Genomic DNA, 144,179 nt, shown 5'->3' on the forward strand with positions numbered 1-144,179 from the left:
TTGACCTTGCAAACGGAATCATCACTGCTGTCCTCTTGCCTGTCTGTTTAAAATTTAATTTCAATCCTGGCTCTTCTAACCATCTCCAGGGGGAATTGTGACATGGGGAGAAAGAGCTATTTAAGCACACAAATAGTTCAGCTTTTAAAATAGGCTAAAGGAATTTATTTACAAACACTAGCATTCCTCCTTCGGAAGACAAGCCGGAACTCTAGGTCCTACCCAATGAATACACCGTGATTCACACCTTGGTCACAGGGTGTTATATCTGAAAGGATTCTCTATACCTGCCTGACTCGGGGGAGAGAGAGTTGAGTGAGCGAGAGCTTCTGGAGCCTGAACAGCGCTTTATGGAGGAGGCTGTGCAGCGTCCGAATCTCCGGTTTGGAGGAACGTGAGTGGGCCGTGACCCAGAAGAGCTTTCCCGGTAGCAGCTCAGTGGTGCTTCTTCGTCTCAGTGTGATGGCCAGATGTGCCACTCGCGTGCAGTGGCTACTTCATAAATGTTTGCTGGAGGAATGACTCCTAATGAGAGGCTGCACTGTGTAGGGGGCTACACTGGCTGGCTCTGCCCCTTACTCGCTGTGTGACTTTGGCAAGTTACTTAGCCTCTCTGTTTCCATTGCCAAATGATGAGTCGTGAGGATTAAACAGTTAGTAGATGTAAAAGAAGTGATTATGATAGTAGTTGGCATTCAATAGGGTTATATAAGTGTTTCTGTTGTTATTACAGTAGAAGAATGAATATTCTCCTTGAATATTGACTTTCAGAATGTTGAAGTGGTTCTCAGCATTTCTCTCTTAATAAGCTCATTAGAAGAGTCTAGAAGCGTTACAGCATATCAAGATGATATTTTCGTGTCCAAATAGCATTTGGTATGTAAATATCTTTGTTTTTTTAAAAAATTAACATATGTAGTCATGTACTTATTCATTCAACTTACTGTTTGCTAATCCCCTGCCAGGTACTAGGGAAGCCAAGCTAGTACGATAAGCCAGATCATTCTTTGTTTTTCTTCCGAGATTTTATAATCTAAATCCTGTTGGTTAAAAACCACGTTTTCCCAGTCTCACAAAATTTCCGAAACTACTTTGACTTTATATCTTAAATATTTACACTTACATAAGCTGGTCCTGTCTTGCAGGACCCTTTTGCAGCATTCTTTGGCTTACTAACAAAGCTTCCATTAATGAAGAAATCAACTGACATTCAGTGTATTTGTATAAAAATAAATAATTCCCCTTTTGAAAAAAGTTCAGATTTAGTTGAAACAGACATTTGAAAAAAGTTCTAAACGTGTTATTTTGTCTTCATTTCCCTTTTTTCCCCCACGAAGTGAAAAACAGATAATGTTTCAACATAGTAGGAGAGTGGGGGATTGTGGGAGCTGATAACTAGAATGTGGGTGCTGAGGCTCTGAGTCCTGGGTGGTGCCTCCAGCAAGGCTGGCAGTAGGCTGACATGAGGTGTCACTCCCTCTTCTGGGTATGGACAACACTAGTGCCTGATGGTGTTCTCCCTTGTAGAGCCTGGACACCGCCTCACAGCCCAAATCCAAGCAGAGCGCTAAGTGGCCCCCCCAGACGCAACATGAACTGCCATTTGAGATGGAACTTATTTTCACCGCGAGTCTGCAGGAGACTGTGGTTAGCAGCCAGGTACACACACTTAAGGCACTGTATTAGTACCTATCATTGGGGTAACACAGTACTACAAACTGGGTGGCGTAAACAACAGAAATGTATCCTCTCTCAGCTCTTGAGGCTCCAAGTCCAACCATCAAGGTGGGGCAGGGCCATGCTCTCTCTGAAGGCTCTGGGTGAGGATGCTTCCTTGCCTCATCTAGCTTCTGGTGGTTCGTGGCGTTCCTTGGTTTTTTTTTTTTTTGCGGTATGCGGGCCTCTCACTGTTGTGGCCTCTCCCGTTGCGGAGCACAGGCTCCGGACGCACAGGCCTAGCGGCCATGGCTCACGGGCTTAGTTGCTCCGCGGCATGTGGGATCTTCCCGGACCGGGGCACGAACCCGTGTCTCCTGCATCGGCAGGCGGATTCTCAACCACTGCGCCACCAGGGAAGCCCCGTTCCTTGGTTTTATAGGTGCAATCCTGAGATCTTTGCCTGAGTCCTCACATGACGTTCTCTGGCTCTTTTCACACTGTTTTCCTCTGTGTATGTCTGTGCCGCTGTGTCTCTTTTCCTCGTAGAAGGACACAAATCATGTCGGACTAGGGGCCCACACTACTTCAGTATGATTTCATCCATCACCTCTGCAATGATCTTATTTCCAAATTAAGTCACATTTGAGGTTTTAAGAAGGATAAGAATTTGGGGGGGGTGGGGACACTATTCAACCTAGTACCGGCTCTTTGCCTTCTGTCATTATCACACAGCCAGTTTATGCCCATCAGTAGTTGCTGCCTCCGTCCTGGAGGATAAGAAAGTGGGCTGGCTGTGGGAGAGAGGAGTGGGACACGTGACAGAAGAAAGGCTGTGAGAGGTTCTGTCCGCCGGCAAAGGGTAGCAATGGCAGACAGGGCACTTGGAATATGCAGCTGGGGAAGGTGGGGACCTGAAAACTAGGAAAAGGGATACATTTCCTCCACTCACAGCTTGCTTCACAGCTGGAACCGACCCACAACAGCATATCCCAGGATCAGCAACTGCAGACAGCCCAGCTAACCCCCCTATGGGTGGGGTCCAGCTTGTTCCTTGCCCAGCCTGACTGATTTTACAGGACAAAATAGGGGATACAGCACAGTGGGTAAGTTAGATTCGACCCTATTTCTCAGAAAGTCTCCACATTTCTTGGTTCACTAGAATCATGAATTTACTAGAAGTTTTATTTTCGAAAGTGATGGCCGCAGTCACAATCGCAGGACTGCAACGTCTACGGTGACAGATTTGGAAGTACCTTGAGGCTTATCTTCATTTATTATGCTCTGCAGCAGTTCTGGGCTTTTCTGTACTGAACCTCTTTCTAAGGGTTCAGATAGCCAAAGGGCATCTGTGGAATTTTTAATAATTTTCTCTTTCTGTGGGTTGGGCAGTGGGGACAGAGGAGGGTAATGCCACTTATTACTTATTCTATAGCTTATTGCCTTGCAGTCTGTACTGAGGACATTATGCACGCTTACTGCTTGCATAGTTTTCTGGGCTGTAACATTTTGCTGTACCATGACATACAATGTTATAATTTGGTCTGCTTTTCAAACATGATATATGCAACATAGTGCAATAGATTTTTCTGTTATCTTAAATGTGAAAGCTGGAAAGAAATACCATTCTCTACTTTTTCAACATATTACGTTTCCTAGGATCAACATAATTCTCTACCTCGGGTTCTGACAGACCATACTCCTTCAGTTTAAAATTTTTTTTCCAGTTAGGTAATTAGATTTCTTGGTGATATGATCAATTTACTTATTGATACAATTATACAGCTATACCTGATCCTTCCATTATTCTATAATTGAGATGTTTTTGTCTGTCCATAAAGATCCACTCTTTTTATATTTCAAAACCGTTGCCAAGCTGCATCACCAGTTTTGAATTGCACAGTGAAATTCACACTGTGACTGGACAGCCATTTCTATAGAAAGTGACATATTTGGTTAAGCACTTATGGAGGATTGGTGATGATGATTCTGAGGTTTTTGTGAAGCAAAGCCAGAGAGAATAGTTAAGAGTGGGAAAGGACAGAAGAAGGCTGGGAACAGAAGGTAGTGTTTGGAGAGTCCCATTGTTATACTTCAGATTGTCCCCAAATGGTCCTGGGTGGTGGCCCTCCTCCCCGGCTGCACAGTGGATTCACCTTGGAACTTTTAGCACAATGTCCAGGGCTGACTCCCAGAGACTTTGACTTAATTGGTGTGGGCCGGACCGGCATCAGATTTGCATCCCATGTGTCAGGGAACAGGGGACTGCACATCTAGCAGACGCCATGGAGAACTGCCAATTGATTTCAGAATATCTCAGTTCTCAGAGTAGAGAAGGGGAAAGGAAAAACTGCCTTCGTCATTTAAAAACAAAACTTGGCTACTCCAGATGTGGAACTGGACTAGAGATCTCTGTGTGGAGTGGGCTTATGGTCCTATGAGGCTTCCTGTCCCCTGAGGCTCTCTCACCATGACGCTGGGCTCCACCAAGCCAAGCTCCAATGGAAGAAAAAGGGATGCTGTGTGTCTAGAACTCCGTGGCTCTGCCCTAAGCTCACAACCCTGCCCTAAAGACCCTGCACAGAATTGAGAGGAGGCTGGAACTTTCAGGTAGGATCTAACTAATGACCAGTGCAGCAGATAAAAAATAAGATCCCAGCTCCACTACCTACAAAACCTCAGGGTGGAGGGAGGGGTCACTTCCACTCTCACAGCTTGGTTTCTGTATCTTTCAAGCGAGTGGAATCATCAGCCTTGAAGGTAGGTTGTCTGCAGGGTTGGGAGCGGGAACTTAATGAGACAGCATTTATAATAAAGTGTCTGACATGTAATAGGTGCCAGTGATGGGGAGCTTTTGGTATTATAAGACCCAAACTATTATAAACCTGGGTCATCTGCTCCAGATAAGACTAGCTCAGGACCCGCCAACCTGGTTGTGGACCCACTTCCCTGTGGAGGACACCTACAGGCATAGTTAGGTTTAGACATCTCCACATGGTCTAATCACACAGGCAGTGAAAAAATCACTTCTCCCACCTTCCTCTGCAGCACCTAAGGAGTTTGCTTTCTTAGAAGGACCTTCTAGCTTTTTCCACTGGAAATTGACACTGGGGATGTCAGGCCCTTCATGGACACCCAGCCCCCTTTTCCCTGGGATGGAGCCCATTGTAACACAACACAACACAACACAACACAATGCAGTGATCCCCAAAGTCCTGAGAGACATATAGGAACAGAGATATGGGTTTCTAAAGGAAGGATTCTCACGCCATCCTCCACAGCACATGACGGGCAGAGTGCGGTGGCCAGGCAGCCTCCTCCGAAGGTGAACATCTTTCTGGGTCACTAGGATCAGCTCTATTTTTAACAAAGATTTGCAGAGGAGGAAATAAAAACCAGCACCTCATTCTCTCAAGCTGGAGGGAGATGCCCCGTTATTATTGCTGTTTTTTTTGGTTTTTTTGTTTTTTTTGCGGTACGCGGGCCTCTCACTGTTGTGGCCTCTCCCGTTGTGGAGCACAGGCTCCGGACGCGCAGGCTCAGCGGCCATGGCTCACGGGCCCAGCCGCTCCGCGGCATGTGGGATCTTCCCGGACCGGGGCACGAACCCGCGTCCCCTGCATCGGCAGGCGGACTCTCAACCACTGCGCCACCAGGGAAGCCCCTGTTATTGCTGTTATGACAGCTATTAGAGTTGATAAGTCATTCATAAGGACAACCCAGGACCTTTAGCACAGAGTTTTTTGGAGGGCAGTCCCTGAGCGGGTGCCTGTGGGTGAACTGTTCTGTTTCTGGGCCGTGGCAAGAAAAGTGCAGAAGGTGAGAGCGGGTGTTTAGAAAGTTTTAGAGACATTTGACATCGTCATGGGACCAGTACAGACTGCTGTCAGAGAGCAGGGTTTGGAGTAGTCTCAGTGCTGTCAGACTTGCTTGGTGAGTCGAAGGTGACACCGCTGCAGATTAGTTGTGTCCTGCAGGACCACGCCTCTGTCCACGATGACCTGGTCCTTCACCACAGATGGCCTGGGGTGGTGGCATTTAGAATCATTCCTAGTTTTGCAGATGGGAAAACAACTGCTCAGCTGGAGACAGAGTCAGGTAAGAGGAGAGTTGGAATCACAATTTGATTTCACACCTGATTCTTTAGCCACTATCTCGGAACAGCCTCAAACCAACAAGGTGTTGAAAACCTGAAACTAAATACTGGCGAAAAAGGTGTGTGGGACCTTGGGAGAAGTAAGAGTGACAGTTATTTCCTTTGCTTACTATGGAAACTAAGTAAAAACCCAGAAGCTTCTCTGTAGAGGGGAGAAGTGTGATTTCCTTTGATTTAAAAGAACAACTACCTCCAGATTGAGCCTATACTGAGGAGAGATGAGAGGGACCTGTATTTCTGTGTATTTATATTGGAGAATCAAGGAAAAAAAAGTGTACAGCCAGAAGTGGAGATTAGTTTTACTCATTCCCTATTTCAGGGCACCTACCATGTCTTAAGCACTGTTCTTGGTGCTGAGAATATAAACTCCAATTAGCCACGCCACGTCCATGTCTTCGGGAGTTTACAATCTAGTGGAAGGGACAGATGACTTAACAGACTCCTTCTGTCGACAACGAGCCGCCTAGTGCTGCGAGGGTTTTAGGAAGTGGAGAAAGTGAACAATGGAGTCCCTGCCCTCGTGAAATTTACATTCCAGCGGGAGAGTGAGCCCGTTAACAAATACATATATGCTCTTCAAGTAGTCTTAAGAATGAGAAGGGGGAAGAAAGAGATCGAGGGGAGAGAGGGTGCAGAGAGAAGGCCTGCTGAGGAGGTGACACTGGAGCAGAGACTTGATCACAAAAAGGCTTGATGGGTGATGTGACAGATGGTGTCCGACGGGCAAACACGAGAGCAACACCTAGCTGAGACCAAGGAGATCTCGCACGCCGAGTTTAGTCCAGGAGATCTCCTGGAGGGGGTGGGGGGGTCAGCCTGGCACCATGGGGAGCTGGGAAGGGGGTGGTAGGCACAGGCAAAAGTAGCGGGAGGGTTCTGTGTCTGGGAACTCCACGTTCAGTGAGGTACTGGGTAGAGTGAGATGTGTGTGGGTGTTCGGGTGGGATGGGGAGTGTCTGAACAGATGCTGGAGCAGAAAGCAAGGGCCAGAGCAAGGAAAGCCTGTGCGCAATGCTAAGTTGTTTGGACTTCAGCCTGAAGGAAATGGAGAATAGGGAGGAGATTTTAAGCATAGTAGGAGAGCATGGGAGAAGTCCACAGGACAGCGTGGGGACCGGAGGAGGAAGCAGGTTTGAGATCCAGACAAACACGGGGCCATTAGGATCTGCTTATTAATTGGACGCGGCGGACAAGAGACTGAGGTAGATGGTTCTCAGGTTTCTAGATTGAGCAGAGAAGAGAGTGAGTGGTTCTCAACAGTCCTGGCAGAGGGAAGCTAGGAAGTGAAGCAGGTCCAGCCTGGGAAGACGGTGATCTCATTTTGAATTGGTTAATTTGAGGTGACTTCAAGGCATCCACGTGGAGGTGCCAACCTCCACGTGGATGCAGTGGGTATAGGTGTTTACCTCCATTTATTGGAACTTGTCAATGGGAACGCTAACTGAATCTTGCCGGGTAATGACTGGAGCAGGTTCCCTACGGAGATATTTTCCCACTGTTCTCTTCACATCCCTGGACATAGGATATGCCTATGGCAATAATTTCTCTGTGACACTGTTGGACCTATAGTGAGTTCTCTCTGCTATGTTTATGATCCCTTCGCACATAACAGCAGGCACTGTTCTAGGTGCTTTTCCCCTAGTAATTCATTTTCCCTCAGAACAACCTGTGAGACAGGTGCTACTGATCATTTTATAGATGGAGAAATGGAGGCACAGAGAGGTTAAGTAACTGGCCAAGGTCACACAGTGCCTAAGTGGCAGAGTCCCGATTCAATCCAGGCACTTGGGATCTGGGGCTTGGGCTGGTAACCATCACCATATACTTGTCTTGAGGCTGGAGGCTCTACCAATCCCTGATGACCTTCGATCTTTACCATCCAGGCCCTCCACCATTTCCTGAGGGAGTGTGGAGGTCCAGCAAAGGCCCATCTTCATGTCCAGAATATTTTCCTTTAGTTCTTTTGTGGCATTGCCAGGAGGATCACACGTATGTTCTGTATCAGCCATTTGGGGTCAAAATTGTTGACCAGAACACTTAACTTAAGAATGACAGAGGGCTTCCCTGGTGGCGCAGTGGTTGAGAATCCGCCTGCCGATGCAGGAGACACGGGTTCGTGCCCTGGTCCGGGAAGATCCCACATGCCGCGGAGCAACTAAGCCCGTGAGCCATGGCCGCTAGGCCTGTGCGTCCGGAGCCTGTGCTCCACAACGGGAGAGGCCACAGCAGTGAGAGGCCCGCATACCAAAAAAAAAAAAAAAAAAAAAAAAAAAAAGACAGAAAAAGAGTGCCAGGGGAATAAATAACCAGCCATGAAGAGTGAGGAGAGACAGGACTGGCACTCGTAGGAGTGGTTCTGGCCAATAGCAGCGCTTTTCCAGTTCTGGGGTGCAACCCTTTAGTGGGTTTAGTAGATTGTGAATAGCATTCTTTAAAAATAATAAAACAGAACAGAATAGAATAGGACATGTCAGAATGTATTACATGTAATACGGGTAAGTTATGTGTGTGGATATCTATTTAGGTCATGCCAGAAATGTATTTCGTATTGTGGTTTGTGGTAAAAAAAATCTTACTGTGCTGACCATCCATGACCAAAACAATATTCACTGTACTGTTTTGCTTTCTAATGAATTGAGATGGGTGTATATTTGTGTACTTTAACTATAAACGTTATTTGCATGCGTGGGCACTAAAGGTGACGTACCTCTAGATCTGAAGCTCGGACCAGGAATCCGCTGGAGGTCATGATTTGGGGAGTCTGTGGCAGGTAGATGGTAGGTTGTCAAACTGGAATCTTCATCAGGAGACAAAAGTCACCTGAAGTGAGCACGTGAATGAACAAAGAGGAGCTGACAGTAGAATCCTGGAGAACTGCTTACCTTTAAGGCAGAGATGTAGGAAAAGGAGTTCGCTGGAATCACTGTGATAGAATAGACAGAGGTGGGAGCAAAGCCAGGAGGGAGTTGGCAAAAAGAAGTTCAAAGATTGTCAGATGTGGCGGGAGGTCAAGGAAGATAAGAGCTAAAAAAGCACAGACTGAATTGAGCAACATGGAGTTTGGGGGAGACGTCGGTGGGCAGTGGTGGCAGCGGCCCTGCAGAGGGCGGAGCGTGAGGGGGGAAGGCAGAGACCTGGGGGAATGGACCACTCTTCCAGAACGCTGGACGGTGAAGGTCGGAGGGCAGGAGGCCTTTGGCTGGACAGGGGATAGCTGGCTCCTCTCGAAACAAATTTGACCTTAGTTTTACAGAAAGAGACAAACTATTCCACAGGCTAGGCTTACAAGAAGGCGCAGGGATGCTTAATCTTTGTTAGAAGGGAAGAGCTGAAGCTATGGATTTCCCCCCCTGCTTTTCATCATCTCTGAACAGTCAGGTAAGAACTTCTGTTAATTGCCGAGACAACATTTTAGAATGGTGACAGTGACTGTTATTGGCTCTGGTTATTTAGGCAAGTAGTGGCTAAGTTTATTTTGGAATGATCATTCCAAATTGTAGTACGTGATACAATCAAAGGCCCAGAATTAGGAAGGAAAAAAAAGGGGGTGGCGGCAGGGTGGGGAGAAGAGACAGTAGCCAGAGGAAAACTACACTGATAGACTGTTAACAACATTGCTGCTCTCACTCCATAAACAATAACGAAATAATGGACTGTATTCTGCAAACTGAAAATACTGTGAGCAACTGATAGAATCCTCAGATGATAGAAGCTCATCTCTTGTGTTCTAGAAAACTCTCAGACCATTTAATTCACTAAAAACTAGTCATTGTTTTTGATTAACTACCATTTTAAAAAACTTGTTTGCAGTAGAAATGAAGGGGTCTGCCCTGGACAGATTTACATTTTAATCCTAGAGATGAAAAATATCTTTGGTTTTGCTGAATTTAAATATTCATCTGTGTAAATGGTTTCTGGCCCGAGAATAATTCCCTTGTTCCCAAATATTTTGTCTTCAGTATTTGAAATCTGCAAAAACGGTAATTCTATTCTCCGTCAAGATTTGAACACTGAGTTTTGATTACTCAAACACTGAGTTTGTGTGTGTGTGTGTGTGTGTGTGTGTGTATTTGTGGCAAGAGTGGTGCTGTGGAGTTCACTTCAAAGGTAAATTATACCCTGGGTGGAGCTATTGGATTTATAGGAAGAGGAACTCTTGTTTACTTCAACTCATAATTCCAAGTCATTTGGGCATCTGAAGGTCAGTGTACCCCTGGAAAGAGCCTGACTCTTCCCTGGCTATTTTTCTACAAGTTAGGATGCCTAAAACTCTAAATTTCTTCTTATATGTACTTGGTACTTGTCATTTTTGAAGTCATATAAGTGAAAGCTGAATTTTAAGCATAAAGGAAGAAATCTTATGCAGTGAGAAAAAAACTGACACAAGAAATTCTCAGAAAGAACTTTGTGAATTTCTATAAATCCTTTGAAGTTATTATTGAATGACTAAATTCATTGTCCAAAGACTCAAAGTAAGGAGTTGGAATTTTCCACTCTTTGCCACACTCCTGGAAACCAGGCACAGTTTTCAAAATAATTGGTATGGTCAGTCCCCAACACCAGAATGAGGCCAAGATTTTATATAGTTTTTCCTTCATTAACTACAATTTTAGCTGTTTTTGGGTTTTGAATGAAATTTTCCTTGTTAGTCCAGCTGGTTAAAGCTGGTGCTAGGTAACTTGGACAAGCGCCGGATGTCTAGAGGGGGTGATGTGGAGAACTGTCATACATCCCTAGGAGTGGGCTTCCCTGGTGGCATAGTGGTTAAGAATCTGCTTGCCAATGCAGGGGACACGGGTTTGAGCCCTGGTCCGGGAAGATCCCACGTGCCACGGAGCAACTAAGCCCGTGTGCCACCACTACTGAGCCCATGCACCACAAGTACTGAAGCCTGCACGCCTAGAGCCCGTGCTCTGCAACGAGAGGCCACCGCAGTGAGAAGCCCGCGTGCCGCAAAGAAGAGTAGTCCCCGCTCACCGCAACTAGAGAAAGTCCGTGCGCAGCAACGAAGACTCAACGCAGCCAAAGATAAGTAAATAAATAAATTTATTACACACACAAAATCTCTAGGAGCCAATCAGGGTAGTTTTGTCTCCCTTCTCCATGAAAGGTTGGGTGGGAAACCTACCACCTTAAGGACAGCTGGCCTCTTCCAGGGGGCAGGGATTTTTAGCCTTGACCCCCTCTAATTACAAGAAGAGTCCAAGACGCACACCAGCCACCTTATTTCACACAATCCCCACTAGATCTTTCCTTTCACTCTTCAAGGCCAGACCTGTCCCGATGATGAACACGGGAAAATCCCTTCGCAGTCATGTTCTGGCTGGAAAACCCCAAGTGAAGGAATAAAGCGGACACAAATCTGGATAGAGCAGACCAGGGCACGAGCCAGAAGAGTCAGGACAAAGCTGCTGGCTACTTTTGTTTTCAGTGTCTTTATAGCTGTGAGTCTAGGAGCCGACCCGGAATCCTCTCCATCATAGAAAGTGTTTAGAGGAAACTGACTTGATCCTTTATCTCTGAGAAGCTTACTTGAGTAGCTGCCAGTAACCTTTACCAGGTTTTTAAAAAGTTCATAAAAGCTACTTACTTGTGTTTGAACATCTTTGCGGTTTCTTTCAGTTGCTTGAACAGAAATGTATTATGTACAACAGAAACATACTAGTGTCTCCCTATAATTTTACACACATACACATGCAGTTTTCTGTTTAGAACTTGCCTCCCCATCTCCTTGCCCTAAACCGCATAATAAGCTCATTCATTTGTAACCCTTCTTGGCTGCCTGATGTTTTAAAAGTAGTCAGTCAGTGCCGTTACTTTGCTAGCTTCAACGACGTTGTTTGGAAATGGTATTAAGAAAGCTGGCTATGCAGGGAATACAATACTAGAAATGTAAGACCAGTAACCAGCACTGACTCTTAGAGAAATATTTGCTGTCGGGATATCCCCAGTCCCTTGCCCAAGAGACATCAAGCCTTCTGCCCTTTAGATACAAAGATCTCTGAATGCACTGTCTTTGAGGTAACAAGACACTGTGTAAGGGGGGAAAAACTGGTCTGAAGAGAATTTCCCAGGCGCGGTGATTGCCCGATTGCACAAACATCGCGTCGTCAGTTTTTCTCACTCTCCGAGAGAGGAGGTGGCACGGATACGAACGGGTGTTTGGAGCGGCGGGATGGGCCCGGGAGGGGTGGAGACACCGCCCCGCCCTCAGAGGAGGCGGCAGCGAGAGGGGAACCTCTGCGAGGAACCTGCGCCTCGGCCCCTTCCCGCGTCCCCTGCCCCAGGCGGTCGCCAGCGCAGTCCCCGGCAGCGCCGGCGGAGGCGGCGGGCGAAGCGCAAGCCCCGTGTCCCGGAGGGCAGCACACGGTCACCCGCGCAGAGCACCATCCCTGGCCCCGGACCCACGCCGGTCGCCCGTGCGTGTCTGCGCGCCCACACTCCCTCCGCAGAGCGCGCCGCCCACGCCCCGGGCCCGCTGCCTGCCGGGCGCCGGATCCGCCTCCGGGGCTGGGCCCGGAGGGTCCTCGGCGGAGTCCCGAAGGCTGCGGCCCCCGCCCCGCCCTCCTCCCCGCCCTCCTCCGCCCGCGCTCCTCCGGGTCGCCGCGGCTCCTCCTCCAGACCTCCCCGCGAGCCGGTGGCGGCGCGGAGCAGGTGCTGACGAAGCCCGCGCATGCCGCTGCCCGGCCCGAGGCGGTAGCGGCGCCGGGCGCTCCGCCCGCCCCTCCTCCGGGCCGCACTCGGTCTCCGGCGCGCGCGGGGACATGTCGGTGGCGACGGGCAGCAGTGAGGCGGCCGGCGGGGCCGCCGGCGGCGGCGGCGCGCGGGTTTTCTTCCAGAGCCCCCGGGGCGGCGCCGGCGGCAGCCCGGGCTCGAGCAGCGGTTCGGGCTCCTCCCGGGAGGACTCGGCGCCCGTGGCCACGGCGTCCGCTGCCGGGCACGTTCAGCAGCAGCAGCGGCGCCACCAGCAGGGAAAAGTGACAGTGAAATACGATCGCAAGGAGCTTCGGAAGCGGCTCGTGCTGGAGGAGTGGATCGTGGAGCAGCTGGGACAGCTTTACGGCTGCGAGGTACCTGGACGCGGGGCCGGGAGGGTCGGGGGCCTCGCCGGCCCCGCTGCTCAAGCACAGGAATTCTCCAGGGCTCTGGCTCCCAGGCGCGCACCGCCCTGGCTCCTGGGGACCCAGGGCTGGGAGCGAGGCGCGGCGTGTTCTCTCTCCAGAGTGCCCTCTGGTGCCGGGGCGCAGCGATGGGGACGCCCTTCCTGGGTTCAGCTGCCGGGTGCCCGGAGAGCTAGGGGCCCCCTTGATGGCCGTGCCGAGGGCTGGGTCTTGCTCGGCGCGCCGCGTTTCTGCCGGCCCCGGGCTCTTCTCGGCTCCAGCTGCAGCTCCCCGAAGTGGGGCTCGGAGGGGATCACCCCGGCTGCGCGCAAACCCACGAGAACAGCGCTCGCTGCTGGGACCCTGGCAGACCCGGTGTTCGTGGAGGGGGAGCAGGGAAAAGACTGAAAGCTGCTTAACGGAGAGGAGAGGTTCTGGGCATCTTAGAGACCACCTCGGTTTCTGAATTATACAACGAAATCATAAGCTGAACGCCTTCCCTTTTCCAGCCAGCCCCGACGCACGTCCCCATAATTCGGCCTTGCATTACCGAAGCTGCACACGTTGGGCTTTGTTGAAGCAGCTTGCTTTCTTCCTGCTCAGTTTCATTTACTCCCGTTGACGGGCGCAGAATGAGAGCCTTGGGCAACCTGGAAGGGTGCCTGGGTGGAAGGAAGGGAGCCTGCGGGGGGTGTGCGGGAAGTCCGGAATCGCCCAGTTCCCCCTCCGCCGCGACATTTACTTCCCACAGTTCAGGGGCTAAGCTTATACGCAAAGCTGACTGCCGCGTCAGGAGAAATAGTTGATGTAAGGAGAAATATTTAGAATAAGCTGTAACAAAAGTATGGCAGGAAAATGACCGAAGCCAAAATGATCGCCCACGAGAGTCTTTAATAACAGTATTTGTAAATGAAGTATTCTACTTCTCTTCAGGGAGTGGAGTTTGGAAAGGGTGGAAGAATCAAGAGGGTTACTAATTAAGGATATGGTTTCTATTAAAGCTAGGTTTGTGTCTATAGGGCTGTTACCCTCTACAGCAAAAATGAAAGCCAGGTGAACCCACTGGCTTTTCCTCTGGTTTAGATTTCACACATTTTATGGCCTATTGTGAATACATATTTTCCTTAACATTCTCATCGCGCAAGGAAACAGCATTCTCATTACGGACTCCTGATGAATGATTCTGATATAATGAAGCTTGACTATATGACTAATGGGCTTGTAAAACTATATTGTTCCTCCAGCCCAGCTCTTATAAAAAGCCATTTTAATTGCATAAATAAAACTGGCCAAAATAGGAAGTGTTTATGGGTTTTTTTTAGAAATAGGAAGTTGGCAGAACTCTTTAAAGAAACAATATATTTGATTTAGATGGGATTACTGTGGGATGGATGGATGTGCTCAGTCATGCCTCTGTAGAATCCAATTACTTTTCACTTATTTCATACTGGTCTTTATACTCCATTTTGGGTTTGGAGAAGATTTGGTTTAATAGAGAAACTATTGTTGAATTTAACAGTGATTTATAAATGTTCTTTTTATGGGAGACTAAATAGATGTAGCTTGGGAAAGAGTTCCAGCCTCTCACCAGGTTGGCAAAGCATATATTTTAAAGGTTCTTCTGAATAATTGGAAAAAAATGAAAGACTGAATACTCACTGTATTAAACATGTAGGTTAGGTACCTATTTTGAAGGGTAAATATGACCTTGAATCTTTTCCTTGTACTTCTCCCATTTCAGACCTCAACGTATAGCAAACAGCTAGAGAGTTGAGAGGTTTTGTGGTGAAATGACACAAGATGCTATAGGCTGCCCGCGTGTCATTAAAATGGGGCAAATATTCCTCTTCAAGTTGTTCTGTCATTTTAGGTTGAAGAAATATAAGTCATTGAAAGGGTTGTTGGCAGTTTGTAAATACTATATTGATGCTACACCTTCGTTGAATAATAAAAAGCCTGTGGACTAATAAGTAGCCACGTAAGGGATTGTCTTCTGCCATCTATTTTTCCACTGGTAGGGCTCTATTTTTAGCTTCATTTCTCCGGTCTGGTAGCCTTTCCTTGCTGATAGCTTCAAGTATTTCAGCCTCTGGTTTGTGAATCGAGAAGGACCTACCTGGCTTGTAGCTCTGAATCTCATGAATATGAAGGTTAGGAAATGTACTTTTTTACACTTAAAATTGGTAATGTCTCCAAATGTGTAGCCCGTGAAATTGACACGGAAAGCCAGCTTGCCAGACTTTGAACCAGCCAGAGGCCTGAGCTATCTGCCAGGTTGGGGCTCTTCCAGATGAACATGTATTTAATTTCAGAAGAACTTGCATCGGGCAGGTCAGCAGTTAGATGACTTGTCCTTTTCAGAATAGAAAATAGTGGTCTTTTAGAGTGGCATAAAGTATGATATTTAAAATTAGAAAGGAGTGGGAGAGAAGAAATACACAGAATAACTGCCTGGCTATGGTTTTATCTAGAAGTTTGCAGTGACCAATCGGTTTTATACAGAGAATAATACCAAGACAGAATTTATGGAGTACTTATATTATGCACTGAGTGTTGTTTCAGGCACTGATTCATTTAGTCCTTACAGCAACCCATATGAAGAGAGTGCTGTCATCATCTCTGTTTTACAGATGAGGAAACTGAGACAAAGAGAGATTAGGAGGCTTTCCCAAGTTCACATAGCTGGTGAATGTCACTGGGTGAGGTGGGGTAAGAACCCAGCAGTGTGGCTCTGGTCCATGTTCTAAGCACCCAGCCTGCTTATAACTCTGCAGGGTCCTGTGCAAGAGAACAGATGGAGGTCCTCATAGCGTGTGTCTAAATGTTTAAAGTTATGAATCAAGCTAATGAGCATTTATATATATTCTATCCTCCTACCTTGGCAAAGATATCTTCATAACGGCCTGGAAAGCTAGGCTTGAACTTTGAATTCTCAGATTTCCCAGAGCTCAGAGCTGGTTGGGAGGATCTTCCCCTGGGCCAGGACCTGCTTCCCTCAGCTCTTCACCTGTGATACCTTCAATGAGGTAAAGGGCATCGTGTCCACTTGCATGTTCAGTCTGTCCACACCCTCTGCCCCCTCCTAACTGTGCCTCTGGCTCCAACCAGTGCAAAGTCCCCCTTTGGGAGGCCAGACCTGGAAGGAGCCTGTTCATGCCCTGGAAGTGTCCTGGTATTTGATCAGGGAATTCTGGGGACTCAGAGTGTAGCCTAAAACCAGATGGAGGGACACCGGCTCTGGATGGGTAAGTCCACCTGGTCCCAGGAACTCTGCAGGAAGATGAGTGGGGCCCAGGGCTGTGGCCCCTCCTACACAGTCTAAGGGTGGTATTGTGAAGCACCACATCGTACATACAGCAGAAACTAACACAACATTGTAAAGCAACTATATGCCAATAAAATTAATAACCCTCCCCACATCATACAGCCTTTTGGATACATAAATAAATGTCTGTATAAGATTCTAAAATGATTATTTACATGTATAATTATTTTCCATTTCATCTTCTTGTACAGGTAATTACATTTTCACCTAGGAATTTGCTTATAACAGAACTGCTAGGTGAAATCTACATCCACATGTAAGAATTTGTTTTAAGACATTTTCATATCTCTCCCAAACCCTGATAGTTTTTAAGAGCATTTGATATCTGGCATAGTGTCTACTCTGACGAGGATTGCAAGAGGACTTAACTGGATAAGTCATGTCAATTTTTCCCATCTTGCCCAGCATCAAGATAACATCTGTACTTCCAGTTTTGCAGTTTGATTTGCTTTGGAAATAAAAGCCTGTTGTTAACCTCGGATTACTGAAACGCCTGCAGCAGCCTAGCCATGAACAGACTTGTACACTGAGGGTATCTCCTGGGTTACCCTGAATGTCCATTTAGAGGGGCTTTGCTTTTGCTGCAGCTATCTGCATTTTAAAAAGTGGTTTCTGGCACATTACACTTTTTCATCTTCCCTTACTCCTTAACCATCCTCATTCTGTAAGTCAGTGGTTCTCAAAGTTTTTTGACTGTGGCCCTTGAAAGAAACACTCTTGCTGCCTGATACCTACACTGACACATGGATGGATGAAAACAGAGATTCACAAAGCGCCACTTAATGTTGCCATGTATGTGAAAGAAAAATTACAAAGTTAATATAAAATAGGACTTCATTAATGTTGAAATACAATATTCTGTTCTATTTAATTTACCACAATTGCTGGTTGTGACCCTCTAAATTGATTTCATAACACATTTTGGGGTTGTAACCTGCCGTTAAAAAAATACTGCTCCTGAAGGGGAAAAGCTTAAACATATATAAGATAATTAGCTAAAATTTATTGAGTGCTTTCTGGGTATCAGGTATGGTTCATGGAATCCTAGTAAGAACCTCTAATATTCCCATCTCATGGATGTGGAAACTGAGGCACAGAGAAGTCAAGAAGTTGCCCCAGGCCCCTCAGCTGGGACACAGCAGAGCAGGGCTGTGTCCAGAAAGTCAGCTGTACCTTAATCACTGCTTCTTGAGGTGGGGCAGTGCCTGGCACCTTCTTGAACTCCTGTAGGTTGCCTACTCCCCTGATGCAGCTGTTGTAACTTCTGAGTTGACTGATGTTGCATGTAGAGGGACACCAGTGTCCGTGGGTTTGTTCTTGGATCAGGCCTCCTGTTTTTAGTTCAGGTCGTCGCTTTGTTCTCGATTCCTACTCTGCAACACCAAATTAGCCTGCTTTGCTGCTTTGTTCGTCCCTCTGCTGGAAGGTAGAAAGTGCTGTCTAGAGGATGGTTTGTGGATTATGTGCTGAATCCCCATTTGTGTAGGCATTTGAGAATGAATAGACTTTTGAACCAACTGCTTAAAAAAAAACAAACTCCATAAACTCAATCTGTAAAATATTAAGGAATAAATTAAGCATGTTAAAAGTCCGTGAATAGGGCTTCCCTGGTGGCGCAGTGGTTGAGAGTCCGCCTGCCGATGCAGGGGACGCGGGTTCGTGCCCCGGTCCGGGAAGATCCCACGTGCCGCGGAGCTGCTGGGCCCGTGAGCCGTGGCTGCTGAGCCTGCGCGTCCGGAGCCTATGCTCAGCAACGGGAGAGGCCCGCGTACCGCAAAAAAAAAAAAAAAAAAAAAAAAAGTCCGTGAATAAAAGAATTCTAAATTGCCAAAGGATGAAATGAAAACTGTATTTAGCAGGTTTCCCTTTGGAACAATGGTTAGGGAAATTTGGTGTGGAGGCAGTGATTAAAGGAGTAAATGCTTCAAAGCGAGGTGAACCAAATACATTGGCCCCAGCATTTAGTAGTGCTTAGAGATTGGGCAATTTCCATAACCTCTCTGAGCCCCACTTTCCCCCTGCGTTTAAGGGGATAGTCCTGGCCCCTTTGTGGTGGTGTTAAGAGGACCGAATGGGTCAGACCGTGGAGCTGGGCCTTAGTCGGTGCTGTAGTTTGAACCCTAACCAGCACTAACCGTTGGTCGTTCTCTGTGATGTGGGAGAGCAGGAGGGGGGAAGAACAAAGAAGTATTCATACCTATTTGGTGGTAGAATTTGGAGACGGATGTGAGGTCAGAGGCGTTGGTGTATTTTTGAACTTGAACATGGGCAAATATTCGCTCTGTCATTCCCTTTTTTCCTAGAGCCCTCCTCATTCTGGAAGTTCCTGTGGATTTTCATATATGTGGAGAGAAGTTAGGCATCAACAATTTGAAGGCAGGATTGGTCTTAATTTTCTTTGTCTGTGTTCCTTGTAGGGCACAGTTCTTCAGCCCTTAAGCATTTATTTGAGTGAATGAAGAAGGGTCAGCCTTCCAAAAACCTTTTAAAAGTCATTGATCTTTTAGTACCGGTTTATTTGGTGGTGCTCCTTTATCATACTCATGGCTATGGAAAAAAACTGATCCAGGGTTTTGTTATAATTATCTATATCAAGCTCTTGCATCATTACTGTTTTATTTCAGCATTTTTGGATACACACCTACCTCCATTGACCTATTTGCTCAAAACAGGAATTTAAAGACAGTAGTCGCAGCTAATTGATTTTTAAGCTTAGACTGAGAGAATTCTTTTGAAAATTGAATCTTCCTCATGTCTCCCCTCCACTCTTTTCCTTTGCTTCTACTGTTCCCCTTGCCACACTAGCCTACCTGCCCTTCTCATCTCTGACACCTGTCTGTTTCCAGTATCTTCCGTTTTTCTCTCACCTTTGAAACAACGTGGCTTCATAGGGTACCCTTGCCCAGCTCATAGTCTCCTCAAAGACATCATCTCTTTCTAGATGAAGGGCACAACTGAGTCTGTTTCATTTTCCATGCGGTGTGTGCACCATGTGCATAATTGCATTTTGTACTTTACTCTCTTGTCTCCCATTTCCTGCACTTGTCTATTTCAAACCTTCACCTGTCTTTTAAAAAATTATTATTATTTTTTATTTTGTTTTTGGCTACGTTGGGTCTTGGTTGCTGTGCACGGGCTTTTCTCTAGTTGCGATGAGCGGGGGCTACTCTTCGTTGCGGCGTGCGGGCTTCTCATTGCGGTGGCTTCTCTTGTTGCAGAGCACGGGCTCTAGGCACGCAGGCTTCAGTAGTTGTGGCACGCGGGCTTCAGTAGTTGTGGCTCGCGGGCTCTAGAGCTCAGGCTCAGTAGTTGTGGTGCACGGGCTTAGTTGCTCCACACCATGTGGGATTTTCCCGGACCAGGGCTTGAACCTGTGTTCCCTGCGTTGGCAGGTGGATTCTTAACCACTGTGCCACCAGAGAAGCCCCCACCTGTCTTTTCAAGGTGTCCTTTCTGTTACCTGCCCTGCCCCTTGCAGCCTCCCACTGTTCTAGCCAATCCATCCACCCTCCCGGGCACTTCTTTCTCTTAATTACCTTCCTACCTGGGCTGCTTTTCAACCTCCTCCTTTCACCCCAGCATATACACAAGTTGCAGTGTTTCTTTCCCTTACCAACAACCTCCTACCACAAAAATGCTTCCCTTTCTCAATCCTGCACTCCCTCTGGTTGCTGCCCTATCTTCTCCTTCCCTTACTATTTTTCCAGATCTTTCTCCCCCCATGACACCCACTGTTTATCCCCTGCAATCTGATGTCGGCTCCTCCCATGGCTTCCCTGAGGATCTTCTTGCTTTTCAGTCCAGTGGTTTGTTTGGGTCTTTATTTTACTTGACCTTCTGAGGCATTAGGTGCCTTTCACCATTTCCTAGGGAAGCCTTTGAGCAGTCCTCTCCTGGCTCTCATCCGAATCTCTAGCTACCCTTCCAGCCTCCTTTCTGGCTTTTCGCCCTCTGCCCGCCTCTTCAGTAATGTCACGCTGGCTCTGTCTTTGGGCCTCTGCTCTATTCTTTCTATTTTTCCCCACTCCTTCATCCTCTTTCTGGTTGATATGAATACTTCTGTGGCTTCAGTTGCTGTCCATATGCTGACGACTCTTCAGTCTGTATATTTAGCCCTGATCTGTTTTCTGAGTACCAGACCTACTCAGATGCCCCGTGGGAACCTCAACTTTAGCTGCTCTGAAACTGAGTTTCTCATTTTCCTCTGCAACCTGCCCCTCTTCCTCAGTTCCCTGGGTGAGTGGTAGGCATGCTGTCTACAGGTGTCCCAGCCAAGAGTATGCTGGCATCCTCCTCTGACCTCTCCCTGCGGGTCACATCCAGCAGTCAGGAAGTCTTGTTGACACCTGCTCCTTAGAGCTCTGGAATCTGATTCTTTGGCTTCTCACTGCCACCGCTTTAGTCCAGCACCATGTAATTTCTCACCTTTATTATAGAAGAGACACTTGGTCTCATGTCGCTCAAATTACTGCTACTACTAGCGCTAGTACTACTACCAGCGCTCTACTGTCGCTGCTGTTATTACTCCCTTCCGCCACTCAAGCAGCTCTCGGTCGAGGGCCAGGTGATTTATACATTTTATCTCCTCCAATCGATCCTGACAGGAACTTTATGAGGTGGGCGGCATTATCGTAATTTCTTCTCCTTATAGTGGAAGAAACTGAGGTCAGAGAAGTTGTCCCTTGTCCTTGTCCAAGGTCACGCTGACTCCCAAAGTCACATAGCCTCGATGCTACCATTGCTCCCAGCAGCTGCATTTATTAAGTTCTTACCGCACAACCCGTCCTTCCTGAGCCCCCGTTCATTCCCTACAGTAACTCTGCAAGGCAGGTAGAGAGACAGGTACAGAGAGCTTGAGCGACAGGTCCCGGTCAGAGGCCACGTCATTCTCAAGTTGCAGAGGCCGGAGCGAAGCCCTGTCTCTGGTTCCTGGGCTGGGTTCTTCTCCTCTGGTCCTTTGTCTCCAGCTCTCCCTCACCACGGGAGCTTCAGAGCCCCCTCCACACGGCCGGCTGGAGTGTTTCTAAAATCCTGATCGGATCTAGTCCCTCCCCACAGCCTTCAGGATACGGCCTGCGACAAGGCTCAGGGCTCTGCTGCTGTCCCCCTCTGGTCTTAGGTCCTTCCCCCACCCCACCCTTGCTTCCTCAGTTATCAAGCGAGATCCTGGTGCAGGTCAGGCAGGAACCCCTTCCCGTTTGTCTCTCTCTGCCAGAATCACCTCTCCCTCCCTACTCCTCCTCCTCACCTGCTGACCTCTTACCTGTTCTCCTCCAGGAAACCTCTGTCACAGGTGTCCTCACTGGCAGGCTGGCTGATAGGCCTTTGCTGGCTTGTTCTCACCCCTGTCTCTGCACCTTTCTGTAATCCTGTCTCCTGCAGCTCCTGAGGGCAAAATCTTGTCCCTGCAGCCCTAGTGGCCTCTTGCCTCCTGGCTCCCCTCAGGGGTCCAGGACCCGGCTGTCAAGTGAGTGACACAGAAACTGGTCCCCTAGACCAGATGGCAGCATCTTCCGGTGCTGTGCATTTCAGAAATACATACCCCAAATTAAGTGCATTAATGTAATTTGGCTCTGCCTGTTTTAAAAATCCGCTCTCCATGGGACTTCCTTGGCAGTCCAGTGGTTAAGACCCCGAGCTTCTACTGCAGGGAGCGTGGGTCTGATCCTTGGTTGGGGAACTAAGATCCCGCAAGCTGCACACAGTGCAGCCAAAAACAAAAAAAATCTGCTCTTCTATCGTTGACCTGATGTTTCAGTTCTTTTTCATGCTTAGGAATTATATACATGTGGTTTTTTGAAACTGTGAGCTAAAAGGACATTATGATGGAATAAGGCACAGATGCCCGGGTGATGAAAGTCTTCAAAGGAAGTAATCACACATTACTGCCATTCTTCTCTGTAATTTTAACTTTTCAGTATGTACAAGAATATTATTTTGTTTGCACAGTAATCGTTCATTTCTTTGGAAGTGGAGATGCTTGCTGTGCTGGGAAGGGGGTGAGGGCTTTTCCATTAGAAGATAAGATTCAGGGGCTTCCCTGGTGGCACAGTGGTTGAGACTCTGCCTGCCAATGCAAGGGACACAGGTTCGAGCCCTGGTCCGGGAACATCCCACATGCTGCGGAGCAACTGGGCCCGTGAGCCACAACTACTGAGCCTGCGCGGCTGGAGCCTGTGCTCCGCAACAAGAGAGGCCGCGACAGTGAGAGGCCCACGCACCGCAATGAAGAGTGGCCCCCGCTCGCCACAACTAGAGAAAGCCCTCGCACAGAAACGAAGACCCAACACGGCAAAAATAAATAAATAAATAAAATTTTAAAAAAGAAGATAAGGTTCGGAGCGACAGGCTCACACGAATCTTTATCGAACAAGGAATGAAAGCCAGGATTCCTGCCTCTGCTTAAAAGATCCGGCCAGTAAATTCTCACCAAGTTTTTCTTAGTCACCACTGGCATTTTGGAAATCTGTTCCACTGTGTAAAAGCTCAGCAAAAAAGAAGAGACCAGAGTGTGAATTAGTCTGTAAAGCATCACTTGATGGTTGAGGAAAAAAATGATCACAGAATGGCTTTTCCTTTTTGAAAGAATCCTTAGGTCAAACTGTGGAAAGACCTGTGGAGGGAAGGAATATTCATTCATTCCAACAGATATTTACATAGATGGGGAAAGAGGAAGAAGATGCCTTCATCCATTTAAACTGTATAAGAGAAAAAGAGAAAGTAAAGGAACCCTTCCTGTTACAGGGGAAGAATGGAGGTGTCCGTATGATTAGAAGCCCTCTGAGGGGGGCAGCTATTTCCTGTTCACTGTTGTATTAGTGTTTTCAATACATTTATTTACCACATAGTGGTTGTGTATTTCTTCCTTTACTCAAAGCCTGTTTTCGGGAAAGTTTATCTTACATTCATTGGCATTGTAATGTAAATGACGAAAAACACTTCTATCGTTCATGTTAAAAGGAAGTAAGGTCTTAAGTAAGAGAAAGTCATCACTTAATAGCTGAACTTCAGGAGTGAATACACAGGGCAGGCTGTATCATTTGTGGGCTGTGGGACCATGTTGGCATCTATGATATCTAGGACTCAAAACGTGTTCCCAGTATGATGTGGTGGGAAGGGTCCTGGCCTCTGTTCTAGCAGGGCTGCCGCTTACCAGCCAGATGATCTTTGGCAAGTCATTTTCACCATAGGCTTTTGTTTTCAGGTTTTCTTTCCTCATCTGAAAAAAAAAAGAGAAAGAGGGAAGTCTAGGGCTTTCAAGCTCTGATCTTTATAGAGATTCTATAATAAAGCTGACCGTGCATTGGAGAAAATGAGATTTATTTAAGAGGGTGATATTTAAAGCAGTAATAGAGGGTTTTTCCTCTCAAGGCAAACCTGAGACAGTTAGACTAGTTCACCAAAGGATCATCGGATTTACATAGTCATTTCAGTAGCTAAAGTGAGTGTCTCCAACCTTCCCTTGCATGATGTCTCTGTGATGCCACTTGGACGGGAAGGATCCAGCTGAGAAGCCTTTTTAAAAAAACCCTCTTTCCCCCTCCAGCACTTCCTCCCCACTGTTGATTTCCAAGTTAAATTTGAAATCTAACAGTGCAGATACTCAGAGCTATGCTATCTGCCTTTTTTTTTTTTTTTTTGCATTTAATTGGGTTAACTTTTAAGAAGAGCTGGCATATTTGACTTAAAGCTTTTGGGCATATAAGTTATAATATTGCCTGTTGGAGGCCTTTCCTGTTATTATTTGTCCATTATCTTGGCAGCTTATAATTAACCAATGGTGGTATTTATTTTAACTTGAGGAAGATTTGTGTTGAGATATAAAACGAGCATCTGAGAGAGAAAAGTGCAGCAGCTTTAGGAAATAAATTTTTTAAAAGGCAAAGAATACAAATTAGCCTAAATAAGAGTCTGAATAAATCTGTACTAAACAAATTAATTTTCACTGGGGAATTTATTCCTGGAATGTCACTTTATAGTTAGTTTTAGAACATGATGAGATAGAAAAAAGAAAGTAAGACTTTTCATAGGCAGTTCCGGTAGAAAGTGAAAAGCAGAACTGACTGATCTTTATAATATTTGTTTATTTTGTTTCATGATAGAATCCATAAAGCACCATCACATAATCCCATTCATCCACACAAAAGCTCTGTGATGTAAATAGTTATCCTATTTATAAAATGTGAAAATTGAGGCTCAGAGGGGCTTAGAAACATGCCTACGGTGAAACTGCCAGTAAGAAGAAAAGAAAGACTCAGTTGGAAACAGCTCTTGGAAACCATGAACATCAGTTTCACCTTCACCCCCTGATCATTTCCATGTATTCTAGCATTTTTGACCGATACACTGGGCAAGCCTTTTCTGCTTAATTTATTTGACATATTTTCAAATATACTGCATCTTAGTTGAACAATTTACAGTGTTCTGTTATTTTTTAGATGAACCATTTACAGGATTCAGCTGTTTCTTTAGAAAAATTCAAATCTATTAGTTCTCAAGTATACATCACAGTTGAGTGTGCTACTTATTTCTGATTGCCGGGTTTGCATGAGCAGTTAGTATTGGAGTCCTTATGTTCTCTGTTTATCCACTTAGATGGTATTTTGAGGTAAAAAGTTGGAAACTCGCTTTAAATAAGCCATTTTATCCTACGTGTTTGAAAGTACCAAGTATTGCCTTTGACACGGTTGAAGTCAAGAAATGATGCTTCTTCTAAATAAAATGTGAAAAACCCTTAACAACATCCTTTGCTTCTGCCTCAGGATGTTTTTGTTCTGAGCTGCTATGGTCAACCATCTATTAAAATCTTTTATGTTTTCTATGTCAGTAGTACAACTGACAGAGCTGCTTCATTCGTTTCTGCAAATGTTAATGGAATCAAATCTGTTTCAAGCCAAGCAGGTGAGATGTTGAGTTTTCGGATTGGCAAAGATAGCTTTTCTGCTTAGTTCTTATGAGCTAACACTCCACTTAACAATTCTAATTAGTCAACTGGTTTTTCTCCTGTTTGTGATGGGGTGTGGAAGCTCTCTAACAAGTCGGAAGAAAGTGAGTCATTGATTTGGTGCTAAAACATGATTATGCTTGCTATAATGAAAACACTCTACAAATTTTACAACTAAAAAAAATAACATGCACTATGTCTGGTAGACAAGGGCCTTTTGTTAAGCTAAAATATTCCATTTCTTCATCAAACCCCAGATGGTTCAGTATTTAGTAAGCTTATGCCAGAAGCAGTTTATATGGATGGATGTTTAGATAGTGAAAGTGTGTGTGTGTGTATCTAGGTAAACGGACAGACCATCACCCAAACTAGCTGAGTCATTTATTTATTTATTTATTTATTTTATTATTATTATTATTTTTTTGCGGTACACGGGCCTCTCACTGTCGCGGCCTCTCCCGTTGCAGAGCACAGGCTCCGGACGCGCAGGCTCAGCGGCCATGGCTCACGGGCCCAGCCGCTCCGCGGCATGTGGGATCTTCCCGGACCGGGGCACGAACCCGTGTCCCCTGCATCGGCAGGTGGACTCTCAACTACTGCGCACCACCAGGGAAGCCCTATGGGTGCTTTTAATTTTATTTATGCTTTGTACAATGAATGTGTATTCCTTTCATAAGAGAAATCTAAGTTATTTAGAAAAAGAGGTGGGGGTGGGTATCCTGCTCTGCTGTCATCGTAAGAAAAGGCTTCCTTTCTCTTCCATGATCAAGCTCTCTCCTGTCACAGGGCTTGATAATGTTCAGAGCAACTTTTGGGGTGTTTTGCCTTCTCTTCTCAGGCAGTTTTTTTTTTCTTCTTTAAATTGCAAACAATTAAGGGGAAAATGAGCCAACAAGTGTGTTTGTAGTAAATTCTTTACATTTTCAGAATAACTAGTGCTACGGCTTTTGGAAAGTAGGGTATCTTTATCTTTTTGGGTGGAAAGACCATCTGTGGAGAGGATGGTGCTCCCAGACACGGGACAGAAGGAAGTTTAGAAGGAAGATGGGATCACCCTTTACCTTCTCTGAGGAGCCCATCCCCACCCTCCTACTCAAAAGGGGCTTTCTTCTTCATCTGCAGCCTTTCCTTCAAGAGTCATAGAGCTGGGGCTTCCCTGGTGGCGCAGTGGTTGAGAGTCCGCCTGCCGATGCAGGGGACACGGGTTCGTGCCCCGGTCCGGGAGGATCCCACGTGCCGCGGAGCGGCTGGGCCCGTGAGCCGTGGCCGCTGAGCCTGCGCGTCCGGAGCCCGTGCTCCGCAACGGGAGAGGCCACAGCAGTGAGAGGTCCGCATATCACAAAAAAAAAAAAAAAAAAAAAAGAAGAGTCATAGAGCTGTACACTTAAGATCTGTGCATTTCATGCTATGTAAATAATGCCGCAATAAAGTGCTATACACACAGACACAAGACTCTCTCCCCGTTTGCTCCTCTCTTTGCCCAGATCCAACAGGGAGCTTGTCTGTCCCTTCTGTCCGCATCTTATCACCTTCTCCTCCCCCTCAGCCCCCTGCTGTGCGGCTGTCTCTGCTCTCCACCTGGAGGACTACGCCCTTCACGTTGCTGAGACCCTCGTGCCCATCTCAGTTCTCGTCTTTTGTGCTCTCAGCAGTGTTCTTTTCTTTCTTTTTAAATAAATTTATTTATCTCAGACCACAGCTGGAATCCTGGGCATTTTCTCTCTTCTTTTTTTTTTTTTGTTTGAATTTTTGAATTATTTTTTTATACACCAGGTTCTTTTTCGTTATCCATTTTATACATATTAGTGTATATATGTCAGTCCCAATCTCCCAGTTCATCCCCCCCGGCCCCCAGCAGTGTTTGCCCTGCTTTCTGAAGCCACCTCTATCCACTATCCATCCATCAGTCCTTGCAACCACTTTCTATTGGGCCCACTTCCTTTTTTTTTTAAACAAAGAAACTTTATTTTTTAATTTTTTTAATAAACTTAATTTTTTTAGATGGCTTTAGATTTACAGAAAAACTGCGAAGACTGTACTCCATGTACTCTGTGACCAGTTTTACCTATTAGCAACACCTTAAATTACTATGGTAAATTTGTTACAATTAATGAACCAATATTGATACATTATTTTAACAAAAATCCACACTTTATTTAGCTTCCTTAGTTTTTATCCAGGGTCTTTTTTCTGTTCCAGGGTTCTGTCCAAGATGCCACATTACATTTAGTCGTCATGTCTCCTTAGACTCCTCTTGGCTATGACAGTTTTTTAGGCTCTCCTTGTTTTTCATAACCTTGACAGTTGTGTGAAGTACTGTTAGGTATTTTGTAGAAATGCCCTGCAAATGGGATTTGTCTGATGTTTTTCTCATAATTAAACTGGGATTATGGGTTTTGGGGAGGAAGGCCACAGAGGGAAAGGGCAGTTCTCATCACATGATGTCAAGGGGCATCCTATCAACAGGACTTATCACTGTTGATGTTGGCCCTGACCACCTGGCTGGCGTGGTGTCTGTCAGGTTTCTTCACAGTAAAGTTACTCTCTCCCCCGCTTTCTACACTGTATTCTTTGGACGGAAATCACTATGTGCAGTCCATACCTAAGGAATGGGGAGATATGCTCCAACTCCTTATATTTCTATATGATTTATATGGAATTCTTCTGCATGGGACATTGTCTCCTCTCCCCTGTTTGTTTATTTAGTCAATAATTTATTTAAATCAATATGGACTTGTGGATATTTATTATGTACTTTGGGTTAAAATTCAGTGCTGCTGTATTTATCTGTTGCTCGAATTGTTTCAACTTTGGGAGCTATTTCAGTTGGCTCCTTTGTATGTCTGACATACTCCCATCATTGTGTGTGTGTGTTTAATACTTCCGTACTTTCTGGCGCTACAAGGTGTTCCAGGTTCATCTTGTATATTTTTTGCCCCGGGAAGAGAATCAGCCATTTCTCCAAGGAGATCTGGTTCCTTTTATTGGAGAATGGTATCAGAAACCAAGACATGGATGATAGGTGTGCGTGTGGCTACTGGGGTGTCATTGTTTCTAGGGTCTGTCAGCTGTCAGAGTAAGGAAATGTATGTGTGTATACTAACCTGTGTATATACCTATATCTGTAAATATTTTTATACATAGCCATCAGTATCTATATTAAGTGAAACATGAGTTCAGGATGATGTCTCCAGCTCTAATCCGTTACCACGTGAATTATTCTAGCCTCTTTCTCTTGCCCATCTGTAAATTCTTACTCCATCAGTAAGAAGCCTGAGGTTCCCACCCCCTGCCATCCATTCACTTTATTGTTCGATTGTGGCGTACAGGTACAGCAGCATCGGAATTAACCCATACCCCTGTGGGAAACAACTTTATCAACTGAGTGCTTACGTGCAATTCACTTGCATTTAGTCTTACAGACTCTATTCATTTCCCGTTACTTAGATCAGCACCTTTTCCCCATACCTCCTTCAGTGGGATTGTTTCATACATTTGTAATATAGTCAGATTGTTTTTATCACATTCTGCATTCCATTTTGGGATCCCCCAATCTCTTAAATGATTTTTTTAAAATTTGCATACCCAAGACGTATTCTTTGTGCTGTAAAGTTCATGTGCCTTGACAAACACATGATGTCACGTATCCACCCTTACAGTATCATATAGAATAGTTTCATCACGCTAAAAAAAAAACCTCCTGTGCTTTACTCATTCAACCTTCCCTACTTCCCCCTGAGCCCCTGACAACCACTGATCTTTTTACCATTGCCATAGTTTTGCCTTTTCTAGAATGTCATACAATTGGAACCATGTCATGTGTAGTCTTTTTAGACTGTCTTCTTTCACTTAGCAACATGCATTTAAGATTCATCTATGTCTTTTCATGACTTGACAGCTCATTTCTTTTTATAGCTGAATAATATTCCATTGTTTATTGGCATGTACCACAATTTGTCCATTCAGCTATTGAAGGACATCTTGGTCGCTTCCAGTTTCAGGGCAGTTATAAATAAACCTGGCATAAACATTTGCACACAGGCTCTTGTGTGGTTATAAATTTCAAATCATTTGGGTAAATATGCCAGGTGTACTTTTAAGTGATAGGGGTATGGTGCTAGGGAAACAGCAGTGAACCAGAGAGGCAGAGTCCCTGTGCTATGAAAGCAAATACACATGAGTAAACCAAAATGGTTTCAGCTTCTGAGAAGTTCTGTGAAAATAAAACAGACTCATGGAATAAAGTATGAATGACTATGCCTAGGTTGCTAGGACCAGGGACGGCCTCTCTGAGGACGTTCGTTCCATTTGAACCAGGACCTACATGGTGAGAAATGACACCAGCTGTGTCAAGATGGGAGAGGATGAGCTTGCTCCCAGTGGGCTCAGTTAATGCGGAGACCCCCAAGGCAGGACGGACCTTGACATGGTCAGGGGACTAGGGACAGAAAAAAATGCGAGCTGATATCATGAGGGAGAGTAGTTTTTTAAAAAAACTTTTTCCTGGGGCTTCCCTGGTGGCGCAGTGGTTGAGAATCCGCCTGCCGATGCAGGGGACGCGGGTTCGTGCCCCGGCCTGGGAGGATCCCACATGCCGCGGAGCGGCTGGGCCCGTGAGCCATGGCCGCTGAGCCTGCGCGTCCGGAGCCTGTGCTCTGCAATGGGAGAGGCCACAACAGTGAGAGGCCCGCGTACCACAAAAAAAAAAAAAAAAAAAAAAAACTTTTTCCTGTAGTATGGCATACAGAGAACACAAATCCTAAGTGTGCGGGTTGATGAATTGTCTCGAATTGAACCCGCCTCGTAACCACCATCCAGATCAAGAAAGGGAACATTGCTAGCACCACAGGAGTCCCTGCTGTGCCCTCTTTCCATCATTAGCATCACCCCACCCCCCACAGCCCTGCCTGCAAGGTGATCTGGTTGCCTTTTAAAATAACTTTTATGTCAGTTTCTTTTGTTCAACCTTGTGTGAGATACACCCAAGTCGTTGCGGGCCGTTGAGGTTTGTGCATTTTAGTTGCCATGAAGTGTTCCATGTATGAATACATCACAATTGTTTTTTAATCTGTTCTGCTTTTGATGGGCATTGGGGAGGTTTCCAGTTTGGGATCATTCTGAAGTGAGGTGCTGTGAACATCATTGCACGTGTCTTTTGGTGAACATATGTCTGCATTTTTGTTGGGTTGTATACATAGTGGAGAAACTGCTGGCTTATAGGGTATATGTATGTTCAGCTTTGCTAGATATTCCCAGGCAATTTTCCAAAGTAACTATAGTGACTTACATTCCCACTACAGTATCTGAAAGTTCCAGTTCTTGCCAACACTTGGTATTTTCTCTTTCATTTTAACCATCTGTTAGGTATATATTGTTGTTGCATTGTGGTTTTAATTTGCATTTATCATGGAGTTCAGTCCTCTTTCATGTTTATTGGCCTGCTGGGTATCCTCTTTGTGAGGTGCCTGTTCAACTTTTTTGCCCATTAAAAAATAAAACTTTAGGTTGGGTTGTCTGTCTTACTGATTTTTGTATACCCTGGATGCCAATCTTTTATACATCCTAGATATCAGCCATTTGTCAGAAATATGTATTGTATGTGTTTTCTCCCACTTTGTGAGTTGCCTTTTTTACTCTTTTAATGTTTAAGTGTTTTTAGATGAACAGAAGTTCTTAATGTTAATATTGTCCAGTTTACCAGTTTTTTTTCTTAATAGTTAGTGCCTTTTGCATCCTGTCTAAAAAATCTTTGTCTGCTCCAAGCTCATGAAGGTGTTCTTCAATGTTATCTTTTGGACCCTTCATTGTTTTACCTTTTATAATTAGTTCTGTAATCTATCTGAAATTGATGTTTGTGTATGGTATCCTGCAGGGATCAAGATTTGGTTTTTTCGGTGGGGACATCCAGTTGACCGAGCACTGTTCATTGAAAAGATCATCCTCTTGCCCACTGCGCTGTAGTCACAAAACAGAGGACCCTGTATGTATGGGTCTATTATAGATTCTGTTGAGTGTGTTTTCATGCTGGATGGGACCTTCCCGTCGTGCTCACTGTACTCCATCTCCAAGTCCTGGCACAATGGCCAATGCATTGTAAATGGTCAGTAGGTATTAGCTAGTGGATGATCAGGTCTGAACTTGCCTTTTTGGCAAGAGTATGTAAAATCCCTAGGTTCAGACTCAAAGAAAAGATACTCAGATTTCATTTTAGAGAAGACTTTGCTGACTACTTAATTATATTTCTTCAACAGGCCCAAATATGGTTCTGGAAAAGTCCTGCTGGCCACAGTCCTAGGGAAAGTCAGTTAACTTCAGACAAGTCGGTAGGGCCGCGTCTATTCAACCATCCAGTCAGCCAACCAATAAATAGCTGTTATGGGCCTACTATGTGCCAGGTGTAAAGTAGAACTATGAAACAATGGGATTCTTTCCAGAGTTTCTATTTTTCTTATTTATTTATTTATTTATTTATTTATTATATCCTTATTGGAGTTTAATTGCTTTACAATGTTGTGTTAGTTTCTGCTGTACAACAAAGGGATCAGCTATATGTATACATATATCCCCATATCCCCTCCCTCTTGCGTCTCCCTCCCACCCTCCCTATCCCACCCCTCTTGGTGGTCACACAGCACCGAGCTGATCTCCCTGTGCCATGCGGCTGCTTCCCACTAGCCATCTATTTTATGTTTGGTAGTGTATATATGTCAATGCCACTCTCTCACTTCGTCCCAGCTTCCCCTTCCCCCTCCCCATATCCTCAAGTCCATCCTCTATGTCTGCATCTTTATTCCTGTCCTGCCAGTAGGTTTATCAGTACGGTTTTTTTTAGATTCCATATATATGCGTTCGCATGCGGTATTTGTTTTTCTCTTTCTGACTTACTTCCAGAGTTTCTATTTTTGATTTTAGAACATTTGTTGTTTCTTTCTTTACAAGTTAAACGTTCAGTGTAAGGAGGGTAATTTCTGGAATTTTCTCCTGTTTCGGGGATAGCTTTGTTGTTCTATTATAGTTATTTAAAAATTTTTTGCGTGACAGTCTGGGTAAACAGGCAACAAGCCTAAGAATTAGAGCTTTTATGTTGCTATCAGAATATTTTAAAGCAAAACCCTACAAAAGAAAAGAGATTAAACATTTTTTTTTTTAAAGCACATTATTTCATCCAGTGAATTTAGTGAGCAGTGAAACACTTTTTTTATTGTCAGAATTTAGTGCCAGCCCAAAGACCACATTCAGAGGGATAGAGACGTGCATTGTCAGGAGGTTGGCACTGTGCCTAGGAGAAGAGTCCGTGTGGTTTCCTCAGATTGCACTGTAAGTGGGTCTAATGCTGGTGCTGCCCCTGGTACCTGTCCGTTGAGGGACCTGTCAGTCGATGGCTTCTCCGTGGCCGCCATCTTGCTCCGTGTTGCTAGGGCTCTGTTCCTGTCCCAGGGCCCCACTCCTTGCTTCTCTCCAGGGATGTGAATGAGGAGGGCTGGGTTGGGCAGATGCCCTAAGCTGGAGCCAGCCCCCAGCATTAGCTGCTGGAAGGTGGGGTTGCCCCCGCCAGCACTTCCTTGCCCACTGTTGCCTCTTTCTGGTGGTTTCCAGCTGCTCAGAGCCCTTTGTTCACACTGGGAGAGGCAGCCCTGGGGCTGGACCATGGCCGGTTCTGCCCGCTGCCTCAGGAAAGGGACAGAGACGCAAGAGAACAGGGTTTCCTTCCTTCAACTATCACTTACGTGCAGGATTTTGATTCACTTTCTTAGTTAGTGAATGGTGGCCCTTTATTTTCTCTCTCTCTCTCTCTCTTTTTTTTTTAGTTTGTCTCAATTGAATGTTTTTATATGCTGAGTTAAACCTCACCTATCCAGAGGTCACTCATTTGGACACAGAGAAGAACCTAAAAGAAAGCAGAATGGGTAACTTTGGGGGCTGAAGGAGCTGTCCTGGAGTGTCTGTTCTTTCTTTCTTGGAGAGGGCCTGAGGCTTTGGGGAGAGCTTGTTTCCTCCTACGTTAGCTATGGTTCTAACAAGCTTGATTTCCTGTCTTCTTAGTTCATTCTTATTTAGAAGCAACAAAGTAGGCTGCTAGATGTAAGTATGGGGAGAACATCTTCAAGACAGGCTGACAGCCTGACAGTAGGGGGTTGACGGGGAATCTATAAAAAGCTCAGGAGATTGGAGCCATCTTCGCAGAAGACAAAGAGCTCTACCCGTGTCAGTGGCCTGGAGGGTTGCAATGCAGCGCAGTGGGACGTCTGACCTGAGTTATTAAGAGAATATTCAATTCTGTTGGTAACCTCTGCTTCAGAAGGCAGGCACATTTAGAGCAAATTTCAGAAAAAAAATTGTAAATATTGGTTATCTGGAATAATTTGCTCACACATATAGAGCCATTATTTTACTCAGAATACTGAATAGATAAAACAATTCTTTCTCTCTCTCTCTGTCTTCCCATCTCTCCTCCTCCTCTCTCCCCTCTTCCTCTGCTCCCCCCTCTTGCTTTCTTCCTGCCCTTTCTCTCCCTTCCCCTCCCCTCCCCCTCCCCATCTCCCCCCTCCCCCTCCCCATCTCCCCCCTCCCCCTCCCCATCTCCCCCCTCCCCCATCTCCCCCTCCCCTCCCCATCTCCCCCCTCCCCCATCTCCCCCTCCCCTCCCCATCTCCCCCCTCCCCCTCCCCCTCCCCATCTCCCTTTACTGCTTTCTCTGCCCTTCCACTTCTCTCCTCTCTCCCCATCACCTTCCCCTCCCCAACACAATACAGTTTCCCATTTGCATTGTCTTTGAAGGACACAGATGTCCAGTGGGTTGATGGTCAATGTATAACAACCAGCTCTCAGAAGAAAACTCCCCTGCTTTATAGCATTTGCCCATGTCCTTGGTGTAAACACTCCCTCCATGGTTGATTTCAGGCTACCATTGTGAAGTCACAAACTCAGAGCAAATAGTGAAATTAATAAAGTCATTAGAAGGTGATGAGTTTTGAACATTTACTAACTTTGTTTTAAATATAATTAATTTACTTGTATGTCTATAAAATTTAGTTTTTAATAATGATTGTTTACTAGCTGTCTTGTAAAATTCTTGAAAAGCTACCAGTTGTCTCCGGTGAGCTGGTATAAGCCGGCTCCAGCACCCCACTGCACACACCTAACTCCTTAGAGCTGAGGGATACCGTGTAACCTTATTTGACCATAACAACAAACTAAACTCTGTGAAAGAATCCCAGAAGCTCAGATCTAAAAGAGACCCTAGAGATCATCTATTCCGCCCTCTCTGCCTGACACATAGTTCCATCCACAGTCGGGTAAAGGGTGCTGCAGGGCTTCCGCTGCTCAGATTTCTCACGTCCCTGTGCAGAAACCATAACTGACGTACACATTTGAAAGTTAAGGGACTTTCTTCAGGCTCCAAACCAGGACAGGAGTTTAATCTCTTTCTCCTGTTGCTCTCTAATTTCACTCTTATGGAAACAGCCCAATTCCTGATTTCATAATTTAGCATAAGATATATTTCACTTGTGAGGATTAATTTAAAGACCACCAAACCATGTCATTAAGTAAAATCAATGAATGTTTATTAGCATTTATTATGTAGTAGGTGGTCAGACTCTCTTGTTTTTTACTGAAGGATTTACTGATTCATCACTCATGTTTTAAAGGATATTCATTATATAGGTTTTATTTAACCTATATATGTTCATTATATGGTATATTCACTCACAGGTATATATATATGATACATATATATATATATTTTATTTATTTTTATTTTTTTTTGCGGTACCCGGGCTTCTCACTGCTGTGGCCTCTCCCGTTGCGGAGCACAGGCCCCGGACGCACAGGCTCAGTGGCCACGGCTCACGGGCCCAGCCGCTCCGCGGCAAGTGGGATCCTCCCGGACCGCGGCACGAACCCATGTCCCCTGCATCGGCAGGCGGACTCTCAACCACTGCGCCACCAGGGAAGCCCATGATACATATATTTTGTATACATATATATTCAGTCTATGCTACTTTCAACATTCAGAACTGATGGTTCAAGTTGTATAGGTAGGAAATATTTGATTCTCTCAGGCCAGTGAGACTAGACAACTTTCTAGAAGATCTCTCTAACCCTGGGGTGTTGGTGCTTTTGTGAGATGGTGAAGCTCTTTTGTGAAAGTGCCTTTCTGTGTGTGTTTGGCAATGCAGCAGACCATACATGGCCTCCTGTACGAGGCCGCATGGAGTGGTGGGAGAACCGTTGCAGAGCAAGGCTTGCTTCAGAGCAAGGCAGACCTGAGTTATTGAGAGCCGCTGCTAGGGATATATTTTCCTTAAGAAGCCTTGGTTTATTATGGGCCTCAAAATAGAAGCTTCTTGGTCTGAAGATAAAGTTCTTTGGAAATGCTATCTGACACGGCTCCTGCTGGGCAAAGTTACTGTAACAGGAAGCAGCGTGCGTGTAGGGGGATGCTCTACGGAACTGGGCTGGGGAGTAGCTTCCTGACCAGGACCGTGAACATGGTGACTGGAGAGGACAGTCAGGCCATGCCACGTCCCTGAGAGGCCAGATTTGTCCGGATCTGACTGAGGACCTTAAGTTCTTAAACACACCAGTCTCTCCTCTCAGATTTAAGACGGCCCAGTATTCCCCTTCCCCAAACCCTCCTTCTTCCTCGTTTAGAATCCTATCCATCCTCCGAAGCCCAGCTCAGATCTCATCTCCATGATGTTCTTCATTTTAGGCAGAAATCAATCAGCTTACCCAGCACTTCTTAGCACATTTATAAGTCAATTAAAAATAAATGTGATAGCATCGCTCAGCTGGCTCTTCCTATATGCTGCCTGTGGTTTCTTATGTGTATGTGTCTTATCTCCCTAATTCTTCTGCAAGCTCCTAGAGGGTAGGAACTTTGGTTTAGAGTATGTTGTGTCCTGTGAAAAGTCCAGCAGATGTTCCCTGTTTAATGGATGTGGGCATGAGGTCACGCTCTCCCATGTCAGGCTTGCGTATCTCCTTGGTCTCTCAGCAACCGTATTGCTGTCTAAGTTGGTCAATCAATTCATTACCTGAACTCCAAACCAGTACTTGCCATGGCTTCCCTCTTTTTATTGATGATGTGATGACTCACCCAAAAAGACCTGGAGGTTTCTTTTTGTTTTTGAAATAATTTTGGATTTACAGAAGAATTGCAAAGATAGTATTCAGTTTTCCCATATCCCCATTCACCCGGCTTCCTCTAATGCCAACATCTTATCATATGGTCCATGTATCAAAACTCAGAAATCAACATCAGTACAATACTGTTAGCTAAACTACAGTCTTTATTCAGATTTCCTTGTTGTTGTTTTTTCCCACTAATGTCCTTTTTCTCTTCCAGGACCTAATCTAGAATATCCCAGTGCATCGAGTGGCGTTTGTTCTTGACCCCTTCTCTCCTAGCCCAGCCATTCTTGGAGCCACCTGATCTGGCCCCTTACCCCTGCTCTTCTTTCCCATTCCTGGGACAGGTGCCTGGATGCAGCTCCAGCCCCTTATCACTCACATGTGGACCCTGGTCCGTTATTATCAGACTCCTGCCCCCAGTTCTCCCACCTTCTTGTGAGATGCCCGGAGATGCCAAGTGAACCGTCATACAGTGACTCTTCCCAGGTGGCTCAGATCTCTCCCTGAGTGAAAGCTGAGCTCTCCACAGCCTTCTTTCTCACCTTCCAGCTTCATCCTGCACCGCATTCCAGCTTTGACTTTGGCCTCTTCTGCAGAGAAGCAGCAGCCTCCCTAACACCACTTAATGTCTCATAATGACTGACCTTGACTCCTACTGTGTGCCAGGAACTGTGCTAAGCTCCTGAGATGCTTTATCTTAGTCTTCAGGACAGTACCGATGAGGGGGACCGATTAGGAAACTGAGGCACAGAGAAGGTTAAGTAACTAACTGCCCACAGTCCCACAGCTAGTATGTGGTTGAGCAGGGGTTTGGACAGGGACCGTCTGACTCAGGACCTTATGTTCTTAAACACACCAGTCTATCGTCTCAAATTTAAGACGGGCCAATATTACCCTTCCTCAAACCCTCCCTCTCTCTCTCAGTTAGGCTCCTATCCATCCTCCAAAGCCCAACTCAGATTCCACCTCCACGATGTTTTTCACTTTAGGCTGAAATCAATCAGCTTACACAGTACTTCTTAGTATTTATAAATCAATTGAAAATAAATGCTAAGGCATCGTTCAGCTGGCACTTCCCATATGCTGCCTGTGGTGTGGTTTCTTATGTGTGTGTGTTTTATTTTCTTAATTCATCTGTAAACTCCTTGAGGGTAGGAACTTTGGTTTATAGTATATTGTGTCCTCCGAAAAGTCCAGTAGATGTTCCCTGTTTGATAAATGTGTTTTAATAAGTAAGTGTGATTTCCTGGGATGTCATGTGATGATAAATAATGAAGAGTGTGTCTTTTTTGGTCTCATTCTACTTGAAGCATACTATGAGTGGCTTGAATGTTGCTAATGGTGCTGTTATGGCTTGTAATACCTGCTGAGCAAGTAATAAAACCCAAACAACAGTTAGCCTTCCCTATATTAACTCTTTATCCTCTTCACAAACCTGTGAGGTGGGTGCTGTCACTGGTCCCATTTTAAAAAGGTAGAAACCAGGCACAGAGAGGTTCAGTAACTCACCGAGGGCTGCAGAGAGGCTGGTGGGGCAGGAAGGATTGTTCCCCATGGATCTCTTGGATCTGATTCAGTGGGGTCCTTGCCTGCAGAGGTCACAGACGGATACGGAACCCACCTTCTCTTTTTGTGAAATCAGAGTGGTCATTTACTAAGGATACAGAACTTTGACACATTGAGTATATTTTGGAGAAAGTGAGTTCGTTAATATTGTGAGTCTTTATAAGTATTTAACTCCTCACCCTTTATGACTGCTCAGTAGTTTCCTTTGTAAAATATTACTTCAACAATAAAAAGCACAGATAAAGGTGAGCTCCCTAGCTTGGCGCTCGTGAGGACATTCCTCACTGCAAGGAAGTTGCTCTGACATTTCCTGGGTGGTGGTTTGGTTTCCCCAGGACAAAGGTAGGTAATTATCAGAACTCTTACTTTGTGTGGTTTGTCTGTTCCAGCGCTTAATTATATTACAACATCCGTGTGTTACTGGATAACCAACACATGGCTTTTGACTCTGCTAGGTTCCAGGCTGGTGTTTATCCAGCAGAATCGGTTAAAGTGGAACTCGGATGTCATACTACAGGCGTGTTTTGGGAAGTGCAGTTTGTACCCCAGGTGCAGAAAATACCTGTGGTATTTTTAACCACCATTTGGTTTGTTGCAGTGGGTCCCGAACTTTCTGAAGTTCTCTGTTTGGTAACAAGATTTCTAAACCAGTCACACCTAAGTCTCAAGTTACTCAAAGAATCCAAAACTCCCCTGGGAGTATTTGGAGCTCTGACCAGACGTGGTCTGTGGGATTTTTTTTCCCCTTTCTTGTGGGTTTATCCTTTGATTGGTTACCTGGTTTGGGGGGGGGGGAGAAGTTCTCATGACTGGGGTGCACAGGAGGGTCCCTGATGTTCCCCTCTAGGTGAGGGGGTGTGGGCTTGGGGGCAGAACCCGTGTGATGCTTGCAGCGGTCCAGCTGGCTAGTCTGGAAAGGCCGCCCTGGAGACCGTCTCCGTCTCGAAGGGACACCCATGGCCTCCTTGAGTTACAAAGCCAGGAATGGCTCCTAAACATCAAGCTTGAAGCAGGACGCTTATGGTACAATTTGTGTCTGATGCCCTCGGGGCAATTACCTCTTGTTTTGTTTCCTGTTTCAACGCAATATCTTTTGGTTTAAACTGAACTTTCTCCTTGATTGCAGGTCTTAATGCCAAAGGGATGACAGAAGAGCAGCATCCTGTTTCTGTCTGTGCTGACATTTAAAGTACCAAATACGTTCAAGTTCAATAAGTGTGAGAACCTCCTTAGTTCATGGGAAGGAATTGTTCTCTAATTCATGCTCTGCTTCTTTATATGGGTATTTCGGTGGATTCCTGGGTTAGTGTGCTGGGAACCAGCAGAGCTTTTACATTATCTTCAACTAGTCCACGTTCAGACAAATCCCTTTCACGTCATAGAAGCTAGAATTTTCTTTTAAGCTGTTCTTGGGGGTGAGGCCCGTGTCAGGCAGGTCCCTGCCATTGCGCAGATGTCTGGGTTCAGCAGAGGACTTGGAGGAGTGACTGACTCAGGAGAATCCTGTTCGCTGTTGGGGGGACCCTGTGGGTGAGGCGGTGGGTTTTATACTGACTGATGAGGCCCCTCAGGGAAATGGGACGAAAGATCTGCAGGCACAGCCAGTTATTTAAGGCAGGTGCCCCCTGGCAGGTGACCTGGCCTTGCCCTGTGTGTCAGCTAGCCTGTCTCTCTACCTTCTGGCTTCCCGAGTTCCTGACTCCATGTCCTGTTTGCTGCCTTCCTTGTACCAGAAATTCTAATATCCACGTTCCCAGCCTGCAAACTGGGCCCTGGTTCCCGACAGGTGACTTGCTGGGTGGTTTTGTTGTAGATGCCCTGGGCCCTATATTGTCCTCTGTACACAGTTAAGCCCAGTCTCAACAGGCAACAGAGAGAATGCAGGTCTTTCCTCTGCACTGTGTGGACTGGCCAAGAGGCAAGGGGCGTCTGCTTCAGGAGAAGCATCCCAACAGTTCCAGAGGAACAAAGACACACCACTCTGTACCTGTCGCTTCTGTGAAGGGATCTAGGGAGAAGAGATGGAAAATGAAGTGACAGTTTGGGCCCAGGTATGGATCTCACTTAATGGGGCTTTCAAGGCAAGTCTATATTGGGAAGGGACTATCTCGGCAGATAAGAAGTGAAAATCCTTGGGCTTCCCTGGTGGCGCAGTGGTTGAGAGTCCGCCTGCCGATGCAGGGGACGTGGGTTCGTGTCCCGGTCCGGGAAGATCCCACGTCCCACGGAGAGGCTGTGCCCGTGAGCCATGGCCGCTGAGCCTGCGCGTCCGGAGCCCGTGCTCCGCAACGGGAGAGGCCACAGCAGTCAGAGGCCCGCGTACCGCAAAAACAACAACAACAAAACAAACAAACAAAAGAAGTGACAATCCTTGCCAGTGTGACAGAGGACTGGACCCTGTCTGTTGACAACAAAGAAGGGAAACAGGGTCATGTGAGGTGTATCCGAGGGGCCGTGGAGATGCAGTGATTCCCTTCTCCTTTCCATTCTGCACGCCTGTCTTCCTCTCCCATGGACGGAGGCAGAGGACCGATGGGGGAGAGTTACTTTAATTGGGCCAGTTGGTCCTGCATCGGAACCCAGCGGCCAGGGCTGCCCAGCGATCCCCCCAGCGAGGAGACGGGACAGACCTCATCGCCAAGGCCCTGTCTCGGGCGAGGAAGATGGGCTCCTTTGCTGTCTGTGTCCTTCTCCTTTGCACTTAGCCCTGGCCGTGGAACGAACATTGTTCAGTTGCTTATTGGTTTAATGTTTTACCTCGATCATGAACATGCTTTCCCCACGTGGCTGTGGGCTGTGACGTCATTTCCCAGCGGGCTTCGTATGTGTGTCCTGGCACCCGGGGCCCCTCACCACCACCCACAGTTTCCCAGAGGAGGCTTCCTAGTCCGTCTGCATCCTGGCATCAGGGGCTGGCACCACACTGGAAAGGCATGTGGTGACCTTTCTCGGGCCCACCTGGGAGCAGTAGTGGGAAGTGTGGCGAAGGCTCTGGTCTGTCTGATAACCCAGCCCATGCGGGAGGCTGGAGGAAACCCCACGTGTGGGCAGAGGAGCATGTTGGGGGCCACGAGGTCGGTGGAAGTCCTCTGGGGGCTGACAGAGAGGGAGAGGCAGGACCAGCTAGAGGGTATCAGGAGACTCCGGGCTCTGATTGGAGGGGAGGGGGATAGTCATGGTGCTACAAACTGCTGTATCAAGAACATTGAAGGGCTTCCCTGGTGGCGCAGTGGTTGAGAATCCGCCTGCCGATGCAGGAGACACGGGTTCGTGCCCCGGTCCGGGAAGATCCCACATGCCGCGGAGCAACTAAGCCCGTGAGCCATGGCCGCTAGGCCTGCGCGTCCGGAGCCTGTGCTCCGCAACGGGAGAGGCCACAACAGTGAGAGGCCCGCATACCGCAAAAAAAAAAAAAAAAAAAAAAAAAAGAACACTGAAGAGGATCTCTGTGCTGTTGGTGGTTGTGTTACTGCATCTAATCTGAGATGAAGAGCCAGCAGACTGGGACCTGGCGTGAGGAGATACGGAGGCATGTAGGCACGCTCCCTGAGACGGGGATTTTCCAAATCTCACAGCTGACTCATTTCTTCATCCACAGAGAAGGAGGGAAGATGAGATCCGTGCTCCTCTTGGATGCCGCAGACACAGCCAGCTCTCCAGGGAAGGCCAGCCAGCTGTGCTTCTTAGCTTTCTAGACTCTCTGTCACTGTGAGTGCAGAAGTCCTTTTCAAAGCTCTGTTCCACGTCCTAAATTATCCTCCCAGCCCACTTCCTCCTGGGAGGAAGGGAGGCTGTGGTGTCAGCTGTCCTGAGAGTGGATCCAGTGTAGGGAAGTCTGGGGAGGAGGCACAGGGAGGGACGAGACTTCCAGACTTCCCCAGAGGCCTGCATCCTCAGTGAAGGGAACGGCCCCCCAGGGCCGAGGGTCCCTGTAAGTGTCCAGACTTGGGGGCCTGTCTTTTAAGGGGAAACTAATCCAGCAGATCTGCCCTTAATTAGAATCTGAATCCCCAAATACGCATCTCATGTTAAAACTCTACTGTTGGTTCGTGAGCTATTAAAATAATGGCCGTTATTCAGGACGATGATGTTATATATGTTCGATGAAACATCCTTCTGATTATTTTTTAATGTGGTTGTGATGAAACTGAAGGATAATAGCATGCAAAGAATGAGTGAGGAAGAGGAAAGTTTGAGTACCAAGTGTGCCACAGAGTGACTGTGTGACCTTGGGGAAATTACTTAGCCTTTCTGTTCCTCGGTTTCCTCATCTGTACAATTGGGGGGTCACGAAAGGGATGTTGTGAGATTGAATTGAGGTGATCCAGGTGATAAAGCGTTTAGCTCGGTGTCTGGTAGATACCAGGCTCTTGGTAAATGTTAGCTGTTATAATGTTTGAGGCAGAATAGTGTAGACTGATACAAGGCTCCGGTTGTGTGACTGTGGGCAAGTAACTGAACCTCTTTCTCTGAGCCTCAGTTTCTTCATTTGTAAATGGGGAGATTAGTCCACCTATATGAAGAGGCTGTCATAAGAGCGACCATGATAGTGTTTGGGAAAGTGCTTTCACAAAATATAAGTACTTTGGACTGTCATACGTGGTAGTTTTTTATTTCTCCAGCATTGCATAAAGAACTCTACACATGTAGATAAATCTCAAGAGCTCCTCAGTTTGCCTTTGCTTGTTTTCTCTGATGTAAATGTTGTCACAGCCCTACAAGTGATGCTTTAAGCGTGTGTCTGTAGGACCTCCCTGGGGTCCCTTCAGTGGGAGTCACAGGAGAAGCCATTTGCGTGAGCTCCTTGAGCACATGTGATGTGGAGATCAGAGTGACAGCAGGGTGATTTTGCACAGATTTAGGACTGTCACCAAACAGTGTGATGGGGGAAGGGGGGGTGGGTGAGTGTGAAAACTGCAGGTTTGAACTTGAAGGAAGCCTGGGTGTGGTTTTTACTGCTGAATGCTAATCCTGAACCATATCATCAGGTTTCAGAGGGGCTCCGCTTGAAACAAGAAATGACTCAGTTGGGACTTCCCTGGTGGCGCAGTGGTTAAGAATCCGCCTGCCAATGCAGGGGACACGGGTTCAAGCCCTGGTCCGGGAAGATCCCACATGCCGTGGAGCAGCTAAGCCTGTGCGCCACAACTACTGAGCCTGCACTCTAGATCCTGCGAGCCACAGCTACTGAGCCCTCGTGCCACAGCTACTGAAGCCCACACACCTAGAGCCCATGCTCCGCAACAAGAGAAGCCACTGCAGTGAGAAGCCCATGCGCCGCAACGAAGAGTAGCCCCCGCTCGCCGCAACTAGAGAAAGCCCGCGCGCGGCAACGAAGACCCAACGCAGGCATAAATAAATAAATAAATAAATAAATTTTAAAAATAAAGAAATGACTTAGTGCCAATATGCATTGTCACTAGAAAAATTAATGTCCATGTTCTTATCGCAGTGCATCTGAAATAAGGACAAAGTTTGTGAGAGCAAGACAGACAAACTATAGATAGCTTCTCCCTTAGGAACTAATGGTCAGATTTAAATTTAGTAGTAAATGATATATATGTTTTTTAAGGTGAAATCAACTAAACCTGTCTTCAGAAGTGCAATTTTTTTTTTTTTTTTTCAGAAGTACAATTTTTCTTCACTCTGCTTCCTTGTCTATTTTTCTGTAAGGGGCCGATTGCTTCCGGTGAGGTGGGCAGTCGAGGAGATGGTCTTGATAAGGACTGCCCAGCCCGGTGGGGAATCACCTCCTCACCTGGAGTTATCATCTGAGGGTACTTTTCAGGGAGGGGAGGCACCGGTGGGCATTTTCCCTTCCTTTCTGCTTTAGGATTCAGATTGTCCTTAGAGGAGAAATGTTAACAGTGTGGTAGAACCTTTTAAAAAATCTTGTCTTGAATATCTAACTGTTAGTTATTCATGTTCTTCTCTGTTATGCCAGCTCTTCACTTTTACTCCTTCCTGTTTCCCCAGGTGTCACACTTCTCAGATTAAAAAAAGGTCTCTACACATAATGGTTTTCTTGCTTATACCTTAATTAGGGAAAGTGTCACAAAGGAGCCTAGACTTCTTGTTTGTAAACATAATAAGATGCTTTGTCCTTTGCCTTCATTGTAGCACACTGGAGAGAGAGGTTGCCCACAGTCTGTGAGAGCCATCTACCTGACAAACATGGCACACTTTGTGGGTATCTTTGTTAAGATTTTTCATTAATGTGATGATTTATTTATTTATTTGTTACAATTTATTTATTTTTGGCTGTGTTGGGTCTTCGTTGCTGCGCGCGGGCTTTCTCTAGTTGTGATGAGCGGGGGCTACTCTTCGTTGCGGTGCACGGGCTTCTCATTGTGGTGGCTTCTCTCGTTGCAGAGCATGGACTCTAGGCACCCAGGCTTCAGGAGTTGTGGCTGGCGGGCTCAGTAGTTGTGGCTCACGGGCTCTAGAGCACAGGCTCAGTAGTTGTGGCGCATGGGCTTAGTTGCTCTGCAGCATGTGGGATCTTCCCGGACCAGGGATCAAACCTGTGTCCCCCATTGGCAGGCGTATTCTTAACCACTGTGCCACCAGGGAAGTCCCGGGTCTCTGACTGGTTTTCTTTTTCATTGCTCCTCTAATTTGAGACTTGAAATAAAATTACCTTGTGTAGTAAATGGTTTGTCTCTTTCTTCCATTTCTTCCATAGCAGCTGCTGGATGAAGTGGGAAATTGAATGCAGGGGTAGAATAAGAATCCGTTTTTTGGAAATGCTGAGCTAGATGTGGACTGTACAGCTAACTGACTTGGGTGTCAACAATATTAAAGAAAAATAGAACTTAATCTTGTCATTGGATTAAATTGAACCATTTTTATCAGACCGGTTAGGGTCAGTAACAGAAGCACTTTTAGTTTAGTATGGCCAAGGGCACATATTCAACATTCAGACCTGCTGGGTTTGAATCTGGCTTGGTCACTTCCAAGCTGTGTGCCTTGGGGCAAGTTACTTAGCCTCTGTTTGCTCAACTGTAAAATGAGGATAATAGAGGTGTATACCTACTTTATAGGATCAGTGTGAAGATTAAATGAAATCATACATGTAAGGTGCACCCTACTGTCACCAAGTAAGCACGCTATAACTCTAGAAATTCATAAATGCCCATTTAAAGTGCAAATATTCTGCTGGCTTCTGGATTGTCTTTTTCATAATTGCCGTGGTAACTTAGACTTTCCACATTTGAAAGGGAGTGATTTTTTAAGATGAATTATCTTGGACTATTAGCAAGCAACTCTAGCTAATGTTAGTCATAAATTTCAATTGAGTTTTCTATAGTACAGTTAGCTATAGTATTATAAAAAGGAAAACAAGTTGGTGCGATGGGTTTATAAATTCAACTCTATCTCCACAGAATGGAAGGAGAATGAAAAATAAAATGTATTTTGTCTTAGGACTTCAGGGAAGTTCAGCGTTCAGAAAAATCCTCCCCAATGCCATAGTGCACGGAGAGTTATTACAAACCTATGGCCTAACATCTGAGTGTTGTTTTCTACCTTTCTAAACTGGAAAGTTTCTTGAGATGAGTGCGTAAAACATAGATAAGTTTCAGTGATTGATGTAAAATGTCACACTGATGCAAACATTCATAAGTCTTTATTTTAAACATCTGAGAAAAGCAGAGGAGACGTGCTATGGTGTAACGCTCTCCTTTTGACCGTTCACGTATTTCTCAAGTTTTGAGTAGTCACTTTGGGTGTCAGGTCAGTGACTCATCTGGCTTTTGAAGAAGGATTGGTTGTCAAAACTTGATGAGCAACTAAATCGGGCAGGTTCAATAGCATTTTGTTCTTTGTCATAGACGGACTCAGAAGTTGATGTCTGGGCTCTGCATTGACTAATCTGCAGGTGTAGTCATGCATCTGAGTACAGTAAATGCTGCACCCGGTGAGCATGTATCCCAGGTGGCATGTGATGCTCTCACAGCAGGGGCTCAGCACTGGGCCTGTCACGTCTTTGAGCTGAGGTGGCACGCGTGTGGAGCACCGAGGGGCTGTCTTACTCACTGACACGTCCTCCTGTTAGCAGGCAAGCTGCCTTCTCTTTGATAAGCACATCCAGCCACCTCCAGGTACATATGGATGCCTGTTTCTTTGTCCCCTTCCCCACTGCTCTCCCTTTATGGCCATGTGCTGTGATTCGCCATTGATTGCAATTTGGGGCATATTGCTTTTTAGGCATGTTTAGAGCTTCTCTTTGCCAAAGATATGGATAAGTGACCCCTGGTTTGCCCAAGGGGTCCACATTCGCAGTTTGTCTGTTTTCTTCACTGGATAAAAGGCTCCTGGAGTTCAGCCACTGCATGGGCTCATTAACGATTGTATCCTTGCATGTACAATAAATAGTACCTGGCACGTGGCAGGCGCCCCACAAGATTTGTGAATGGGTCAGTGCATGAATGAATTTATGTCTTTGAGCAAACCAAAGCTGGCACATGTGGCCTGGCTGAGACATACAATCAAGAGGTGTTGGTCTTGACTCATCCACCAGGGGAGGGAAGGACTGATTCCCCCTTGCCCTTGATTCCTAGCCGGGCAGCCAGGACCTTCTCTCGGCTAACCATACCATGTGTTGTTGGATCTTGGCTATCACGTTCTGTTACAGATCTTTCCCCCTTTTAATTTCCTATTATTATTAAGATACCTAATTTCTAACGTCTGCATTCTCACATCCCTACCTCTCAGCTTAGCTGGGTTGCTTTGGGTGAGTTATTGAACTTCTTTCCTTATCACTTTCCTTATCCATGAAATGACATCCGTGGTTCTACCCATCTGATAGGCTGGCTGTTGAGGATAAGAGGAGTTAATGGTGTGAAGTATCAATACTTGGAAAGTGCCTGGCAGTAGTCAGCTCTGATCACTAACAGTCACTCTCAGTGTCGTGTGCACATGCAGAGCTGTCTCCACGCAGTCCCTGGGCCATCTCTGCTTTACTCTTGCCCCTGCCAACTACCTCACTGGTTTCCGAACTTTGATCAACTTGCCCTGGGGACACTCCTCACAGCCACCAGAAAATTAACTGTAATTTTCCAGTTACAGTCCACTGTATCCCTAGCACATAGCCCAGGGTCTGACAAGTAATGTATATCAATAAGTAACTGTTGGGCTTCCCTGGTGGCGCAGTGGTTGAGAGTCTGCCTGCCGATGCAGGGGACACGGGTCCGTGCCCCGGTCCGGGAAGATCCCACGTGCCGCGGAGCGGCTGGGCCCGTGAGCCATGGCCGCTGAGCCTGCGCGTCCGGAGCCTGTGCTCCGCAGCGGGAGAGGCCACAGCAGCGAGAGGCTCGCGTACCGCAAAAAAAAAAAAAAAACCCACAACGATGGCTTGAGAGAAGAAGCAAAGGGAAGTGTTGGGCTGAAGAATAAGGGGAGGGTCAGGCAGGTTGGGCCTCTCGCAGGTGCTCACCGGAGTTGGAGCAGTCCGCGGTCAGCTGGCCTGCAGTGAAAGGAGGGGGCCCTGCAGGCCATGTTCACAGGCCTGCATGGCTGCCTCGGGCACAAAATGCAGCCGGTAGAGTCAGATCAGGAGAACCTTGTGGGCAAACCGAGGAGTCAGAATTTTGAGTTAGTCCGACACGGTGGAAGCAGGGGAGCAAGGCGTTCAGGCTTGATTTTTTTTTAAGTTATTCTTGATTTAGTCATAATTTTTTGTTTCCCATGCTTTACTTCTTGGTATGATTTATACTTGCACAACTAATGACTCTCCGCAAAATTTCTCTCTTAAACCTAAAGCTATATTTTACACTGAAAAACCACATTTAAACTCATCTTTTCCAGTATTTTTCACTCACACAGAAAATTCAACAACAAAACCGAGGGAGAATATTATTCTCTCGCATAGATTCAGTCACTGTGGAGAGAGATCCGTTTATTATCAGGGTTTATTTCTCTCATTAGGTGATTGCTGCTATTTGCTGTTTTGTCAAAATTTAACATTGTATGTGTGTGCTTAAAACATTAAGTGTTTCTAATTTCAACAGATTAATCTACATACTTCTGGCTTTGCTGGTTTTATGGTGAGCTAATCTACTTACTTGAATCTTTCTTCTTTTGGTAAGAGCTTCATTAGATGGTCAGACAAATGTTTATCCAACACATTCTAAAACTATAAGTTTTGTTTCTCGGTGTTGGAAGGCAGATCAGAATTTGGAGAAAGCCCATGTGGTTGCTGTGTGTAGACAGCGCCAAGGTCGAGAGAGTTAGGAGGCTGGAGGGGGCTTGTAGCCTGGACCAAGGGGGTGGGGCTGGGGGGAGCGGGTGGGTGCAGGCGCTCCTTGGAGGTGAGATTGACAGGACTTGCCAGTGGATGGGTGTCATGTCTAGCAGGAAGGTGACAGTGGTCATTTGCTCAGGGCAGCTGTCCTGCAGGGCAGGGGCACCAGGGTACTGAGAAGGGAGATCAAAAGATTGGTGGTGAACAGAGCAAAGGGAGCTGCCTTTGCAGGAGGTATTTTCATTTCCCTTTGTTCACTCCCTAAACTCCCCCTCCTTTGAGTTATTTTTTTCTGGATCTGACTGAAATCAATCCTTGAGAGGCAGTGTGATCCTTCTCCCCTCAAAGTGCCAGATAAAGAGCGACACATTTAAAATGTTTGCGTCCACGCCTCAGCCCTCACCCTCTGTGCTTCTTAACGTATTTCCTTCTGTTGACGCAGTGCCAGCTCAGACGGAGGTCAGAATGCAATAGAGCAGATTGCAGTGTTCTTTCATGACATAATTGACATCCTCGTCCCATTTTTCATGGTCACTGTTATTGGATTTGAGGGAGACTCTGGACTCTTGATTTGATAAGGAAGACACCTGCGTGTCCCTGATTGAATTTGGCAGATGTTCTGGTCGCCTTGTGGAGGACTGAGGAAATACCCAAGTCTCATCCACAATATGTTATCAAGCCATCTTTTACCTTGGAGGGATTCTGGTGACGGCCAAGCTCATCTTGTGGATATTGATTCTTTTAGCTTTTCTTTCAGTGAGAACATTTGTCTGACCTTACATTCTAGGGCTGCTCCCATTTGGAAGCTTTAAAACCTTTCTTCAGACTGATATGGAATGTTTTATTATAAGCATACCTCTGGGTAGAGTTTGAAAGCCGTAGACATCTTAACACCGACAACTACGGTTTGGAATCTTAATCCTGGCTGGTTCTGTACTGAATCCAACCCCCTTCTTCCTAGTCTTCTGAATCGATGGAGTCACACAGATCTGTTCTGGCTTGTAACCTTCCACTGCCCCCAACACAGACCAACTCCTGGAAGGTGAAGATCAGGTAGGTCACTGCCCATCAAGGCCTTCAGCCGGCTCTTCAACTTGCAGGTTGAAGGAGGGAAAAGATGTTTTTGGTCAGATCACCTTTGGGTCAAGCTGCCTGACGGAGGACAAATCATGGAACCTCTAGAAGTCTTCATTTCCTCACTTGTTATACTAGCACCTACAATTAGGTTGAGATGAGAAGTAATTAAACTCTTGCTTATAAAAGTTAGAGGCACAATGCCTGGCACAGAGGTGTTGATAAATATTAGCTATTATTATTTTGAAAAACAGAGGACTGCCTTATTTAATTTTGCACTATTTGACCAGACCTACGCCTGTGCTTGGTGATGGTTTGTGTTTTACACAGATTTCTTAGAGAAAATAAACACGTAGGCTCTAAGTCACAGATTCATAGCTGATTTATGGTTCAGGACTTTGCCTTTTTATGACTAATCAGTGGATATAATAGTCTCTACTCTGGGGCTTTCCTGATTCTCAGAGGCTGTAGATCTGGTGGTTGTTAAGCAGTCTTCTGGACAGAGGCCAGTCACCCTAAAAAGCTGCGTAATAAAATATTTTGAGCTCAGTAAACAAAGGCATCACTCAGATATGATAAAGAATTTGAATCAAGACTAATCTTTTCTCTGGCCTGGGTCCACCATTGACTTCCTCAGATTTATAGAAGCTCTCATTGGTGAGCACGTACCGTAAGGCCGGCAGAGTGTTAAGCAAAAGACGTGCTATTTAATCCTTGAAACAGCCCAGTGAGGTAGGCTGTCTTATTCTTACTCCCATTTTTATGGACGAGCAAACAGAGCTGCAGAGAGGTTAAGTTGCATAGCCTATAACTGGCAGGGCTGGGACCCAAACCCTGGTCTGCTCGGCTCTAGTGTCTTATGTTCTGAAATACTATTAGGGCTTGAAGGTGCAGGTGATGCTGGGTTTGAGAATATTCCTTCGGGAGCAAATATTGAATGGAGTGTCAGCAGTGTGCAAGGTGATGTGAGAGGTCCACCAAAAAGGAACCTGCTTTACTTGTGTTCAACCCTGGGTTCTGCCCCAGCACTACACCAAGGCCATTCTTGTCAGGGAGCTGTCACGTCCACGGCGCTCAGGCCAGTGGCCCATCTCACTTGCAGGATCTGATGCAGCTGATTGGCCCCTCCTCCTTAAACCCTGTTCTTCTGCATCTGGCTTCCCAGGCACCACACTCTTCCCGTTCCCTTTGCTGGTCCTCCCACATCTTTCTTTTTTTTTTTTTTTTTTCCTTTAAACATCTTTATTGCAGTATCATTGCTTTACAGTGTTGTGTCAGTTTCTGCTGTATAACAGAGTGAATCAGTTATATGCATAATACATCCCCATATCCCCTCCCTCTTGCGTCACCCTCCCCCCCTCCCTATCCCACCCCTCTAGGTGGTCGCAAAGCACCGAGCTGATCTCCCTGTGTCATGAAGCTGCTTCCAACTAGCTCTCTATTTTACAGTTGGTAGTGTCTATATGTCCATGCCACTCTCTCACTTCGTCCCAGCTTACCCTTCCCCCTCCCCATGTCCTCAAGTCCATTCTCTATGTCTGTGTCTTTATTCCTGTCCTGCCCCTAGGTTCATTAGAACCATTTTTTTCTTTAGATTCCATGTATATGTGTTAGCATACAGTATTTGTTTTTCTCTTTCTACCTACTTCACTCTATGAAAAACTCTAGGTCCATTCACCTCACTACAAATAACTCAATTTCGTTTCCTTTTATGGCTGAGTAATATTCCATTGTATATATGTGCCACATCTTCTATATGCATTCATCTGTCGATGGACACTTAGATTGCTTCCATGTCCTGACTAATGTAAATAGTGCTGCAATGAACATTGTGGTACGTGACTCTTTTTGAATTATGGTTTTCTCAGGGTATATGCCCAGTAGTGGGATTGCTGGGTCATATAGTAGTTCTATTATTAAGTTTTTTTAAGGAACCTCCATACTGTTCTCCATACTGGATGTACCAATTTACATTCCCACCAGTAGTGCAAGAGGGTTCCCTTTTCTCCACACCCTCTCCAGCATTTATTGTTTGTAGATTTTTTGATGATGGCCATTCTGACCAGTGTGAGGTGATACCTCATTTAATTTTGACTTGCATTTCTCTAATGATTAGTGATGTTGAGCATCTTTTCATGTGTTTGTTGGAAATCTGTGTATCTTCTTTGGAGAAATATCTATTTAAGTCTTCTGCCCATTTGTGGATTGAGTTGGTTGTTTGTTTGATATTGAGCTGCATGAGCTGCTTGTATATTTTGAAGATTAATGCTTTGTAAGTTGCTTCATTTGCAAATATTTTCTCCCACTCTGAGGGTTGTCTTTTCATCTTTTTTATGGTTTCCTTTGCTGTACAAAAGCTTTTAAGTTTCATTTGGTCCCATTTGTTTATTCTTGCTTTTATTTCCATTTCTATAGGAGGTGGGTCAAAAAGGCTCTTGCTGTGATTTATGTCATAGAGTGTTCTGCCTATGTTTTCCTCTAAGAGTTTTATAGTGTCTGGCTTTACATTTAGGTCTTTAATTCATTTTGAGTTTATTTTTGTGTATGGTGTTAGGAAGCGTTCTAATTTCATTCTTTTACATGTAGCGGTCCAATTTTCCCAGCACCACTTATTGAAGAGGCTGTCTTTTCTTCATTGTATACTCTTGCCTCCTTTATCAAAGATAAGGTGACCATAGGTGCATGGGTTTATCTCTGGGCTTTCTATCCTGTTCCATTGATCTATATTTCTGGTTTTGTGCCAGTACCAGACTGTCTTGATTACTGTAGCTTTGTAGTATAGTCTGAAGTACAGGTGCCTGATTCCTTCAGCTCCGTTTTTCTTTCTCAAGACTGTTTTGGCTATTCAGGGTCTTTTGTGTTTCCATACAAATTGAGAAGTTTTTTGTTCTACCTCTGTGAAAAATGCCATTGAGAGGGATTGCACTGAATCTGTCGATTGCTTTGGGCAGTATAGTCATTTTCACAATGTTGATTCTTCCAATCCAAGAACATGGTATATCTCTCCATCTGTTGGTATCGTCTTTAATTTCTTTCATCAGTGTCTTATAGTTTTCTGCATACAGGTCGTTTGTCTCCTTAGGTAGGTTTATTCCTAGGTATTTTATTCTTTTTGTTGCAGTGGTAAATGGGAGTGTTTTCTTAATTTCTCTTTCAGATTTTTCATCATTAGTGTATAGGAATGCAAGAGGTTTCTGTACATTAATTTTGTATTCTGCTACTTTACCAAATTCATTGATTAGCTCTAGTAGTTTTCTGGTAGCATCTTTAGGATTCTCTATGTATAGTATCATGTCATCTGCAAACAGTGACAGTTTTACTTCTTCTTTTACAATTTGGATTCCTTTTATTTCTTTTTCTTCTCTGACTGCTGTGGCTAAAACTTCCAAAACTATGTTGAATAATAGTGGTGAGAGTGGGTAACCTTGTCTTGTTCCTGATCTTAGAGGAAATGGTTTCAGTTTTTCACCATTGAGAATGATGTTGGCTGTGGGTTTGTCATATATGGCCTTTATTATGTTGAGGTAGGTCCCCTTTATGCCTACTTTCTGGAGAGTTTTTATCATAAATGGGTGTTGAATTCTGTCAAAAGCTTTTTCTGCATCTGTTGAGATTATTGTATGGTTTTTCTCCTTCAATTTGCTAATATGGTGTATCACATTGATTGATTTGCATATATTGAAGAATCCTTGCATTGGGATAAACCCCACTTGATCATGGTGTATGATCCTTTTAATATGCTGCTGTATTCTGTTTGCTAGTATTTTGTTGAGGATTTTTGCATCTATGTTCATCAGAGATATTGGCCTGTAGTTTTTTTTGTGTATGTGACATCTTTGTCTGGTTTTGATATCAGGGTGATGGTGGCCTCGTAGAATGAGTTTGGGAGTGTTCCTCTCTCTGCTATATTTTGGAAGAGTTTGAGAAGGATAGGTGTTAGCTCTTCTCTAAATGTTTGATAAAATTTGTCTGTGAAGCCATCTGATCCTGGGCTTTTGTTTGTTGGAAGATTTTTAATCACAGTTTCAATTTCAGTGCTTGTGATTGGTCCATTTATATTTTCTGTTTCTTCCTGGTTCAGTCTTGGAAGGTTGTGCTTTTCTAAGAATTTGTCCATTTCTTTCAGGTTGTCCATTTTATTGGCATATAGTTGCTTGTAGTAATCTCTCATGATCCTTTGTATTTCTGCAGTGTCAGTTGTTACTTCTCCTTTTTCATTTCTATTTCTGTTGATTTGAGTCTTCGCCCTCTCTTTTATTGATGAGTCTGGCTAATGGTTTATCAGTTTTGTTTATCTTCTCAAAGAACCAGCTTTTCATTTTATACATCTTTGCTATTGTTTCTTTCATTTCTTTTTCATTTATTTCTGATCCGATCTTTTATGATTTCTTTCCTTCTGCTACCTTTGGTTTTTTTCTGTTCTTCTTTCTCTAATTGTTTTAGGTGTAAGGTTAGGTTGTTTGAGATTTTTCTTGTTCCTTGAGGTAGGATTGTATTACTATATACTTCCCTCTTAGAACTGTTTTTGCTGCATCCCATAGGTTTTGGGTCGTCGTGTTTTCCTTGTCATTTATTTCTAGGTATTTTTTGATTTCCTCTTTGATTTCTTCAGTGATCTCTTGGTTATTTAGTAGCATATTGTTTAACCTCCATGTGTTTGTATTTTTTATAGTTTTTTTCCTGTAATTGATATCTAGTCTCATAGCATTGGGGTCAGAAAAGATACTTGATACGATTTCAGTTTTCTTAAGTTTACCAAGGCTTGATTTGTGATCCAAGATTTGGCTTATCCTGGAGAGTGTTCCATGAGAAGAAAGTGTATTCTGTTGTTTTTGGATGGAATGTCCTATAAATATCAATTAAATCCATCTTGCTTAAAGTGTCATTTAAAGCTGTGTTTCCTTATTTATTTTCATGTTGGATGATCTGTCCATTGGTGAAAGTGGGATGTTAAAGTCCCCTACTATTATTGTGTTACTGTCTCTCCATTGGTGAAAGTGGGGTGTTAAAGTCCCCTACTATTATTGTGTTACTATTTCCCTTTTTGTGGCTGTTAGCATTTGCCTTATATATTGAGGTGCTCCTATGTTGGGTGCATTAATATTTACAATTGTTATATCTTCTTGGATTGATCCCTTGATCATTATGTAGTGTCCTTCTTTGTCTCTTGTAATAGTCTTTATTTTTAAGTCTATTTTGTCTGATATGAGAATTGCTACTCCAGCTTTCTTTTGATTTCCATTTGCATGGAATATCTTTTTCCATCCCCTCACTTTCAGTCTGTATGTGTCCCTAGGTCTGAAGTGGGTCTCTTGTAGACAGCATATGTATGGGCCTTGTTTTTGTATCCATTCAGCCAGTCTATGTCTTTTGGTTGGAGCATTTAATCCATTTACATTTAAGGTAATTATCGATATGTATGTTTCTATTACCATTTTCTTAATTGTTTTGGGTTCATTTTTGTAAGTCTTTTCCTTCTCTTGTGTTGCCTGCCTAGAGAAGTTCCTTTAGCGTTTGTTGTAAAGCTGGTTTGGTGGTGCTGAATTCCCTTAACTTTTGCTTATCTGTAAGGCTTTTAATTTCTTCATTGAATCTGAATGAGATCCTTGCTGGGTAGAGTAATCTTGGTTGTAGGTTTTTCCCTTTCATCACTTTAAATATGTCCTGCCACACCCTTCTGGCTTGCAGAGTTTCTGCTGAAACACCAGCTGTTAACCTTATGGGGATTCCCTTATATGTTATTTTGTTGCTTTTCTCTTGCTGCTTTTAATATTTTTTCTTTGTATTTAATTTTTGATAGTTTGATTAATATGTGTCTTGGCATGTTTCTCTTTGGGTTTATCCTGTATCGTACTCTCCGTGCTTCCTGGACTTGATTGACTAATGATTGACTAATTCCCATGTTAGGGAAGTTATCGACTATAATCTCTTCAAATATTTTCTCAGACCCTTTCTTTTTCTCTTCTTCTTCTGGGATCCCTATACTTTGAATGTTGGTGTGTTTAATGTTGTCCCAGAGGTATTCTGCTCCCTGGCAGTTATTTCCACCATTTTATCTTCTAGCTCATTTACCCATTCTTCTGCCTCAGTTATTCTGTTATTGATTCCTTCTAGAGTATTTTTAATTTCAGTAATTGTGTTGTTCACCACTGTTTGTTTGCTCTTTAGTTCTTCTAGATCCTTGTTAAATGTTTCTTGTATTTTCTCCATTTTGTTTCCGAGATTTTTGATCATCTTTACTATCATTACTCTGAATTCTTTTTCAGGTAGGTTGCCTATTTTGTCTTCATTTATTTGGTCCTGTAGGTTTTTCCCTTGCTCCTTTGTCTGTAACAAATTTTTTTGTCGTTTCTTTTTTTTTTTTTTTTTTTTTTGATGGATGGTGCTGTATTCCTGTCTTACTGGTTGTTTGGCCTGAGACGTCCAGCACTGAAGTTTGCAGACAGTTGGATAGAGCTGGGTCTTGGTGCTGAGATGAGGACCTCTGGGAGGCTTCACTCTGATTGATATTCCCTGGGGTCTGAGGTTCTCTTTTAGTCCAGCAGTTTGGACTTAGAAGTTCCCACCATGGGAGCTTGGGCCCGACCTCCAGCCTGGGAACCAAGATCCTGCAAGCTTCATGGTGCAGTAAGAAAAAAAAAAAAAAAAAAGGAAGAAGAAAAGGAGCAGTACAATACCAAAGAATAAAAAACCAAATAAAACTAGACAGATAAAAAATATGTTAGGAAAAATAAAACTATATTTGAAACAACTGCAACAAGGTAAAATAAAACCACAACAGAATAAAGAAAAAAAAGGGGTTGGAGGAGGAAACAAGCCAAAAGGAGAGATCACTAACAAAGTAAAAAGAATAAAACAGGGCTTCCCTGGTGGCACAGTGGTTGAGAGTCTGCCTGCCGATGCAGGGGACACGGGTTCGTGCCCCGGTCTGGGAAGATCCCACATGCCACAGAGCGGCTAGGCCCGTGAGCCATGGCCACTGAGCCTGCGCGTCCGGAGCCTGTGCTCTACAACGGGAGAGGCCACAACTGTGAGAGTCCTGCGTACCTCAAAAAAGAAAAAAAAATTGGAAAAATAAAAGATTTATTAGGAAAAATAAAAATATAAAAGAATCAACAATGAATCAACAAGGTAAAACAGGACCCCAATCCAGAAGAGGAAAAAAGAAAAGAAAAGAAAAAAAAAAAGCCTTGGCCATGGGGGTAGAGTTTAGGCAGGGGCGGGACCTAGGCAGGTGGGGAGGTTACGTTTGAATGTGGGGTGGAGCCTAGATGGGGTGACGTTCAAGCGTGGGGCGGGGCCTCTGCTTAGGACCTGCGTAGAAGGGAAGAGGCCTCACGTGGAAAGTAGGGTCTCCGGAGTGTGGAGTTCTGGAGCTTGGCGGCAGGGCCCTGACGAGGGTGTGTGGATGCAGTTTAGGCCCAGCTTGGGGTCTCTGAGTGTAGAGGTGGTGCCCTCGGTGGAGGGGTGTACAGGCGGGGCTTCGGCTCTGCTCGGCAGGAGGGAGGCTCAGGGGGCAGAGGATTAGGCCTGGGAGCCCAACAGACTCCCTGGTGCCTAAGTGGACAGGGAAAGCATTGGCCGCGTTTCCTTCCGTTCCTCCGTGCCCCCCCCCACGGTCTCCCCCAGGGTCTCCCCCAGCCCCTTTGGACCCCCTAACCGTGGGTGGGTCCCGCTGGGTGTCGGAACTCCTCCCCTCCCCCAGCCACCCCTCAGGGGTGCCGGTCCTGTAGGCCCGCCCTTTGCTTTTGCTCCCCCCTCCCTCCCAGTTCCTCAGGACCCGCATGGCTGGAGGGGGCCTTGGCGGGCAGAGGGTCAGGCCCGGGATCTCAGCAGGTTCCTGGGGGCCCAAGTGGGCGGGGGAAACCGGGCCACGCTCCCTTTTGATCCTCTCCCCTCCCAGTGGTTCCCCAGTTTCCCTCTTCGGGCGTGGGACCCCTTCCCCTCCCCCAGCCGCCCCTCAGAGACGCCAGTCCCGTCCTGCCTCCACTTCTCCTCCCCCTTCACTCCGCACACGCCCCACGTCCTACCCGGTCGCTGGGGGTTCCTCCCGTGTCCTTAGGTGTCCGTGTTCCCCCTCCAGTGCCTGGTAGGTGCCCTAGTTCTGAGGAGACGCGAATCCCACGTCCTCCTAGTTCGCCATCTTGACTCCCTGCCTTGTTGTTTTTGTTGTGAGGGTTTCCACATCTGAAGAATCAGCAAATTCTCGCAGACTTGATGGTCTTGTTTTCTTCAGGGAAGACCTTCCAGACACCCTCCCACATCTTTCTAATTTCTACACAGTAGAGGTCTCAAGGATTAGCCCTCAGACCTTTTCTCTTTTCTTTCTACATTCCATCTCTTGGGGGTTCTTATTTAGTTTCATAGCTTAAATTGTCATCTATACACTTGTGAATCCCAAGTTTATGTCTCTAGCCTGGACCTGTCCATCAGACTTCATCCTTACATATCCAACAGCATCCTCTATGTCTCCTCTTAGATACCTAGAATGCAGCTGAGCCTCAGTACATCCAGAACCAAGCTCTGATCTGTAGCTCCGTCCCTCCCCCAACTGCTCTTCCAGCCCATCTTGCTCATCTCAGAAATGGTAGCCCCATCCTAATGGTTCCTCAAGTCAGAAACCTTGGAGCCGTCCTCTCCTTGCATCCTGTATTCCAGCGGTCAGCAGATCCCATTGGCTCTACCTTCAAAGTATAACCAGAGTCTGACCGCCTCTACCGTGATCTGTATCACCTACTTCTCTAGTCTGGATTATTTTATCTCTACCTGTTCTCCTTGCTTCCTCCTTTGCCTCCTACCCCTTTATTCTCAGCACAGGAGCTAGAGTGATCCTGTTACTGTAAGTCAAATTGTGTGTATGTCTTTCCTTTGATCTACAGGGTCTGCATGATCTGACCCTCACCCCCACCCCGTTACCTCTCTGATCTTCCCCTTTTTTCCCTTTGCTGACTCTGCTCCCCACACTGGCCTGCTCTTTTCCTGAACAAGCCACGTGTGTTTCCTCTCCAGGGCTTTGCAACTTGCTGTTCCTCTGCCTGGGACATTCTTCTCCTGGACACCTGCATGTTTCACTCCCTCACCTCCTTCAGCGCTTTACTCACAGTGAACCTTCCACAGTATTGCAATTGGTATTGCAATACCTCAACCCCTCCTATATCCCTTTCTTGCTCTAATTTTCCGTATAGTACTTATCTCCATTTAACATTATTTTGCATACCTAAATAAGTTCCAGGAGGACAAGGATTTTGTCTATTTTGTTTCCTACTCTATTCCTAGTACTTAGAACAATGCCTTGCATGTAGTAGGCACTCAATAAATATCTGTGGAATGAATTTATCTGCCAAATGTTTACTTATGGTCACTATGCACAAAGAACGGTGCTTAGAATTGGGAGGGACACAAAAATAAATTAGACTGTATAATGCTCTCAGAGTGTTCTCGATAGCATAACAGAAAAGACATGTGCATAACACCTATTTTTAGAATCATTATTTAAGTGCCATTCCAATATGAGGCTTTAAAAGAGAGAGATCTTACCCTGCCATCTGTTCTACAAGGAAGTGGTTTCAGGCACCAGAGTGGTCTTAAGCGGGGAGTGAGGTGTAGATGGGGACGGAAGAGCATTCCAGGTGTGGACGCCCATGTATGTGGAGGCGGGAGCTTTCAGCCTCGACGTGTGGAGTGAGTCACTTGGTCTGCAGTTCCATTTTGTCTGTTTCTAAGCTTCCTGTAGGAGATAGGCCTTGGAATATTCTGAGCGCTCGGTTCCCTTTCTGCACATCTCCTCTCTAAACCTCTTGTTTAACTGCAAAGTAAAAATCATTTGTGTAGGCTACCACTGGACCACAGGTAGGGGCCAGGCCTTGATTCATGGAGGGAAAAGCTTACAGGTTATCCAAGTCCTGTGTTTCTCAAGCTCGCTGCTTCTCAGAGCCATCAGTGGAGTTTTCTAAAGCCACTCCAGGCCTATTTCATCTCCATCTCCGGAGAAAGGGCCCAAGAATCAACATTGAAAAACAAAAGGAGAGACTATATAGTCTGGAGGAGGGATGGCGCCCTCCATCAGCCTCTGCTGGGTCATCCAGGTCTGGAATGGCCTTCCAGTGCAGTTCATTCTGGTTTTGAACAGCTGGGCTTGATAATAGCTCATTCCCCGTTTCCTTCAACTGTCGTTCCTGTGATGTGGCTCCTGACACGGCTGTCCTAAGCCTCCTTACCCTGCCTCTCCAGTTTTCTGGCAGACGTTCATTGAATGCCTGAGGTAGGCATGGTTTTCTTAGCTCTTTCCCCCCAAATCCGTCTTCCATTTTGATTACCCTTCTCTTATCCCAAGAAATGTTTACTCAACTGATCCATAACCCTTCTGAGGATTCGGACACAGCTTGAGCCAAGATTTATCTTTGTATTGCACACCTCTGTTTGTTTTCTTTTTAAAGAATGTGTACAGAAGGGTACAGTCAACAGAACTTTTAAGTGGTGTGTGTAACTTAGTGGGGAGAACCAAATAGTGTCCCACCATAATTTACATGTCAATTACAAATCATTCTTTTTCCTTTAATTAAAGGAAGAACTCTCCAATTATCTACCAAGTAACAGTTTATTATCCTAGGATGGTTTTTTGAAGTGATGAAAAAACTTCTCATTTAAAATATTTTACTTTGTATTGAGTTACATCGGCCTCTCCTCATTCTGACATTACTAACCTTTTACATAGTAAGAGGCTGACTACTCTTGCTTCATTTCACCTTTAGCACCAACAGGTCTGGCATTTATTATCTTGATTAAATGCCTGCCTTGGCCGACTACAAAATGTAAAAGATGCTCTTATAATTTGTTCCGTAATTTAAAACCCTGTATCATTTATTTAAACTCCTTGGCAGTAGATGTTTTCTATTCTGTAACATCTCAATGAGTCAAGGGGAAATCCTCTTGTTTAAGTACTGATGCTTATTGAATTTAATTATTGATATGGAATTTAAAGGTGAGATTGAGCCAGTTCATAAATATAACAGCTGATCCAAGAGGGTCTCAATCAATCAACAAAGGCAAGAATTATACAAAGAATGTATGCCCACTTTCTCTTTGGACTATCTTTACTTACATACCTAGAGCAGTTACTATTTACAGCCTCTCTTATATAACCTGCATCATTATCTTATCTTCAATTCTGGGTCAATTTCAAGAGGAAATTAAGTACCCATGCGATTATATGGCTTCCTCATTCTTAACTTGAATAGTCTAGAAAGTGTGTTTAATGGTAAAGCTTTAGGCCTAAGCATTTTATTGGGGAGAGGGTTTCATTTATTCACTCAATAAAAATTTCACTGTGTGGGTATGTGGGTTGGATACCGTGTTACACATGAGGGTTACTAAAATAAATGAAGCACAGCCCCCGCCCTCCTGGAGCTCTGAGTTTGCTGGCAGAGACAGCAGATATACATCTTGATGAGTTTTAATGTGCTAGTGACCGTGATGAGACTTAATGTGCCAATGACTGCAGAGTGTGGGCGGCTGGAGACTCCACACACTGGTGCTAACACAGTGTCTGCTTGTGGGCACAGGTTGCCCTGAATGGCTTGCACCCCATCGCCTGATGCTCACTGGATACCGAGGGGAGAAGGCCCGAGACCCTTTGGCCTGGTCACTGTCTGGGCAGAAGAGCCTGTCTCAGTGAGGGAGAAACGGGGTTCTCCTGTCCTGTGTCATAGACTCGGAGGACTGTAGTCCTAGTAGACCCTCCCTTTCCAAGTAGGAATAACAACGGGGTTTTCAGAAGGGAATCATCACAATATACTGTCGTTATGCCTGCTGAGTACTAGCTGGGCTGCTTCAGACAGCCTAGAGGCTGGCGAAGATTTATGGTCGTGGGGGCAACTGGGCCATCATAAATCTTCAACCCTGCTTACAGGGAGTTAGCTTGTTGGTGCAAAGGCCCATCGGGACTCAGACTAAATCATTCAGGCAGTCACTCACGGATAATTATGGAGTGCCACTAGGTGTGAGGTCTTCTGCTCCCCCATTTATGTCAATATTTAGCAGAGGGGCTTCCCTGGTGGCGCAGTGGTTGAGAGTCTGCCTGCCGATGCAGGGGACGCGGGTTCGTGCCCCGGTCCGGGAAGATCCCACATGCCGCGGAGCGGCTGGGCCCGTGAGCCATGGCCGCTGAGTCTGCGCGTCCGGAGCCTGTGCTCCGCAACGGAGAGGCCACAGCGGTGAGAGGCCCGCGTACCGCAAAAAAAAAAAAAAAAAAACCGTGTTTGGAGAGTTATGATTCTCTCTCCGGAGACAATCATTTGTTCAAACGAATTGCTAAATGTCTTAGGAAGGGCAGAGATTTGGGGGTGGAGGAGGCCCACCCCGGCTGCCCTGTAGAAGGGGAGCAGCGTGCATGGAGGGCAGGGAAGGAAACCGGGGTGCAGCCTGGGGAGGGCCCCTCAGCTGGCTCCATGCTTTCCCAGGCAGCATCTAGGTCGTCTCCCCTAACATTCGGCCTGGGCACCCTCGCCAGGTGCCCTCCGTCACTGCCAACAGCTCACACCCACCATCGCACCCACCCGAGCTCAAGAGGGAGCCTTGATACATACTCCTCTCGCAAAACGCTCCGGCTCAGCCCGCCTTGTTAACCGGTGCAGCTGCACATAGAGGAGTTTGCCCTTTGAGGTTTGGATTAGCAGTGACCCAAATAAGAACAGAATACATTTTGTGCAGTCACCCAGGTCTAAGCCAGTGTCATCTCTTACCCAGTTATTTCTGCAGCCTTGTCAGTGGTCCTGCCTATGCCCTCAGCCCTTTCTTCACAAAGCAGCCAGGGCAAGCCTTTGTAAAAGGTAAATCAGAGGGGATATGGGGATATATGTATACGTATAGCTGATTCACTTTGTCATACAGCAGAACTAACACACCATTGTAAAGAAATTATACTCCAATAAAAATGTAAAAAAAAAAAAAAAGAAAAGAAAAGAAAATCATATCACACCATGCCCTGCTCAAACGACCCCAGAGGCTTCTGTCTCAGTCGGGGTCCAAGTCAGAGTCTTTACAGGGGCCCTACCCCAAGTCCACTGCAGTGGCCCTGGGAACCTTGCTTCTCAGACTCACCTGGGCACCTGCTCTGTTCCGCTTCGGTGCTCTTCCCTCAGATTTCAGCACGGTCCTTCTTCAGGTCTGTTCCTCAGATATTTCTCTCACTACTCTGACCACCCTATTAAAATTCCAGCCATAGTATTAGACCCTGTCCCTCTGCTCTGCTGATTTTTCTTGAAAATAGTTACCGCCATTTGCTACATCATATATTGTACTTAGGTGTTTATTGTCTGTCTTTCCCATCAGGGTTGTTTTTTTTAAAAATACATTTATTTATTTTATTTAGTTATTTTTGACTGTGTTGGGTCTTCGTTGCCGCGTGCGGGCTTTCTCTAGTTGTGGCGAGCGGGGGCTACTCTTCGCTGTGGCGTGCAGGGCTTCTCATTGCGGTGGCTTCTCTTGTTGCGGAGCACGGGCTCTAGGCATGCGGGCTTCAGTAGTTGTGGCACGTGGGCTTCAGTAGCTGTGGCATGCGGGCTCAATAGTTGTGGCACGTGGGCTCAGTAGTTGTGGCTCGCGGGCTCTAGAGCGCAGGCTCAGTAGTTGTGGCGCACAGGCTTAGTTGCTTCGCGGCATGTGGGATCTTCCCGGACCAGGGTTCGAACCTGTGTCCCCTGCATTGGCAGGCAGATTCTTAACCACTGCATCACCAAGGAAGTCCCCCCCATCAGGGTTTAATCTCCATGAGAGCAAGTATTTTTGTCACTTGTTCATTCTTTATCCCCGGCGTCTAGAAAGTTTCTGGAAGATAGCAGGTCCTCAGTAAATAGATGTCACATGGATTTTCACGTGATCAGTAGTGTGGCTCTTTATATCTCTGAGCTGGCATTTGTTTTATATTGTTGATTGTTAGGGCGACAGTCCTCAACTAGGCTGCTGTGACACGAGGATGTGTCCCGAGTAATTGGTTCAATGGTAATAGTGAAAGTACCAAATAAAGGTAGTGAACTATCAAAAAATTAAAACATATTCTGGGTGTTTGTAAAATAATGTCGGTGTTGCTCACTGGTATCACAGTGTATTTTCTTAAGCAGGAGGAAAGGGGGGCGCTCCGGACAGGGCATGCCCTGTGGCTTTCCTGCTTTCTGCTGTGGCCATCATTTGTATGCGCTGAAGCCCCAGAAATGAACCTGAGCTGTGGGGAGTGTGGAATAAAGGGGCGTCCAGGCTTGCTCTCCGGCGCAGCAAGGACGGCAGCCTCTCTGCATACTCTTTAAACCATCCCTTCACTTCATCATAGGATGACGTTCAGTCAGGATATTTTCATCTTTTTAGAGGAGTTTGGGGGATTTTGCTGTTTGAGCCAGCTTCAGCCTTTGAAGGTTATTTAACTTCTAAAACAAGTGTGTATTAGGGACATGTTAGTAACATGGGATGGATGGTACCATTCGCCAGCGTTGAAGTTGGAATGACCTACAATTGTTTACCCCCCTTTACTTCCATTTAAGGCTCTCCTGCCCCAGCCCCTCCAAGTGGCCCAGCAGACGTATGCCCAAAAGGCACCGGACCCCATGCCCCTATGAAAAATAGGCTCATCTCCCCTCCCTGCACTCAGCCTCCCAGCTCTTTAAGCCTCCCCCCTCAGTCTTGATTTGTTTATGCCCTCTGGCCTTCGTGGTCCACAGCTACAGGTGACTTTCCTAGTTTATTTCTTTGTTTCCCTGGAGCACTTCCTTCTGAAATGGGAGGTAAACATATAAGATATTAGGCCTGATGTGTCATAAAATGTCTATAGTTTTTCTCTAACTCCTAGTCGACAGTCTGGGGGGGACGTAGGCGTCCAGGTTGGAAATCGTTTCTCTTCAGGATTTTGGAATGATGGTTCCCTTGGCTTCCAGCTCACAGCGTTGCTGTTGGGAATCTTGGTGACGTTGATTCTCTGTCCTTCTGTGTGTGACCTGTTTGCCTCCTGAAAGCTTCCCAGATCTCCGCTTCATCCTAAGTGTCCTGATATTCCACCGTGATGGGCACAGGGTAGGCTGGGCTCCTTTTTAAGTAGAAAAACTTTCTTGCAGATTCCAGGGCTGATTTAAAGGTTTAATACAATAATATTTAGCTACGTACCCTTAAAACGAAAACTCCTTATGCTTATGGTTCTTCCGATTACAAAATCAAAATTGCAAATTGAACACAAAGTAACCAACCAACGGAAGTCAAATGTCCAGCGTGAATCACCTGGGGCGGCTGATGTCATTCTTTCTGTGAGAGGAATTAGGTACAGTTGGGGATAGCACAGAGCCCTTTGAGCGGTGGCTTCGGGCTTCCCTTGGTGTGAATGAGTCAGTCAGTTATGCATTAAATCTACTCTTTGGCCTTTTTCTCATTAGGTCATTAACCTAATTCTGCTTGATGATAAACACAGGGCTGATCTGATTATAGAATGGTCATCCAGACGATTCTTAGAATAAACGTGCTTGCTTATAGAAATGTTTTTGAGTTGTCATAAAAATGAAAACATGAAATGTAAATACTTTCACAGAGAAGAGAATAATCCTCACGTAGCCCCTGGGAGCCGGTGTGCCTCTGTTCTTCTTAGGATTTTTCCTACACCAGTTTCCCTGTAGGCCTGTGGAGGGGGGAGCCCTGGGGAGTGTGGGCTGTCAGAATAGTCCAGTGCCCCCCGACCCCGACCCCTGCTGCCCGTGTTTCTCCCTCACTGCCGGGGTGTTCACCGCCCTCTAATCTCACGGTCCTTCACGTCCTTATCTTGGGACAGAGGTGCAGAGAACTGCGAGCCACGGTCACTTTCGGGGAGCCACGGTCACTTTCGGGGAGCCCTTAAGCTGTGTGTTGTGCAGCGTGAAAACCGTCATTCATTTTCAAGCTGTTGTAGCATCAGCATTCCTGCCCCCTTCACTGTTGCGGAGATCAGCGAGCATTTGTATTTTTTTAACAGCCGGCGCTGCACCTGACGGGGTTCGTGGTGTGAATTTCCCCCGGCGAGTTGGAAGCGTGTGTGAGCATGCGTGTGTGTTTTCACGCAGGCGGTCTGTTTCGGGAACACGATACTCGTTGCGTCACTGCATCCTGGTGCCTGAGCCCCGGGTGGTCGCAGGCCCGGCTGAGGTCCTGCCTGCGCGGGGCTGTGCCTCTGGCCCTCGGTGCTACCGCGTGTCCCTTTGCAGTGGCAGTGTGAGGTCCTCCTTCTGCGTGGGGTCGGTGGCTGCTGGAAAGAGGCTTCCCTCTGAACTGCCTGTTGGTTTGTTTGTGTCTTCGAGGTCCCAGGCGTGCTCTCTGTCACTGCATGTTTCTCCAGAACCTCACGGGCTCAAACCTGCACCTTCTTTCTACCTTTCCCTTCTCCCTCCTCCAACATCCAGTTCATCGCCAAGTTCCATCCCTTTTCCCTTCCTGTTTAAAATCTTGCCATTCTTGCCACCGCTGGCATCCAGGCCCTGACACCTCCCACGGGATGACCACCTCTCAGCAGCCTCCCCTGCCCCCTCCTCGTTCCTGGGACCCTGCTGCTGGGCCAGCTCTGCCAGCATTTCCCACCCTTGCTCTGGAGCCCTCATTGGCTACAGTCTCTGCAGGTTGAGGAGAAACTGGCAGCATGAAGGCTGATGGATTTTGTTTGTCTTTCACGATATTTTAAAGAGTTGTAAACCAACTTAAAAAGAAAAAGATATTTTAACATTAAAAATCTGTATTTTCGGCTTTTCTGAAAACTTGGAAAATCTGGCAGCATAGAGCACATGTTCCTAAAAGGTTACAATAGTTGGAAATGGAGGGTTGTTTTGTTTTGTTTTTTGCTGCCTTTCCTTGGGGCATGCTTTCTCTTGTTTGCCGCACTCCTCACTACTCCTTATAGCACCCCACCTGCCTCAGCTCTCATTCTGGCTTTCATAGTCATTAATATTCGTAGCCCAGAGCTGTCTGACCCCCAGGCCAAGGACCTTTCTACACCCTGTACTTAGAACAACCCTTGTATTTTGCCTTCTGTGTATACCATTCTGCCTCTTTTGGGTGCTCTCTCTCCCCCTCTAAACCTATCCAAATCCTGCCGTTCCACAAGGCCAGCTTACATGCTCTCTCCTCTGTGAAACCCTCCCCGCCTGCCCCAGGAGGAAGTTTTCCCCCTCCTTAATCATAAAGCACTTTGGGTTTGTCTCTGTCTTTTGGTGCCCTTGGATATCGTTTGTTTCTACGCTTCGGCTGCCCCTCCAGAGCAGGGCCTCACAGTGTTGATACAGTGCTTGTATGTATGGTGGATGCTCGATGACGTACAACCAGAAAGATGCAGAGCCATGGTCAAGGGCCTCATTCTGTGGGTATCAACAGGAAGGTGAATATAGGTTGCTGTTAGCTGGTGACTTACCCCAGCCACTCCTAAGAGGTTGTTTCCTTTTTGTTACCAGAGCCCCTGTTTGCAGATCTATTGTTGACGTGGGGAAATCCCCCAAACACAGCTAGATTCTGGCAAACCAGAGTAGGCTGTGGGTGTGGTCTCTGCCAGGCAAGTGATTTGATCTATCACCAAGGTTATTCAGTGTTACTGCTTTTTACAGAAGATAGAGCTCAAGAGAACAATTGAATTTGGACTATTGCTACACTCATTAAAAATATTTAATACCCAATATACACAGGAGTCTATGCTTGATACTAGATCAGTCTTTTCTTCCTACGTGTGCCTCCATGGCCCCCATCTCTATGTCCTCAGTGGGGCTTTGGTTTCAGTATCGCCCACCTTCAGAACCCACCCTGCTCCGCGCTCCTGGTACGCGTGCTGAGCCTGACCCCCTCCTGGCCTCGGAGAGAAGTGGGCGGGGGTCATGAGAAGCTCATCGTTTGGGAGAAAATGCCGATGTCCGACCTTCCCACTAGGAAAGCGTAGCCCAGTTTTTCCCAGCCACATGCCCTCGGGGCCTGGTAGTAACCTTGCGGTGCTGGCTGTTTTCTTTATTCCTGTCAAGCTCCTTTGAGAGGGGAGGAGGCTTCGCTTTGTCCAGGCCAGAGGGTGAGTGGACTCAAGGGCCGTCCAGTCCAGCGGTGTGAAAGGCCCCGTGTCTGCACTGTCTGGTGCAGCAGTCACTCGCCATGTGTGGCAACCGAGCCCTGAAATGTGGCTAAGGTGACTGAGGAACTGGATTCTTAACTGTATTTCATCCTAGCGAATTTAAACTGAAATACAGCCCGGACCTCAAGGGTTGGGAAAAATGGGTCAGATGTGGTCAGCGCCTGCGGGAGAGCCCAGCGCAGTCGTGCTGAGAGGACACCTAATTGCAGATGCTGCTGCGTGGGTGCGACTCGACTTTGCTATGCAAGTAAAAGCCTGTTTGACCAAACTTGGCAGAGCTTCAACGCTGAACGATGTTTGCGGGGAAACCCATGGCTGTGCTGTTCTGATGGGGGCATTGTTCGCTTATTCTTTTATTTCCTTTCAGAACAGCAGACACAGAGCTCCCCTTAGCTGTGATTACTTCAACAGTTTATACACCCTGCTTCCTGTTGGATTTCATTAAACAGTGACATAAGTACATACTTGGTGCCCAAACCACATATAAATGCTGAACCCAAATGACGGTTTTGGGGGAGGAGTGGGGGAACTTAGGGGGAGGCTGTATAGACTGTTACACAGAGTGATACTTGTGGGTTTATCGCTTTTGCTTGGCTTTTTTTTTTGCTGTACGCGGGCCTCTCACCGCTGTGGCCTCTCCCGTTGCGGAGCACAGGCTCCGGACGCGCAGGCTCAGCGGCCACGGCTCACGGGCCCAGCTGCTCCGCGGCACGTGGGATCCTCCCGGACCCGGGGCACGAACCCGCATCCCCTGCATCGGCAGGCGGACTCTCAACCACTGCGCCACCAGGGAAGCCCGCTTGGCTTTTCTTGAACAGAGTCAGCTGAAATCGGCTCTGGGTATTTTGACCTCACACAGTGGTTATTAAAGCCACGCCAAGCTGTGGACGTAGGTGAATTAATCTTGAGCCACATTTGCTAGAACACACACACGTGTGCCCAGCGCTGCTCCAGAGGCTGGATTGTCGTGGCTTCGGCATTCTTTGGCCTGGGGAGGGTCCACGTGGTCCATGTGTGATTTATCCACACTGCGGCTTCCCAGCTGCAATCTGTGTTCATGGGCTGCCAGTGGTTCTGTAATCTAGTGAGTTTCTTCGTTGGTGTTTCAGTTCCCACTGGTCCTGTCACTGTGGAAAGTCTGGCAGACCCTTGAGAGCTGTACCACTATTGGCGGCTCCCCAAATGACTTACCTCTCCCCCTGCAGTCTTACTTTCAGCCACAATTTCAAATATACACACAATCAGAAGTCGGGCATAGGCAGCATTGGGGCAAGAGAATGCCAGGGTGGAGGGGACGCAGTCGCCAGGGAAGCTGGTACCCGTACCCATACAGGGAAGCAGTGCACACGTCCAGTGCTGAGCAGTGCTCAGCACCCTGACTGAATGGAGTACAGCCTTGGGATCCTCCAGCATCCTCCCCTTGATGGAGGCCACATCTGTACCCATCTCCCTGCTCTGCCCTGGAGAGGGCTTAAAAATGGCATCTCATTTGAAGCAGCAGCTCTGTGCCAGTCTGAGAGACAGACTGGCTGGATGAAAGTGTGGGCTGGATGGCTTCTAGTGAAAGAGGGGAAAGCCACAGCAGCTCAGCCGGCTCTAAGCAGAGGGCAGTGATGCTGTGTTCATTGCCATATATATGTAGATTGAGTCTCAGGGCCTGGTACGTACTGTCAAATATTCCTGTGGGCAGATACACCTCCAGCCCTGTACCGTTTTCCTGACATCCTCGGAAACCAGGTGGTTATGTTTTAATTTTACTCCTATCCCTACTCTCCAGTGAGAAGCGTTCTTTCCTAGTTCTAAGGTCATTTGAATTTTCTAAGGAGATATGCTCTTTTTTCCCCATTTTTTGTTAGTATTATTATTAAAACTTTTTAAAGAGATGTTAACCTTAGTAAAACTAAGATGTTAGACTTGCCCTTCTGCTTTGGGTTCAGTTTTCCTTCTGCTTTATCTGAGCTTTCCAATATGGATTGCATATCTCACCGTAGTAAAGAAACAAAAGTCAGCACCCCTGTTTACAAGGGTTTTAGGAGCTCTGTGTCAGGAACTGGGGCAGAGACCAATATATATATTTCTTATTATTATTCACAGTGGTGTATAATATTCCTCAGTTTCCTCAAAACACTTGGGTCCTCACTTTTGTGTTGGAGCAGGAAAAAAGAATGGTTGAGCACTATTAGTAAATGCATTTTACTAGAAAGGAAGTTCTCAGAAGGTCAGCCTTGCCCCTGAAGACCAGACAACACAGCTGGCACAGAGCAGCTAAGCCCAGGTGTCTGCACAGGTGTCCCCCCCACAAATTTCTCCATGGCTTCTGCAGACACTCCTCAGCCATCCCTGTGGCTCGGACGAGTTGGCCTGCAGGTGACTCCTCGTGGGAAGGGGAAATGCAAAATTACAGCCCTCTCCTAAATGCGATTTTCTCTCAGCGTTCTCAGAGATGTGGGGCAAGTCAGGTAACAGAGAGAATGAGAGGTAGCCAAGATCTCCTGTGGGTTGGAGCTGCAGATTCCAAATCAGTGAGGTCTGTCACCGCGTTGCAGCTGGACTTTCCTGCCCTCTGTTATGGACTGGATGTCTTTGGCTTGCGCAGGAATATGAAACTTGACTCACAATAATGGGGCTTTACTAGAATGTCGGTGGGCTTCAGGGGTGGTTTGACTCGGTGACGTTATCCAGAACCCTCTTTCCGTATTTCTCCCCACTCTACCCACCGTGACTCAGGCTCTCCCTTCGTGGTTGCACGATTGTTGCCGGCAATTTCTAGGTTACAGGCTTCCTCAGCCGGCTCTCCAGCAGGGACACTTCTATTGAAAGAGCTTCTGTTCCCAGAACCCCCATTAGTCTCGGTTGAGTCTGTAACTGGGGTTGGGGTGATACTGACCCAAGAGCCCTGCCTCAGAAATGCGTGGCACGCTCAGGTTTTCCCAGACCCAGAGCTAGGAAGGGAGATGCGGACCTCCCCCACCCCCCAAAAAAAGATCAGGGAAGGGTAGATGTTGGGTAGGAAACTGCAAGTCTCACTGCTCTAACTGTAATCTGCCAATGCCCCATTACGTACTCAGAAGTGCAGTTTTTTTTGCCAGAAAGTAGAAAACCGTCATTTTTGAAATAGCATTACTTTCTACGCTTTGTGACTCTTAACGTCTCCTTTGCTCCCCACTCCTTCCTCTGTTCCTTTTCTCTCCTTCCCCTTCCCACCTCTTCTTCCTTTTTTCTACTGTTTCCACCTTTCTCTCTATCTCCTACTTCCCATTCCTTCTTCTTTTCCTCCCCTTCCTCCTAGTCTCTTCTTCCCCCCCCCTCCCCGCCTTAATTTTCAACGCATCTATATGACCGAACTAAACTGCTTCGATACAATGCAGCATCTCGCTGAACAGAATGCTTTCACGTTTGCCTCCCAGGAAGAAGAAATGCCAGATGTGGAAATTGACATTGACGACCTTCTCGATGCAGACAGTGAAGAAGAGAGAGCTTTAAAATTACGGGTAAGCAGCATTCAAAACCTAGAACCTTTGAGGGATGCGTGGCTTGCGCTGATCCTGCCCCGGGCCGGCACTCGGGCAATGGCCGTTTGCAGAGAGAAAGCAATGGGATGCTGAGTATTCGGCCTCACAAACTGCATCTCTGCTGATAAGGCAGGTCTTGACTAGAGTCAGTTCTTAAAGCACCTTACAGATATGAGTTTCTCCAGCCTTCACTTCTTGGGAGAAAGATGGTTCTTTCTTCTCTCCGAAGATCCGTTTGCCAGAGAAGGAAGTGACGTCCCATAGTTATATGAGAAGGAGAGGGGCTGAGCTGGAACTGGAGTATCTAAGCTCAGGCGTCTGGTCTTGCAGTTGTGATTATATCATTCATGAAATTAATTTCTAGATAAGATTGTTTACTGTATAATTCTATTTAATAAAATATCCTTTATTGGAGTATGCTCACCTGATACAATAGATGTTGAGAGGCCCCATGTCTCCTTTGTCCAGAGCAATAAAATATTTATTTCCCTTCCTGCAGGAAGTCAAATCTGTCATTTTAAAATCTGCATTTGGGAGTTTCTAAAACCAGTTAACCTTTGACCTGCCATTGTTCTTTTTTTTTTTTTTTTTGGTGGTACGTGGGCCTCTCACTGCTGTGGCCTCTCCCTTTGCGGAGCACAGGCTCCGGACGCACAGGCTCCGGACGCACAGGCTCAGCGGCCATGGCTCACGGGCTCAGCCGCTCCACGGCATGTGGGATCTTCCCGGACCGGGGCACGAACCCGTGTCCTCTGCATCGGCAGGCGGATTCTCAACCACTGTGCCACCTGGGAAGCCCTGCCATTGTTCTTAATGTTCACTGATGATAACTGTTAATGGCTGTTAGTTATCACTGATGGCAAATATCACTAAGGGCAAGTAAAGGGCACATTTGATTGTGTTTGATGTGTTAATAATTGCTAGTGTTTGTTGAGTGGCGGACAGTCTTAATTTAATGTTAATCTCTTGTTGGTATATTTAGCTGGGAGAAGATAGCATCCTAGTTCTGAAAGTTACAATACAAAAAACACAAGAACAAAAAAACCAGGCACCAGTTCTATAAAAAATACAATGACATAAAATTTTTTTCTTAAAAGTAAGAACTTGAAACGGGCTTTGGCTGCCATCAGGTCACCCCCTTTGGTTCCCAGGGGAGGATAACCAAAGCCTGCTGAGGTGTGACAGGCTACCCTGTGGTTAAATCACAGCCAGGCCCTCCCTCACTCTCCACATCCACTGTGATTGTCACCATCTCTCACAGGCTGTCTGTGTATCCAGTTCATTATTAACCACATTGGCAGCCAGAAGGACGGGTGTGTGTGTGTGTGTGTGTGTGTGTGTATTCTGAAGAGTGCAAGGCATTCCTGCAAAGGAAGGGTACAGCTTTTTGTATCTTCAGAGGACCAACAAATGCTGAAATAAAGTGTGGTTCTAGGTAGTCAATATGAAAAATTGATTTACTATGTTAAGAATAATACTATAAAGATGAAATGATTTTTGACTTCACTTTTAAAATGATACTGAATTTTAAAATAAAACTTGTGTGTATTTCATTCTAGGAAGCTCTCGTAGACTGCTACAAACCAACAGAGGTAAACAAATTACTTTTCCTAAATGCCAAGTTTGAATTGGTTTTTATTAAATCAATTTGTCTGTTTTTAAAGCTAAACCATAATAAGCGGGGTGGTTATGTGTATACTAAGTAGCCATTATTATCCATAAGTGAAGGGCATGTGTTTGTTTTAAATTAATTAATTTATCAATTTATTTATTTTTGGCTGCGGTGGGTCTTTGTGGCTGCGTGCTAGTTGCAGTGAGTGGGGGCTACTTTTGGTTGCGGTGCGCGGGCTTCTCATTGTGGTGGCTTCTCGTTGTGGAGCACGGGCTCTAGGCACACGGGCTTCAGTAGTTGTGGCTCGCGGACTCTAGAGCGCAGGCTCAGTAGTTGTGGCGCACAGTCTTAGTTGCTCCGGGGCATGTGGGATCTTCCCAGACCAGGGATTGAACCCGTGTCCCCTGCATTGGCAGGCGGATTCTTAACCACTGCGCCACCAGGGAAGCCCTCATGTGTTTGAATAGTACTAACTTGCTTATTTGTAAACCTCAGCACGTCTAGTTCTGGAAGACTTAAAACTAATGGAATTGGGTGTGTTGCCTGCTTTTATATAAAAGCCAAACTTCAAAGGAAATTGTGAGAGGGTTTGGAATCATTTTAGTAAAAGTTTTAGATTTATAACTGGAGAATACATTCTATTAGGGTATAGGTATGTATTTTTTAAAAGCTTAAAGCTGATTTTGTCATTCATAATTGAGCGATTGCCTTTATTGGAAGGATAAATTTTATGCTTTGTTTTGATATTTGTCAAGCGTATAGTATTAATGTAAATAAACAATAGATGTTAGTTTGATTAGACCAAAGCATTTAATGTATACTCTAATGACCCAAAGCATGAACAGTGTACAAATTAAGAATTTGATCAGTTATGAATATATTGGTAATATATATATGGTAGGACTTCTGGTTTTTTTGAAATGGTATAATTAAAAAGTGAGAGGAAAGCATACTTTTAAGAGTGTGTAAAATTTAAATGAGTATATGGGGTTTTAGGGTAATTTGGTTTGAGGTCAGTTACTTTTTTTTTTTTTTTTTTTTTTTGGTGGTACGCGGGCCTCTCACTGTTGTGGCCTCTCCCGTTGCGGAGCACAGGCTCCGGACGTGCAGGCTCAGCGGCCATGGCTCACGGGCCCAGCCGCTCCGCGGCATGTGGGATCTTCCCAGACCAGGGCACGAACCCGTATCCCCTGCATCGGCAGGCGGATTCTCAACCACTGCGCCACCAGGGAAGCCCCAGTTACTTATTTGAGCTTTATTCTTACAATCTCCAGTTTTCCTTTATATTGATTACATTCTGTATTCATAGAGATTTTAAAATTTTAATTTTAGTTATTAAAATATATATTTTTAAATCAATGTAATACATATTCATAAGTTTGAAAGCCTAAAATACTATTAGACTTATGAAGAAAAAGTAGGAGTGTCTTTCCCACTCCTTAGTCCCCTACCCTAGAGGCGTATATTTTATATTTACATAACTATATATATTTTTATACAACAACAACTTGGGCTGTTTCTCTGGTATTTACTCTTTTATTCCTAAATATACATTTACTACTTTTTTTTTCACTTCTTGACTTAAGAGGAAATATGATAGATCCCTCACTCTCCACACAATTCATTTCCCTCCATCCCCTCAATAAAGTTATATAACAGTATTAGTTTAAATCAGTAGTCAAGGTTCATAATATTATGATTTAAACAAATTTTTTCACTGCTAAGTCAAACAGTGAAATATGACCACTACTCCTTTCATGTATAGTCATTTGTTTATCCTGGAGTTGATAACTAACTTGTCATTTATTTTTGGCTAGTGCCTAATGATATTTTTTGTTAAACTCTCCAGAACCTTTGTCAAACTTGTAATATATTTTTTTCTATGCTCCAACATATAATTACTATTCCTCCATGCCAGGCTTTCTTCCTGGAGCCCCTGTGCAACAATCTGGAGAAGTTATTCTCTGGGTTTACTGAGTAGCTACTGTCCTGAAAGTTCTGTTCAGATGCTTTGTTTCTTAAATCCCAGTCTTCCTCATTTTAGTTGGAGTACATCATCCAGTAGCTTTTTGAGAAAGGATGCTTAAAAGGTAAATTTTTCCATCCTTGCATATATGAAAATGTATCTTGATCAATAGTTTGGATGGTGTAGAATTCTAGAATAAAATTCATTTTTTAAACTCAGTTTTAAAGGCATTATTCTATTGTTGTATTACTTCTGTTGTTAAGAAGTCTGATGCCTTTTCCATTCTCAGACCTTTGTAGGTGACCTATTCTTTTCCCTTCAGTTAACTTTTAGGATTATCTCCATATTTTGAAATTTTACAATGATATGCTCTAGTGTGGTTCCTTTTCTATTCATATGCTGGGTACTTTGTAAGCTCTTTTATTTATTTTTTAAATTAAATTTTATTGGAATATAGTTGCTTTACAATGTCATGTTAATTTCTACTGTACAGCAAAATGCATCAGCTATACATATACATACATCCCCTCTTTTTTGTACTTCCTTCCTATTTAGGTCACCACAGTGCATTAAATAGAGTTCCCTGTGCAATATAGTATGTTCTTATTAGTTATCTATTTTATACATAGTATCAATAGTGTATATGTGTCAATCCCAATTTCCCAATTCCTCCCACCCTTGTAAACTCTTTCAGTCTGAAGATTTATGCCTTTCAGTTCTTCAAAACTTGCCTTTTATTATTTATTACTTTTTCCCTGTATTTTTGGCTCTCCTGTTATTTAGATGTTTTACCTTCTGGATGGGACCTCTAATTTCTTATCTTTTCCCTTCTGTTTTTCATCTCCTTGAGCTTTTGTTCTATGTTCTGAAAAGATTTCCCTGATTTTATCTTCTAGCCTTTTTACTGATATTTTAAAATTTCAGCTATCTTATTTTTAATATCTAATAACCCTTTTTTTAAATCACCGTCTACTATTTCATTTTAGTATTTCTTCTTATATTATGGATGCGCTCATTTCTTTTTTTCTTATCCTTTGAGAATATCAGTCAAATGTTTTATTTTCTTTGTTTTTGTTTTCAAGATTATTCTGCCCTCTGCATCTTCTCAGAATCACCTTTTTTTCTGTCTATTTTTGTCTGTCTTTAGTGATTCTGGGGAGTGTACCCATGTTTGAATGTTAGGATCCAGTACACTGATTGGAGTCTGTGTGAGCACAGCTTGTCCATTGGTGGGTCTCACCACGGAGTGACCGAGTTGCAAATCAGATTTTTTTCAGTGTGTGTGTGTGTGTGTGTGTGTGTGTGTGTGTGTGTGTGTGTGTGTGTGTGGAGCAGGGGGATTCCTCATACTGTCACTATTTGGACATCTTTTTTTTTGGAGTTTGTTGTTGTTTTTTAAGAGTTTGATCCTGTTAACTCCTATCTGAGGGTTGATCATCCGATTTCAGCCTTTTTAGAAGTAGGGATGGGAAGGTGGCAGAAGACCTCACCATTTAATTCTTTGGGGACTAGAGCTCCTTTATTTTTTTTTTTTTTTTGGTATGCGGGCCTCTCACTGCCGTGGCCTCTCCCGTTGCGGAGCACAGGCTCCGGACGCGCAGGCCCAGCGGCCACGGCCCACGGGCCCAGCCGCTCCGCAGCACGTGGGATCCTCCCGGACCAGGGCACGAACCCGTGACCCCCGCACCTGCAGGCGGACTCCCAACCACTGCGCCACCAGGGAAGCCCTAGAGCTCCTTTATTTATAGTTAGTTGGGAAATTAATATGAGTTAAAACAATTAGGTATTTGGAGAGCAGTAGCAAATCGTTGTGAAGGGTTAGACAAGCTTAGTGGGATTGTAGTGAGGAAAAGTGACGGATTATGCTGACGAATTAACACGTGGTGAGGGCGTGGGGGGTGGCAGCTGAGAGTAGATCCGGACTGGTGGGTACAGACGTGCCATTTACTCACTTTATCATTCCCTTTTTCTTCAGTTCTTCTGGGTGGAGAAGTTCATGTGTTGGTGTTTAGGTGAGAAGGGTTAGATATGCATGAGTCCCCCTCTCCCTGGAGGTTTCGCAGTGTCTAGGGAGAAAAATGTTTCCCCTCATTCACAACCGTTAGATGAAATGCAAGGTCTTGTCCTCCTGGAACAAAAGCGCTCCTCGTCCGGTCTCTGTAAGGTGGCTTATGAGATGAAAGGATATGGTATTTGAATGCTCTCAGAGTTCCAAAGGAAGAAAGAAGAAAAAAGCACTGGAATTTACGAGTGAGCCTCTCGTGTTCCTTATTTAGCTCACGGTTTCCAGGAATGGAAATGGTGTCAAATGCTGGGGAATTTCAGTCAAGCTCATCGATCTATTAAAGAATCATTTCAGAAAAGTTTGGGTAGTTTTGCCTTTGAGCTTACGTGCATAAGAAACAGGTTTTACTGGCGCCTGGATTGTGATGATAAACATAATAGCTTGTGTTTCCCCAGAGCTCTAGAGTTCAGATTGCGGGAACAAGCATTACCTTATTTAATCCTCACAACCATCACTTGAAGTAGAGAACTTGCGTGCCTTGTCTAAGACCTCATAGCCGTGAGCAGAGAGGCCAGGACGCATCCCCGAGTTTCTGACACCTGACCTTGTGCTCTTTCTTTCCATCCTGCCTCTCTTCCTAAGCTGCTTGACCCAGCAAGACCTTTAGGACATTAAAGAACTTTGTCTTATCTCAGCTAAATGCCTAACAAATTAATGATGTTCTTCTTCAAGTCGTCTCCTCTGGAGGTGCTCTTTTTTTGATCAAAAGAACTTTACATACAATTATTATGCCACTTTGAAGTTAGAAATGTAAGGAAGCCATCTTTGCTGAATCAGACACGTCTATTTATAGTCGCATTGCAGAGTCTGGGGTGGGGAGTGATGGGTGGAAAAGAAGGCTGGGCTTTGAATCAAGAGTCTTACACCAGCACCAGCACCAAACTTGTGTGACTTTAAACAATTTTCTCAACCTCTCCGAGCCTCCATTTCCTCCTTGATAAAAATGGAGGTAATCTTAACCACCTCCCTGGGTTTTAGTAAAGGCTGTTTGCAATGATAATTCTCTTAGTGATAACAAGAGCAACAATGATAATAACAGATCAGTCATTACTGAGCACATGCCAGGCACTGATCTAATCACATGTGTTAACTCCTTTCACCTTCGCAACGGAGCTGTGAGGTTGGCACTCGGATCATCAGCTAGAGAATGTGAGACACAGAAGGCTGTGTAATTTGCGTCAGTGACATAGTAAATAAGTGGAGAAGCCAGGGTACACAGGAAAGCAAATAACATGGAGCTTGACGCATGCTAGTTGAATCTGGTTCCATATAAGGCAGTGCTACTCCATTACATATTAAATACGCAAAATGCCCAAATTCACTGATAACGATATTCAATTTGAAGAGCAGACTTTAAAGAAGCTGCTGATTTCACAGAAGTGATGTTGTTTTGGCATGTCACTTTCTGTCACAGACTTTGGGGCCATGGTTTCATCCTGTGGGTCCCTGGCTAATAAGAAGTGGACTCATGTGTCCCCATGTTGATTCATACTCCGAACTGTGGACCCTTGACTTAATTGAAATCTTTCCTGACTTAGACCCTTTAGAAAACGCAGCAGTATAATTGTGGTCACCACACTAACAGATTAGTGATTCACTAGTAAGAATGGTGTTTTAATTTTTTCCCCTTGAGCAAATGCCATTTCTGATGTAGTTGATATTAAAATAGAGCTGATTTAAAGGTAGAAGAAGGAGGTTTCTAGATAAAGCATGAAGAAAAGGAGTCATTTTGTTCAGGTTATTACTTGGATTTGAAGGATCCTAGTGGACATTGTAGAAATCAGGGAGAAGGATGTCGAGGCCAGCTAGCCAGGCTAGAGAGGAGCTTCTTTTCTTCTTTCTCACTCTTACTCTGCATGGTTTTCAAATCTCAGGATCACAGAGGAGCGCTTCCATTGTACTGGGATGGTGGACAGAAAAATGCATTTAACATGGGCTTGAGGGCATCTCTCTTACCATCCGTTAAGGGAATTGCCAGTCTTATCTGTGGACTTCTAGAAACCTCTTTTTATAGTTAAAGGTGGCTGTGCCATTGCTCTCTGATAAACATCAGATTTTTCTTTCTGATTTATTTCCTTTCTGTTATATGGAGGTCGAGGTACTACCTATCAGCTTAGCCATCAAAGCCTGTAAATTGATATGCATCAGAGGTCCACTCAGGATGACTCAGTCTGTGAGTAGGTGGTAAAAGGCATCTTTGAATCCCAGTAGTCAGCTGGGTCATGGAAATGTCATGCCATGTGACGGTACAGAAGAAGGACGTCTAATTATTGTTTGCACGTAGGAATCGACTAGAGTTTTCCAAAAGGCTGGCCTGCTCTGTTGTTCACCCTGTGTTGGCAGGGTAGGAAGGCAGATTCTCCTTCTTTGCTTTGGTGTCACAGTGACTGCATCTTCCTTTTCTGACAGTCTTTGGTGATGGCCATTGTCAACTCACCCTACTCACGTCAGCCCTCTATCCATTTCACATCTTAACCTGTCGTTTAAAATACGGTTGCATTTATGTGTACATGGAAGTACTCCCAGCCCCTGATCACTGAGCTGACTGCAGCAGAGAGAAAATATAAACTGGGAGAGGCTGGGTGAGTGACTGGAGGAGGCATGGCTTGGCATTTTGCTATGTGCTCTTTATTCATTTGCTCAACGAATGTTTATTGAAATCTGTGTGCCCGTAACTAATCTAGGGACTTAGCGTAGTGAATATGTGATTGTTAAAAACGATCTCTTAGAAGGACACAGCCAACTATGGTGAGAATTTCAATACTCAAAGAATATTAAAATAGGAATAAAAAGACAGAAATGCCAGGGTGTCAACTTATCCCATGGTTCTCTAAGTTAGGAACCAGTTGCCTAACGGAGAGTGATTTTAGGGGATCTGTACTTTGCTAGAAAAAGCAGAAGAGGCAGGCTACGTGCAGGGAAATCTTTTCATCTGGCCTCTCATGGGGTTTCCTCAAAAACGACAGCAGTTTTGGGCTGGGATGAGGGCCAGAACTTGAATGTGAGATTAATGAGTTGAAATCTACCCTTTGAAAGCTGTAACCTTCAGAATGATGTTTCTGAAAAGTGAGAATTGGGAAATAACAAAGAAAGACCCAAATCAATGAGAATGATATTCTGGTGGTTGGAGCCATTGGCGACGAGAGCCTGATTATGTCTTAGTGTAAGTAGACAGGTAAATAATAAAAGAGTTGGGATTTATTAGCCAGAAACATGGGAAGCTTTACCTGTGGCCCAAATGATTTTAGTCCCACTATGTCAGTTGCTCACACACGTTCATTAGGCCTCCTCTGACCAGGGAAAAACAGCCAGGATATACTGGAGCTGACATTTGGACACATTTTGAGTCGACATCCTGTGCTCTGTCTACTTCTCACTGCCTTTCTCTTAATTCTTACTAGGTGAGCACAAGCTCTACTTTGGAGTATTTATAAATCTGATTATGATTGTCCTTATTGAGGAAAATCAACCCTGAAATATTAGGAAAGCTTGCCAAAGACATGTAGTCATGGAGCAAAACTCTGCATTTATTTCCTGGTCTTGTTCAGCACTCTGCAGTGTTAGGGAATGGTCCACAAGACCATCCTCACTTCTGACACCAGTTGCAAGTTCCAAGGTCCCCAAGACCATACTCCTGTTTGACAATTTGCTAGAAGGACCCACAGAACTCACTTAAAGTTGTCATACTCACAGTTAAGTTTTATTACAGTGAAAGGCTACAGATTAAAATCAGCCAAGGGGAGAGATATGTGGGACAGAATCCAGGAAATTCAAACGCAGAGCCTCAGGCTGTTCTCTCCCAGTGGTGTCATGGACAGTGTTGATTCCCTTAGCCGTGATGTGTGTGTTATGTACAGAGTAGCCAATGAGGGAAGCTCACCTGAGCCTGGGGGTCCAGTGTTTTGATTGGGACCTGGTTACGTAGACGTGGTTGACTGTGCATGTAGCTAACCTCAGTCTCCAGACCCTGGGGATATAGAGCTGATACCACGTGACCTGAAGTCCCCCCCACCCCCCCGAAATCACACCGTTAGACTCTCTTGCATGGCCCACGGTCCCCGGGTAAACAAAGGCACTTTTATCAGGGAGGCATTCCAAGGATTTAGAGCTTGCCACCTGGGATTCTAGGGCAAAAACCAGACCTCCTTTAGGGCAAGGTTAAATTCTTTACTACACTCTTAGAAACAGGATGACCATGAGAATAATGATAATGGTGATGACAACAGTAATTGCAATAAAACATTAGGAAAGAAGAAAGAGATGCCATTATAGGAAGAACCACATGCATCTTGCCTTTTTGGATGCTTCCCCCCTCCGCCCCCCCCCCCCAAGAAATGAATGATTGTTATTTTATAAAAGACTTGGTGGAGGAGGTACAGGCTTTAAAGGGCAGTGGACCTTTAAATGGTTGGCATTTTCCAGTGATTGACTGTGATTTTTATGGCCTTTTCTTTTTCCATTAAATTCAGAATGAAAAGCTGATCAACCCTATATTAAAAACAGCTTTACATTCTTTTGTGTTTAGACTTAAATGGACGGAAGAAAAAATATGAGTTAAAGACAATTCGACACATGACTTTTGGATTTCTATATCTTTAGCAAAGGGAGTCACAATCAAAGAAGCAAATCTCAGAAAGTTTAGAAATGGGTTTCTTTCATTTAGACAAGATTCCTGTATTTGTAGTAAATAATATTGTTCTTCATTGATAATGGGACCCATGATGAAATAGTTTCCTTAGTGATTATAAAGTGGGAGATTATAATTTTGCTGAATTTACTCCATTGATTATTTACTGTGGTTGGATTACTTATGTGGACCTTATGTTGAGGGAAGTGCAAGTGTACGGATTGTGAGAAACCCATGAGTAAGTGAAGGAAGAATTAAATGCCAGTAAGGTTGAATCTGGTGAGGGCAAATGAACTGTTCTGCTGCATATAAACCAAGGTTAGAATTTGGGTACAAAATAACTTAATCTAAGAGCAGTGGTCTGAATCTCTAAAATAGATTAATGGGACTGCTCTCACCAGCAGAACAAATTAATCTTGGATAGTCAAGAAAGTAAATAGACAGAATAGTGTCAGTGGTTTTAAGTTGAAGGTGGGGGAACCAGGATGCAGTTAAGGCCTTCAGGAATTCATGTTGGCAGAAGTCATTATAAGCACAGCAGGCACAAACCCTCACCCAAAGCAGATTCATAAACCTCTTTTCAGATAATGGAAAACAGGATCAGTTCTGCTGTGCCCTGTCAGCAAACGAACCTCTCTAAAGATAAACCCTCTCCCTTCCCCCACAAAAAGCAGGGGAAGTGAAGTATTTCCGTGATGAGTGATGATGGCCCTTGTGGTGGTGAATAATGCCAGTGGCTGCAGGGAGCGAATCCCAGCATCACACAGGGATGGGGTCGCCCCCGAAGCTGTGTTCCTCAGGGCTGATTCACTGCGTGCCCCTTTTCGCCTCCTGTGTGACCCCGATATTCAAGCCAATGAAAGTTGACGGTGTGATTTTTAAATGCTTAGCCAGTTCTTCGGGTGAGGCTATTTTGCCATTTGGAACAGTTTTCAGGTGTTGCCATCACGTTTGAAAAGAGGTACCTACTACCTACCCTTCCATCGTTCTCATGTATCTAATCTTTGTTGGATCTAGAAATTCTTCTCATAGAGCCCGTTAACTCTAGTTCACGATACTGTATTGTATGTTTGAAAGTTGGTAAGAGAGTAGATCTTAAAAGTGTTCATCGTAAGAAAAAAATTGTAACTCTTCGTGGTGATGGATGTTAACTAGACTTACCGTGATGATTATTTTGCAGTATATACATATGTTGAATCATTGCGTCGTACTCCTGAAGCTAGTATAATGCTATATGTCAATTGCATCTCAATATTTTAAAAAAGAAATTCTTCTTTCTCTACCCGATCACTACTTGCCTGATTCCCATGTCATCTGTTGAATGTCAGGCTTTTGGGAAGAAGCATCAGGTAGCCATGTAAAACGTGTGCGAGGTGACTTAATTTGCCATCGTTTGGCGGTGAGCTTCGGGACCAGGAGCAGGTGGGCCCTGTGAATGTGCATTTTTAGGAAGTGACTAGTGCATTGATTGGGGTGACAAAGAAGGAGGCAGCACACGGGGAAGTCGCTGACCGCCATGGATCCCCAGCCTTCAGAACCCTCCCCTGCTGTTTCTCTTCACCCCAGTCGGTACTCCGTGTACGGGGTGGGTGGTACTTTTCTGGCAAGTAGGTAGAGCATCCAGCGTTCTGCTGGGTGCCCTTATTCGGAGCTTACATGATCTACACAATCACTGTGGCTGGTGGCACCATTCACCGAGCTGCAGTTTTAAGCATTTCTTTGGAAAGTCCTTTTGTCAGGAAATACTTCTAATCAAAGGGCTACCACATAATATCCATTTATCTTGTTTATCTTTTCCAGTGACTTGAAATGCTTGCAAGAGCATGAGTGCGGTTTAATCGTGCACAGAGCAGCGACTTGCAGTGATACCCTGGTCTCTCCTTTTCCCCGTTTCCGTTGGACCCGCCTTCCTTAAAGCAGAGCAGTGTCATCACTGAGTGTAAAGGATGAATCGCTTCACTTTGAGCGACTAGGGAAGGGTCCCAGACGCCTGCCTGTGGTGTTAATTACAAATGGCGCATCCATCTGCCGCCTCTGGCGCAGACCCCAGCAGGCAGGAGGGGGTGGCAGCTGAAAGCCACGGGGCCCAGGAGGGATCCGGGACAAGAGCTCGGAGAGAATGTGGCCACTGTGAGGCCATGCCCTGTGCCAGCGCCACACGGCCAAAACTCCAGAGCGAGGAGGGACCTTTTGTTCTCATAATGCTGCCAGGTCCCTTCAGAAGTGTACTTTGGCTTCATTCTCTCTTAGGAGTCTCTCCATAAATCAGGCGGCTGCATGTCATATAAAGTCAGGTCTTCACGGTCACTGGAAATGTTTCTTTTCTTTCAATTGCTTCTTTGATCTCTTCTGTATGTGTGTGCACGCGCACATGCCTCCCTGACCCCTCCACCCCTAGCATCCTAGGCTCCGCTCTTCTCCGGGTGCCTCTCCTTTTCCCTAACTCCCCCAGGTGGCCTAATGTTCCAGTGCTGAAAGTCTCGAACCTTCTAGAACCTTCCTCCATGGTAGCTGGAGCCAGTTGATACTTCGTACAATTCCACCCTCCCCCATTGATATACAAAGATTCTCGTGTTGCCTCTCTCTGCTCCTTCACTTTAATACCTCAGCTGTTTGAATTAATTGCTTCATACACACATTTCTTTACTTTGCAGACCTTTGCTGAGCACCTCCTGTGTATTAAGCGCCACGCTAGGAAAACAAAGAGGAGTTGGATCCTTGCAACCAAGGAGTGACAAGTGTGCACATGGCTTATCTTGCCTGCTTTTTAACTACATAAATGATACTTTGCAAGTTTTCTTCTTTAGCCTGCTTATTGTCCCAACATGGGATTTCTGAGATTTGCCCATGTTGACACAGGAGGCTCTAGTTTATTCATTTTTATTGCATTCCTGTGCAGTAACATTTAAAAAAAATGTGTGTAGTCATCTTTATTGTAATTCATGAATACATTAGAAACCGACATGGATCTCTTTAGTAAGACATCTAGATTCTCACGGGCATCTGCTTTCCACTCGTTAGAAAATCCTCTGTTTATTTGAGAATGGTAAAAAAAAAAAGGCCAATATCTTAGTGTCATTATGACAAGTCTTCACCTCATAGGATGCCTGAAGGGTCGCCAGGCCTCCCAGGTCCTGAGACTATACTGTCTTAGCAGACCTGCCCACACTCAAGTGTCTTCTGGAATTCCTTATAAATTTCAGTGGGCACCTGGGCAACAGAACATGCTATTACTCTGCTGGCTTTTAAGGTGCAGTTCCAGGGTTAAATAATTGTGCCCAAACTTAACATTTTCAAACTCTTCAGGCTTATCTTCCAAAAATAGTGTATTACTCACTTTACCAACTTTCCTTGCCAAGTAAAGGACCCCAAAGCATTAAGTGTTAACTGCAAAGAAGTCAGGCGAGGTTTCTCTTCTCTCCCCAAATCAAGTTTTTTGGAATCCCACGAGAATGCAAGGACTGCAAATGCAGGGCGATAGTCTTTCCCGAAAAAAGCAATAACATTCGTATGTTTGTTTGTTTTTGCGGTACGCGGGCCTCTCACTGTTGTGGCCTCTCCCGTTGCAGAGCACAGGCTCTGGACGCGCAGGCTCAGCGGCCACGGCTCACGGGCCCAGCCGCCACGCGGCATGTGGGATCTTCCTGGATAGGGGCACGAACCCGCGTCCCCTGCATCGGCAGGCGGACTCGCAACCACTGCGCCACCAGGGAAGCCCCCATTCTTATGTATTAATATACTAGAATACACTTATCTTCTCTTCTGCTGACACTCACTTAGGCTGTCTTCATTCACAGACGACATGATTGTCTATGTAGAAAATCCAACAGTGTACAAAAAAGTTACTAGAACTAATAAGTGAGTTCAGCAAGCTTGCAGGATACAAGATAAATATTTTAAAATCTATTGTATTTCTATATACTAGCAGCAAACAATGAAAAATTGAAATAAATGCATACCAGTCACAATAACATAAGTATTAAATATTGAATACTTAGGAATAAATATGACAGGAGATGTGTAATATTTGTAAACTGAAAACCACAAAATGTTGCTTAAAGCAGACTTAGATGGGTGTAGAGATATACCATTTTCATGGGTGAGAAGATTCATTATTGTTAAGATGTCAGTTCTCTCCAAATTGATCTATAGATTTAATGCAGTCTCAGTGAGAACCCAGTAGGTTTTTAATTGGTAGGCATTTACAAGCTAAATAATTCTAAAATTATTAAGGAAATTTAAAGGACCTAGAATAGTTTTGAAAAAGATTAATAAATTTGGCTGATTAACATTACCTGATTTTAGGACTTCTTATAAAAATCTGTCCTTATCAAGACTGTGGTATTGGTTTAAGGACAGACACATAAATAGATCAATGACCCAGCCATTCCACTCCTAGGTATTTACCCAAAATTAATGGAAGCATATTTCATACAAAGACTTGTACGTGATGTTTTAGCAACTTTATCTGTAATAGCCCCAAACTGGGAATAACTCAAATTTCCATCAACAGGTGAAAGGGTAAACAACTTGTGATACTTCTCGAAAGTGGCATGCCACGTGGCAGTAAAAAAGAAATGAACTATTAATACGTGCAACAGTATCGCTGAACCTCAAAATAATTATGCTGAGCTAAAAAAGCCAGACTAAAAAGTATATAGTGTTACAATTCTGTTTATAGAAAACTCAAGAAAAATGCAAACTAATCTATAGTGACAAAAAACAGATCAGTGTTTTCCTGGGGTAGAAGGAATAGGGGGAGATGGGAAGGATTGCCAAGGGAAATAAAGAAACTGCTGGAGGTATTGGATAGGTCCATTATGTTCACTGTACAGATGGTATGCTCATAGTAATTTTATACTTTAAATATGTCTAATTTATGGCATAACAATTATATTTTAATAAAGTTGTTTACAGAAAAGTCCCTGGAATCCTTTTAGTGTTGAGAGCTTCTTTCCCAACCATTCTACTGAAACTTCTCTCCTCCAGGACACAGTGGCCCCTTTCTTGCCTAATCCAATAGCTCTGTCTTTGACTGACTCAACCTCTCATCAGCAATTCCTTCTGTTGGCTTTAACCGCACACTTTCTTCACAATATTGTAAATCAACTATACTTCAATTTTTAAACATTTTTAAACGTTTTAAAAATAAAGTAAAACAGCACACTTTCTTGAGTTCTCTTCTATCTCATTGGTTCTTCTTTTTAAGGTGTCCTTTGCTGGCTCCAACTCTTTTGCCAGATCTCACTTGTTAGAGGGCCTCTGGCCTTGGTTTTGGCCTTTTCTTCCTCTCTATTTACACTTTCCTCCGAAATTTTCTCATCTGGTTTTGTGATTCCAAGTATTGTCATCTTATGCTGTTTGATAGAATTTTCCGAGATGATGGAAAAATCCTATATCTGCATTGTCCAATGTGGTAGCCACTAGATGTATATGGTTATTGAGTATTTGAAATGTGGCTGCTGTGACCAAGGAAGTGAATTTTAATTTTTATTTATTTTAATTAGTTTAAATTGAAATAGCCACATGTGGTTAGGGGCTGCTGTATTGAATAGCCTGCGTCTAGATCATTGTGTTTACGAACTACCGGTGGTAACCATTAAGTGGTCTTGACCTGTATTTTTTTCAAAATATGAAATAGAATAGAAAATATCTTACATGTAGTAAAAGTTATGTTTTTACATAAAACTTTTGTTTCCTTCTTGCATCGCTGTGTACTAGGTTGCTATAACCATGGATAGATCGCATAGAGATTTTTAGGGTTTTCTGTTTGGTTTTGTTTTTAGGTGAAAGCCACTGATCTAGATGCTGGTGATGTCCATATTTATGTCTTCAGCCATGAGCTGAGACCTGAAGTTACATTTACCTGACTTCTTGACATTTACCCTCAGGTACCTACTAGGCAACTCAAGTCTGTAAACTTGTTTTTTTCCTCCCCCATCTCAGTAATCGTCACACTCTTCTGCCAGTGTTCTGCTGAGGATCAGTGACCTTCATCTCCTTTTTTCCTGTTCCTGCTCCCTGCACCTACTCCCACTTTCAGTCCAGCAGCAAGGTCTAGGCTCTGCCTCTGCAATGGATCTCAGATCTACCCATTTGTTTCCATTTTGGCTTCCATGGGCTTACTCTAAGCCACTGGCATCCCTTGCCTGGACCATTGCAACAGCTCCAAACTGATCTCTCTTTCACTCTTGTCTTCATAAAACTCATTCTTCACATAGCAGCCAAAGGGATCTTTTAAAACCCTAAACCAGACGATGTTGCTTCTCTACTTAAAGCCTCCAGTGGTCTTCCATTACACCGAGGATACTCCCTCGTGGCCTTACTGTGGCCTACAAGGCCCTGGTGCGCTAGCCCTCGCACCTCCAGCATGGCGTCCATCGTGTTCACCTTGGCCTTTCTGCACCAGGAACACCCACTTCCTTGCTTGTTTCTCTGCAATGACTCTGCACACGTGCCATGACCCAGACCCCAGATCTTCTTCAGGCTGGCTCTCTTTATTAATTCAAGTTTCAACTCAGAAGTCATTTCTTCAAAGGGGCAGTCCTTCTTTGACTAAATTAGTGTCCCCAACCCAAGTCTGAGTGATCTGTTTTGGAAGTGAATGAGATATGTTGTTCCTTATATAAAGTATTTTTGAGTAATATAAGCCAAGACCCATCAGTCAGTATTTTTGATTAGAGATCCTTGAATCTTCTTTGAGAATCATCTGTGATCAACAGAATCTTTCTGTGCAAGTGGTGTTATCAAGTTTCTCTCTGAAGAATCAATATTGGTCTTGCTGTTTTTTAACTTAGCTGAGCATCTCATTATGCAAATTTATTGAATGGTTTAAAATATGTACAATACAGTTATATTAAGTTATAGACATATAAATTGCTTTAATATAAAACTTAAAATTAGAGGTTTTCATTAATGTCAATATATCATAAATATAAGATGCATTATTTAAACTTTTTAATCACTGAGATTTATGTACAGCATGACCAATTTTTGGAGAAAATTTGAATTTGATTTAAATTACCAAATCGCTTTTCTCTTGAAGAAGAAAGGTCTGTAGTTTAGGGTACATTATTCCTTATGTGATTTTAGCCTTTATTTTTATAATGGTCTTTATGAAAAATATGTTATTAAAATAGTGCAGAAATATGACCAGAGTTAAAATAAATGATAAGGTTTGTGATTTTGACCTCTGCTTCAAAAAAGAAAAAAGAAAGGAAAGGAAAACTACACTCCAGTGCTGAAATTTTCACAGCAGTCATTTGAGTAACAGATTGCAAAAACAATGAAATTAAAACTGTATGCGCAGTATCCTATGTATTGTTTAAACCACATGGTAAAGGGGGCAACAGGAAATGCATTTAACTTTACAAAATGAAAATTGAATATAAGTGGGGAAATTTGACATTATTTCATCCTAGAAAGTTCTTAAATTAGATAAAAGTAGTGTTCAGAAAACTAAAATAGGGTGTCATCTTACCTCCTGTGTATTCCATTGTGTCCAAGTTCAGAAACAGTGGTGATTACTACTGGATAGCTCTCCAAAGGGAATAATTCAAATTGCAGGGAGAGATTTATACACAAAGATGTTAATTGTGGCATTATTTATAATTTTGAAAAGCCAGGAACCAACCAAATATCCAGTGATGGAGGAATTAAGCAGACTGTAGAACATCCATATAATAAAGGACCGTATAACCATTACAATTAATTTTTTAAAAGACTAATGTTGTGGGGAAAAGCCTTGACATAATGCTAAGTGAAAAAAAGATATATTTATATAGTAGGATCTTAATTAGGTAAAAATAATTTCCATAGAAGAAAATATGTTAATAGTGGTTCATTCTGAAGAGTAATTGTTGCTGGTTTGTATTTTCTAGGTTTTCTAGAAAAAGCACATGTTATTTTTATAATAGCAAAAAGATTATTAAGAAAAGAAATCGTGGTGGCCAATAAAATACTAACTATTTAAGCATATTGTGTTTTAGAGCTGGAGAGAAACACAGGGATCATTTAGTCTGGGTGCTATGACTCGGGGTTGTAATTGGTAGGCGAGATTGTCTGGGAGCTGTTTTTCAGAGGCCTTAACGGAGAGGAAGGCTCTTTAGTGCTTTTGCTCTGGGATGCCCCTACTATGCACAGTTCTGTCGTGCACTGGCTGTCCTTTGCTGATCAGAAAGTCTGACTGGCTGTCAGCTTTGCTTCAACAAATACGAAAAAGGAGGACAAAGTAATTGTTATCTAATAAATGTGACATTTGATAGGCAAAAACTTTAATACATGAGGCAACAATGAAAGGTTGCTGAGGGTTTAAAGTGGGAAGCATTCTAGGTTGTCCTCTATTTAATCTTTGGGTTTTCATCCATGAATAGTCACGACATCCTTTTCGTGGGTCTCCCCCAGCATTACCTTGTAAGTGAAATTAGAACAGAATAGGAACGATAGGGTGCATGGCATATAGTAAGTATTCATTCTTTAAATTCTTACTTCAGGTATGTTTTTGTATATACTGGGTTGTAAATGTAAACGTGTCTGTTTTTCTTTTCAAACTGATTTGTAGTCAAATAAAGTCAAGAGACTGTTACTGTGATCTAGACCAGTGGTTCTCAGTAATCTTCTGAGACCAGAAGCATAGGTGTCACCTGGGAGCTAGTTAGAAATGCAAATTCTCAGGCCGCACCCCAGACCTACTGAGTCAGTAACTCTGGGAGTGGGCCCAGCACTCTTTGGTTTCTATAATAAGGTCCCCCCGAACCGGTGATTCTGATGTGCGCTCAAATTTGAAGACCACTGGTCTAGCCTTGCTGTTTCAGGTGTGGTCCAGAGACTAATGCTGGCATCGCTTGGCAACCAGCTGGAAATGCAAAATCTTCAGCAGCAACCAGACCTACTCATTCAGAGTCTACATGCTCCCCAGGATTTGTATGCATGGGTTAAAGATTTAGTAAAGGTTGGGAGGAATTGATCTAAACCACATAGGCCTTCAGGGGCCAAGTGGTTAATGTCAGTGAGTAAAGGCAGCTTGGTTTTCTCTCGAAAGAGTACAACAGTGAGCAGGCAGGGTGGTGTGAAGCTTAAGCATCTTCATTTGTTTAAAAATGTCCTATATTGTACCAGTTAACACACCCAACTAAGCTCATCAACTTAGGTTAACTGCAGTTGACATCAATGACTTCAAGCAGATTTTAAACCCACATTTTAACAGCGTGACCCCCTCATAATAACTTCTTCTGATCTCTTAGGAATTTATCAAGGAGCTGCTCTCCCGGATCAGAGGCATGAGGAAACTAAGCCCCCCGCAGAGGAAGACTGTATAATTCCGGACCAGGTGGAGCTCCCCTGGAGACCCAGGAAGGGATTTCGACTTCACGAAGACTTTTATTAAAGAAGAGTTGTCCTTATGAGCAACTTTTTGGGGGGTAGGGAGGGGTGGTATCTATTAGACATTTATTCAGGAACGTTACTTTTTTGTTGTTGTTCTGAAAGGTTTTGTTGGTGTGTAATATTTTAATAGCAAAGACATCATCACTCTGGTTTCAGCCCAACCAGGGATTAACAAACCAGGCAGACATGCAGGGATGGGCTGGGCCAGGCATCTTCTTGGAGAAACCAGATGTTTAGGACCTAACGATACAGGGCTGATGGTTTTCTTAGACTTTTTTCTTAAGTTGTACATTTGACTCAGAAGTTGAATTTCTCGTGCTTGCATATATCTTCAGGCAACTAAGTTAACATGTTGATGTGAGTTTTATTTCACACTGATGGAATAAACTTGTGGTTGTCCTTTCCTTGGAGGTCACAGCACGTATGTTTTCAAGAGGCCACTAGGTATTCTTCGTGTGAGTGCTGGAGACCTACAACATTCACTTTTATGCACCAAAGTGAAAGAATTCAGTGTATCCGTTATTTTAATGAGCTGCACTACAGCATTGTGGGGTTGGTCAAGGGCTTAATTTATGGACTTCGTATCATTGTTAATCGGATGCTTTGCCAGGTTATGTACTTATTGCCTCATTTGTGGTATTATTCAAGTTTCCTGAACCCTTTCTTTGAATGTTTATTCAGATTTCTAGAGAAATGCCCACGCTGCCTGAGTGGTGTTTTGCAGTGGAACAAGGAAGCGCCGCGTAGCAATTCATTCTCTGCTTTCAACCAAATACTATGTATTATTATTCTCTCTCCATGAAAGCAGGTCATAAGGAAGTGAGCAGATTACGTTTCTTCCTCCTTAGAAGTAGATCTGGTCACTGGTGACCGGGCAGCATCAGAACAAGGGCCGGGTGAGCAGATGTAAAAGGGAGAAAGCCTCACCTCCTCTCAAGAAAGTGGATACAGGAGCATTTGCTGGTTTGGAAGCATAGTGGAGATTTCATTTCTGGCTTCTCTTAGTGGCATGTGGTGAGGACTCTGGCCCTAATTGTGCACCCTGATTCCTTTGCTCGGAGCAGAGCGTGGGATGCCTGCCTTGCCCCTCTCAGTTCTATACCAGCTCCTTGGAGAAGGATCAAAATGCAGATGGATATGGGCGGGGTCAGAGGTCAGAGGAAAAACTCTTGCTTTCCTCCAGGAGGACTGCCTCCCCACAGAAACCCCCCATACTGTAAGGTGTCTCTAGGTGGCCCTGTCAGAGGACAGGGGTCAGGCATTTTATATCAAGGGTGCTCTGAACATATTTTATTTTTTAAAAGAACTATGTTTGTGAATTTTATGTACACTGGCAAGCTTTTGAAAATGTATTTAATTTTGTAATGTTTACCAATGATTTATTTACAAGCTATTTACGCAAATAAATGAAGCTGCTTACAGTTCTGCTTACGTGTTTGCCTTGGAAAAAAAACAACATTGACATGATGATTTCACTTTGTCAGATGCTCTGCAGACAAGGGTGCCAAGCACCTATGTCTAGCTTTTCATTTTCAGGTCTTTTGTCATTTGATCCTAGACCTCACCTGAGGTGTCTCCAGATCAGGCAGTGAAAGCAAAGGGGCCGGGACATATCCCCGGCTTGAGAAGGAAACGGAAAGTGACTCTGTGCCCTTGGCCCTGCCTGCCTTCTAGGCCAACCCTCTCTCAGGCCACGCCCCTTGCATTTCACTAAAACTCCCTTTTGCCCATCTGGTGTAAATCCTCAAGATTTCAGATTACTCAGATATTCCAATTATTGTTAGAAACCCATGCACCCTGTGAGTACAGAAAAAGCAGAATTTGCAGGGCTTCTGTTAGGCTTGACCAGCCCAAGTTACGGTCTTCAGAGGAAATAAGAATGAACTTTTCCTCCAAAGGCCTCTGATCCTACCACATCACACATTGCCTGCCTTTCCTCCCTGCCCTTGCTCAGGGGCTGCCATCCCCTGACCCCCCCTGAGCTCAAGCCACAAGCTTGGACCTCCTCCTCGGCTCTCCGTCCCGGTCCCAACACACCCTTAGTCTCCAAGCTCTTTCCCCACCAGCCACTCAAATCTGCCCCTGGTGGAATCTTGCCTTGATTCCTGCAAACACCTTGGAATTGGCTTTCCCCTGGCCGGTCTTACCTCCCTCTGAGCTGTTCTCCACACAGTAGCCAGAATAATCGTTCTCATCACTCTACCCGCCTACTTAAAACCCAAACCCTTCTGACTTCCCTACAAGGAATCGGTCCCTGCCTCTCCAGCCTTCTCTTTTGGCCTTAGACTAATGTCCAGTCCGATTGAATTCCTTGGGGTGTCTGGAAGGTTCTCTGTATTTTTTTTCCTCCAAAGCTTTGCTAAAACTATTGCCCGGGTCTGGAACACCCTCTCCACCAACAGGCTCTCTCTGGAGAGCTGGATTGGACCCCTCCTAAGTGTGTGCACAGCTTCGTGGCATGTCTCCACGGTATTACTACTGGCTATTCACCTGTTACCTCTTCTGTTCGACTCTAGGATCCTTGAGGTTGGAACTGGGTCTTATAAATCAAGCCCCTGGTGTTTGCCAATTGAATAAATATGATAAAAAATTCTTCAAGAAAACTCAACTGCTTCCTTCCCAGCTGGGAGAGTGATTCTTAGACCTGAGTGTACGTTTGAATCACCTGGGAAGCTTTAAAAACAGCTGATGCCTAGACCCCAGTCCTGACCAACTTAATCAGAATTTGTAGGAGCAGAGCTCAGGCAGTTTTTAAGGTCCCCAGGTTGAGCGGCCCTGGGCCACTGGGTCATTCTTGTGTAGTCTGACGCACACAGCTGATCACATGGCATCCTGCTTGTGCTGTCACGGCAGGTGGCAGCTGTGACATGAGCACATTAACCGTTTCTCCTTGTGTTTTCTACTGGAGGGGAATTAAAGCACAGCCCTAGGGAAATGACTCCAAAGTATCCAACTTCTGTGTCCATTTACAACAGTCATAATAATAGTGCCCATTTCTTGATCATTGTGCTAAATGCTTACCTGCCTTATCTCATTAAATCTTGACATTAATCTCATGAGGTGCGTTGCATTATCCTCACTTTACAGATAAGAAAATCAGCTCAGAAAGGTTAAGCAGCTTACCTGAGGTCACACAGTTACAGAGCTGAGATTCAAACCCTTATCTTCCTCTTACAGGGGTTACTCTCAGTCCCGTGCACAGGAGTGAAAGCTGGGAACTCCATCTACAGTGAGCCGGGCCCCTGAGCTGGCGGGGGCGCGTGGGGAGGCTCTGTGGTCAGAGGAGTCCTCAGCCACCTGCCGGTTCTCTCTCAGTTCTGAGAACGAAGGGCTCCCAAGCTGTAGGCTCTGTACTGCAGCTCCTCTGTTTCCGGGCTCTTATGCCTTCTCTCCTAACAAAAAGCTCCTGGGCTTGGCCTCAGCAGCTTGGCATGGAGCACCCTTTCATCAGTTTCCTGAGAGAACAAAATTAGGAGAAAGAGCAGCCCAGGTAACGTGGTTTCCAATTCTTGTAACACACCGATGTTTGATTTTCATTTACAGCCCGGAGTCCCTGTGAAGGACTTGCTTGCCTGAGGATGAATTGTTTGTGTAAGACTGGATTGTTCTCCACCTGTCTCGGCTGTGCGGATGTTCCCAGCACAGCACACCAGACGGGCACCTCAGTGGAGTACTGATACGAGAACGACTGCAAATTAGGTCCTGGAAATCTGTTTTTCTGGTGCTTTTATTGGCTCCGTTGAATAAATAAGGCCAGATTTATCTCTGATACATATTGCCTTTGGCTTTAGGCTCTTCAAGTAGGGTGTATTAAATGACCTGGCTGGTTGGGGTTCACCTTGTTTTGGTGGATTCTAGAGGTAGGAAGTCCTATCAAACATGGAGATTTTTTAAAAGGGCACTTTTAACGTTAGTGCTGTTGATCACATTTATACACACACACGCACATATATATATATAAATCAGTGTTATCCTTGTAAGCAGACAATTCTACACGGGTCTCTCATGTTTCTGCATGTTTGTGGGCAGACATTGCCTTAGTTATGGACAAATGTTTTCAATATGTTTGTATGTGCAGCAAACAGCCTTGGAGGATAGAGATTAATGTTTCTCCCTCTAAAGCAAAAAGCACATGAGCTTACTGCCCATTCTAAAAGATGCAGGTTCCAGGGACTTCCTTGGTGGCCCAGTGGTTGAGACTCCATGCTTCCTCTGCAGGGGGCACCGGTTCGATCCCTGGTCTGGGAACTAGGGGAAGCCAGTGGGGCTGATCCCGTCTCATTCACACACTAGCTCAATGGGGAGGTGGGTTCCACGTCCCTTTCCTCTTCTGCTTTTTGTGGTGAGTTCCGCCCATAGGTTCTGAGGATCACAAGCCTTTGGTATAGATTTAACTTCAACAGGCTCAGCCTCACAGGTCTGCTTCAATGGCCAAAGCCCTTTGCCTAATCTGTGCACACTCGGGGCTGACAGGACACCTGGAGAAATACCTTCCTCCTCTTTCCTCTCCCATCCCTTCTAGCATCTTGGTTAGGTCATCAAACAAGCAAACACGTGAAAGACAAGCATGTGAACACTGGTGTGCAACGCAGAGCAAGGAGTGGAAGAAAAGCCCACACTTTATCATCCTGTCCCTGGGAAAAAAACCGAGGGAAGAAAGGATACAAATGATGCCCTGGCCCTCAACAAACCACTTTTCTGTACATTCTTCTGTTGTTTCCTAGGTGTGCAAAGAAAGAAAGTTATTCTGTTATATTTGGGCCAGGAATTTAAATTCCGTAAAATATTTTATAACTTCTAGGAGGAAGCTCTAAATTGCTCTTTTTGCCCGTGTTTTATCATGAGTCTCATTTAATCCAAGGTGCTGCTTCGTAATTTATGATCTTTATGTGGAGGAAACGTGAAAGATACTTCATAAAACCACTCTACAAGCAGGCTGCACATTTAATGTTCGGAACAGAAATTGCCCTTTCTTAAGCCGTCTCCCAGCCTTCCACCGCAGTGATATCAAGAGTGACTCATCCATGTATAGGATGAACCAGACAAAGCAATATTTCTAATGAGCTGCAGACCCTGAAGGCAGAAACCCTTTAAGAGTTGAAACTCTCATTTTATTGCCAACAACAAATATCAAACTGAACGTTAATTCAGTGATGATCGTCTGGGGAAAAACGAGCAGAAATGAAGAGGTTTTAAACGGATAACCAATCGTTAATCCAGTCAACTCCCTCAAATACTAACTTCATTACTAAGGGGGTCATTATTTTTATGTTGTCAGAGTTTCAGTGAAAAGTCCTTGGGGGTTACTTATGAGTAATTGGGAAAGTAAATATTGATGTCTGCCATGGATGTTTTATCACTAACTCTTCAGGTCTTTATACGGGATTGGTTGAGTCTGGAAATTGCATTGGTTTTCCACCCAAGGCTTTGTAAGAGCTTTTATTTATTTATTGTTTTTGTTTTATTGGAGTACAGCTGCTTTACACTGCTGTGTCATTTTATGCTGTACAGCAAAGTGAATCAGTTATATGTATACATATATCCCCTGTTTTTTTGGATTTCCTTCCCATTTAGGTCACCACAGAGCACTGAGTAGAGTTCCCTGTGCTCTACAGCAGGTCCTCATGACGCAAGAGCTTTTAAATTACCTGTAGTTGTCAGATGGGATTGTCTCCTCAGGAAAGTGGATGGAGCGCTGGCCCACCTCGCTCTGCATTTCAGGTTTTTAAAATAATGTTGCTGCCTCCTCTGGTCTCCCCCTTTCATTTTAAATGGTGGCCCTGAGGCCAAGTTATAGTGCCGTTAATTTTATTTTGTTTTTTTTAATTGAAGTATAGTTGATTTACGACTGTGTTAATTTCTGCTGTACAGCAAAGTGATTCAGTCATACATAGATATATACACACATTCTTTTTAAAATTCTTTTCCATTATGAGTTATCACATGATATTGAATATAGTTCCCTTAGTGCCACTTATTTTATAAGAACGACTCCTATAGGAAGCAAGCTTAGGTTATTATAAGGGGTAGGGTTAGCAGCGCCTACTAGAAGAGTTTTCAGCAGCTATGGGGCGGCCGCTTGGCCCCCGCCCTCCTCCACATCACAACCCTCCACCACATTCATCAGAGACCCAACAATCAGACATTTGTTCTCCTTCAAGTTAACCAGCACATACTCTTGGTAGGGATCTTGAACTTTATAATCATCTTTGCTTCTGGCAGATTCCTTATTGATGGGGAGGGTCTGGGTGTGTGAGGGCTGTGTATGGGCCATCACGTCTTTTGGCTCCCATCTTGTGACATAAGCCTCCCCAAACAAAGTAAGGGCATCACTCATAATTAAAAAATTTAAAATAGCAAAACTAAATATGCATTGAGGCAGGCCCTCCCTTGGTGCTAGATGAAGCAGTCTGTGATTCTGGTACATCGATCTGCGTATTTACTCCACAGAAAATTTCATGCAATACAAATATCATAGAGAAAGGTCTAGCTCAGAACAATACCCGAGGGGCCATAAGATTGAAGTTTGCAAGGGGGTGGATGGGGCAGGCACCTTCTTCTCTGGGATAAGGTCCACAGTGGGCCTCAAGTGGGCTCTAGGTGGGTTGGCAGAGTAAAAAAAGCACTTGGCTCTGTCACACCCCAGCCTGGGGTCTTTGGGCAACTGATTCTGTCTGGGCTTCTGTTTCCTCCTCTTAAAATTAATATTTGCCTTAACTATCTTGTGGAGTAGAAAGGTGCAAATGAACAATAAATGTAAAAGGTCGGGCACAGCATAAACATCAACCAGAAGCAGGGGACTTCCCTGGTGGTCCAGTGGTTAGAGCTGTGCACTCTCACTGCTAAGGGCCCACGTTTGATCCCTGGTCAGAGAACTAAGATCCCGCAAGCCGTGAGGCACGGCCAAAAAAAAAAAAAAGAAAAGAAAACCATCTACCAGAAGCAAGTAAGTATGGTAAGTATGTTCATCAGATCGGAAGCTTGAGTAGCTGAATCACAGTAGCGTTGGGCTTGGAGCCAGCCCCAGCTCTGCTGCTTACTAGCTCTATGTGATTTCAGGTGCTGCCTTAAGTGTCCGCCCCTTGCTTTCTTTATCTGTAAAGTGGGAAAGCAACCGGATTAGAGTTTGTATGTATATTAGCATATATAAACATACAGCACCCTACTATTATATAATTAGAGAGATACTGCATGTAGTTACTTAGAATACTTTAATTGCTCATTTTCAGTTTTAAAAATGATGATCTCGGGCTTCCCTGGTGGCACAGTGCTTGAGGGTCCGCCTGCCGATGCAGGGGACGCGGGTTCGAGCCCTGGTCTGGGAAGATCCCACGTGCCACGGAGCCGCTGGGCCCGTGAGCCATGGCCGCTGAGCCTGCGCGAAAGGAGCCTGTGCTCCGCAACGGGAGAGGCCGCAGCAGTGAGAAGCCCGCGCACCGCGATGAAGAGTGGCCCCCACTCGCCGAAGCTGGAGAAAGCCCTCGCACAGAAACGAAGACCCAACACAGCCAAAAAAATAAATTTAAAAAAAAATTTTTTTTTTTTTAAATGATGATCTCTACCCCTAAGACCCTTGCTTCTTCTCCTCCCTCTTCCGTCTTGATCTGTTCCCATCGTTGATCTGATTCTGCTCAACCACAGGTGTGAAACCAGGGGCAGTTCAGTGGAATTGACAGAACACCTTAAGTCTGCAAGGCCACCATCAGGAGTCTCTAGAAGCAAGACTGGAGCACCTGTCTGTGAGGGACAAGTGTCTGTACCCCACAGTTCTCAAGCTCTCCAATTCCATAGTTAGAAGCTTGAAGGACCTGAAAGAACTTTTGATTTGATCTTTGTTGTCTGTGTATTACACTTTCTACTCCTTAGTACTGAAATGTGTTTGTATCATTCCTCCCTCTTGGGGGGTCATACTTGGCTGGGGGTGGAGGTGGCCATTGAGTAAGTACCCTAAATCCAGTAGCCATCTCCATGGGGGAAAATTATGGGTAGGACAATGGACATCCATAGCTAAGTTTCAAAGAAGGAGAAATCCCTCTAACAAGGCACACATGTTTTTTTCCAGCATTTCTCAGGGCCGATGTTTTTTTAAATCAAGGACAAGGCTATGGAAAATCGTCTTTAGTTAAACCTGCAGTCAGTCCCTCTAGGGCTTTGTACTGTGTTCACCTCTTAAATTATACACTCCAATTAGCAGAATCCTTTCTCCTAGCCCCGAGGTTTTATTTGCAGGTCTCACCATACTCTGGCAGCTCCAATCTGTTTCATTCTGTCTGGAAGCATCATCTGTATTATTTCTTCCCTGGCTGCCTGAGGCTGCATTCTTCTTCTCTCCCAGTGTGTCTTACTTTTCCTGTAAAGGGCCAGATCATAAAAATTTTCAGCCTTGTGGCCACAATGCTTTTGACAGCCTCTGTCAATTCTCTCCCTACACCCTACCCTCCAACCCAACTTCTTCACAATCCTGTAAAAATATAAAAACCATTCTTCATTTGAGGACTGTACACACAGTACGCTGGCAGATTTGGCCAACTTGCTCGTGCATGGTCCTGCTCTGAGCACCACCAGGATGAGGCTACCTGTGTCTCTAAGCCTGTTAGATACTGTCAAATGCTCCTGAGATGATTCTGGAGAGTCACAAAATCTGTCACCTCCCCTTTCTCCCTGATAGTCCATGACTCCCTCCCTCCCTCCCTTCCATCCAGTATGCTCCTTGCACGTTTCATCATTTTTATGGGAACCTCTTGCATGAACTCAGATTTTTTTAAAAAAATTAATTAATTAATTTTTGGCTGAGTGGGTCTTTGTTGCTGTGCGCAGGCTTCTCATTACGGTGGCTTCTCTTGTTGTGGAGCATGGGCTGTAGGCACGCAGGCTCAGTAGTTGTGGCACACGGGCTTCAGTAGTTGTGGCGCACGGGTGCAGTAGTTGTGGCTCTTGGGCTCTAGAGTGCAGGCTCAGTAGTTGTGGCGCACGGGCTGAGTTGCTCCGCGGCATGTGGGATCTTCCCAGACCAGGGCTCGAACCCGTGTCCCCTGCATTGGCAGGCGGATTCTTAAACACCGCGCCACCAGGGAAGCCCTGAACTCAGATGTTTATCAATTACCTTTGAGGAGCAGAGTGCCAGAGTCACTCTTCTCCATAAAATTCTTACAGAATGAGGTTTATCCCACTTCTGGAAACCGGTGTGTGGCCCGAGCAGGTGGTACAGTGTGGAAAGGCTTCCTGTCTCTCGGAGCTAGAGCCCCAGAACAGATGCTGCTTGGGGACACGGGGCGGGCCAGGCAGTGTTCACTGGATGCAGAGCCATAAATGTGTTTGGATTACTTGGCATCTTAATGATGCATACTAATGAAGGCTTTTAATTTTTATGATTATCTAGGGAAGAAAACATATGGGGAATGGTGGTAATCCTGGAAGACAAAGACATTAACACAGAACAGTCTTGAAAACACAAAAGAAAAATATGACACATCTTGAGGGCTGAGTGTGAAGTCAATATTTGTAATGAAAAGTGTATGGTAAGGAGCTTTGAGAAAATGGAGGAATTCCAGACCACAGGCTGCAAGGCTTCAAACAAGCTCACACCAGTCGCACTCGACACGTTCTAAGTTCGAACTATGATATTAGAGGAATGGGTTGACTCTGTTGGATTTGAGAAGAAAGCATTTTGTTCTCAGAATTCATTGGTTGGCCTGGATAAAACCCGGAAGACCAGGGAAATACTCAGTGGCCCTGTGGCCCTACAGGTGTGATGTCGTTTGGCTTTTGTTGTCATTGGCTTAAAGAGGAGTAAAGAGAAGGGCTTGGATGGAGGCTGCTCCCCAAACACCTGAGACGGTGACTGCCGAGGGCTCCGTAATGCAGGGGCGGAAGCACACGGAGTCACCAGGGGGCTCCTGGAGGAACCCAGCTAAACCGGCGGCTTGGCCTCCGTGTTGTGTAGACCAGGAGGTAACTGCAGGGCGTCCCAGTGACAGGGGTGCTGCTGGGTGGTTTGGTGGCTGACTTGTCCACACCCCTTTGCAGGCGGCACACTCGCTGGGTTCCCCGGCACTCTGTGCCCCGCGTCTCATGCCCTTACCACATGCAACCTACGAGGAGGCGCCCCTCCCGCGGGACACGGCTCCTAACCCAGCCAAAGGCTGTACATCTCCGAAGGCCTATTTCTGGCCCAGTGGTGGGTCGAGGGGTCCCCTCCCCGCCTCTCAAATCACAGGGGGCTGCTCAGCCGGAGCTCAGGGACATCCTGAACCAAGATCCCAAGGCTTCGGCCAGTAGTTTCACTGCACGGCCCGGGAGCAGGCACTCTGCCTGTCGGTTTTCGTGGTCACGCTGTTACCTCTGCTCACCCGCATGACCGGCCAGTAAATCGGGAGACGAGGTGTTGACGCAGGAATATGACTTTATTGGGAAAGCTGGACTGAGAAGATGTCAGACTACTGTCTCCAAAAAAGCATCTCATCGGCGTTTGGATGCCAGTTTCTTTTATAGAACAGAGATGGGGAGGAGGTGGGGAAGTAAAGTAAAAAAGGCCACAAGTCTTGCAAATATCCGCCCGAATGGCCAGCCTCCGGGTGGGGATGTGTTAATTTCTTCTTTCTTGCAGCCATCCACAGGTGGACTGGGTCCGGATACTTCCCTGAACAAAGGCACTTTGGTTTAACATTCAGGCAGAGGGGCGGGGTTCCCCGAGGCAGGCCATTATGTAGAGACAGTATCCATTTAGTGAACAAAAGCAACAGGAAGCAAAGGTTAAAGTAAAAGAAACGGGTCCTACTTGGAGTCAGGATTGGCTCTTCCCTGTTACAATGTGTCTCCTAAGGAGATTGCAGGGTTGACGGAAAATACCTTCTTTCCTCTGTCTCCATGCCAACAGAGCGCACACAGGTGCTGCCTGCCTGCCTCTGTCTTCCCCGATGCCCCGCGACGTGTATTGATCACCTCCTGGCCCTGACTCGCCGTGACCTCCTGCTGGCTCGTCTTCATTCATTCCCTCTGAGGCCGAGCACCGTCTTTTTATTGTCCCACTTTGAGGCCAGCTGTGCAAAGTTGGAAAGGAAAAGAAATAGTCACATATCACCTGTAAGAAATATGCCCTTGGAATTTAATAACTGATACTGGTGTGGCATTGTGTTTAAAAAGTATTTTCATCTGTATTATTTGATGCTTATCACATCAACTCTATGAAATAGGTGAGGCAAATACTATTATTAAAAAAATTTTTATTGTTGCTTTATAAATAAGGAGTTTAAAGCTTGAAGAGAATTTCTGAAGGTAATTTTTATGTCTTCCAGAAATTTCTGAAGTTTCCAGAGCTGGTATGTGATGGATCTGGGACTCATACCCAAATCTTCAACTCTTAATCTTGAGATTTTTGTTGTTGTTCTAATATTTTATTTTATTTTATTTATTTATTTTTTTAACACTTTATTTGAGTATAACTGTTTTACAATAGTGTGTTAGTTTCTCCTTTACAACAAAGTGAATCAGTTATACTAATCTTGAGATTTTTAAACAAAACTATTGTTCCCTCAGCGTTCGCCAGAGAAGCAGAACCAATAGAATACACACATACATATACACATATGCATATATCGATACAAATGTGTATGTGTATATATGTGTATGTATAAAATTTATTTTTTAATTGCAGAATTATGTATTATCAATATAATATTATTATTTATTAATATTATATTATTATCTTAAGGATTATTTTATGTGATTGTAGCAGCTGGCGAGTTTAAAACCTTTTGGGCAGACTGGCAGGCCAGAACTCAGATGAGAATTAATGCTTCAGTTTTGCGGCAGAATGTCTCTTCTCTGGGAAACTTCAGCTTTTGTTCCTAAAGTCTGGAACTGATTGAATGAGGCCCAGCCACACTATGGAGCTTACTCTCCTTATTTACTATCAACGGCTTTTAGAAATTACCCACATCTACAAACTACCTTCTCAGCAACACCTAGATTACTATTTGATGAGATCACTGGGTACCACAGTCTAGCCAAGTTGACACATAAAACTAACCATCACAACGATATCCTAGAAATCCCCCTAGTATAAGTCTCAATTTTGTGGTAAGCAGGAATAAGAGTTAGCACAGAGGGACGAAAATGAGATTGAGGGTTTATGCACCGGCCCATGTTCCATGGACGCTGTGTCCCCTGCAGGCAGGGTCTGCATCAAGTTCAGCTTTGCTTCCCCAGTGCCCAGAAGATGCCTGGTCATGAGAGGCCATCAGTGAATACGGGCTGAAGGGATATATGTGAACCTTCCTTAATATCTCAGAGACGCTGATCATGGAATTAATTTCATCTTATAAAATTGGTGGCTTCCAGGTCTTTCTAGCCGTAAGAGATGCGCTCAGGTGCCCGACTGCCAGGGATCGAATCACGGCATTCCCATTTACTCTCTGTACCACCTTAGGCAAGTAACTGAACCTGTCTGGCTGTCTTCCTCAGTTGAAAAATGGGGGTGACAATTGTATTTACTATGTACGGTTGTTGTGCAAGTTAAATGAGTTAATACATGGGAAGGACTCAACTCAGTGCCTGGCACATAGAAATAACCAATAAATATTAGCTATCATTCCCATTATTATTTACACATCTATCTTCGACTCTTTTGCTTTGAGCCCCACATTCTTCACTTGTAGGAAGGCCAGAGTTCCACAAATGCTTCTTTCTTGAACATTTCGTAGATTCCTAGGTTACCACTGCTAATCGTGCAGACTGGAAGCAGTATGCTATTTAATAATTTAAAAGACATTACCTTATGGGAGAGAGGCCCTCCAAATTAAAATCATCAAGGATAGCTTAGTATATTAGTTTGCTAATATACTAGCAATATACTGCTAAGGCGAAGTGCCACAAACTGGGTGGCTTAAACAGAAATTTATACTCTCATTGTTCATTAGGTCAGAAGTTCAAGATCAAGGTGTTGACAGGGTTGGCTTCTTCTGAGGGCTGCAGGGAGAGTCTGTTCCATGTCTCTTCCCTAGGTTCTTGTAGCTTAGCCTCAGGTGTTCCTTGGCTTGTAGAAGGCTGGCTCCTCCCTGTGTCTTTACATGGTCATTGTCTTCTATGTGTGTCTGTCTCTATGTCCAATTTTCCCCTTCTTGTAAGGACACCAGTTATATTGGGTTAGGGTCTGTCCTAATGACCTCATCTTAACTTGATCATCTGCAAAGACCCTATTTCCAAATAAGATCACATTCACAGGTACTGGGGTTAGGATTTCAATGTCTTTTGGAGGGGACACAAGCCCGTGACACCCAGCTTTCATACTGGACCCAGTGACCTGTAAACAGCTTATGCTCTGGCCTCAGGCAGTGAAATACCCAATTCCAAACAACTCTGTGGCATGTGCTGAGGAACCCCAGCCAGAGTGATGCTGGGGGCCATTGTGCAGTTAACGCTCACTGTTGATATATTTTAACATCTTTTTTTTTTGTATCTCACAATAAACAATCATTTAGTTGGTGGTTGTAGTGCTGAAAGATGGGTTGGAATGATTTAGAAATAAAAAGCTATGGTGGGGGCTTGCTTGGGGGCACAGTGGTAGTGAAGTGAGTCAGAAAGAGAAAGACAAATACCACATGATATGACTTACACGTGGAATCTAAAATATGACACAAATGAACCTATCTGTGAAACAGAAACAGACTCAGGGACATAGAGAACAGACTGGTGGTTGCCGAGGGGGAGGGGGAGGGGGGAGAGGGGCGGAATGGAGTGGGACATTGGGGTTATAGCAGATGTAAGCTCTTATGTATGGAATGGATAAACAACAAGGTCCTACGAATAGCACAGAGGAATATATTCAGTATCCTATGATAAACCATAATGGAAAAGAATATTACAAAAAGAATGTATATATATGTATAATTGAATCACTTTGCTGCAGAGCAAAAATTAACACAACATTGTAAATCAACTATACTTCAATTTTTAAAAAAATACACAAAGAACTTGTTCCAACTCTCCCAGGAAGACAGGAGAACCCTTAATGATGGGAAAAGGTGAAATTGTACAATGTTGATTCATTCCCCTGGGTACTGTTTCTCCTTGAAGTGGAAATCAAATAGGGGATAACCAGTTGTCCTGAGGCCTCCACCTTTTGAAGGTGATTGGCCAAGACTCAATTGTCCAATTGAAGTTGGTCCTGCTGTTAACTGAAGGCCAAGCTTGGTGGCGCTGGTCACTAAAGACAACCGTTCGGGGCTTCCCTGGTGGCGCAGTGGTTGAGAGTCCGCCTGCCGTTGCAGGGGTCACGGGTTCGTGCCCTGGTCCGGGAGGATCCCACATGCCGCGGAGCAACTAAGCCTGTGAGCCATGGCCGCTGGGCCTGCGCGTCCGGAGCCTGTGCTCCGCAACGGGAGAGGCCACAGCAGTGAGAGGCCCGCATACCGCAAAAAAAAAAAAAAAAAAAAAAAAAAAAAAGACAACCGTTCGTCAGCAGTTGGGAATACTTCTCCGTACAGCTGCTCCAGGCACTTACAGCCTTTCACAAATATCCATACTGTCATCACCTTCCTTCCGACAAGACCAGACACTTCCCTTCCTGCTGCGCCTGTCTCGGGGGATGCTAGCAGCCTTCTGTGAGAACAAGGCCCTGAGATGCTCGTAGGCACAGACACAACTGCTGCAGGACAGGAAAGGGAGTCAGGTGGCGCCGTGCAGGCCTAAACAAGAGCCTGTCATGGGCTGGAAGTTCAACAGAGGATGATAGTAAGAGCTGCCGCTTTCTGGGGACCTACCATGTGACAGCAGGCACTCAGCATATTCCATGTATTACTTCATTTAATCCTCTCAACATTCCTGTGAGGCTGGTAACACTATCCTGTTTTACAGATAAGAAAACTGAGGCTTGGGCTTCCCTGGTGGCGCAGTGGGTAAGAATCCGCCTGCCGATGCAGGGGACATGGGATAGAGCCCGGGTCCGGGAAGATCCCACATGCTGTGGAGCAACTAAGCCCGTGCGCCACAACTACTGAGCCCACGTGCCACAACTACTGAGCCTGTGTGCTTAGAGCCTGTGCTCCAAGGCAAGAGAAGCCACCGCAATGAGAAGCCTGTGCACCACAAAGAAGAGTAGCCCCTGCTCGCCACAACTAGAGAAACCCTGCGAGCAGCAACAAAGACCCAGTGCAGCCAAAAAGAAAGGAAGGGAGGGAGTGAGTGAGGAAGGAAGGAAGGAAGGAAGGAAGGAAGAAAACTGAGGCTCAGAGTGGTTAGAAACCTTGCCCAGGTGTACAGCTCAAAGTAAGAGAGCCAGGAAGTTAGCCTAGTTGGTCTGACTTCAGAGCAATGCCTTAACAGCATTTTAAAAACATCAAGGAGTTTACGGTCTAGAGGGAGAGACTGGCCAGTCCACAGGAATTATGATAAGGAGTGTAATGGGGGCTGTGGGAACAGAGAGAAGGGACCCCGAATGGAGTCTTGGGGGGGTGATCATTGAAGCACTTCCAGAGTTGGGGGTCTGGCTATGTGTCCCTATGGCACCCTGTGATGGTTAATTTTATGTGTCAGGTTGGCTGGGCCACAGGAAAATTAGGTCAAACATTATTCTGGGTGTTTCTGTGAAGGTGTTTCTCGGATGAGATTAACATTTAAATGGGTAGACCAACTAAAGCAGATTGCCCTCCCTACTGTGGGTGGAGCCTCATCCAGTCCTCCGAAGGCCTGAATAGAACCAAAAAGCTGTCCCTCCCCCAAATGAGGGCGAATTCCTCCTGCCCTTGGGCTGGGACATCAGATCCTTTCTCTGCTTTTGGACTAGAATTGAAACTTTGTGTTTTCCTGGATCTTCAGCCTGCTGGCCTTTGGACTGGAGCTCCACCACTGGTTGCCCTAGTACTCACGCTGTTGGACATGGACTGAAGCTAAACCGTTGGCTCTCCTGGGTCTCAGCTTGACGGGTCACCCTGCAGGGCTTGAGACGTCCCAACTTTGTGATCACACGAGCCAATTATTTATTATAAATCTCTATATCTCTCTCTACACACACACACACACACACACACACACACACACACACACAGAGTCTCTTGCCTACTGGCTCTGTTTCTCCAGAGAACCCTGAATACACACCCTGTTCTTATCCTGTCACACCATCTCCTCCCTGCATCTTATCACTGCCTGTTTACTTATGTCCCTTCACTGGGCTATGAACTCTGCGTGGCGGGGACCAGGTCTGTTGGTTCCTTGCTGTACCCTCAGTGCCAGGTACCATCACGCAGGGAAAGAACTAGCAGAATGCCTGTGGGTTGACTGACAGACAGGATGAATGAGGTGCCGGGACCCCAAGGAGGAGTGGGAAGGAGCCAGGAGGAGGCGTCCTAGGTGGTGGGCTGGCGGCTGGAGAAGGATGCCCCAGCAGCAGGAATGGCGCGGCTCAAGCATCTGGCTGGGAACAGGCACCAGGAGGCTCGGACGTCAGTGATTTCAGCGGGGCTGGAGGCTGCAGTGCGAGGCCGGGAGGGGTGAAGCCGACAGCCATTCACGAGGGGCTTCGCACGTGTGCTGAGCAGTTCGGACTTTATCGGCACAGGAGCCATTGAAGCGTTTGAGCATTCGGAATCGATCTCGCAGTGTGACCTTGGCCGAGGTATTCACACCGCCAGGGCCTGGGTTTTGCTGTTGTTTGTTTTGTTTGCTCCTTTTCCTCGTTAGACGCACGAGGGAAACGTCTGCCTCGAGAGGCTGTGAGGCTGCCGTGGAAGTGCCGGGGCTGTGCGAGGGGAGGCCTGCCCAGGGGCCGGGGCCCCGCCTGCCTGTGCGGACGGGGTCCCGCCTCACTCTTGGCCCGTGGATGCAACCGCACCACATCCTTCTCCTCTGAGGGGGGACGGTCAGCAGCCCGTGATGAAAGAGTGTCCAGGGGCGTCAGAGAGTTACCGTGCCTGCCCTGAGTGCCCCCACACGAGGGGAGTAATTTCTCTCTTGGGAGCATCTAGATGAATAAATGGTGTCTAGAGAGTCCCCGGGGAAGAATCACAGCAGCACGGCCCGGAGTCTCTGCGTTCAAAGCAAGGGCCGCTGAGTTCCAAGTTCAAAAAAACCTTGGATCCATTTAAGGGCCAAGTACCTCCATGTGATGGTTTTGTATTTATCCGTGCTCGTGGAATATTCAGCGCAGCTGCTGACGAGCCGTTTCATTGGTCAAATGTACGACCCTACATGGGGACATGTGGGAGGTGAGTAGATTAAATAAATACTGCAAAGCCTTCCAAACCCCGTTTGCTCCCAGGTAAAGTCTTGTTATAGCACTGGCTGGTTGTAACTATTGCTTTGTTTAGCCAGATGTAATTATCCATAAGGTCTTGAAGGGAAAGGACAGCAGAGTGATCCGTGGCACGTAAGAGGTGCGCAGTACAGATGAATGAACGCTTACACTCTCATCTGGAGATAAATATGCGGAAATAAATATTACAAAGGCTTCCAAGTCCTAGTTTGCTCCCAGGAGAAGGAGTTTACTTTTCTGAGCTCAGTAGAGGAAGAGAGGCAGATCGGCTTTCCCAGCAGTGTGGTGGACAGGAAAGGACGGATAGGATTTTGTGTTTGGTACCGGGACGATGGAAATGCAGTGAGTACTTGGGAAACGCGAGTGGTTTGCACCGCCTCCGCTGATGGGGATTGTGAATGGCAGGCTGGGGTCATTACTAAGAACTTGGCCTCTATTGTCACACTCACGTGAGCATCAGGAGAATCCAACATGATTCACATCATCTGAACAGGCACTCAGGAAGTCAAACAGGTACCAGCTAGGATGGAGATGCTACCCAAGGAAGACAGAAAAGTATTGTCTAGCCCAAGGGCAAAGTATTTTTTCCCCCCTTCCCTCTTTCATTTGCTTTCTTGTGTAATACCCTCCCCTTTCCCTGTCTTTCTTGTCCTCTGTTCACTCTTTTTTTTTTTTTTTTTTTTTTTTTTTTTTTTTTTTTTTTTTTTTGTGGTACGCGGGCCTCTTACTGTTGTGGCCTCTCCCGTTGCGGAGCACAGGCTCCGGACGCGCAGGCTCAGCGGCCGTGGCTCACGGGCCCAGCCGCTCCGCGGCACGTGGGATCTTCCCGGACCGGGACACGAACCCGTGTCCCCTGCATCGGCAGGCGGATTCTCAACCACTGCGCCACCAGGGAAGGCCCCTCTGTTCACTCTTAAACTGAGTGTACCCCGCCCTCTGCTTCCTTGAATTCCTGTTTGTGCTGATCTCACTTCCGGACAGCAAGGGTGAGGGCCACGTGGATAAACAGGTGAATCGCACAGCAGAGGCTGTTCACAAATCGAATGCATCTGGCGACTGCCACGTGCTTGGTGCCTAGTCCCTTGCATATCCATAGCAGGGTAAGCAGATGGGCGACCGTCACAAACTGTACAGACCCCACACAAGGAAGACTGAGCACAAAGCAGTGAGTGTGGCCCCCAGGTGCCGTAGGAGTTCAGAGAAAGTAGAGATGAGTGAGGAGTCAGTTTCTTTTTTTTTTTTTTTTTTTTTAGCGGTACGCAGGCCTCTCACTGCTATGGCCTCTCCCGTTGCGGAGCACAGGCTCCGGACGCGCAGGCTCAGCGGCCATGGCTCACGGGCCCAGCCGCTCCGCGGCATGTGGGATCTTCCCGGACCGGGGCACGAACCCGTGTCCCCTGCATCGGCAGGTGGATTCTCAACCACTGAGCCACCAGGGAAGCCCAGGAGTCAGGTTCTGATGGGCAAAGAGGAACACTCAAGGTACGGGGGTTAAAAGGAGCAAAGACGGTGAGGTGAGAAATCACGAGAAGCCCATCCAGGCTGGAGTGAAAGTGTTGAGCCTAGCAGGCAGGCAGACAACCAGAAAAGGAAGCAGGCTTTTGGAGAAGCCTAAGAGCAGTCAATAGCAATGTTACATTTCGGGGGCATGGAACCCCATTTTTGAAAGCTTATCTAACTCTTGGTCTCCGTCTTCTCTGCTCCTCCATAACTCTAGATCTCCTGTTATCCACTAACTGGTTGTATCATAACGTACCATTCGTAATTATTTTTGTTTATCCAAATGTAACTTTATCATCAGTAAGGTCTTGAAGGGAAAGGATAGCAGAGTGATCCGTGGCACATAAGAGATGCTCATCCAGGTGACTTAGCGCCTATGCGCTCATCAGGTAGCACAGGGCCTGGCGCATGGGACAGTCAGCACACCTTTGCTGGAAGTCAGGGTTCAGTTGCAGATAACAAAGTCCACTGCAGTTACTTGGCTTAGAAAATTGTTGGAAGAGCTAAAGGCGTGGGATTTTAGGCTGGGTCCCCAGGAATGATTTTCAGGAGAACATGACTGCAGGACAAACTGGCCAAGGGTCTGGGAAATTCCATTTTTAATCCTTCAAAGTGACTGCAGTATATGAAAGCTCTTAGAAGAAGGTTGGAATAGATAAAGGGCTACCAAACTATCATCTCCACAGCACTGAGGAAGTATTTGAATATTCCTTTGTCCAGCGTGTGCCATTAAAAATCAATGCCGGGGGCTTCCCTGGTGGCACAGTGGTTGAGAGTCCGCCTGCCGATGCAGGGGACGCAGGTTCATGCCCCAGTCCGGGAAGATCCCACATGCCATGGAGTGGCTGGGCGTGTGAGCCATGGCTGCTGAGCCTGCCCGTCCAGAGCCTCCCGTGCTCCGCAACGGGAGAGGCCACAACAGTGAGAGGTTCGCGTACCGCAAAAAAACAAAACAAAAAACAAACAAACAAAAAAATCAATGCTGGGAGTTGGCAAGAGGGGAAATTCTCATTGCTTCCTATTTTTAATATACTTACCTAGAAAGGTCTAAACACTTACCCTCTTTCCTGATCCCAGTTTGTGCTTAAGCTCTCCACAGTTTGGAGAAATGATTTGCTAAACCAGGAAGCTCCAAGAGAATTGCTGACAATGGTCACTTTTTTTTTTTTTTTTTTTTTGCAGTACAGGGGCCTCTCACTGTTGTGGCCTCTCCCGTTGCGGAGCACAGGCTCTGGACGCGCAGGCTCAGCGGCCATGGCTCACGGGCCCAGCCGCTCCGCTGCATGTGGGATCTTCCCGGACCGGGGCACGAACCCGCGTCCCCTGCATCGGCAGGCGGACTCTCAACCGCTGCGCCGCCAGGGAAGCCCGACAATGGTCACTTTTATGGGCCAGAGACACAGAATCAGATGCATCCGAGGCAGCCCATTCATCTCCCTTTCTTTCTCTTCTAATTTTGTTCCTGGAACCCTTAGCCAAGACTGGATGGCTAATGGTAGCTCTCATAGTTGAGGTTCTCAAATTCATAAAGAAGTTTCTGGAAGCCTGAATTTAACTGGTTTTATAAATGTGGCTGGGAGATACCTCACCGGTCTCTGCTTGCACATCTAACCCCAGGGCTGGGTGGGTTTGGGCATGTTCCTGAAGAAGGGCAGCTCTGCCCACGTGGAATACTTGACGCTGGATTCCAGCCGCATGATCCATGGAAATGATGCACCGCGTGCCCGCCCCCCCTGCCCCCCCTGCCCCCCCTGCCCCCCGCCCCCATGGAGCATCTGCCACGCAGTGAATTCATTTGCATAGTACAGCCTATAGCTGTCCAAGCGCCAGGGCAGTGTCTCCGCCTTCTTTCTGATTGCAAAGGTAATAAAAGCTTGTGCTGGAACGTTAGAAAATACATCCAATAGGAAGAAAGGGAAACCTAATCTATAATTGTACCACACACTGTCTGCCATACATTTTGGCACTTTTCCCGTCGTTTTTTTTTTTTTTTTTTCCCCGAAGTCACAGGATTTTAAAAGCAATCCAAGAAAACAAGTTAGTCTGTGCATAGCTACCTACGTATAGCTGAGCAAGGTCTTCGTCATGTGGCTGGGGCTCGCTCCTCCTGTAGGGACATAACCGCTTCCCATTGCAATATTCACCACTCCGTCAGAAAAGTCTTTTTTTATAGTTAACTTAAAAAATTGGTGTGCTCATAGCCCATGTTTTCAGGCCCCTGGTGAGAGATGACATTAGGCCTTCACTATCTGGATCAGATAGGAAGAAAGACCCATAACCTTCTTTGGACAACAAAAAAACTGCTCGGTAGAATTGTCAAGGGGCTGACAGATGTCTGGGGAGGGGGGATATGTGAGGGGTGCATTGAATTAATAAGGGCTTTTGTTCTAGAAAGTGTGTGGACAAAGGCTGCACTAAATGGGCAGTATCTCCACAACTCCCTGGACATATGTTCTGACTCTGCTACTTAAGCACGTAGAAAGTTAGCAGATGGCTTTCCTTCTCTGTCGCCTGTGGAACTCAACAGGCCGGGGCGTGTCCATCTAGTCTGCTGCAGCCCTCGCTCTGGAAAAGGAGTGTCTGTAGAGCAGCTGCCAGGGCATGATCCTTCTTAGAGGGCTCCCGGCAGGCCTGGCCCGGTGAGTGAGGGGTGGGTGAGAGCAAAGGACAGTCTGGCCGGTTCCTGGTGGAGCAACCAGCCCTCACAGCAGCAGAAGTTCAGATTTGGGTCTGAAGTTAAATATAGCTTCACACACCTTCTAGAGTTGCACTTGGGTAGATTAAAAGGGCAAATCAGTTGTAAAATGATTCTCTCAGGGGAAATGCCATGTCCATTTGGGTTGCAGGGACGAATGGCCTTCTTGATCTTTCAAGGAGAATGGCCTGGGGTGAAAGGACCCAGCTGTAGTGAAACAGTCACCCCAGCACTTTCCTTCTGTCTCTTCCCTCAACCCGTATTCTGCCCCCAGCTTCTCCTTTTTCATTGCTGACACATCAGAAGCATCCAGAAAACATGGCGAGGGCTGGGAGAAATTAACTGGGAAAGAAAGCAAGCAAGCCAGGGGAGAGGAGAGGGCCTGGATGGGAGGTTTTCAGATCAGATTAGTACTGCGAGCTTCAGCCTTTTCTGAAAGGAAGCATAATCTTCCATCCGTTCCTGGTGATAAGCCAGTCCTGTATTGATTGTTGGACTTTGACAGAAACACGTGGATCTGGCAATGTTGCGTCCTCTTCCCACCGAGTTGCAAGCAAGCTGAAAGCACCCCCCCACACCCCAAATTAACCTGTGAAGACAAGGTGTGATATTGTGATTTATAATTAAAATCAGATGTGTATTTGGTCTTAGTCCCAGTTCCGGGCACAGAGCTGCTAAAACCCTTGGAGTTTTTTCAAAGTGATGAGCAAGATCAAGGTGTCTTTTGTTATGTTAATGAAGTGACTTTTGGAAAGCCCCGAGGTCACCTAAGGAGGGGAGGTGGTTGCCAGGGGAACCAAGGGGGTGATTAGAGGGTTCAACTTTCAGTCCTGCCCCCTGATCTGGGAGGAGAGGAGGAGACTAGAGGTTGAGTCAATCAACAATGGCCAGTGCTTTAATCGATCATGCCTATATAACGAAGCCTCCATAAAAAAATGCAAAAGGACGGGTTCAGAGAGCTTTCAGGTGGGTGAACACGAGGAACTTTGGGGAGAGTGGAGCACCTGGAGAGGGCGTGGAAGCTCTGAGCCCCTTGCCCATGCCTTGCCCGAAGCCTCTCTTCCATCTGGCTGTTCCTGAGTTACATCCTTTTATAATAAACCACTGATCTTGTAAGTAAAGTGTTTCTGTGTTCTATGAGCCACTTTAACAAATGCATCGAAGCCAAGGAGGGGGGGTCCTTGGAACCTCTGGTCTATAGCTGGTCAGTCAGAAGCACAGATGACAACCTGGGCTCGTGATTGGCATCTGAAGCAGGGTGAGGGGGCATTCTTAGAGGACTGAGCTCGTAACCTGTGAGATCTGATGCTGTCTCCTGGTAGGTAGGGTCAGAATTGAGTTGAATTGTGTAACACCCTGTTGGTGTGGGAGAATTTGTTGGTGGGGGGAATCCATACCACACGTACAGCCACGCATATTAGATCTGAGTGCGCGATCATTAGAAGGCTAATAAACCTGTTTGTTGTGCAGTAATTATAGTGCTTCCCAGTCTTTTTCACCTCACAAGATGCATAGAAAGAGATATTGGATGGCATAGTGCAGCCAAGGGACAAGCTGGCCTCTGAGGGATCAGACCTGTAACCCACCCCACAAAACGGGGCATATTCTGAATAAATGAGCCCAGTCACGCTGCATTCTCTGGGGAGGAGAGGGCAGAGGGCCTTCAGCACAGAGCAGCTGGAAACTCTTCTCGAGACGGATGTTCACATGATTGATTTCTCTCCTCTTGCTCTCTTTGATTGATTGACTGGTTCTTTCTCTCATCAGAATCCGTCTTTGGAGATCTCACCTTCAGTTCTAGGAAAAAGGCCTGTGAAGCCACCACAAGGCAGCGTAAAAGGTAGGACGAGAGAAGAATGGTCAGAGTATATTTATTTTATTTTATTTTTTTAACATCTTTAGTACTGGAGTATAATTGCTTTACAATGGTGCGTTAGTTTCTGATTTATAACAAAGTGAATCAGCTATACATATACATATATCGTATCTCCTCCCTCTTGCGTCTCCCTCCCACCCTCCCTATCCCACCCCTCTAGGAGGTCACAAAACACAGAGCTGATCTCCCTGTGCTACGTGGCTGCTTCCCACTAGCTCTCTATTTTACATTTGGTAGTGTATATGTGTCCGTGCCGCTCTCTCACTTCGTCCCAGCTCACCCTTCCCCCTCCCCATATCCTCAAGGCCACGCTCTAGTAGGTCTGTGTTTTATTCCCATCCTACCACGTTTCTAAACCCCAGCATGTGGTGCATATTGCAATCGTCTGGAGTCTTCTTTGTAGATTGCCACCTCCGACCTCACCCTCAGATTCCCTGCGGGAGGTCAGGAATCTTCATTCTACCATGCCCGTCAGGGGGCCCTCAGGTCACATTTTGGGAAACCTGCTCAAAATAGCGCCCCTCCCCCTCCTTCCTTCCTTTATTAACTGCAGGCAGGTCAGGATGGTTACACTCACACTGTGTTTCTTTGGCCCATTTGGTGTTTACCTCCAACTCCCTTCTGTCCAGACTTAGGTACTCGTTTCTCAACACCAAGGGAGCATTTCTAACCTTTCTGTTTCCCAGAGGGCACCCAACTTCAAAGCCACACCTTCCAGGGAGGAAAGGTCTCCTGGAGCTTTGCTGTGGCTGCTCTCCCGGGAGAGGCAGGAGGGGCCGGGGCTGTTCCGAGGGGCGGGGCCAGATGTGCTGCAAGGTGGTGTCTGCCCCGACCTGCTCCTCCTCTTGAACTTGTCGGTTTTGTGTTCATGGGGAAAATGACTACAGAGTGCGCGGGACCAAAGACTCTTTGAGCTTGAAGTGATACCTAGGCTAAGAGCTGGGTGAAAAGCAACAGAACATTATGAACACAGGCTTCAGGCCGTCCCAAGAGAGCCTGCCATCCTAAAGCTGAGTCGGGGAACGCTTCCCCTCTGATTGGTCTCTGAGGCCTGGCAGACACTGGCTATCTGTCCGGCCAAATACTAGGGTGACCATATCATTTACTGTGCAGCCAGACACTGTTGAGCGTGGAAAAGGTACTGTTATTTACAGGACAAAAATATATACAAGACTGTCCGGGGCACCCACCCTAATGCCCACTTCCTTAAGTGGAGGAACGCGAAACGGTCGGTGTAAACTGAGAAAATCCTGTGATTTCAGCCAGTTTGCTAATAGGAGTCTACGTCTGATGTGTGCTTCCCAGCCTGGGGCTCTGAGGTCCAGTCTTCTCTGTACCTCTACCTGGCCAGTGAGCTTGGACGAGCCACTGGCCTTTGCGGCCCCGTCTCCTTCTCTGTAAAAGGAGCTGAAAAATGGGCCCAGTGTGCGGTCTCAGCACCGATTAAGGAGCGTGTGCTCTGGTTCCCTCCTCCTTCTCTTTGTTAACTCCTGTTTCCACATTCTACACCAACCTGTGAATGGCAGCACCTGCGGTTATTGTTACTATTTCAAATCTCCTGTTTCAATATGCAAGCCACTAGGTTACCAAATCAGAGACTATTTAAATTGTGGAGGTGTTGCTGCTAGATTGAACCATAGCCTTGGTGGTTTACATGTCACTTTCCTCAAGCGCATCCTAAGCCCCTTTCCAGGAGGCTGGGAGCTTAGAGCTTCCATCTCGTGTAACACCTTGCGTGGCTACTCCAGAAGTGAATTATAGCTCATTCAGTCCTGGCAACAGTCATGAGGCTAAAAGAAGCTTTTTCTTAATGGTGGTAGGAGCCCAGAATCACCTCAGTTTAGAGTGATAAGGATTTTTCTGAGTTTCATCCTCCTGCCATCTGAGACGGCAACTGCTATGGAAGTGGGGAGGGGTGGGAAGCTGCAAACAAGGAAAATGGAAGAACAGAGTAAATCAAACGGCTTCCCTAAGTCTCTGATGCAGAGAACCCTCCAAGCACAGATCTTGTTACCATCAGCAACCAGGATACGGAGAGAAGACGTTTTAGATCTGTGTAGTTTGCTAATGACTTGATAGGATTAAGTCTTTATTTAGAACCATCTTTTAAACAGGAGTGGCCAAACTATGGCCCGAAAGCTGAATTCATCCAATTTTTGCAGGGTCTTGGAGCTAAGAATAGTTTTTCCACTTTTAAATGGTTGGGAAAAAAATCAAGAGAAGAATGACATTTTGTGGCCTGTAAAAATGATCTGAAATTCAAATTTCAGTCTGTTTATAAAGTTGTATTGGAACACAGCCACGCCCATTGATCTAAAGTTGTCTATGGCTGTCTCCTGCCATAGCTGCAGAGAAGTTGCCAAGAGCCCAAATGATGCCCTCTTCGCCTTGCTTGGCTGCTCTACTCGCTGTAAATCTGCGTTGGTAACTCGACAGCATTTGGGGAGCTGCCCCTACTGCTGTACTAGGGCATTTCCTTTTATTTCCTATTACCAGCTGTTCCAGAGTCTTCAAATGACAGAGGACAAGAGGGTAGAAGTGAGTGACTCTGAAGCTCTGGGTTCTAACACAGTGTGGCTGAGGATGGATTTGCTAACAACTGTAGACCAGAGAATCCCACAATTTACCTCGGTTGTTTTAAATTTTAAACCTATGCTTACACTAAAGTGGCGTGGGGTACATTTGAGAGGGGGTGGAATTAAGCCATCCAACTGCACTAGGCTCACCTAGGAGTTGTTATTTACAGGCAGACCTCAGAGACGTTTCGGATTCAGACAAAGGCAATGAAGCAAGTACTGAACTTGAGTGAGGCACATAAGATTTTGGTTTCCAAGTGCATATAAATGTTTATGTTATACTGTAGTCTATTAAGCATGGAATAGCTTTATGTATAAAAAACTCAATGTACATGCCTCAGTTTAAAAATACCTTAATGCTAAAAAATGCCAAAAGAATTACACTAGTAACATCAAAGATCACTAATGGCAGATCACCATAGCAAATCTAATACTAATGAAAAAGTTTGAAATACCATGAGAATTACGAAAATGTGACAGAGACACAAAGTGAGCAAATGCCATGGGAAAAATGGCGCCGACTTGCTCGGTGGAGGGTTGCCACAAACCTTCGATCTGTAAGAAACGCAGTAAAGCAAAGCACAATAAAACGAGGTAAGCCTGTATTTATAGTTATATAACAGGTGCATAATATCCTTGATTTTGACTCTTGACCCGCAAAGCCTAAAATATTTACTACCTGGCCTTTTACAGAAAGAGTCTGCATACCACAGCTTTAATATTTTCCGTCTCTCCCTAGAGAAGTTCAGAATCCTGGCATTCTTTGGCTTCACAGCTGAGCCAATCTCCACTCCAGTCTGATCTTGCCCGTCTTCCCACATGTACCCTGGGCTGCGGCCACAGCATTGACGTGCCCCCCTCAATTCCGTTTACCTCCCTGCCTGAGCAAGGGCTGCTTCTTGGGCCACAGCATCCTCTCCCACGCTGACTGCTAGGTCAGGGAGGGCACCTCTTTCCCTGGCTTTCTGTTTCTATGAGAGTAATAATGACAGCTTACACTCATGGAGCACTTACTGTGTACCAGGGACTGCTCCACCCACTTTGCTGTAGGATCTAATTTAATCCTCTCCAGCCCACTGAGGGTAGATTCTGTTGCCATCTCCATCTTACAGATCACAAAACTGAGACGCAGAGATGTTAAGCAACCTGCTAAAGTCACACAGGGAGAAAGTGGCAAACCCAGGCTTTGTGTTCAGACAGCCGAGCCCAAGCATCCACGTGCTGAGTGCTTTGCCTTGAGCCTCTCTGGAAACATATCTGGCCTCTTGCAACCTTTTCTTGACCCTCCATGGAGGCCGCCTTAGTGACCAGATTTGGGGTCACAGCCAGTGGCCCATGGTTGGATGGGGCCAATCAAATAAATGCCTTCAGATCTTGGGGATTCAGTTTCCTCTCTTTGCGGTCCTGGGCAGCAATGTTGGGTCAGGGGATCTACTCCGTGGTTCCCAAGTAGCTGACCCACTGTCTCCACTTGGATGAAGGGCTGGGGTATATTGGCATGGCCCACCTGTTTTTCTCTTTGATACTTTGGTTTTTTTGTTTTTTTTTTTTTTTGCTCGGTACGTGGGCCTCTCACTGTTGCGGCCTCTCCCGTTGCGGAGCACAGGCTCCGGACGCACAGGCTCAGTGGCCATGGCTCACGGGCCCAGCTGCTCCGCGGTATGTGGGATCTTCCCGGACCGGGGCACGAACCCGTGTCCCCTGCATCGGCAGGCGGACTCACAACCACTGCGCCACCAGGGAAGCCCTGATACTTTGGTTTTGACGAGTTTTAAATTTACAGAAAATCTAAGAAGTTGGTTTAGAGAGGTCCGTATACTCTGTACTGTTTCCCCTATTATTAACATCTTACATTAGTATGATACATTTGTTACAATTAATGAACCCAGATTGATATATTCTTATTAACTGAAGTCCATCATTTATTTAGATTTCCTTAGCCTTTACCCGATGTCCTTGTTCTGTTCTGATCCCATCCAGGACACCACATTGCATTTTTTGGTCACGTCTCCTTAGGCTCCTCTTGGCTATGGCAGTTTTTCAGAGTTTCCTTATTTTTGATGACCTTGAAAGTTTTGAAGAGTACTCGTCAGGTATTTTGTAGAAAATTCCTCGTTTGGAATTTGTCTGAAGTTTTTCTGAGGATTAGACTGGAGTTACTGGTTTGGGGGAGGAAGACCTCAGAGGTAAAGTGTTATTCTCATCATATCATATCAAGGGCACTTAGTATCAACATGATTTACTACTGTCAATATTGACCTTGATCACCTGGCTGAGATAGCATCTGTCGGGTTTCTCCACTGTAAAGTTACTCTCTTTTGGACATGCTTTTTTTTTTGCGGTACGCGGGCCTCTCACTGTTGTGGCCTCTCCCGTTGCGGAGCACAGGCTCCGGACGCGCAGGCGCAGCGGCCATGGCTCACGGGCCCAGCCGCTGCGCGGCATGTGGGATCCTCCCGGACCGGGGCACGAACCCGTGTCCCCTGCATCGGCAGGCGGACTCTCAACCACTGCGCCACCAGGGAAGCCCTGGACATGCTTTTTTGACCACATGTGTAAAGCCATGTTCTCCAATTGGCTTTCTCAGCAATAAAGCTGACGTTTTGACCTCCATTTGTCTACCTCTTGTATCTTGTTTCTCAACTGAAGAAGGGAAAAGGGAAAAAATAAATGGATATGATATAGTGAACCCCTAAGACCTTAATACGATCAGTCTGGCAAAATACTGCTCATCCTTTACGGCTCATCCAAGCATCACTTCCTCTTTGAAGCCTTCCCTGAGCTCCCCAGGCAGAGTCAATGTGTCCACCTAGGTGCCGCCACCACCTCCACCTACAACTCTTGTGGGACTTTCACTTCGCTGTGATGATTCTTGCACCCTGTAGTTTCTTCCACAGGTCTGTCAGCCGCTCAAGGGCACTGGCCATGTTCTATGAATCTCTACATCCCCGAAACCCGGTTCAGGGTGGAATTTAGAAGACACTTAGTAAATAAATGTTTGCACAATGAAGAACCACTCCCTTCAATTCTCCTATCGGTGAGAGTTGCCCGAGTCCTCCAGGATGGAGACTTAGTGGGACTCCTCTTGATGGTTTGAGGAAGCCATTGCTGAGCATCAGTTCTACTCTCTTTACGGCTCCTTGGTAAGGAAACCGGGCTGCCTAGCTGGTACAGCTAGAATAACACACGGGTCCGGGACCTATGTTCTCTTGTTGACAGTTATGACTGAATGAACAGCGGGAGGGAGGTAATCTTCCCTGGGTATTAGGCTTTCTCTTGGTTGAGGTTTAAAAACAAAAAATCTCCTAAAAGGAGTATAGTCTTAGAAACTGATAAATATATAGTAATCATAATAATAGCTATCATTGTTGAGCAAATATGCTAAGCACCGTGTTTCACACAAGTGAGAGTTAATGTTTACACCTCTGTAAAGTAAATCATTGCCTTTGCCTTATGACTGGAGACTCAGAGAGGGAAAGCAATTTGTTCATGGTCACACAACTATAAAGACCTGCACCTAAGTGGGTCTAATTCAAAGTTCACTCTATTTCTATTGATTCTACATTGATTCCCTTCATGAACTTTCTGCGTCTCTTCATTTTCTGCTTCTGTAATTAGCTGAGTCTAAGAAAATGATATGAGAAAGGACAAAGTATTGGCCAACAGAACACAGCAGATGGACCAAAGTTCTGTTCTTTTTTCAAAAATAAGACTCCATTTATGTAATTTTGCCCTGAAGAATGCTGACTCTAAACCATTTCTGTACATTTTACCCAAATCCTCACTAACTTACTGTGTTTTCTTGATTTTAAGATGCACATTTTCCCATATTTTAACATGCTCTAAAATTTGAATGTCTCTTCAATTGCATTCAACCTGGATTGAAATCAAGTTTCTTAGGAGGGGATCTTAGATTCTATTGATATTTAAAGCTGTCTCAGTCTGGGGGTCCTACCTGCTTGGGTTCAAATTGCCCAGGGAATATTTTTTCCCCACCTTCACTCAGTGCAAGTTGAGACTTGCAAGTCTTCTGCTGTTTCTTTTTATGGGGTGGATTTATTCTCATTTACCCCAAAACAGAAGGTGTAGCTTTGGTGGACTAGCTTTATTTGGAGAGTCTCCCACTATTGGCCATTTTTTCTTTCTTACTGCTACCTAAAATAAAGATGTATCTTACAGCCAATGGTACTTAAGATCCAATTAAATGTGTGTTTACTGAGGTCTGATGTTCATTTCGAGCAGTGTGGAAGCCAGTCTCCACGATGCCCTCCCTGTCCACCACGGTTCTTGCTCTTGATACCTACGCCCTTGTGTGTCCCTTCTCATACTGAATGAGACTGACCTGCACAGCCACCAGGATATTATGGAAATGACTGAGCATGACTTCCAATGCTGGGTCATAAAAGACCTTGCTGCTGCTGTCTTGTTCTCTTTTGGATCACTCATTTTGGAAGAAGCCAGCTGCCATGTTGTAAGGACACTATGCAGTCCCATGGAGAGGTTCGTGCAAGGGGTGAGGAGCTTTGTCAACTCTCAGCACTAACTTGTCAGTCATGTGAGTGAGCCAGCTTGAAAGAGGATCTTTCAGCCCTAGTTGAGCCTTCAGATGACTGCAGCCCTGGACTTGACGGCGACCTCATGAGAGACTCCAAGCGAGAACCACCCAGTTAAGTTACTTCCAGATTTGTGATTCACAGGAACTGTGAGACTGTAAATGTGTATTATTTTAAGTCACCAAATTTGGGTGCAATTTACAACATAGCAATGACGACTAATATAAAAGCTAGAAAAATCTATCTTGAAACAAAAAGTTTTACTTTTCAAAAGCAGTTTTCAATTCTTTGTTTTCTAATGATCCTTTTTCCACGTTAATGAGATCATTTCTAATTATTTTCAGGATAACTGAGATCTAAAGAAACTATGAATATTTGCTGTGTCTAACATAAAGGTAAAGACTTGCAAGTGACTTCTTACTTTATACTGCACACTTTATGCTTCAAATTTCTTAGTTTCATTGAAGAGATTTTTCTTGTAATACTATAAGGAGGGATAAAATATGTATTGCCTCTTTTTTTTTTTTTTTGAATGGGAAAGTATTGGTTGTATTATTTTTAATCCAGAAGGAGTACTTTACTTGCAAAGATGTCCTTAATTACCCTAAAATGGCTTATTTTGAGGCACCAACTCTTATATATTAAAGAGACCTTTCCAGGGCTTCCCTGGTGGCGCAGTGGTTGAGAATCCGCCTGCCGATGCAGGGGACACGGGTTCGTGCCCCGGTCCGGGAAGATCCCACATGCCGCGGAGCGGCTGGGCCCGTGAGCCATGGCCGCTGGGCCCGTGAGCCATGGCCGCTGAGCCTGCGCGTCCGGAGCCTGTGCTCCGCAACAGGAGAGGCCACAACAGTGAGGCCCGCATACCAAAAAAAAAAAAAAAAAAAAAGAGACCTTTCCAACCCCTGGTTGCTAGTCTCAACTATGTATTTGGGGATACTGTGGCTCTGCCCTTTGGCCTTGCTGAACTTCCATTTTAATGAGCATTTATTCAACACATCCTTTGGGGAGCCTCTTGGTTTTTTATATCATCTTTGGAAAAAGTCAGTTTGTGTAGTCTTGTGCCCTAGACATCGACTATAGCTATTGAAATAACTGAATATTACTTTTCCTCTTTGATATCCAGTTGATTGTTTTAACCTGCGTTTTGGTTATTACCATGGATTGTCACAAAAATCCAGTGGTTTCAGGGCTTCCCTGGTGGCGCAGTGGTTGAGAGTCCGCCTGCCGATGCGGGGGACACGGGTTCGTGCCCCGGCTTGGGAGGATCCCACGTGCCGCGGAGCGGCTGGGCCCGTGAGCCATGGCCGCTGGGCCTGCGCGTCCGGAGCCTGCGCTCCGCAACGGGAGAGGCCGCGGCAGTGAGAGGCCCGTGTACCACCAAAACAAAACAAAACAAACAAACAAAAAAATCCAGTGGTTTCTAAACTTTGTTGCTCATCAAAATCACCTTTGGAGGTGTTTGTTTTATTTTTTTTAAATGTAGGTACTGGACCTCAGGCCTGATTTTCTAACTTAGAATCTTCAGGAATGGGCCTTGGGAACTTGTATTTTTTTAGTTAACAAACTCTCCAGTTGATTCTTTTAGAATCATTCCAAAGTACCACTAACAGGTATGTTAGAATCCACTGGGTTTACTCCCTACCCTTCCTCCCCAGACTCTAAGTCTACAGGGAAGAGAAGACACAGCATGGTATTGGCCAGAAGAAATCTTAGGGATCAGCTGCTCTGCAATCCCTCATTTTTCAGATGAGGGAACCCCTACTTCATGAGAGAAGTGAAGTGACTTGCTTTCTTGGGAATTTTGGTTATCCCATTAAGCATTATGACAGTGTCATTGGAAATAAAAAGTTAGTAAAAACAAATACAACAATGATTTCTACAAATCTCTGTTCTAGGGAAGGGTTGTCATTTATCTTTAGGACACCAAAGCTTGCACATGACTTCATGATTATTTTCTTGAGATTTTCTAATAATGAATATCTGGAGGAATAAAAATACATCTCATTTTTAGGTTGGGTAAAGAATTGGTTAGAATATTTTTGATCCAGAAGGAAATACATTACTTACCTGGATGCAAAAATCTTAAAAAAGGAACCAACATTTTCTATGTTACAAGTAGCAGGGTTTCTGGGTTAGGGTCTCATAGCCTGGGAGAGAGGACGTACTTGGTAGGAACATGAAGATAAGTAGAAATGCATAGGATCCCTGTGAACGTAGGCAGGCAGGAGCCCTGAGAGGAAGGAGCGCCTATGAGAAAGTCTCTATGGTGGGGGTGGCTGGGGAGATGAGGACTGTGGTGTCGAAAGCTCAATCTGATGTCATATGATCTGTGCTGTAATTCTCTCTCTATGGTCCCAGCCTTCACTAGACTGTCTTCTTGTATTGGTGGTGCTTTGGGGAATGAAGGAAGAGGGACAGCATAGGGTGGAGTGATGTTGCATGAGAACAGAGCATTCAGTGGAAAAGGAAGAGGAGAGAGAGAGAGAGAGAGAGAGAGAGGGAGAAAGAAAGTGAAGGGGGAAGGGAAGGGAGTGCTGGGAGAGAGAGAAAGAGAAAGAGACAACACTGCAAGCAATGTAATCCCTCTGAGACTTCCAGGAGACATGGGGGTACTGGGCTTCATAAAGAATGTGGCATAGACTCAAGATTTTGGGGGCATCTTTCTTTTTTTCGGATGTTAAAGGAAAGAGTGACCTCTCAGAAGAAAGACTTGGGGACTGACATCCCAAGCAGACGCTTGGATTGCATCGTAAGTTTTCTATGAAATGGAAGCGTTTCTGTCGTGCCCCACACATTCCTGCCACATAGAAACCTGATGGACATTCCCTCCAGAGGCCGAGACTGCCCTCTTTCTCATATATCCAGCTGTTCTTGAGACACTGTCTCAGTGCTCCCCAAAGAATAAAGCCACAAGTACTCCATCATAAGGAAGACAGGTTTACAATAGCTGGGGCAAAAAGCTTAATTTAGTCCCCAAGAAAGAGCCAGAGTTGTCAAGGGAGAACTGAGGGCCACCCCCCAGGTCTTCTCAGTCCTTATATTCTGTGATTCTTAGGAAGAGAGGGGTCAAACCCTGGTTTTGTGCCATAATGAATAAAATGGCCTGGCTGGGTGTCAGCTGGCCTGCCAAATCTGGCAGCTGGCAAGGAAGAAACAGAGAACTTCCAAGGAACTAACTCAATTTGCATGTGTAATGTGTTCATGTATGCTGTCTGCATATAGATTGTATAACATTCATGACATACAGAGGAGGACTTTGGGTTCCTGGGGAAAAAAGTCTCAGAAATAGACATTTCTAGGGTAGCACAAGTCAGGATATAGATTCTGGTCTCACATGTGGGGGGATCTCAGCCACCAGAGGACATTTAAAAGGCAGGAAGGCGCACATGAGGACAAAGGAAGTCATTCCCACAGTCAGGGCCCTGAAGCTTAGGGAGGCAGGGGTGTTGCTTGGCAACAGCAGAGAACTCAGAGGGATGCTGGGGGGATCATTCCTCGTGGGGAAGCTGAGCCCTAAGGAACCAAATCCCATTTCACTGAAGCATTTGGTTGCACATAATGGGTTTGCCAACTCCTACTGTGGGCAAAATGTGATGTCGAAAGCTCACAGCTAGGAGAAGAGAGGTGATGTGGTCCTGAATGCCTGCAGACACAGCAAATAATGGATCCACTACTTTGTATGATTATTCCTACTACAGGCCACCCCAAGAATCAGGCGTTAGCTGCTTGTCTAAGATGCATCCTTGGCAGCTCACGGTCACTTGCCCTCTGGGCCTGGCAGTCTCAGCCTTCACAGGAAAGGGACTGCCGCCTGCCCCTAGTGTGGTGTTGTCTTGAGACCTGGTGTGAGGGCAAAAGAAAACTCACTGGATTATAAAAGATCTTGAGGATGGGACCCACATTTTTAAATGTCTATGTATTTTATAGGCTCCTAGCATTGAGTTTCTAACATAATAGGTCCTCAAAAGAACATTCATTTTGTTGAGTAATCAGAAGCAGCTATATTTCCTTGGGGCTACATGGCATCTGGCCTTTTCATTTACACCGTGCTATTTTGCTTGGGTATTAGAGGCGAGGGTGAGCCCCAGGAGAAAGGTTTGGAATGTAATATCTCAATAGCAAACAGTTGGATTACATTATAAAATATTTTCTGTGGAATGGAAGAGTTGGGAATCATAACACAGGTGCACTTGTGTAGCTGGAGAAATCCAGGTGTGCCCTCACCCAGTGTATTTCTGCTGGTGGAACACTGAAGGGGTTAAATGGGATTCAATACTCCTGGTTGCTTCAAGTTTTATGGAAACGGGAGTTTATTGTACTTTTTGTGTGTCAGGTCAGATCTCCCCGGGATTATTTCATGGGAAAGAGAAGTTCTTCATTTCCTTAAAGCTTTGAGTTTTTGGATTGGGGAGAAGAGTAGAATTTTCCTGGGGAGAGAAGTAATGCAGCTGACTGCTGGGCCTCTCCTGAGAAGAAATAGCAAACAAAGGACAGGAGGCCCTGTGGGAAGCATCCACTTGGAACTGAGTGAGTGAGCCTGTGGGATTGGACGGGGACCCTAAGCTATTGTTGAGGGACTCTTGCATTAAGCCTTCTAGTTTTCATTCCTAGTAGTGTGACCCAGCAACTTTTAAAAATCTCTCTCTCTTTTTTTTTTTCTTGTTTTACATTATAATTTCTTTCTCCTGCTAGATCTGAACCACTGAAAATAAACAGTGAGCATGTATCCTTTACATGCACCTTTGGTTTCGGAGTCTTGTGAAAACTCTTTTTATTTTATTTTTTATTATTATTATTTTTTTGTGATATGCGGGCCTCTCACTGTTGTGGCCTCTCCCGTTGCGGAGCACAGGCTCCAGACGCGCAGGCTCAGCGGCCATGGCTCACGGGCCCAGCCGCTCTGCGGCATGTGGGATCTTCCCGGACCGGGGCTCGAACCCGTGTCCCCTGCATCGGCAGGCGGATTCTCAACCACTGCGCCACCAGGGAAGCCCTGTGAAAACTCTTTTTAAATGAAGCTAGAGTAAAAGCAAAAATGCCACTCACTTCCTCCCCAAAGTGGACCAGCTTCATCCATACATGCCAGGATGCTCAGGCAGAGTCAGAGGTTAGCCTCAGGCAATTGTGCCAAATCCCCATCTTTGTTCATTCTGATGAGAGCAGAGAACTTCTCTAGTTTGTTGCTTTCTTTTGGGGTGATGGTGGTGGTGGTGGCTGTCAATTTTGCGAGTTTGGAAATGGTTTTTCTAAGGTTTTCTCTGATCATTCTAAGTCTTGAGCTTCAAGAAAAGTTCTGTAACGCTGACTTATGTAAAGCACACTTCTCTGTTTTTTTCTCCAAAACGCTGACCGTACCATGTCTAAATTTATGAAAGCTGAACCTTGTAAAGAACTAACTTATCTCTTTATAAAAACTAAATGTTGATTCTTTAAAATTACCTCAGAACATTCAGGTGCTTTTCCAAGGAAAAGAGAAGTAGTAATAACATGGAAGGCCACTGGTCAGCCCTGGTAGTCTACTGGTAAAATGGCGGAATCATTTCTGAATGTGCAGGGAGACGTAGCGGGTGGGTATGTGATCAAGCTGGTGACGGAGCCAAGCACATTCAGAGGTGAGACTACTGAAATTTTGCTGGGTCCCAAATAAATACTTAAATCATGATATTGTTATTTCTATATTTTATCTTATTTTTGCAGGTTCACTGAAGTATAATTGACCAATAAAATTGTAATATGTTTGAAGTGTAAAACATAGTGATTTGATATACATACATATTGTGAAAGGATTCCCACCATCGAGTGAATAAACACACCTATCATCTCACATATTAATCTTTAAAATTTTTTTGGTGAGAATACTTGAGTTCTACTCTCTTAGCAAATTTTAATTATACAATGCAGTGTTATCCACTAGAGTGGCCACGTTATACATTAGATCCTCAGACCTTATTTACCTTATAACTGGAGGTTTGTACTCTTACCAGCCTCAGCTTATTTTCCCCACTTTCAGCCCACAGTGACTACCTTTCCATTCTGTGTTTCTATGAGTTCTACTTATTTAAAACTTATTTATTTTTAGATTTTACATACATGATACCATGCAATATTTGTCTTTCTCTGTCTGCTAATTTCACTTACATTATGTGCTCCAGGTTCTCCCACGTTGTGGCAATTGGCAGGACTTCCTTCTTTTTTATGGCTGAGCAATATCACATTGTACATATGTACCACATTTTCTTTTTTTTCTCACATCTTTAGTGGAGGATAATTGCTTTACAATGGTGTGTTAGTTTCTGCTTCATAACAAAGCGAATCAGCTATATGTATACATATGTCCCCATATCTCCTCCCTCTTGAGCCTCCTTCCCACTCTCCCTATCCCACCCCTCTAGGTGGTCACAAAGCACCGAGCTGGTCTCTCTGTGCTATGTGGCTGCTTCCCACTAGCTATCTATTTTACATTTGGTGGTGTATATATGTCCACGCCACTCTCTCACTTCGTCCCAGCTCACCCTTCCCCCTCCCCGTGCCCTCAAGTCCATTCTCTACGTGTGCATCTTTATTCCTGCCCTGCCACTAGGTTCATCAGTACCGTTTTTAAATTTTTATTTATTTTTAATTAAAAAAATTTTTAAGCATCTTTACTGGAGTATAATTGCTTTACAATGGTGTGTTAGTTTCTGCTGTACAACAAAGTGAATCAGCTATACATATACATCTATCCCCATATCCCCATATCCCCTCCCTCTTGCATCTCCCTCCCACCCCTCTAGGTGGTCACAAAGCACCGAGCTGATCTCCCTGTGCTATGCGGCTGCTTCCCACTAGCTATCTGTTTTACATTTGGTAGTGTGTACGTCTGCGTTTTTATTCCTGTCCTGCCCCTAGGTTCTTCAGAGCCTTTTTTTTTTTTTTTTTTAGATTCCATATATATGTGTTAGCATACGGTATTTGTTTTTCTCTTTCTGACTTACTTCACTCTGTATGACAGACTCTAAGTCCATCCACCTCACTACAAATAACTCAGTTTCATTCCATTTTATGGCCAAGGAATATTCCATTGTATATATGTGCCACATCTTCTTTACCCATTCAACTGTCAATGGGCATTTAGGTTGCTTCCATGTCCTGGCTATTGTAAATAGTGCTGCAATGAACATTGTGGTACCTGACCTCTCTGAATTATGGTTTTCTCAGTATACCACATTTTCTTTTTTCTTTTCTTTTCTTTTCTTCTTTTTTTTTTTTTGCTGTACGCGGGCCTCTCACTGTCGTGGCCTCTCCCGTTGCGGAGCACAGGCTCCAGACGCGCAGGCTCAGCAGCCACAGCTCACGGGCCCAGCCGCTCTGCGGCATGTGGGATCTTCCCAGACCGGGGCACGGACCCATGTCCCCTGTATCAGCAGGCGGACTCTCAACCACTGCACCACCAGGGAAGCCCCATTGTGATTTTGATTGGCATTTTCTTGATGATTAGTGAGTCTGAGCACATTTTCATGTACCTGTTAGCCATTTGTATGTTTTCATTGAAATAATATTTATTAAGATCCTTCCAGGGGAAGCTCTACCAGCTGGCTGCTTTCTGAAATGATTGCTTTTACTTTTCAGGTTTTTATGACTTCACTGTTTCTCACCTTTTTCTTGGGCTCACACCTTGGTGTGAGGGCTGATCTGTTTATAGCTATCACCTTTGGGATCAAGTCTGGGGCTCTATGAAAAAATTTCCTGGGGTCCACAAGGACATGTGTGAATGCTATAGACCATCCCAGGCCCCTCCGGATCCCCCCAGTTAGGTCATTTGTGCTGGCAGCCCTCCACCCTCCTCGGGCCTGCAGGAGATCTAAAGTGACTTGGGATGAGAGCTAACTTGCTGTTGCTGGTTATTAAGCTGTTCTCTTACTCTCCCTCCCCTGCCCCTTTCTCTCTTTGGGTTTTTGCAGTCCCTCAGAAGCATTGCAGGAGAAGGTCTTTCTAGTCTCTCTTGATGCCAATGACAGCAAAGAAGCCACACAGCCTGCTCTGTGTTGCCTTGGAACAGAGCCCTGGGCCCTGTGGCCGACGGGGACAGGATAGCAGTGCTAGCACGGGACCTTCGGCTGTCACATCCAGAACGTCACCCACCACGCTGGGAAAAGAGTCTTCCCTCAGGCTCAGTGTTGCTTTTGCCGTCGTCTTTCTTGAACCCTTCTGTCATCATTCAACACAATTCACACTTTATGGTTGTGGGAGAGAAAAAGAAATTATTTTCTTTTTCTCATGGAGATCCTGAAGAGAGTGATTCTGAGCGTCTGCCCGCTGACATGTTGAGAGGAGGCCGGTTTTGACGTGTCTGTGCTTTTTTTCCTCTCTGCTAAATGCACATTTTGATCTGCTTACTGGACGGCAGACGGGGAGGCCGGGAAGAATTGCTGTGATCCTTGGGGGAAGGAGAAGGACTGGGACTGCTATCTTAGATCAAGTTTTCATATCAGTTGCAAATGCCAGACGTTTTCAAATAGATGCCAGGGATCCAACACCTCAAGAACAAGAATATATTTGTCAGGGGGCTCTGCGAGATTTCCTGACAACTGCTGTGGAATTTAGCCTTTTTAAAAAGAAAGTGAAAACTGGTGGAGATCACCAACTATGCTATTCCATCCCGTACCCACATCTCCCCCATGGCTGTCACTCTGAATATCTGGCCTTCTCTGTAATAGAAGTATTTCATACCCTGCTGCAGGGATGGGTATTATCAGTAATATCCCTAGGCAACAGACAAGAGCCAAGATCTAGGATTGGGACTCTAAGTCTCTTAAAAGTTTAACTAGTGTATCTGTTATCTATGGCTACATAACAAATGATCCCCAAACGAACTGGTTTAGAGTGACAAAATGTTTCTTATCTCACAGTCTCTGTGGGTCAGGGATCCAAAGGTGGCTTCTCTGGGTGGTTCTGTCTCAGGGTCTGTTGGGAGGTTGCAGTCCAGATGTTTGCCTGGGCTTCCTTGGGGCTGAGGATCTGATTGCGAGATGGCTCCCTGCAATGACTGTTGACAAGAGGGGACAGCAATGGAGCTCTGGTACTGAAAGAAGGCCTTCGAAGCCAAGGTGACTCTCTGCAGATCTTGTCAAGGGCCAGTGCAGGGCTCAGCATGGTGAGTCTAACCAAAGTAGGCCGGTGAATTGGTCCAGGGGGTGAGCAGGGGAAATGCAGGCAGCCGTGAGAGGGAAGATGGGGTGAATTTAGGTCAGACGATCCCGAAGAGCATCGTTACCGAGTAGCTGTCTTCTTGAGCCCAAAGAGGTCTCATTTGGAAGACTGAGCACACACCTGGACAAGAGGCTTGGCAATGTGATGGAGAGGAGGTCGAGTGTGAGGAAAGGGCCTCAGCACCAGTGGTCAGAGCTGGAGGCTGACCCGCTTCTCTACCATTCCCAGCTAATTACGGCACGAGTGAGGCTGAGCCAGGTGTCAGCCACTGTCCCAAAGAGAGTCGAGTGAAAACTACTCATGAGAAAAGAGCTGGATTAAACAGTTCCTTTTTCTTTTCTACAAACTCCAGCACATTCCGGCTTTTATGCAGCAGACACATACCTGTGTGTTCCAGAGTTAAAAATACCACGGAGGCACCGGTCGTAAAATGTTAGCAGAGTTCTTTCCTAGTATAGAATTTAAGATGATTCTCCTCCGACAATGCCATCTCAACAGAAACCAGGATTCTAGGAGGTTAACTGATGTCCTCAAGGCCACTGAGTTACGAGTGGCAAGTCTGCTCCCGGATCCCTTTTTCTGACCCGCAGGCCAGTGCTCTATTACTTTCCTGGAGAGATTCAATGTTTTACCAGACAATGAGCTGCCCTATCCCAATAGACCCAATGGAAGTGCAGCACTCACCCACTCCCAGCTGCTACACAGCTCGAAGCTTCCTTTTATCGGCAGACCCGAGGGCAGGGAGATGGAGAGGGATTGTTTCGGCGGCTAATGGATTTCCCTACGCGTGCCCCGGTGACATCCCCAGCCTTACCCCGTGTTGTGCCCCGGGACACAGGGGAAGCCTGCGAATACTGACAAACCCTTATGAAGGAAAAAATGATTTGTGCACAAAGCCTCTGCCTCAGGGCCTCTAGCAGCTTTGTGCAGCTGTCCTGGACTCCCAGAACCTAGCCTTTCTGTGACCTCCGGGGGGGCAGACAGCCCATGTATGTTCCTCCATTCTCTGTGGGCAACCTCAGAGCACCCTGCTGGACTCTGTCGTTCCTAGGATAATCCATATTTTTACCTCTCCAGGTCTTTTAAGCCTTCACACGGGTGAAGCAGAGACTCCGGGCTCTTCTCTGATGAGGCTGAGTTGATGGAAATCACCAACCTATTAGTGTCGGCTTTTCAGAATCACATGAAGACGTGTTCGTGTCAAATCAGTCTGGATGGTGAATCATATGAGTTAGCGACTTGCTTCTTGAGGGCTGAACGGGGAGAGTAGAGGCCGTACAGAGCCAAGCGCTCACGATGAAGAGCTGCTCACAAGCAGCGCTTGCTTTTCTGTGCTGTTCACCTGTCAGGGCTCTGGGTAGTTGGACGTGGAGGGAAAGAAGTCAGTATACGCGGCTCCAGCTGGCGGGCCCCGTAGGTGTACCTGGAGGGTGGTGATGGCTTTATTTTATTATTATTATTTTTTAAACTTCTGACCACGTTGTGCAGCATGTGGGCTCTTAGTTCCCCAACCAGTGATCAAACCTACGCCCCTGCAGTGGAAGTGTGGTGTCTTAACCACTGGACCGCCAGGGAAGTCCCAAGGTGGTGATGGCTTTAGATGTTGGCATTTGTCCCTAGATCTTGGCCATGACTCACTTCTCACCCTCAAGCTCACATGCCTTAAAAGATGCTGATTGAGATAATGTGTGGTCCTGATTTTTAGTCTTCCATTCAGCTCTCTACAGGAGGACGGCTCTGATCATTTATTGCCCCTTCAGCCCAACAATTCATCTCACTCTTGGTACAGCTGTGTTGTTGGTCAGAGCACTGGGGTCTGCTCCTGGGCGGCGGGCGTTCAGCAGAGCATAAACCAGCGGCTTCAGCTCCTCCAGGGACAAAGATCAAAGCCAGCCACACAGATTTACTGCAAGTGAGAGGTTGAGTTTCACTCTGACACAGGGAAAATCAGCAGGAATCAAGCAGTTAGGAAGTGATGCTGACTGCAATTACAGGGTGACAGTTCTGACTGATTCGACAGGGTGACAGTTCTGACTGATTCGACAGGCAGGGCTGTGCTAAATTTAGCCTGTGGCTTTGCTGGTGTTGACTGGTAATAGCCCAAGGGTGCAAGGTGCTAAGCACAGTTTCCAGCAGCAGGGCCTTGGCTCGAGGGTGGGAAACAACAGGAAATGGGAAGCACACTGGGCCCAGTGAACAAGCAGAGCTGGGGGCTGATCATAAGCAGGTCTCTGAGCTGGGATTGCCGGTGGCGGGCCAGCTGGAGTCTGTGGGGACCCACTTTCCCCTTCGCTGTGCCACCTGTGTGGTGTATGCCCACAACATGGCACATAGGGAGCCAGGCTATTTCTGGAACATTCCTATCATAATAAATATTCCTATCATAATAAATTTCAGCTTAAACAGTTAAAAATAGATTTCTCTCTTTAAAATTAGACAAGCCAGACTGATAGAAAAAATGTCAAAGGTTTCTAGAACAAGACACTCTACAGAAAGGGTCAGCAAACTGTGGTCCACAGGAGAGCAGCCCATTTTTGTAAATAGTTTTATTGAGACACGGCAGCAGCCACTAGTTTATGAATGATCCACGGCTGCTTTCAGGCCACCACGGAAGAGCTGGGCAGGTGCAACAGGAGACCCAGTGGCCCACAAAGCCTGAAGCATTTGCTGTCTGGACTTTTTTTTTTTTTTTTTTTCTGTACGCGGGCCTCTCACTGTTGTGGCCTCTCCCCTTGCAGAGCAAAGGCTCCAGACGCGCAGGCTCAGTGGCCATGGCTCACAGGCCTAGCCGCTCTGCGGCATGTGGGATCTTCCCGGACCGGGGCACGAACTCGTGTCCCCTGCATTGGCAGGCGGACTCTCAACCACTGCGCCACCAGGGAAGCCCTGCTGTCTGGACTTTTAGGGAAGTTTTCTGACCCCTGCTCTGGAGCAATGGTCCCCCGGGACAGCTCTTTTCAATACGGTTGACCCTTGAGAAACACGCCTTTGAACTATGTGAGTCCACTTATACGCAGATTGTTTTCAATAAATACACTGGAAAATTTTTCAGAGACTTGCCACAATTTGAAAAAACTCACAGACTAACTGTGTAGCCTATAAATATCAAAATAATTAAGAAAAAGTTAGGTATGTCATGAATGGATAAAATATATGTAGATAATAGTCTGTCTTTACATAGGCATAAGGTGAGTGGTACTTAATACATTAATAAAGTGTCAGTTTTTGTGCTGTTTTATTACTTTGCTTTTAAAGAATTATATTGCCGTACAGTATGCCTCTCTCTCTCTCATAATTGGAGAAACTGCAAATCAACCCATCATCACAGGTAAGTGGTTTTCAAAAAAATGTAACAATGTTTCTAATACTATATTATTATTATTATTATTTATTTTATTTTTTTTTTTGCGGTACGCGGGCTTCTCACTGCTGTGGCCTCTCCCGTTGCGGAGCACAGGCTCCGGACGCGCAGGCGCAGCGGCCATGGCTCACGAGCTTAGTTGCTCCGCGGCATGTGGGATCTTCCCGGACCGGGGCACGAACCCGTGTCCCCTGCATCGGCAGGCGGATTCTCAACCACTGCGCCACCAGGGAAGCCCTCTAATACTATATTATAAATATGACTGTAATACTGTATGGCATGAAGATTTTATGACAATTCATTCCTTATAGTATAGGCCGGTCTACCGTGAAGCAATTGTATGGATTTCGCTAGGCCACCATAAAGCAATCATATTGCTGCTTCTTCATTATCAATGCATGAATTGTCATACCTGTAAATAAATATGAATTTCTTTTTCACATTGTCTTTTCATTTTTGATGTCTGGTGTTAGTAACACATAACACCTACAGTGTTTTGTATCATAAGACAATATAGATGTAGGAACCGATGGATGACTCATAAACAGATGATATAAATTTATAGTATGGATAAATACAGCACAGTACTGTAAATGTATTTTTCTCTTCCTTGTGATTTCCCTAATAACATTTTCTTTTCTCTAGCTTATTTTATTGTAAGAATGCAGGATATAATTCATGTACAAAATATGGGTTAGTTGGTAAGGTTTCCAGTCAATGGCAGTCAATGTTTACGTGTATGTTAAGCAGACCATTCGTGTATTCTTTAAATGCAAAGTAACATGGAACACTGGAAAATATAACTCCTTCCAAGACTTGACTATTCCTGCACAGAATTTAATAGTTTAGCTATAGATTTGTTTCCTTCTAGGAAACTATAGATTGCTGGGGACTTGCTTCGAAAATATCATCCAAGGTATCCAGTTCAGAATCTCCCACCAGCTCAGAGACTAGCCTCTGAGTGGATCTCAGATTCTCTGTGTCATGCACTTTTAATTCCAAACTCACCGGGGGGCTTTGGACACCCCCCACCTCCAGACATTCACTCACAGGAGTTACAGTCAGGGTTGGGCCACTGGGCCTTTGTGAGCTGATTTTATTACCCACGTTGACGCCAAAATCTTGGCTCTGTGAAGGCCGAACAGAAATCCGGAAACAGTTACGGAGGAGAAAGAAAGAGTGGCTTTATTTCTTTGCCAGGCAAAGAGGGAACACAGTAGGCTAGCGCCTCAACAACTGTGCCCCCCTCCGTGGGGATTAGGGAGAGGTCTTATAGTTGGGGCTTGTGGTCAGGGATATGCGATAAGGATCAAGGCAGTAACAGTCTTGATTCTTCTGATGGGTTGGTGGTGAGGTTAAGTAGGAGTCAGCATCATCAACCTTCAGGTCCGACTGGTCTGGGGTCTACATGTCTGTGGGCAGCGCACCATCCTTAATCGTTACCTTCTCCTACCTGGAGAGGGTTTCAGCATCTGCAAAATAGCTCAGATATATTGTTGTGTGTGTCCGCTGATGGGGAAACAGGACTTTACCCCAAGGCTACTCTTGACTGTCTGTTTCTCCCTGGTCTCACATCCCCTCCCTTCCCTAATTAACAACTGCTGGAATCTGCCCGTTGGAACTCAGGGAAGGTCATGGAGGCTGAATGAAGGCTGTTTCCTGTAATCAAAGAAAGCGGGGACACGGAAAGATTTTGTGCCCAGGAGCCCCACAGGGCTCTGCTTGGTATCAACATGAGTCCCTTAGACCATCAGTTTTCTTTAAAATCTCTACTCTTCATTTGTTGAGTAAAGAGCTTTCTTGATTGAAGAAAACATTGAAGCCAGCAAGTGTGAACTGTTTATTAGGGAAAGAGATGTATGAGCTTCTCTCAGCCTAGATCTACTTCCTCAAGGCTGTCTGTGATGGTTAATTTTATGTGTCAACTTGACTAGGCTATGATGCTCAGAGAGCTGGTAAAACATGATTTCTGGATGTGTCTGTGAGGGCGTTTCTAAAAGAAATGAACGTTTGATTCAGTAGATAGAGTAAAGAGATCCACCCTCACCAATGGGGGTGGGCATCTTGCAATATGTCAGGCCTGAATGGAGCAAAAAAGGGGGAGGAAGAGCAAACGCTCTCTTTCTTCCTGGGCTGGGCTGACCACCGTCTGCCCTTGGACATCAGAGCTCCCCGTTCTTGGGCCTTCAGACTCAGACTGAATGACACACCAGCTTTCCCGGGTCTCCAGCCTGCAGACGACAGACCTTGGGACTTATCGGCCTCCATATCTGTGTGAGCCAATGTCTACAATGAATACACACACACACACACACACACACACACACACACACACACACACACACACACATCCTGTAGGCTCTGTTTCTCTGGAGAACTCTGACTAATACACTGTCTACACTCATTCTTATATAAGGGAGGAAAAGGAATTTTCCCTCAACCCTTCTGAGTTCTTGGTTGAAACTCCTGTGATAAAAGACAGGATAACAAGAGAAAAACAAATAGAAGTTTATTAACATGTATACCGCCTATACACGGGAAGTCCCCAGGGAGTAACTCCCCACGGTGGCTTAGCATTTAGACTTAAATATGATCTTAATAGGGAAAGGCACGGGGGATATAGGTTTCTTAGGGGGGAGTGATTTGCAGGAAAGATGAATGGGCCCTTCGAAGACTTGATGGGAGGTGTGGTAGTTTGGGACAAAGTCCGGCGGTGGTACTGACTTGTAGCCTCCTCTCCTGTGATGTGTCCGTCTTCGTGGCTGCTGAGACTCCCTGAGAGGAGAGTGTTTTCGACTGAGTGTCTTTAGGTGGAGAAGGGGATTGCAGAGAAAGCCTCTCCCTGCATGTGCTGTTTTTCAAGCGCCCATAGCTCCAAATAATCAATATGCCAAAGTGGTGTGTTTGGGAGGGGCATGTCCTGAACCCCTACAGTCGTATTTTGGGGTGGCGTATTCTACTAGCCTGAACTTATTTCCCTTAATCCCAATTTGGCCTCTTCCTTCGGTCTTTTTAAAAACTTGGGTCCCAGGGCTTCCCTGGTGGCGCAGTGGTTGGGAGTCCGCCTGCCGATTCAGGGGACGCGGGTTCGTGCCCCGGTCCGGGAAGATCCCACGTGCTGTGCAGCAGCTGGACCCGTGAGCCATGGCCGCTGAGCCTGCGCGTCTGGAGCCTGTGCTCTGCAACGGGAGAGGCCACAGCAGTGAGAGGCCCGCGTACTGCAAACAAAAAACAAAAAAACAAAACCTTGGGTCCCTCCATCGTTCCTTCTCATCGTCTTCATCTGGCCCCTGTGATGTGGAAAGTGCTATTCCTGGGATTTGTTTCCTCCTCCTTCTCCTCTTGTTCCTTCTCCTTGTAAAATTATATTCAAAGGGAACATCATGAATGCTACTGATTATTTCTTCTGGCAACCCTGCTCTCCTCTGCCTCTCCCCCTAAAAGAATATGGGAGAATGTTCCACTGCCTCAGGTTCACTCCTCTCTGCTCTATTATGTGCTGCCTCTTCCACACTGCATTCCAGGACAGACCATTTTTCTGTTTATGGTCTTGTGACTCTGCAGAGACTCCATCCTCATCAGACTCCTAGGATATGGAGCCTTGAAATCCCCAGAGGCTCCCTGCCCTGCTTTATCGAATGTGAAGGAGTCGAATAGCAGCACAGCCTGCCTCTGATGGGATCCTGTGAAGTTTGGAGCTTTGCTTCCAAGACTGCACTTTTACACTCTGCAAAATGTCTACAGCCCCCAGCCCCTCCATCTGTGGATTAACAAAAAGGGCAATTAGAACGTTGGCCTTAGCTGCCATTTCACACTCAGATAAGAAAGCTCCAAGTCAGAGAGGGAGCACCTTGCCTGAGGTCTCAGAGTTACATGTCACAGTTGGAACCAAAATAGAGACATATATATATATATATATATATATATATATATATATATATATATATATATATATATACACTTTTTTTTTTTTTTTTTTTTTTTTTGCGGTACGCAGGCCTCTTACTGTTGTGGCCACATGCAGGCTGAGCGGCCACGGCTCACGGGCCCAGCCGCTCCGCAGCATGTGGGATCCTCCCGGACCGGGGCACGAACCCATGTCCCCTACATCGGCAGGCGGACTCTCAACCTCCATGCCACCAGGGAAGCCCCAGACCTCTATATTTTTAATGATTAATTTTAATCATTAAATTTAAATTTTTTGTTTGTAAATTCAAAAAGTGCAAGATTGGAAAGCAGCGAGGGAAAAGAAATACTATAAATGAAAAGAGAGAGAAATTAATGAATGCTAGAGCAATCAAGGAAGGCTCCTGGGAAGAGGTGGCAATTACATGGGGTCTTAAAAATGTGGCTACGATTTGGATTAATACATTAAAAAAAAAGAAAGCCTGGAGAGATTATGATCAAAGGGATCCCGGGGTAGTGAGTTCCTCCCACCTGGGGTGGGGTGTGGGTAGAACAGAGGGAACATAAAGCTGGCCCAGTGGAGGGGAGGTAGATCCCTGTTCAGGAACTCAGGTGTGATTCAGTAGAGGAGGGGCAGCCAGGGGGGGCTTTTGAGTAGTTGATAGGTAGAGAAAAGGTGTTTTTGGTAGATTGATTTGGTGGTCATGAATTTGGGGAATAGGGGTACTGACTGGTACAGGAAGCAGCCAGGAGAAATTCCCATAACTTTAAGTATGGGGGGGGGGAGTCAGATGGGGAAAGCAAGGCCCCCAGAGCTGTCATGAGAATGGAGAAGACAGAGGCAGGAAAACTGGGAGGAAAAATTTAACCAACCTCTTCCCACCGTACCTGACCCCAGCAAGATGCTGAGAGTGTGAGACGGCACAAGTCAGTCTCCCGGCTCTGCCGTTTCCTTCCTCTGTGGTCTTGGATAAGCCACGCCATCTCTCTGTCTCTGCCTCCTTAAATACAAAAGCAGAATAATACTTGACTTGTTTCCTTCAAAAGATGGCTGAGGAAGCAGACAAAATTTGCAAAATGTAAAATATTAGACAAATGTTTGCTGTCATTCCATATAATAACTTGTTCTCTACTAAAGTAGAGCTGCTCTCAGAATGAGGCAAAGTTTTCTGCTTTTTTATTTTTTTTGCGGTACGCGGGCCTCTCCCGTTGCGGAGCACAGGCTCCGGACGCGCAGGCTCAGAGGCCATGGCTCACGGGCCCAGCCGCTCCGCGGCACGTGGGATCTTCCCGGACTGGGGCACGAACCCGCGTCCCCTGCATCGGCAGGCGGACTCTCAACCACTGCGCCACCAGGGAAGCCCTGATTTTTTTAAGTTAAGTATAGTTGGTGTAAAATATTAAATAAGTTATAGGTGTGTGATACAGTGATTCATAATTTTTAAAGGTTATACTCCATTTATAGTTATTATAGTTATTTATAGTTTTTATAACGTATTGGCTATATTCTCCATGTTGTAAAATATATCCTTGTAGCTTATTTCATACCTAGTAGTTTGTATCTTTAACTCCCCTACCCTATATGGCCCCTCCCTCCTTCCCTCTCCCCACTGGTAACCACTAGTGTGTTCTCTATACCTGTGAGTCCACTTTTTTTATATTCACTAGTGTGTTGTATTTTTTAGATTCCACATATAAGTGATTTTATACAGCATTTGTCTTTCTCTTTCTAACTTATTTCACTTAGCATAATGCCCTCCAAGTCCATCATGTTGCTGCAAATGGCAAAATTTTATTCTTTTTAATGGCTAAGTAGTATTCCATTCTATAATATAACCACATCTTTTTTATCCATTCATCTGTTGATGGGCACTTAGCTTGCTTCCATATCTTGGCAATTGTAAGTAATGCTGCTATGAACATTGGGGTGCATGTATCTTTTCAAGTTAGTGTTTTTGTTTCTTTTGGATATACGCCCAGGAGTGGAACTGCTGGGTCATATGGTAGTTCCATTTTAAGTTTTTTGAGAAACCTCCATACTGTTTTCCACAGTGGCTGTACTGATTTACATTTCCACCAACAGTGCAAGAGGGTCCCCTCTTCTCCACATCCTCGCCAACATTTGTTTATGTGTTCTTTTTGATGATGGCCATTCTGACAGGGGTGAGGTGATAGCTCACTGTGGTTTTGATTTGCATTTCTCTAATGATTAGTGATGTTGAGCAGCTTTTCATGTGCCTGTCGGCCACCTCTATTTCCTCTTTGGGAAAATGTCTATTCAGTTCTTCTGCCCATTTTTTCATTGGGTTGTTTGTTTTTTTGATGTGGAGGTATATGAGCTGTTTATATATGTTGGATATTAACCCCTTATTGGTCATATAATTGCAAATATTTTCTCCCCTTCTGCGGGTTGTCTTTTCATTTTGTTGGTTTTCTTTGCTGTGCAAAAGCTTTTAAGTTTAATTAGGTCCCATTTGTTAATTTTGGCTTTTATTTCTTTTGCTTCAGGAGACAGAGCCAAGAAAATATTCCTATGATTCATGTCAAAGAGTGTTCTGCCTGTGTTTTCCGTAGAAGTTTTATGGTATCTGGTCTCATATCTAGGTCTTTAATGCATTTTGAGTTTATTTTTGCTATGTCATACTAAATATTTTAAAAGTCATAAATATTATCCATTCATTTATTCCTTCCATAAATAGTTTTTGATTGCTTATTATGGTAGGCCTTGTGGTAGATGACCACCGCACCCCTATCCCCCGTGTTTTAGCACATTTAATCTTGACTCCGCCATTGGAGTAAAAGAGGACACACATGATAACGCTTCCTCATTATTTCACAACATGTTTTGAAAATGGAAACTACTACTGGAACTATTTTACAGAGAGGAAACTGAAATAGAAGGAAGGTAGTTAATATCTTACAGAACTGTCCTTGCTCTTCCATTTTATTTATTTTTTTTTTTTGCGGTATGCGGGCCTCTCACTGTTGTGGCCTCTCCCGTTGCGGAGCACAGGCTCCGGACACGCAGGCCTAGCGGCCATGGCTCACGGGCCCAGCCGCTCCACAGCATGTGGGATCCTCCCGGACCAGGGCGCGAACCCGTGTCTCCTGCATCGGCAGGCGGATTCTCAACCACTGCGCCACCAGGGAAGGGAAGCCCCTTGCTGTTCCATTTTAGGTTAACATGCAAATCTGGCTAAAAGAGTAAGCAATGGCAATAGTGGTGCGGGAGATGCTCTTATGTGCTCCTGGTACTTTCTCTTTTACCCTTTGGTAGGCGCTGGTGAGTGGTCGGGAATGACCGCAAGAGCCTGGGGAGCTTGAAGGAAGTGGGAAAGGGGAGATGGTGCCACGTTTCTTTTCAGGGGGGTTGACAATAAACCTGCTGGAACTTATTCTGGTGTGTCTGCTGTCCTGGCAGTCTGGTATTCCTAACCCATGTCAGACTCTGCACATTAAGTATTAAAAAAAAAATTAGGGCTTCCCTGGTGGTGCAGTGGTTGAGAATCCGCCTGCCGAGGCAGGGGACACGGGTTCGTGCCCCGGTCCGGGAAGATCCCACATGCCGCCGAGCGGCTGGGTCCGTGAGCCGTGGCCGCTGAGCCTGCGCGTCCGGAGCCTGTGCTCCGCAACGGGAGAGGCCACAAAAGTGAGAGGCCCGCGTATCACAAAAAAAAAAAAAAAAAAAAATTAAAGGCCCAAGGTTGTGGTGTGTTTTTGTTAGCATCTTCTTGACAGGGACTCAAGGGCCCTGGGGGCTGCCATCCTGTCATTCATGTCAGCAGAGAAGTCCCACCCATAGAGGGGAAGTCCTATAATATCTTCCTTTTGCAAATATGTCTGCCAATTAGGAGCACTTTTTTTTTTACATATTTCACTTGAGCTTCACAACCACCTGTGAGGCAGAAAAGAAAAGGGTTTGTGGTTCTCATTTGATAGATAAGAAAAAGGGGGTCGGAGAGGTTTAAGGGACTTGTCCAAGGTCAAACACTCTGTAAGTGGTTGAGCAGGAATTTAACTCCAGGCTGGGTGGGGAGAACATTCAGGTCGTCTGGCTAATGGTTTAGATCTGCAGTTAACTAGCGGTGCAACCCTTGTGAGCCACGTGTTAACGGGAAAGCGAGAGGCTGGGGTTACCCGGGGGATCCCTGAGGCTCTGTGACTCTGGCTGGTGGGAAGTGAGGCTCTCCACTTTTCCCTCCCACCGACCTCATGAAGGCATTCTCCGATGTGGAAATGAGGAATACAGGATAATCCTTTCCAGCGAGATTTCATTTCTTTCCTATAAATACAGATAGGCTGAAAAATCGCTGGAGAATCAGCAAAATCTCTCAGTAGCTCCAAACCTCTTTGAGCAATTTGTGCTGCCTAAATGCAAAATTAAGCTCTGGCTTAGCCGCGAGCTGCTGGCAAGCTGCCTGTCTAATTACAATACGGCCCCCGGAAGCTCTGTTATATCCTGTGGAACCACGATCATTGACTCAACCTGTCATTCTGTCTTAGGAAACCTGTCATTTTAGACTGTGAGCAGTGAGAGGGTGTCACAGAGTCCGAATTCTGGATGTTGCGTTAACTTTGGATTTTATGTTACTCTCTGAAGTCATCTCCATGTTACCTTCAGTAACTTTCCTGCCAGTATTTTTGACCCTAAGAACACACCTTTCCCTGTCAGTAATGAGATTCAGCTTTCTGAATAGCGTCTTGAGTTCTGTGGTAACTATGGTAACACCCCCCCCCCCCCGCACGCCCCTCCCCCGCCCCCCACCAAGGAGAAACGAGGAAATAAGTTCACAGGATACCAGCTCCATCTCAAGTCCGTGTGGGGAAATGGCTTTGGGTGAGGCAGCCACCACCATCCCCCCCGGGAGCCCCTGGAACTACACTTCTGCTCAGCAATGCTCTCCTCCTCTCCGGGGGCCATCGTGCTTCTAGCATCGCTCCGTTATTCCGTGTTTTACCGCAGAGCAGTGGTAATTGATGTCGATGCTGTGTTGAACAGATGGAGGCACGAGCCGGAAGCATCCTACTTAAAAGGCAGCTTGATTCTATCAGTCTTGTTGAAACACTTTACCCTCTGATTTAATTTTATTCCGCTGGGATTGAGGGTTATGGCTTCTTGTTCTCATTCACAAGGATACACTCTCTGAAAAGAGACAAGCCTTATCTCCTGCCCTTCTTCCCACCCAGATTAAGGGTGTGAGGTGAAAACACACATAGCATCCACTGAGGGCCTTCCCTTGTGAGTTCTTTCGTGCCAACAGGCAGATGGGGTGGACAGCCTCTCCGGCTGGCGACAAAGGAGAAGGGAAGAAATCGCTGCTGCCAAGTGAACCTTGAAATGGTGAGGAAGCTGGGTCTGATGCTGTGAATGCAAACCTCTGAGCTTTCTGGAGTTTCCCCTGAAATTTGATCTGAGTGTTTAACCTCTTCCTTTCTGGTCAGACACCTGAATGTGGAATGACATAAATGATACAGCAAATAAAGTGTCCAGACGAAAAAGAAGATAAAGATTGGAATTAGAACATATTTTTCTTAGAATAGTGTCTTTGAAGTGATATTCTAGGTTACTCTGTCTCAAACTGTGGATGTCTTAGGCCTTCAGGATGTCTTGCATACATTGTGACCCTGGAGGGGTATCTTCCTTTCTGGAAGGTACTGGTGGCTTAGCATTTAAGGAGATGCCTGGTGTACTAGTTTCCTAGGGCTGCTGTAACTAAGTACCACGAACTAGGTGGCTTAAGACAATGGAAATTTCTGGTCTGCCGTGAAAAGGCCAGAAATCTGAAATCAAGATGGGGGCAGAGCTGTGCTTCCTCTGAAACACAGAGGGGAGAGTCCCTCCTGTGTCTTCTGGTTTCTGGTGTTTGCTCCTTGGCTTGTAGACACATCACTCTCATCTCTGCCTGCATCATCACATGGCTGTCTTCCTGTGTATCTACGTTTCTAAGTCTCCCTCCCTTTTATAAGGACATCGGCCACATTGGATTTGGAGGCAACCCTACTCCAGTATGACTTCATCTGAATTTACTTAATTACATCTGCAATGATCTTATTTCAAAATCTGGTCACATCCTGAGGCACTGGGGTTAGGACTTCAGCAAACCTCTTGTTGGGGGGGCGGGGGACACAATTTAACTCATACGAAGAGAGGATACAACGTTTCCCCGACTTAAGTGTCCAGAGAACGTTTTGATTGAAGAGGACACTGTGGAATTCATCACCTGGGGAACATACTTGTGAAACGAGGCCCTCAGCCCTGTGGAAGCCTCGCTCGTGGAGTTCTCCAGTTTATCTTCAGTATTGCCCTCAACACGGCTCTCGTGCCTTCCAGGCTCTGACACCATTGTTCCTCCATTTCAGTTTCCCGGAGAACACGGAAACTGCTGCCCGGGAGAGGAAGTGCTCCTGCATTTTTGAGGAGGCTGCATAGGGGGCGTAGCCCTGCCGAGCCCAGGCATTGCTCTCAGCTGAAGCTGAGACCCTCTCTAAGTGCGTGCCTGCCATCTTGTGGTTGGGTCTGCTTTCCCCCCCACAAGCAGGGTTTTTATCAGGTAAAAGAAGAGCCTTTTGCCTCGGCTGTGATGGAAGCTGCCTCAGAGTCCAAACCCTTAGAGGCAGCCACTCTCTTAGCTGCTCTCTACCTCTGGGACCAAACTAGCCACGCTCTGGTCTTTATATGGTCTATATAGTGCTGTATGTCAGTTATATCTCAATGAAACTGGAAGGAAAAATGTGACACTCTTGGGGTTTGGGTGTGATAATCACCTCTCTCTGCTGCTTGGAGTTCAGAGATAGACTCGGGAGTT

General features: G+C 45.5%; 1 protein-coding gene and 1 long non-coding RNA gene across 2 annotated transcripts; both read left to right on the top strand.

Moving 5' to 3' along the window:
- The first annotated feature begins 12,052 nt into the window (after window positions 1-12,052).
- On the top strand, window positions 12,053-91,890 carry PPP1R14C (protein phosphatase 1 regulatory inhibitor subunit 14C). The gene is made up of 4 exons (XM_059083496.2): window positions 12,053-12,882; window positions 70,711-70,794; window positions 72,375-72,407; window positions 90,328-91,890. The coding sequence occupies exons 1-4, from the start codon at window positions 12,577-12,579 to the stop codon at window positions 90,400-90,402; spliced, it is 498 nt and encodes a 165-aa protein (XP_058939479.1). The 5' UTR covers window positions 12,053-12,576; the 3' UTR covers window positions 90,403-91,890.
- Window positions 32,395-43,241, top strand: LOC136792382 (uncharacterized). Its single transcript, XR_010836089.1, has 3 exons — window positions 32,395-32,498; window positions 39,013-39,937; window positions 42,875-43,241. It is a non-coding gene; the product is annotated as an uncharacterized lncRNA (long non-coding RNA).
- Window positions 91,891-144,179: the final 52,289 nt, after the last annotated feature.

This window comes from Kogia breviceps, chromosome 13 (genome assembly GCF_026419965.1).
Source record: "Kogia breviceps isolate mKogBre1 chromosome 13, mKogBre1 haplotype 1, whole genome shotgun sequence".
Lineage (NCBI taxonomy): Eukaryota > Metazoa > Chordata > Mammalia > Artiodactyla > Physeteridae > Kogia > Kogia breviceps.

Bases quoted from the DNA above. Each gene is read 5' to 3' on its own strand.
- PPP1R14C (XM_059083496.2), top strand. From the start codon at position 12,577: ATGTCGGTGGCGACGGGCAGCAGTGAGGCGGCCGGCGGGGCCGCCGGC. The intron at 12,883-70,710 runs GTACCTGGACGC...TTTGCCTCCCAG, and splicing joins GACAGCTTTACGGCTGCGAG to GAAGAAGAAATGCCAGATGT. The intron at 72,408-90,327 runs GTAAACAAATTA...CTGATCTCTTAG, and splicing joins ACTGCTACAAACCAACAGAG to GAATTTATCAAGGAGCTGCT.